The 143,072-nt window shown below is 48.4% G+C and overlaps 2 protein-coding genes across 4 annotated transcripts; both read right to left on the bottom strand.

Annotated features, from left to right (window-relative positions):
- Positions 1–33,459: 33,459 nt before the first annotated feature.
- Positions 33,460–39,782, bottom strand: SPATA19 (spermatogenesis associated 19). Its single transcript, XM_014862750.3, has 7 exons — positions 39,242–39,782; positions 39,013–39,069; positions 38,426–38,518; positions 38,159–38,250; positions 35,167–35,244; positions 34,804–34,894; positions 33,460–33,595 (listed from the first exon to the last, which is right to left on the bottom strand). The coding sequence occupies exons 1-6, from the start codon at positions 39,317–39,319 to the stop codon at positions 34,828–34,830; spliced, it is 465 nt and encodes a 154-aa protein (XP_014718236.1). The 5' UTR covers positions 39,320–39,782; the 3' UTR covers positions 33,460–33,595; positions 34,804–34,827.
- Positions 38,437–138,436, bottom strand: IGSF9B (immunoglobulin superfamily member 9B). Of its 3 annotated transcripts, XM_070489895.1 has the most exons (22): positions 133,952–138,433; positions 123,278–123,475; positions 120,116–120,262; positions 114,691–114,842; positions 114,273–114,390; positions 112,811–112,952; positions 112,385–112,530; positions 109,607–109,749; positions 109,127–109,267; positions 108,927–109,043; positions 108,491–108,641; positions 107,273–107,384; positions 104,730–104,905; positions 103,170–103,396; positions 102,288–102,372; positions 100,015–100,176; positions 99,646–99,691; positions 97,387–99,036; positions 89,427–89,548; positions 82,602–86,464; positions 39,013–39,069; positions 38,437–38,518 (listed from the first exon to the last, which is right to left on the bottom strand). In XM_070489895.1, exons 1-20 carry the CDS (start codon positions 134,013–134,015, stop codon positions 86,256–86,258), a joined length of 4,308 nt encoding a protein of 1,435 aa, XP_070345996.1. In that variant the 5' UTR covers positions 134,016–138,433; the 3' UTR covers positions 38,437–38,518; positions 39,013–39,069; positions 82,602–86,255. The 3 variants fall into 3 exon arrangements, with proteins under 3 accessions (XP_070345996.1, XP_070345995.1, XP_070345997.1); XM_070489896.1 differs by lacking the exons at positions 38,437–38,518; positions 39,013–39,069 and adding an exon at positions 95,825–95,870 and having other exon boundaries at positions 86,450–86,464; positions 107,261–107,384; positions 133,952–138,436; XM_070489894.1 differs by lacking the exons at positions 38,437–38,518; positions 39,013–39,069 and having other exon boundaries at positions 75,163–86,464; positions 107,261–107,384; positions 133,952–138,434.
- Positions 138,437–143,072: the final 4,636 nt, after the last annotated feature.

Raw genomic sequence — 143,072 nt, 5'->3', positions numbered from 1 at the left:
ATCAGACAGAGTAAGATAAATACCATATGATTTCACTCATATGTGGAAGATTCAAACAAACACATAGATACAGAGAAGAGATTGGTAGTTACCAAAGGGGAAGGGAGGTATAGGGGAGAGTGAAATGGGTAAAGGGGGTCATTTGTAAGGTGACAGATGGAAACTAGAGTTTTGGTGGTGAACATGATGTAATGTATACAAAAGTAGAATTATAATGATGTACAACTGAAATCTAAATAATGTTATAAACCAAAGTTACCTCAGTGAAAAACAGGAAAAAGAAAAACAGAATACAATGACAGAAAAGAAAAAGATTTGGTAAATGTAGTTGGTGAGTACATAAACATTCTTTATTATTCTGTTTATTTAACTCTGTATCCAAAACATGTCATAATTGTTTTAAGTATTTTTTAAAAGTAAACAGATAAAAACAAATAATGGAGACTTCATCCCCAGCTTGCTCTACACTGGGATAATGAAGAAATTCCCATTCTCTATTGGCTGCAGTTGACAGGTGAGGAGAAAAGAAATAAGATCCCTCCAATCTCACTGAAGTGGAGTATAGCTGGATTTCCTAAGAATTGGAAATTAGTCTCTTCTCTCCCTTCCTCCAACTAGACTTTCCTCTCTACTTTATGTATCTATTTTCTTCTTCTGTCTCTTCACCATGGGTCATCTACTCATTATATTCTCCTGCTCCCTCAAAACACCATAGTTGCAAGCCTACATAACTTTTCAGAGCAAATATTTACACTGACCACTTCTCTGTGTCTCTCAGTTCAAATTCCTGAGAGAATCTGATTGACAACTGCTATGGTCAGCTGGCCATGAATCAAGTGTCTGCTTCTAATTCAACCAGCCTCAGCTAAGAGAAAAGAAGTATTATCATCAATAGGGATCCCTTTTAGGGCTCGTGGGCAAGACGGGATCTCAAGAGTGGTTGGCTAAAGCACGCAAACTTCCCTGTCAAGTCCATCATCCTAGTTTAAGTGAGGAGGAACAAAAGGCTGCTCAGGAATAAAGAATGTGCATGAGGCTGAAGCTGTTTTGTTGTCTTCCCACACTACTTCTTGAGGGGCCACGTGAGAAGTTGGAAAAAGAGAATTCTTCACATCAGATTCTTTGCATGGACAACAGACTCAGTGAACACTGAGAGCCAGAGGGAAAGTAGCATTGTACAGGGGACAGGGACAGGGAAACCACTCATCTTGTGGAGAGACTTCTCACCCACAGCGAGGAAGAAGTCAGCCATGACACTACAGCTGACCTTTGGGGAAGCCAGGCCTGACTGAACTCCTCATCTCCACCCCCAAGCCACTCATGAGGCTCCTCTTCTTGGACTCTTATCTCAATAAAGGACACCACTATTCCTCTAGTGGCTCTGGCCAGAAACCTGGGCAACCCTTCTCTCCTTCCTCTCATCTAACCCATCACAACATCCTGTTGTTTCTACCCACCAGGGTGCTTCTCAATGTTTGTCCATTTCTTTCTCTTTGTCACTGCCACCTCCCACCTATTTTAACCCACCTTTTTCTCACCTAGTCTTTCACAAAAGTTGCCCACAATGCAGGTAAAGGAGTCCCTAAACACTATCAGTGTGACTCATGTATTCATCCAGTCACAGTCTATTACATTTCACAATGCGCCCACCACTGTGATAAGCACTGAATATAGACTGGTCAGAAAAGTCAGGATGAGCCTTGCATTTTCAGGAGTGTGATAGCCATTACAAATAGACATGGAAGTCATTTTAATTATAAGTTGGATAAGTGCTCTGAAGGAAAAGATCCATGTTCTTTGAAACTGTCTAACCAGGGAAACCTAATGTAAACTGAGGCAGTTGGGAAAGGCTTCTCTGAGGAGGAAGGACTTTTGATCTAAAGCCAATAGATTCACAGTGCCCTTCTTACAACCTTTAATCATTTCCCCTCCTTAGTCCTGTCGAGGAAAATAATCCATAACCAATCTATAAGTGAAAATTGGGGTGAGTTTATTATGAGCCAGATCTGAGAACTAGCTTAGCCTGGGGCCTTCCTTCCCCAAGGAAGGAAGGGCAGCAAAGAAGTGGAGGTATACAGAGTGGTTATATACAGTCAGAGAGCACGTATTACATATGATGGAAATGTCCCTTTTACAATAGTCACGAGATTGCCCTGTCTGCACAGCTATTGGTCGACACAACAGGTAGCCCATCTGTCGTCTCTAGCTGGGTGGTCACAGGGTGAGCACAGCAACCAGTTCCTAGCCTAGGGAGAGATACTTATCCTTCAGGAAATGCCAGTGTGGGGGAAGTTGCACCTTTGTCTTAAGGGTCTTTGTTCTCACCTTTGGGATATAGGAAATGTTTAAAGCAGATATACAACGCATGCTCAATGGCCATGTCAGGCCCTTTCGGAAAAACAAGGTCAGGCCAAATTAGGTTTACACCAAATGGCTTCCTCATATGCTCCCATGTATCCTATTGATGGCCATTCATTTGTCAAGATAAAGATAACTCATGGAAAAGCCAGACATAAGTCAGCTTCTGCTTCCCTTCCTATCTAACTCCATCTTCACTCCTCCCTAACATTCCACTTCCAGGCACCTGGCCACATCTAGGATCCTTGCAAATGTCATTTTCTTCCTCATGTCAGGAGCTGCATGCTTGTACACCTGCATCGAGGAAAGATCTTCTTGTCCCCTTTCCCTCAGCCACTGTCATCTAGCCAATCACCTGCCAGGTATCGATTAAACATCACTTGCTCTGAGAAGCAACACCTACACCCCTCGAGGGGAGGGTCTGCCTAAGTCTGCGTCATATATGTTGTTCCTTCAACCAAATGCCCTTGCAACTGTCTCTTCAACATCTGTTAGAGCTCTAAGCTCCATATGTGCACAGCATTTCGGTCTTCTTTCTCACTATATCCCAGGGTGTAGATTATTAAACATGCTTAATACATAACTGCTGAATAAAGAAATGAATGAATGAATGATTTGACTGACTTGGCTTTGTAGAAATTCAGAACCTTAGAATTGAAAAGGGCCTCAGAAGTCAGCTAATCTTCCACCCACCAAAAGCACACACCACACATCACAGGCTCCTCCCAGCTTCGCACCTGTCTCCCCAGCTCAGCAGTGAGCTCCTCAAGGACAAGGACAACAGCTTATTCATCTTGCTATCTGCTTCCTCTGTAGGATCACTAACTAGAGAGTTCCAAAAGGATCGTTATCTCCATCCACAACCTAGAAACTACGTGGTACAGAGCCAGCTGGTTACTTGCCTAAAAAGATTCCAACAGATCCAACCTCCAATGTATTCATCCACGTTCCTCCTGCTTAATTTCCTCACTTGCATAGTTTCACTGAGGGTCATTCTAAACTCGTCACCAACCCTACCCTGCATGTCCTTCCACAGTATCCAAGATTCACACTTTACAACATTCCATTTTCTTCCAAGGATCTCCTCTCCGGGTGTCACACTGTGCCTCTGTCGCTGGCTAAATGCATAGCAAAGCCTCGGCTTCTCCTCGGCACTGTGATCTCTATTATAGGGAAAGAGCAAGGAGCCAAAGACTATCTCACACACACACACACACACACACACACACACACACCCCGAGGGCTCCAGAAATGGAGTTTACTTCATTTCCCCATCTTTAGGGCCGTCTCCAGCTTGAAGTCCTCCACTCTTGGCAGCAGCCTTTGCCTTTGGGAGAAAGACAAGCAACTTTAGAGGGATATGGAAATCACCCCCCAAACATTTGCAAGCCTTGCAGGACTTGGAGCTGGTCCCAAACCAAATTCAATCAGCCCTTTTTTCCCCCTTACACTTGCTGCCTCCAGCTGAGACCCATCTCATACAGTGGAGCCCAGTGAATGAGGTGCACCTGATAAGTCCCACGAGGCCCCAGCCCCACAGAAATGCCTACAAGAAAGGAGGAGCAGGGGAGGGAAGGGAATGGAGCCAGGCCTGGGACAGCTGCCATCCTGGGCCTGCTTTTGACAGAGGCCTCCGCCTTCACTGAGAAGGACCTTCGGGTAAGACAGGAATTTACACAGCAAGGAAGTGATCCTGTTGGACTGCTGGGCCCCATTCCTGAGCTTTAGAGACTGTAAATGTTCAGCTTCTCTGTCTCTGACTCAGAAAGCCCTAAATCCTCCTGGCTTGTCAGATTAATAAGTGATATTTGCAAGTGGATGTTATGATACAGGCGTTTCTCCTCATCTCTTATTCAAAGAAACCTAATTGTAAAGGATTCACTGGATTCCAGCCTGTGATGAAACAATGAAATTTCAAAAGATCCATGAAGAGAGGCTGAAGAGAGCCTTCAGCACACAGCCCTCTGTGCTCTGAAAACAGAGCATGTGCGACTGTGTCTCGCCTCGCAACAGGAGAATGCGGGGAATTGCAAGGAGAGGGAGAATCAGAAGGACAAGAGACTGACCGAACGAGCGTGAGGGTAAATGCTGAGCAGACACTCCACAGGACAAAATGCAAGGCCTTTGCCCAAATCCCTCTCCATACGGACAATTAGACAATGTTTTCTCCAGCAGTCCCAGGGCACAAACTCTGACAGCCATCAGTACCCGCTAACCCAGGATCTCCCTAGCAAAGCCCCACCCAATGCTGTTACATCAAAACAAGAAGGCAAAGCTTCGGAAGATTTGCATCCCCTTCAGTGATGTGTCTCTCCTCATGATGTCACAGTCTCACAGTCTGTCGAGGTAAGTCCGAGGGAAACCAGGAACCCAGAGAACGAAAACACCTGCCACCATGCAGGGGGAGAAGGCTGTCTCTCTTACCCTTGAAGCAACAAGATGTTGTGTTGTGCCATTGTGGTTTTTGGTTCCATTATTCCTGTGTTCAGAGAAATAAAGCCTGAGCCTTGGAGCCAGGCAGTCGTGAGTTTTACTGCAAGGCCCCTAATTTGTGACCTTACACAAAACACTTAACTTCTTAGAGCCTTGGTTCCCTGGGGTAGGAACAGGAGTGGGGACAGGTTTGTTGAGGCCAATAATTGTTATCAATGACATTTGTGGTTTGTGAGAGCTGCCATGCTCATCACAAAATGCCTGTGACTGCAAAGACCTGCCCTAGTCAGGCGAGGCAGTGCGCCACCAGGACCTGCAGCTATGAGAATGGGAAAGCTGTGTTTGCTGATCCTTACTCCCAGTGATACAAGATCCTCATGAATTATACACTCTGCCTCATGTGTAAACAGCAGTATCATTTAAAGCAACAAAGTCATTTCTGAATCATGCTTCAGTGACTGTGAACTATGGATTCCTATGTAGCTGCAACTTCTAATTTCCTAAATAAATCCCCTCTCTCCCCAAAAAGAAGACTGAAAACACATCTCTACCTCCCCTTGAGGACAATTCTCTCTGAGGATGGATACTGTGGCCTCTGGAGCACTGGTCAGCTGTACTTTCCCACAAGGGACAGTGCTCCTGCTCAGGGGCTGTCCATGCATCCTAATGACGGAGACAGTTCTCCAATCCAGGGCCACACAGACTGCGGGAGGCAAGCTCCTTCCCTGCCTGCAGTCTGTTTCACTCCTTCTGGCCCCCCCTCCCATGCTAACCAGAGGATGCAGCTATGTTTGGGCTAACATTCCTGCAGGGGGGAGAGAACATTGCCGCAAAGCGAAATAAGAATGATAATTAAAACAACAATAAGATGACAATTTCATCAGCCTTTTCAAAATATGAGTTTCAACCAACAGCATTGTACATGGAGCTGGGACAATTCCACTTTGGCAAACATTCTAAATCCTGTGAAGCAAGAAAACCACCCCCGTCCTTTCAGGAGAGAGTCTGGCTGGGACCTCCGGGCCACCGGCCAGGAGAGGGCCTGTTTCTCAGGGCCTGGATCTTCTACTTGCTCTGAGTTTGAGCTGTGCTGCCTTTGCAATGTGACTGACTACTAGAGCTCTCAAATATCAAGCTTCTAAGAGTCAAGTAGGAAGGAGAGGGGACATTCATACGGCCAAAGTAAGACCGTTGTCTCTGCTCTGAGAATGAAACAAATCCAAGGCAAGTGACTCCTGGGAAGAAGAAGTGGCCAGGCCAGACAGGACAGTCTGGATCAAGAGCTGAAAGGTTCAAGAGGCCCCAAGGGTACAAGCCAGCCTTCCAATCTGGCTAGCTACCTTCAGAAGAGCCAATCAGAGCAGAGAGTAGAACTTGCAGGGTCCAGAGCTGACAATATAAAATTTTAAATACCAAAAGCACAAGAAAGTTTAAAAATTACCTGTACTGCCCCCCTTTCTGAGAGAACCATTGTTTATATGTCGGTGTATATTCTATGTTCCCTATATATTCATATATAACTACTGTCAAGTTCACGATCATAATGCACAATCTATTTTGTAACCTGCTCTCTCCACCTGAAATACCATGACCACTCTTCCAGGTTGCCTCTGTCTCAGTCAACAATCGTTCACTATAGATGAAACTCACTAAAACTAGATTCAGTCAAAAAGAATTTATTACGTGAATCAGGAATCTCTCACAGAGCCCAGGAAAGGACAGCTGGGACAGGAGGGGCCAGCACCAGCTCCCCAACTCTGCCAGGCACACAGTGCCCTGTCTCAGCTCCCTGCACCATGTACTGTCTTCCCTCTGTAGTGCAGTCCCCTTCTCTGTGCACAGCAACTACCAACAGCTTCTCTACTGAACCCCTGTCACCCAAATGCATAAGACATCCTACTAAACTCCCAATCCAAATGCCCAAGGTAGAGCATCTGGCTGACTCAGTTTATGTCATCTGTATACCCTTGAAGTAAGCAGCCATGGCTGGCAGGAGTGGGAGAGGCCGGGAATTGATGTGTCAGTCCATTAGAGGAACGGACTGACTTACAAATGCTATTTACTGTTTCTTCAAAGGATATGCCAGGAAAACAGCCTGTATTAGCCAGGGTAGACTAATTGTTATTTACAAAACCCCAAAGGCTTATTTCTTGCTCACATCCCAGTCTACAGTGAACCAATGAGGATGGTAGGGGTGGGGCCAGAAGAGGCAATGCTGCTTATGGTCATTCAGAGAGTGGAGCTCCTCCCATCTGTAGGGCCCCTACCTTGCATGGCTTTGCAGACCTTCTGATCCCAGCTGGCAGGCAACGAAAAGAAGGGTTAGTGGTGAAGCTACAAGTGGTATACATCACTTCTACCCAAGCCTCCTGGCCACAGCATCGTCACATGGCGACACTAACTGTAAGGCAGGCAAGAAAATGTAGCCTAGCCACAAGCCACTAAGACGAGGAAAAGGCTTTACTGAGCAGTAGCCAGTCTGTGCCACAGCCCACCTTTCTGTTCCACTCTTCCTCCCATGCGTAGAACACAAAAAGTCCCTTCCAAGGGAGACCAGCAAAGTACCAGCCCTCTCCATCTGGCCTGGATCTGGCTCTTTGAGTGGTGGCCTATAAAATAAAGATAAGTTATTTACCACCCACAAACCCAACTTACAATACTGGGACAGGGATGAACTAACGACAATAACCACAAAACATATATTAAACACTCCATTTGGGAGAAAAAAGTGGGAAGGAGGCGAGTTTGCAGCAGGTCTAATAAACAGCTTGGCAGGCATCCATGACCCCCACCTCTGCCCACTGGGGGCCTGTTCCCAGCCTATCCTCCTCCTCAGCTACACATTCACTAGATCCTCAGATTCTTGGAGACATTCCCTGCTGCTTCCTGCCAAATGGCAGACTTGAGGCTCATGATTTTTCGCTTGCTCTATCACTTGCTTTTTGTAATACAAATACCTCAAAAACTTAGTTGTGTTCTGATCCGTTTACTTCCAGTCAGATCCATTTGCAAAAAAAAATAAAACACATCCAAGGTTCTTTCCTAGACGTAATTCTAAAACATCCTTGAGGTCTTTGTTTCTTTCCTACCTCTCAGCAGCTCCCTGGAGGCTACAGGGCACAAGAGACTTGAAGGGACAGCCACACCCCACCCTAGTTTCTTCTTATAGGACCAAGTTACTTGATTCAAGTGAAAAGCTTTGATGGGTCCCTGTCTCTCACAAACTTTCCCAATCACATCTCGTACTGTTTAGGAGGCAATCAGCTTTTCCAAACCCTTTGTCACAGATTGTGTTTTCTAAACTATGGCCACGGCCATAGCAATTTTCCCAGTTGCACATGTTCTCCCAGAACCTTGACATTCAGCCCATCGTGAGGTGGAGTCTGAGTCCCCTCCCTCTAAGTGCAGGCTGGCCTTAGTGACTCAGTGACAATAAATAGCATGAGGCAGAAGTGACACTGCATGACCTCTGAGGCTATGTCATAAAGGTGATACAGCTTCTGCCTGGCAACCCAGTCACCATGCTGTGAGGAAGCTCAACTAACCCACGTAGGGAAATTAAATGGAAAGGCCTATGAGGAGAAGCTCTGAGCACCCCAGCCCGCCAGACTCATGAGTGAATGAGTCTGCCCAGGATTCAAGTCTTCCAGCTGAAGCCCAAACATTACGGAGCAGAGACAAGATGTCCCTGCTATGTCTTGTCTGAATCTATGAGAATAATAAATGACTTGTAGCACTAAGTTTTGGAGTAATTTGTTATACAGAAATAATAGCTGGAATGTATTTGATGCCCCAAATTTCTGTATTTTTTCCATTCCCTTTTATTTTTCTTGCAAGTCACCTGATTCTTTCCTAGCTTCCTTTTGCTTGCAATACCTTGCCAAAGGCAGCCAATAGAAGCCCACCACTCATAAACATACTGTGGATGCTCTATTTTCCAAACACTTCTCCTAAAGCTGAAATCTCAGAAGGCACCTGGTCTCCCTTCCAAATTATCCTGTGAAGTTCTCTCAAATGCTTTGCCACAGCCACACCAGGGGGCTTTTCAGCCCTCCAGCATCCAGCACATGTTACTTCGCCACCTGTTACGTCAATGTCCCATATTTTAAACTTTTTAGCATGGAAGCACCCACTTTCTATATTATTGGGACCAATTTCTATATTATTCAGGGTAATCTAGCTGTGACAAAAAAATCCCAAAATTCAACAGCATAGCACTTTAAAGTCTTATTTATTACTCACATCGCATCTGATGCATGTGGGGGTGGAGGAGAGGCCACTGCTCCAACTCAGGCTCCTTCTACCCAGTTTATTTCCCATTGCCCCTTCTCAGCAGTCCTCCTCCCAGATCCTTTGCATCCTCCCAGCATGGAGAGCATGTGGTTGGTCTCGTGATGGGCCTGGAAGTAGCAAACTTCACTCCTACCTACACTCTGTTGGTCACAACTCAGTCACGTGGCCCCACATAACTGTGAGGAAAACTTATGAGCTTATCTGTGCTCCCAGGAGGAAGAAATGGGTTTGATGAGCACCTAGCCATGTCTTCTACTCTGCCCAAAGCCAGCAAGAAAGTTCCCACATAGTAATGTCACGCTAAGTCAGTGCAGCCCCCTCACAGACCCCCATCCCCAGTCCCTGCTCTGTGAGGACCAGGCCTTCACTGCAGCTCATTCTTAGGGGCTGTAGAGGCTTGTCCATGTGCTGCCAGGGGGGTGCCAGAAGAACCACTCCAAAGATGTTCATCTCCCAACCCCCCAATTCTGTAAATATTCACCTTAGGTGGTGCAGAGATTTTGCAGATGTAAGGAAGGTTAAGGACCTTGAAATGGGGAGATTATCCCAGATTATCTGCATAGGCCCAATCTAATGACAGGAGTCCTTAAAAGCAGAGGAACCCTTCCCTACTGTGGTCAGAAAGGGAGACATGATGCCGGAAGAAGGGTCAGAGAGAGAAAACGTGGCTAGCTTTGCAGATAGAGGAAGGGAGCAGTGAGCCAAGAACTCTAGAGGCTCACAAAGGCAAGGAAATCCAGCAAGGAACACAGCCTGCTGACACCTCATTTTAGCCCTGTGAGACCCATGTTGGACTTCTGATCGACAGAACTGTCAGATAATGAATTTGCGTTTTAAGCCAGTAAGTTTGTGATGATTTGTTAGGGCAGCAAAATAAACCTAAAACAGCCAGCAATTGCTCTTAGCTCTAAATTCTGAGTCTATTATTTCAGTAGTATACAGTGCCCAGTGCTCCTGTGGAAATACACACTGTGGTCTTCAAACTTGAATCCAGAAACTCTGCCGGGACTCTGACCTGACATCTTCACATCCCACTGCTCCATCCCCATTCTCGTTAGTCTTCTGAGACTCACTCGGCCTGCCCTGAAGTCAGCAAATATTGTTTCTGAGTACTGCTCTGTGCCACATACTGTGAGACATGGCCCTGACCTCCTGGAGCTCACCCTCTGCTGGAGCACAGAGACACGAGGATGGCCAGGCACTGCTGGTGTTCTGTCCAAAGGCATGCCCTCTGGAGAAGGGCAGACTCAGCCTTCACAAAGACAGAGGAATATACTGGTGTGTCCTACAAGTGACCATTGGAGACATAGTCCTGGGAAGCTCTGGGAAAAACATGACCATGTGGCCACCCAAGTCTCACTGTTCGTTCTCCTTCTTCTGTTTTAGAGGCCTCCCATTACCCACTTCAAGGCTCTCAGCATCCTTTCTCCCTACCACCTTCAATGACCCCCCCTCAAGAAAGGTTCTGGAAACTATTCCCCCTGATGGATATGATGGATAATAGCTTCAGCACTACACTTTTTTACATGCCCATGAAAAACAGCCCCTTAACATAAATCTATGATTTAAACCAAAAAAAAAAAAAAATGAAGAGTGGAATTTGAGACAGCTGGTGAGGTGAGAGTAGGATTATTTGGGTTTCTGAGTTTCTCAGACTGCCTTAAATAAACAATATGCTACCTGACCAGCTATAAATTGAGTCTAGCCCAGACATGAAAATACACACACATTTGGGATAAGAGAAGGAGGAGAGCTGGAAAGAAGGAAAGAGTGATAGGAATTGAAGACATAAGCGTAGAACTGGATTATCCTCCAGCTAAAGCACCGAGCCCTGTGAGGGTTAAAACTGTGCTCTACAGTTTATGAGTAGGAAGAGAGCCAGAGGAGGAGGTGGTGGCAGGTGGGCAAGTTGACACTGAGGCCCCTCGTCGTACTGTCTGCTGGTTTTCGGTTAGGTTGCAGTTCCTGTCAGCAGAGGGGTAGTGCCAAGCACACCCCCTCCCCAGCACCCCCACCCACCCCAGGCTCTGCTGCTTCTGTGGAACCACAAGCTCCGGCAGCCCCCAGCTCTCCACACCTGGCTCCTACCGGGCCTGCTCCCTTTGTGGGGCTTTTCCCAACTCCCAGGGCGACACCTCCCTGGCCATTCCACAGGATGGGGCAGACGGTGGCCTGGAACAGCAAGAGGAGCTTCTCAACTCCATAGGTCTTGGAATGTTCTCCCAACAGCCTCTCCAGATCCTCTGGGGAGCTCCTGACACAGGCCCAACTGGGATTCCCTGTGATGAGCCGTAAAAAATCTATTAGCATAATTAGATCAGACACACTATGATGTCATTACACTCTCCTCTACCGCCTGCTCCCTTCATTAATAAATGCACACTCAGAATATAATTGTCTGGTCCTATCTTCCCGGGCCCTGAATTAGTTCCTCTGTGCGAAAGGGATGGGAGAGAGAATAGGGTTCACTCTGACATGCTCATTTTCTTGCAGCTCCCGTCGCCGCACCTGCACATCCCAACCCTCCTGGACCAAGAAGAGCAGGCCTGCTGGGCACCAGCTCTCCTGCACAGAGGGGAAACTGCACAGAGGGGAAACACTGAAGCTAGAGAACCAAAGCTAAGCCCATTGGTCTGGGATGCTTCATGGAAAGACCTTCCCGAGGCCAAAGGAGAATCTGGCCCAGATGACCTCAGGAGACACAAGTAAATCTGGCAAGCACAACAGCAAGCAGAAGCTAGAGACAAGCAATTGGACAGCACCTGTGGGGAAATATTTCTGGCTAAACCATAGAGAGCAGTATCAGGAGAAGTCGGCACCAAAGGAACTTTAGACGTCACCTGGTTCCCTTTGTTTCACTGAAAATTATTAATGGGTCTTGGTTACTCAAATCCCTTTTCAGTTTCATCTCTATTACAACACTTCGATGCCCCAAATGTCAGAGCTCTCTTCAAACTCTATCAAGAATATGAACAGACATTTTTCCAAAGCAGATATGCAGATGGCCAATAAACACATGAAAAGACGTTCAACATCAGTAATCATCAGGGAAATGCAAATCAAAACTACACTAAGATACCACCTTACGCCTATTAAAATGGCTATAATCCCTAAGACTAAAAATAACAAATGTTGGAGAGGGTGTGGAGAGAAGGGAACCCTCACACACTGCTGGTAGCAATGCAAACTGGCGCAGCCATTATGGAAAACAGTATGGAGATTCCTCAAAAAATTAAAAATAGAACTACCATATGACCCAGCTATCCCACTACTGGGTATCTACCCAAGCAACTTGAAATCAACAATCCAAAGTAACATATGCACCCCTACGTTCATTGCAGCACTTTTCACAATAGCCAAGACATGGAAGCAATCCAAGTGCCCATCAACTGATGATTGGATAAAGAAGATGTGGTATATAGATATACAATGGAATACTACTCAGCCAGAAAACAGACAAAATCATCCCATTTGCAACAACATGGATGGAATTATGCTTAGCAAAATAAGCCAGACTGAGAAAGACAAACACCACATGATTTCACTCATATGTGGAATATAAACAAGCACATGGACAAAGAAAACAGTTCAGTGGTTACCAGGGGAAGGGGAGTGGGCGGTGGGCACAGGGGTGAAGGGGAGCACTTATATGTGACTGACAAGAAATAACGTACAACTGAAATTTCACAATGATGTAAACTATTATGAACTCAAATTTAAAAAGAGAAAAAATCTCTACCAAAAAAGAAATCCCCTTATTTCACAAATAAAGAAATGAGGAAAGGGTAATGCCGTGACTCAAGGACCGAGGTGGTCCATCTGGATGGGATGGAGCAAGACCTGGAGACTTCCTAATGGCCAGTCCAATGGTCTCACAATTGTACGTATAATTTAGTAACCATCCAAGGAGCCAGGTAGAAATGAAGTGGAAGACAGCTGAATATTTTACGGCAAAGCCATCCTCTGCCTTCTTACCTATGGAGAGGTCATTTTGGGACCTCTCAGATCAGGGGTCAAATTCAAAATATACCTACAGTGAAACGGCAGAGAGATTTTCTGAGAGATTTAGTGTTATTAACAACAAGCCTATCAAGTCAACCTAACATGTACTGGTCACCTGCAGCACGCTAGGCCCTCTGGAAGCATTTCTTTGTGCGTCCTGCTCATCAGTCATCACAAAAGTCCTGTGAGGGTAGTGCTGTCATCACCTCCATTTTCCAACGAGGAAACAAAAGACCAGAAAGATGAAGTAACTTATCTCAGGTCACACCCTTGGTCACTGAGTGGGCACTCAAACCAGACCTAGTGACTCCAGGCCCTCTGCTTAGCTGCAACAGGATTCAGCCCCGGGGAACTTGCCCTCAGCCCCAGTCTTGCAAGCAGGACCAGAACCTTCAATTCATTCATTCAACAAGTACTTCCTGAGTGCATCCCAGGGGCCCAACACCATTCTGGTCACTGAGAGCACTTCACTGAACAAAGCAGGTAAGATCTCTGCTTCTGCGTGGAGCACACAAGCCATGCCCAAAGACAGACAGCGGGCATAAACAGGAGAAGATGCATGCTCAGTTAGAAGGTGGCAGGCATAAGTGCACAGGGAAACGAGCAAAACAGGGAGATCGGAGAAGCTGGAGCAGCACAATGTTAAGCAGGTGCTCAGGGAAGGCTCACTGAGAAACTGACATCTGCAGCAAGAACTGAAAAGGTCAGGGAAGGTCACATGGTTCAGAAGCAGCTCATGGCAAAGTCCTCTTTGCCCAGGCATGGAAGATCCTAATTTCACAGAATCCCAAAATTCTGTGGCTAAAAGAGATACAGGACATGCAGTAGTGCCTGGCACACAGTAGGTAGTCAACGTACCCTAATTTCCTTTCCTTTTAGCATATGCTGGGTTTTTTTCTAGGAAGAATATTTGAAGAGGCTCAGAAATTTGGGGCAACGAAGGGCTAGAATGGAGATGAAGTTGAAAGGGGCTTTCAGTACCAAAGGCCCATTGATAATTCTCAGTTAAGCAGAGACTCAGCCCTGTAACAAAGATCAAATTACAGAGGCTGCCTGCCCTCTGTCACGGGTTGAATTGTGTCCCCTTAAAATTCCTATGTTGAAGTCCTAACCCCAGCATCTCTCTCAGAAGTAGGGTCATTTCAGATTAAACTCGTTAAGATGAGGTCATGCTGGAGTAGGGTGGGCTCCTATCCAGCATGACTGGCATCCTTATAAAAAGGGGACATTTGCACACAGAGACACCCACACAGGAAGAACGCATGTGAAGATGAAAGAAGAGATCAGGGTTATGTAGCAGAAGCCAGGGAACACCAAAGCTTTCCAGCAACACACCAGAAGCCAGGAGAGCAACATGGAGCAGATCCTCCCTCACAGCCCTCAGAAGGAACAGCCCTGCTGACACCTTGATTTCGGGCTTCTAGCCTCCAAAACTGTGAGACAATAAATGTCCTTTGTTTAAATGTCCTTTGTAGTACTTTGTCACGGCAGCCCTGGCAAACCAATACCCCTTCCAAGGCTATGGTTTCAGCCGGCTTCTGACAGCTGTCGCTAAACTGAGAGAGAGAAAGGCAAAGGCATGAGGGAGGCGCAAAGAAGAGAAACAACATTAAGCACACTTGAGAACTCTATCTTGGAAAGATCTTGGGTGCTGTTACCAGCATTTGTAAGACTGAAAGCAAATAGTTCATAAACCTACCAAAGTTTCTGAGAGACTTGAACACCAAAGAAACTATTAGCTGGCCTAAAAGAGCCTGTGAGGGGAAAACTCACAGCAGCAGACAGCAGGCTACAAAAGCTGTGCAGCTCCCAAGAGGATGCTCTCTCCAGTGCTCTCCTCAGATGTGACCGTTGGGGTGGTGGACAAAGGGCAGAGCAGGAGCTCTGGAGAACAACAGACAAGGACATTGTTCTGAGAGATCAGAAGCAAGATCTAATCAAGGAATGAACGTCCTCTTCGCCAGGGTAAGCATCTTCACATTGCCTGCCCAGTGACATTTCACCACTTCTGAGGATGCTGTGTGTCTGCCAGGTGGCACTGTCCAAACGGGTGGGTTTTCCCCTTATCTTGTCATCACTCCCCCATTGTCTCTTGGGGGAAAGGGTGGCAGGAGTGGGCAGTTTGCCTTTCTAGTTCATAGGTAGCCATACCTTGGTAAACTACAGGAAAACCTGATCGAGAAGACTGTGCATCCTTTGAGGCCAGAGTGTGCGACTGTATTTTGCATAGCAAGTTGAGCACCAACAGATATTTTGTGACCAGAAGGGCCGCCTGTAGTGGAGTTTTTCAGCTGTTCACCAACATCCAGTCTCCTGTTTTCCTCTTCCTCCTGGGCACTCAGCTAGACTACATTTCCAAGTCTCTGTACTGGTTAAATGTGGCCACGTGTATGAGCTATCATCAATGGAACATGAGTGAACGTGGTTTTCCAGGCCACAGTTTCTAAGAAGTATCTGTGTCCCAACCTCACTCTCTTTCCCCTTCCACCATCTAGATAAAGAGGCAAGCCTTCTGAAATCAAAGAACCCCATGATGAAAGGTCTTGAGTTCCTGCATCACCATGGGATGGGATGCCATCTGCTGATCAGAAATATGTGACATGAGCAAGAAATAAACTTCTATTGTATTGTGTTCTATTGTATTAAGCCACTGAAATTCCGGAACAGCTCATGTAATCTTGCCTAATGTATGCAGCAATCCAAATAAAGCAAGGAATAGCAAGAACGCCTCTGCCAAGGGACATCATGGTGTCATGAGATAATGCCTAGTCGACGATTTAGTTCTAGACTCAGTGCTGTCATTAACAAGTCCTGGGACTTCCTCTCAGAAGGCAGGTCTGCTCTAGAAGGTGTGCTCCACGTCAGGGGCTCTCCTGCTACACCTCACAGGCTAAGCAGCTGGGGCTCCAGAGAGCGGCCTCCACCCCACGGAACTGTCTCACCATTGCCTGTTAGGGATCTGTGGGCTTCCAAGATTTTTTTCTCAAAAAATGAGATTTTAAGGGGTGTGCTGATACAAGTAAAGTTTGAAGCCCCTGCTTCAAGGAAATCTCTGAGGACTTTCATTTTTGCCTTGGGCATTCAGATACCTCACCCTCTCTTGACCCCACTCCCACCATGCTCCCCAGTTTAGTCAGATCTCAGAGTCAGAATGCAAACGTGGCTCCTCTGAAAATCTGATCGAAGCATGTACCAGCCTACCATCCTGAGCCCCGCCTCAGAGCAGATCTGGGTACTCAGGTATGGAAAGAGCAAAGACACCAACAAATACAGAGGCCAGGGACAACATGGGACAGGCATTCTCCTATATACCTTCAGTGCATTACTCCATTTAATCTTCACAACAATGCCATGAAACAGGCATCATTTACCTTAAATGCAAGTAACAAAACCGAGGCTGAGAGATTTATAACTCACCAGAGGTCACAATGCTAACATGTGGCACAGCCAGAATCCAACCCATGTCCATCTGACTCCAAAACCTTTCACTCCAACTCAAAGCCATGTCCACTGTGCTCTTCATTTGGTCAGTTCGTGAGGCTGGGTGCTGTGTCTTCTCCACCCCTCACTACACTATCCATGGCCATCAAAATAAAGAGCAGCTCCGCTTTCCCACAACTACCCAGGAGCTGCTCTGAGGATGCCATGCCCATGGGTGGGAATAGAGATGAGCCTCTGAGTCCAGGCAGGTGAGTTTCTCCTTTCTCCCCTTGCAGCCCTGGAGGCGGCACGCAGATCCTTCTGCCCTCCAGCTCCCCAGCCCTCCCCACGCCCTGAGGAATGCTCAGCAGCTCTTCACACCTAAACTTATTAAAAAGTCACTATGACGTGAAGTAAATGTCCACATGTTTACATCTTGGTATGAAGCCATTTCAAACATTACCCAAGAAATCCAGGCAAACCACCTTCTCTGCTGTTTGCTTGTTGGCCCTTTTCTTCCTTCCTTTCTTCCTTCCCTCCTCCCTTCCTCCCTCCCTCCCTTTCTTTCTTCCTTCCTGCCCTCCATCCTTCCTTCTTCGCTCTTTTTCTTTCTTTCTTCCTTTTTTTTTTCTCTTTTTCTTCCTTCCCTTCTTCCCTTCTTTTTTTTTTGTGTGTCAACTTAAATCCCTTCTGATATCAGTCACCTAAGTGCTCAGACAAGGTAAACTAATTTAAATGGTAAATTTCCTGGCTAAAGATAATAAAAATCATTTTGAAGCCAAATAAAAGGTATTTTATTACCCTCTATTTTATATCACCCATGCCCTGTTCTCTTCCAATAGCAATTACAAATCAAGATTTAACTGAGATCTTAATGAAGAGCATCACAGCTCATGAAACACATTCACACACAGTTTTATTTGAGCATCACAGCTATGAGATGTGCACAAGGCAACTGTCATTATCCCCATTTGACTGATGAAGAAACTGAGTCTCAAATACATTAACTGCATTTCTCAAGAGAGTGAGAAATAGCTGGAGGGGAAACTTGCTGTACTCTCCTGGGCACAGGGAAGCTGGCTCAGCTCCAACTCCTTCCTGGTTCTTTGGGCCTCTTCTTAACCCTCTCCCTCCTTTCACATTCTGTTGATATTAAGCGAGATTAGATGTTTTCATTTTTTGTAACTTCAGTAAAGACAAATTCTATTTCCTTCCCCATTTTATAGATGGAAAGATGATAACACAGAAAAGTAGATTTTCCCTAAGACTCTTCCAAGGGTGGTGTCATCATCTTGAAAGGACATTTAATTTGTCTCCTTGTTTTCAGGCAGAACCCCCCACCCCTGCATATAGATTGAGACAGCTCTCTGCCCCTCCATCTCCTCCACTCTCTACTCCGCTTGTCAGCACTCAGGTCAACTCAAAGTCTGGAGAAAGATCAAAAAGTTACTGCAGCAGAACCTTTGGCACATGGTTCATTTGAAGGGCACTGGGTGAGGTGAGGGTGAATTTCAGAGTTTGGGGCCAAAGACTGAACTTAGAAATGGGCTTTTGTTGGAATATTAATGTCAGAGGTAGGAACAGAGGGGATGAGGTGAAGAAAGCCAGAGAGAGAAAGAGAGCTGTCTACTTCCGTCAGACACGGGCTCCAGAGCAATAGAGATATACTGGGAGTTCAATTTCTGTTTGCCTGAGCCAGGAAGAAAATCTAATTAAATATGGTGTCTGAGTTTGGAGAAGCTGGGATGGGGCTGGAATATAAAGTGTGGCAGCAACCCATAGATCAGAGGGCAATATTAATAAACCCACAGAAAGGGACAGCAGGATCCACTGGTGGTATTGATAAAATGCAAAGCAAAGACAAAGCAGGCAGGGAATATTGCAAGGTAATGCTGATAAAAACATGCCAGGGTTGCCTCCCCCATCTCTGTGGGCCCTGAAACGCTACAGGAACAGCCCCACTGCTGGGTCCCTCTCCTTTCTCTCTTTCTCTTCCTCTTCACTCAGACTCTGCTCTCACTTCTGTTTCCCCCAAGTGTGGAAACTCAGCATCAATGAGCTTTTCTGAGAATGACTGAAGCCAGGACAGGAGATGAAGAACGAACAAGAGGAATAACTGAGTCTCCATTTCAGCAGAGAACATTTGGATGAGGAATAAAGAGGCAAGGCTACAGGACCTCTTTCTCTGCAATCTCTGAGAACGGGCTAGGTGCACATCTGGCTCTAGCAGAGCAGTCTTCCTTGGAGGCCGAGGGCTCCCTTAGGTGACCTCCATGGAGATGTTCTTTGTTAGGCTGCCCACCACATGTCAGACACTTGCCAAACTTCCCAGCTGTCCGACACTTCCAAAACCAAAGCAAAACCCCTGCAGACTTCAATTTTCAAAGACTACCAGCAACTCCTTAAAGCGTTGGACCACTGCGGTTTCAGGGTGAAATTCCCTGAGACCATTTGCCACTTCCTCCCAGCTCCCCTGGCTTCCTAAGACCTTTTCCCAATGGGGCTGGGGATGGGGGGTTGTTTCCTGATGGGTGGAAGCACCACCACCCACACCCTTCCCCACCGTGTACGGAGATCTTTCTCAGTGGCCACTGTCATGGTTAGAGCTAGGCTGTCAGATCTTAGCTGAACTATGTTGTTCTTTTATCATCTGTGTTTAATTGCCATCAGCTGGTATATTATGACTTTGCCTTATTTTCCTAAGCTTTCTGTGTTATAGCTAGCATCTGCCTAGAGTATTTTCAGCAATTTTTATTGCATATTAATCTGTACTGTCTATAATGATGCATTGTTTTCCAGGGACTGTGTGTGACCATAACAGTTGTTACTCTAAGTAAGACCATTTCTGCCCACAGACAATCAAATTTTAAATCTATACCTTGACCTCCCCACTCCACCTCTCTGTATCCCACCTCCACAAATTCCTAATATCCTCTTTTTTGGGAACCAAATTTAGAATAAGAAGGTATTGGTTGAAAGCCTGCCTTCAGCACTTACTAGCTGTGTATATCAACATCTCTGACCCTCAGTTTCCTTTTCTGTTAAATGGGAATAATAATTTCAACCACTCTGGATGGGGTATGAAGATGAAGTGAAATAAGCTACGAGAAAAGTGTTCTTCAAGTTTTGAGACTGTGATACGGCCGCTAGCCTGGAGAAATGCAATCCACTCAACAATCAGGAGAGAGTGGCGTTATTGTAAGAGCAGCCTGCATTTGTATTGTGCATCACAGCTCCAAGCAGCCCTTACCAAACATTTCATTTGATCTTGACAATATCTTACGAAGTTGGCAGCATAGCTATTGCTGTCTTCAGTGAAGAGATGAGAAAACTGGATCACAGAAACACCAAGAGATCTTTTAAGATGCAAAGCTGATCATGTCATTCTGCTGCTACGTTAAACTTTTACCTTAGGAAAAAGGCAGACCAGAGTCGCAACCAGAGCCTAAGGCCCACCTCACCTGACCCAGGACATCCTCACCGCCCCCTCCTGGGCCATTCGCCCTCAGTCTCCACACGAGCTGCCTTGCCTTGCCCACGTTGCTTAACATCCCTCAGTCCACGCTGCAATTTCCTACCCCATCTCTCCTTCTTGCTCACTCTGCTCCAGCCACCAAACCTGTTTCTTGGACAGGTCAAGCCTACTTGTGCCTGAGGACTGTAGCACCTACTGTTCCCTCTGCCTGGAACCCTCTTCCCCAGATATCCATGGCTCCTTCCCTCACTTCACTCAGTCTGTCCTCGAATCTCACCTCTGCAGCAAGGCCACCTGTGAGCACATTACCTAAAAGAGCAATTTCCAGTCATTCTCTCTCTCCTCTCTCTGCTTTCCTTTCCTTCAAAGCCCATGGCACCACTGGACCTTCTATCCATCTACCTACCTATCTATCTATCTATATCTGTCTATGTATCTATCAATTTGCTCATTGTCTACTCCTTGCCCTCACTAGAATAAGAGCTGGGACTTTCTATTACCCAATACTATAACTTCAGAGCCTAGAAGAGTGCCTGGCAAACAAAATGTGCTGAACACATGGCAGCAGGAATCCTTACTGTTATTACATTTCATCCTCACAATAATCTCAACTACTTAGAGGCAGGATGTTTAATGGTTAAATGCACAGGTTAGGAGCTAACAACCCAAGCTAAACTCTCAGTTCCCTCCATTTATAACCTATATGATCTTGTGCCAGTTCCTTAACCTCTCTGGTCTGTTTCATCACTTGTAAAGTGGAGACACAGGGAGCACCAACGTAATAAGGCTGTTTAGAGAAGAAGTGATATAACATTCATAGGAAATGTTCAGTAGATGTTCTCCGTTACTATTATTACAATTGTCACCATCGTCGTCATCATCACCATCATCATCATTAACATTAACTTTGTGAGTTAGGTTCAACAAATATAATAATGCTTTAAAAATTGAAAAACTTGTTTACAAAAGGCTCAGAACAAAGTCACAAACCAAGTCTCTACCACAAGTGGCGTTACAGCCCATTGACCTCTCTCCTTAGCCAGCGTTCCTGTCCCAGTGCCCCTCATTCTCCCTTTGCCACAGTCAGATGAAGAGCATCCAAATGGTAGGGCGAGAAGATGCCTCTCCTAGCGCCATCCCTGCTCTGCACGGTGCGGCACAGCCACACCATATGCACTTTTTTCTTCCCAAACCTTGTAACAGTTATTTGCCGCTGGTCCAGCAGCCATTTCCTCCCTTCTTTCTTGTAACAGAATCCCATTTTTGTTGGGACAGCACTGTACCCGGTCCCAAGGATGAATCATCACTGCTCTGAGCCAATCACAGAAAGCTGAATTTCTCTTCATCACCACTGGCCCATGAGATGTAAGGGGATCCTGCCGAAGCCTTACGGGAAATACTTCTTCCCAGATAAAAAGACAAAGCCACCCCAAGAAGATCATTTGCCACCTCCTGCTGCCCCTCTACTTAGGACACTGTTGCACATGAATGTGGTGCTTGGTGCTGTGGCCACCATCTTGCAACCATGGGCTGTCTGTATGCATGAAAAAGCACAGCGGGCATGCTGAAGGGCAGGAAGAAGGACAGAAGAGTCCAGCCCTGCCGTCAGTTCGAGGCAGCTAGCCTAGTCCTAGAGGCTGGGACGACCATATGGCTTGATTGGTCAGCCATTGTTAGTCTTGTGTTCTGTTACTTGCTGCAGAAAGCTTTCTGATTCCACTCACCTTGGGGCCCCATTCTTCTTCTGGCATTACCCTTCTACTGTTTATCTGGTTTTCTGCGTATTCTTTGTAATGCCAGTCCACACTGGCACAAATGAAATATGAGACGGTTTATTTTATTGATTTACGTGACTCGCAACAACTGTTTGCTACAGCCAAGCTATCCCTCACCCAGCTGTCCTCAGCATCTCCTGAAAAAAAATGACTCTGAGTCTCCATTCTGTCATCACTCATCATGTTCACATAACCTCATGTCCAGCTCAGACCCTTCCCAATGGCCTTCACTCATTCATTTATGAACACCTGCCATGTGCCAGGCACTGGACTGGTTGCTGAGAGGCAGCTGTGAACAAGATTACACCATCCTTGCCCTCATGGAATGCACTTATATTGTACTTTACAGTTCACGGAGCACACATTGAGTCTTGATTTCACATCATCTTCCAATCACCCTGTAGGAGAGGCAGAGCAGAAATCATTAGTTCATACGTGTGTGGATTTTTTTTTTAATTTTTTAATGAAATCTCAGAGAGACTAAGCCACTTGCACTTGATTACACACCTAAAAAGTAACAGAGCTGGGACTTCAAGTTCGATGTTCTTTCTACCACAGTAAAACTTAAATTCTGAATAAATACAATTCAGGGTGACCATGATATAAAGAGGAGTCCTATGGCCAAAGACGTCCTGCAGTGACCAGGGAAGCCATTTCTCCTACAGCTACTCACCCACATCCCAGCAGCACTTAGGGGTGACCTATGGTTCAGAAAACAGGAGAGACGTTGGGCTCATACTCAAGGATCAGGATCCAGTGACCAAAATGCACAAGACCCCCTAACCGAGGACCCTTCCGTGGAGGAATTCTTCTGCCCTTTTGCCAAACACCACTGTATGCGTGGGAGATTCACCTGTAATGGTTCTGTTTGTACCCCCATCAGGAAGGGTGGGTAAGAGTTTACTCCTAGCAATGGAGCATGCATCCTGATGGAGACTGTGTGCCAAAGGTGATTTGTGGAGAGAGAGAGAGAGAAAGAGAGAGGAGAGACTCACAAGGGGAGGAAGTCTATGAAAGCTGCTTTATGCTTGTCCTTTCTCTGTCTTTGTGTTCCCTTGAAAGGCCTTTTGTGTTCAGTAATAAGCATAAATAGCAATCTCAAAGGATCGCCCTGAGGCTGTTAATCACTATAGGAACCGAGTGATCTTTGGAAAGATGCTTTCTGCAGCCAGGGTTCATCTCAGGGGGCCTCATGCACCCAGGAGAGAACTCCATCCAGGGAAAGAAACACAGTTTTTACAACAAAGTGTGGACATTGATTGAGGGTGGGAGTGGTGAGCCATGGAAGATGTAAGTATTAGTGATGGGGGTGGTTATGTTAGCCTGGGAGTGAGAACATAACCTGGAAAATTAGTTTGCATTTCAATGGGGTGGTTTAGGCTACAATGAATCACCTCAGCCTCTACTGAGCACCCACTAAAGATGTACAAGACCCAGATCTTACCCTAAAGCATCTTACAATCTAGCAAGTCTGACAGGCCCGTAAATGAAAAAGAAAAAACTATTTAAAAATATAATGTAAAAAGAAATTAAGCTAAACAGAGATATAGACAGTGAGATGTGGAAATGAACTTGACCCTTGTTGGCAAGTTAGGAGCAAGGAGAAAAGAGGAAATATTTCACAGGGATGCTGCGTTTGAGCTGGGTCTTGAAGGGTGAGTAGAATGCTCAAAACAGAGAAAGGGGGCAAGGAAGGCATTCCAGCCTGAAGAACAGAAGATCCAGGCAGAGCTGCATGAGAGAGAAATAAGCCACCAGGTGAGCTCCACAGATGCGTCAGCAAAGCAGGGGCCTCACCTATGTGGGATGGTTTGCACGCAGGTGAACTCTGGCAGTCCCGTCTCATCATCTAAAATAACTCTTGGACGCACAGAAATGCATAGACACTATGATGAGAATTACTGACATACACGCCGGCCCCCTAACTGATTATGGAGGAGGGGGTTATATTAGTCATCCAAACCAAACTTCCTGATACAAACTCTTTGGGCTCACGGGGCTGAAAGTGGGAGGGTCTCAGATTTGGGGGCAGGAAGGCAACCGTGACCCTCACTGTAGCTTTCTTCTCTCCCGTTGTGGAAATAAAAATGATGCGTTTCTGCCCTTCGGGAACGTAAGCTTGACCATTGACAACATTCTTCTCTGAGCCTTCTCCCCACTCCTCCAAAGCGCAGGGTGGTTGATGCTGAGATTCAAACACAGCTTTTCTGAAGAAGAAGTCCCCTGAGAGTAAGAGGCAAGGAAAATCTACCATTGCTCTCAGCTGTACTAATCACAGCACATCTATTGGGGCAGGAAGTGTGCAGGACGCTGTTAGAAGCTACACATGCATTTGCTCTGTCCCTGCCATGTAGATATTGTAATTTCCATTTTACCCGTGACCCCAAGGCCACATAGTCAATCCAGGGTTGAATTCTCTCAATACAACCACTGAGTGCCTTCTGGGTGGCTCCCACGGCCAGGCCAACTAGGTTCTGCTGCACAAATCCCACAAGGAGTAAGAGAACAGGCAGGTCTCGGAGGGCTGGACCGAGCACAAAACAGTCAGATAGCGAGGTCTCGGCCATGCCCCCAAAGCAGGAGGGAATGAAATATCAAATCACAACATCTTCCCCAACCCCAACAATTTGGCCAGGAGCAATTCCGGGTGGGGCTGCTTCAACAGTCCCATTTTCCAGAGGGGAGCTGGGGCCTAGACTTACTGAAGGACTTGCCCAAAGGCTTGCCCTTCTGAACTTGGAGGAAGGGAGTGCAGGGAAGAGAGTGGGACCGACAACCCCGTCGGACACCAGCTCCACCCAGGTGCGGCGCTGTGGGGTTTACACACAGCGTCTCATCTGCCATCACACCACCACGAGAGGAGGACACTGCCATCTTACAGGTGCAGAAAGCCAAGTCTAGAGAAGTTAAGTGGCTCAGCTATGGGCACACAGCTGGTGAAGGCAGAGCAGTGAAAGACACAGTGCTGCTGCGTCCACCTCGTTCCTCCTTCCGTTTCCCCACACGGCTTCCCCGAAAGTCGGGCAAGGGTCCTAGTAAAGAGAGCCAAAATGGTGCAAACTCAAAAAACCACCCTTTTTACTTCTTTTACTTCACAAGGCGTTATTTGATGCTGACCATAGGAGACCGAGCATACAGTGCACGCACGCACACACACACATATGAGTGTGTTTCTGCAATGTGAAATGCTGACACTGTCCGTGTAAGGCCCAGGGAAAGCCCAGCCCTGTGCTGACAGGTAGGCCTCTCCCCTGCAGGAAGCAGAACCAACCCCCTTTAGGAAGAACTCAGAATCAGCTAGAAACCTAAGAGGCCCTAAATGAGTGGGATTGAAGGTGAGGGAGCCAGGAGAGGGGAGGGGTGTGTAACAGGCTCAAGGTGAGTGAGATTCCAGGGTAAAGCCAACTGTCCTCCAGGGCTTATTGCTCTCTCTGCTTCTCTCCCTTTTGTTAACTCTCTCGGACCAAAGCAGAGCAGGACACCCAGAGGTGGTCACAGGGGTAACTGGCAAAAGATGACCCTAGAGGCCAGAGGAAGGGAGAGGCTGAAGCGAGCAGAATTCTCTCCTCATGGTTCGGACCTTGGAGTCTCCCCAGTTCTCTTCTACAAGAACAGGCAGCAGTTTTTATCCCTGTGCATCTCAGCGCATGCCTGAGGACAGCTGTCTCAAAATCACCTGGATGGGTCTGATAAAAATGCAGGCTCCTGGGCTCCATCCCAAGCCTACCCACCAAAATAAATCAGAGTGGTGCTCAATAATCTCCATCTTTAGTGAGTACCCTCACACTTCAGTGGGCTTCTGATGCCCAAAGCTGGAGATGCACTGCTTCACTCCTAGCTCTGCACGAAGTGGACACAAGACTGAGGTCCCTAAAAGGGGCTCAGAAGCCCAGGGCTGATTTACAGTGGTGCCCCTTCCTGTGTCTGCACACACCCTGCGTGTCCCCACTCCACCCCTCATTACAGGGCATCCTAGAAGCCCCGAGTGGTGTGCAGGCAGGGCCTATCACTTTGTGGAGTGGCACGGGGACTTCACTCCTTAGCCTCTGCCTGCAGCCAGAGAGAGCAAGGCACCTCCTCCCCCAAAACTAAGACCTATGTCCCCTTATGACTCCCAAACCAAGGACCCCTGAGTGGACAGAAGAACTTGCCCCACGGGATGACACACACAAGAGCTAAGTGCGGATGCTAACAGAGCATGCTGGTGTTGTGTGCAGCGCATCTGGTGGAAACATCTGAGAAATCAGCAGCTTGGGGTTGAAGAGGTGGAGGGGCACCATCCAGGGACCAGTGCTGGCAACAATGGATGAACAGTGTCATCTACTGGCCACAAGATGCCATGCCACTGCCTCTGGTCCCGGCCATGTTCAGGGCCTCTCTTCCCAGACCCCAAGGAAGCTTGAGGCCAGAGGAAGCAGTGGCTTTCCTGAGCTGGCACGCAGAACCAGAGAAGCCCCCCTCCCCAGGGTGTAAGGGGAGTCCTGGGGTCCAGCTAGGCCCGGGGAAGCATGTCTGCAGAGTCCGCAAAACTGGGACTCTGGTTCTTCCAGGAAAACTTCACCCACCTCGCAGAGGGACTAAGCACAGCTCTGACAACACACCCCCTCCATACACACCTGGTAGTTTTAATTTCACTGAATGTTTGTCTGTGGTCCCCCAGAATCTTTGTATGCACCCAGCATCTTTCACCTTCCAGCATCAGCTCCCAGAGGGCAGTGACGGAGCATTCCTTCATGAAGCAACCAGATCACCAACGTCCACTGCAAAGGGCTGGTGAGAGTATTTTAAGAAATATGTGAAGAAGAGTAACAGCCAGCCATCCGTCCCAGTCAGAATGGGGTTCCGCGGGTGCCTCTTCCCGGGTGTAATCACCATCACGGTCCACGCTTTGATCGGTGGGAGTTTACCAAGTGCTAGGCCTGTGCTGAGCACTTTACAGGGGTCATCTCCCTTGATCTTCCCAAAGACTCTAGGAAATTGAGGCACAGAGAAGTTAAGCAACTTGTGCAACATCACACAGCCCCTAAATGGTAGAGCCAGAATTCCAGCACAAGCAGTCTAACGCGAGAAGCTTTGGTCTTAGCAGTTATGCTATATTGCCTCTCAGAAAAAGCACACGGGTGCACACACATTTCTGGTAAATGCACCCTCTTTACCAAAAACATGCCCCCTGTAGTTTCTCACGAGCGTTCCACGCATCCCGCTTAGAAGGCAGGCACTGCTGTGGCTGCTGGCCTCCCTGCACCGCCTCTCATGTAGGGACCCTGCCTCGCAGCACCCATTCCGCCTTCACTGGCGGGCCCTGCAGGCCCACCCTCAAAGAGACGCGTCGTGGAATGCCCCAAACGCCGGGCCCGAAAGGGCGGAGGCTGCCTCAGGCCCCAGGGGAGCGCCAGGCGACGACAGCAGGAGGCCGGAGGCCGAGACCGCCAGCACCTTCTCCCCCAGGGTCTCCTGAGCCGGGACCGGCAGTGCAGGGGGAGGGCGCCCCGGGCGGGGCCGAGGGGGACAGACAGTCACCCGGGCTGCTCCACCCCGCCCCTGCCGGCTTCCCCTCGAAGGCCGGGCTCCCCACCCCACCCCACCCCACCCCACCCGAGCCCGCGGGCTGGCATCTTCCGGCCCAGGCCTTGGGCTCCACTCTCCTGGAGAGAACCGCCTATGTCCCACAGCGGGACGGCAGCCGGTGGGGGCGGGGGGGGGGGGTGGACTGGGGGGGGAGGGGACCGGGGCGGAGCGCGGGGAGGCCGGCGCGTCCCCTGGGCCATCGGCGCGCCTGCATCCCGGCTCTGCCGGCCGGGAGCGAGGTTTCCCGAACTCTCCCGGGCAGCTGCTGCCTTCTTCTGCCTTTGTTTTCCCCTCAAGATGGAAAGTGAATTTCGAGCCTCGCGGCGGAGCCTCCAAGTACTCGCAAAGCCCGTCGAACACCGCGTCTGGTGGCTCCGCGGGGTCTCCCGTCCGCCCCGGCCCTCCCCCGGCCTTGGGGAGCAGCAGCTCGTCGTGGGTGGGGGTGGCGGCCCCATGGGCACATACTAAATAAACTAGGCCGGGCGTCAGAGCCCTTGGGGAGGTGAGGGCACAAAGCAGAGCCGGTCCCGGCTGCGCCGTCGGCGCCCGCCGGTAAGTCCCGCCCCCGAGAGGGTCCTGGCGCGGCTGCGGGCCCCGTGTCCTCCTGATCGCGCGCCCTCCCTGCGCTGCAGCCTCTGCCGCTCTGGCGCCGAGTCCCAGAGCCCGAAGACCGTGCCCGCGGCTTTAGAGCGCAGGCCCCGGCTGCCCTCGCTCCTCCTCCCCGGCCGCCCCTTCGCCCGCCCGGGCAGCGCGTCCGCCGCGCGTCCTCTCCCCGCCTCGCCCTGCGCCCAGCACCCTCGGCCCTCTGAGGGCAGCCTGTCGCATTTTCATATGCTGCATTTGGCTGGTGCCTAACATTCTCCTCTGGGGGTGGACACCCCAGGGCACTGGCTGGGTCTTCATCTGGGGAGTCCCTACAACATTTGGTGCCCTTCATTAGAGAGCTTTGATCTTGAGCCCCCACTCGCACCTCACTCTGCGGTGACAGACTTAGGAGGCGCCGATTCTGTCTCCAAGGCTGGTCTTTGTCTAGACAGAGTCTGTCTTATTTGAGACACCAGAGGGCTGAGGCTGGCCCTGGTTCGCTGTCTCTGTCTAGAGTTAACAAGGTCCTGTTAGGAAATGACACACACCTGGATGACAGCAGGCCAGCGCCCCCCATGCCATCACCATAACCACGGAAAAGTCCCAGGTGAGGCTTCCACGTGCTTCAGCCCGGACCAGCTCCCCGCCCCCAGCTCCCCCTCTCCTCGGGAAGGATCCATGACCGCAAAGCCTTTATTAGCTCTTTCAGCTCCATTTAACTACACAAATGGCTTGGTCACAGCTGACTGGTCCCAAATTTGCCAGTGATTTTCTTTTAATTTACCGTGGCTCAGTCCCCCTGTAATACAGGTAAAGCAGGCATATTTGTTCCCAAACTCCCCTCCTGGGGTTAATCATGCACAGAACAAAACTCCATTTGAGCCACTTAATGATTTCATTTCCACCCTAGGTTTGAAAGAGCTGCGACTCTAATACTAATGTGGCTCCCTCTCTCCCCGGACCCCGGATGTTTGTGTGTGAGAGAGCGAACGGGACTTGTGAGCTCCTCAGCCATCGCCTCCCAGAGCACAGCCCCCAACTGTAGGCTCCTTTCCCTTCTGAGTGTGACGGGCCCCTCTTTTCCAGGTGCCTGAAGTGGAAGCGTATGCATGTCTCCCTTCCCCCGGGAAGCCTTGCCTGGCCAGCAGTGCACACTGGGCTCCTCCCTTCCTCTGGGTCCTCCCCTCAGCTTTCGTGGGTTGTTTTGCACCCACCTGTAGGATCCATACCTGTGTGCCTCTCAACCTCCTCTCCTGCCATTCCCCCCATCATACCCTGCCTTCCAGACATCCAGGGCCAGGCCCGGTTCCCTAAACGTCCTCCATGCCTTCCCAAATGGGTCTTCCCTTTGCCTGGAAGACCCCTCCTTCTTTGCCAGAGCCTGGCCAAGCTTCTGCTTAAACGTCTCCTCTGCTGGGAAGTCAGCAGAAACTTTTTTCCCCCAAGCGACGAAAATCACTCCCTCCTCTGCTCTACCGTTTGTCCACTTTTGGTTTCTTTTCCCAAAACATTGCATCATTTGTTTGCATGTCAGCCCTCCACCACTCTGACTCCCTGAGGATGTGACGGGATATTGACCATGCTCTAGCACGGTGCTGGGTGTAAGTGATCAATAAGTTTTATTTTAATAAATAGCCCCTGTGTAGTTCATGTACATGGGTGTGAACTGTATTCATCATTAAATTAGATACTCAGAGGTCTTCCATCTGTTTAGTCTTCCCAAATGCTGCTAAAATCTAAATCCCGCCACCCAGAGGACGTGACTCACAGGAGACTAGCTCGCCTTCAGGAAATCTGTTTTTGCGTGGAAATGGCGCCATCTGGTGGTTCCTGGCAAAACAGCCGCTCAGTTCCGGTAGCAACAGGGCTTTGTCCCTTTGCTGGACTGTGAACAGGAGCTCCTGCAGCTGGGAGCTCGGCTCGTTGAGCTGCTCTTTGCCTTCCCAAGAGCTTGAGTGAGGGGCTGGGAGGGCAAAGGTGCCTCCAGGACTGCTGAGGAAGGCCCGCTACCTCTTCTGTACCTCTCTCCTCCCACGGAGATGCGGACTGCAGCTTTCCCCCAAAATGGCCCAGCTCTTCCTTGCACCAGGCTCTCTCACGTGTGCCATTTCTCCACCCTACTCGCACCTGCCAGCCGCGTCCGGTCTGTCCACCTGCTTGATGTCACCACTGTGATGACCGACAGGGATCCAAATCATGACCCAAACTGAACAACCTCCCTAGTTGAGCAAACGGAAGCCCCGTGGCCAGCTGTGCCCACGGGAACTTTCTTCTCCCCTTCTCACCTCCCTTCACCTCCCCAGGGGATCCCTCCTTGGCTCCGTGCTCCCATCCCATCCCACAGTCTGTCAGCACATGTATGATCACTTCCTGCTTCCAGCATTCCTGCGCTTCCCGTCTCTGCTAGGAGAAGGCCAGGCTGGGGTCCTTAACAAGGTCTGCACGCCACCTGGCCTGGCCCTGACCCCCTCTCAACAGCCTCCTCCATGGCCCCTCTTCCTCCTGCTCCAGTCCAGCCAGATGGGCCTGTTGGCATTCCCTCTGTCACGCCCTGCTGCTCTCCTCATCTGAGAGGCCCTCACTTGCCCTGGCCGGCTTAACTCCTCCTCATGCTCTTCTCCTCTGGAGCAAGCAGGCAAAGGGAGGCTGGGAGGAAGAGGTGATGGAGAGGGAAAGTGCCAGCGTTCCTGACCACTAGGAATGGGGGCCACGTGCCTGAGGACCTGTCCTACCTCTAGCCTCCCCCTTTCTCTTACAGCACTTGGCTGGCCAAGGCTCACCACCACCATCAAAATGACCCTTCACCCCAGCTTTGCACTACAGTGGAGTGACAAGGGCATTGGTTCTGACATGAGACTGTCTGGACTCAAATTTAATGGCTGTGTGACATCAGGAAAGCTACTTAACCTCTCTGAACTTCCAGTTCTTCATCTGTAAAATGGGGGCGATGATTAAAAATAGTCAAAAATACATCTCAGTTTTCCTCTCTGATTAAAGCAATTTCTCATTATGTGTAGTACTCCTTTTTTAGTAGTTATGAAAATTGTGACTAATAAATAGCTTGTTTAAAACTTGTCTCCCCCGTCAAAATGAAAGTTTCACCAGGACAAGGAGAGGGTGGGTTATTGCCCTGGGCCCACGTGTACTGTAACAGCGTGGTTGGGAAAAGAGGCTTGGGAGCCAGCAGCGAGGCTCGGTTATGACACGCCTCTGTCAGCAGAGTGGCCCTGTCAAGGTGCTTAGCCCCTGGTGCCCTGCTGCCTCCCCTCTGATGATAATGGCATCTGCTTGGAACAAGAGCTTGGATGGGGCCCCGCTGTGGGAAGCGCTCCATGAGTGTCTCCGTGACTCTAATGGACACTCAGTAAGTACTTGCAGGAGCCCTCCAGTTCGCAGTCTCCTGTGCAACGGGCTGGGAAGTGGTCACTCCCATCCTCACAGTGAGAAAAGCCAAAAACCAATGACTCTTCTTACATCCCTCAGAGAACGGAGGTGACAGGGCAAACCGCTGGCCCAGAAACTGGAGAGACAGACAGACAGGTGCATACAGAGCACCACAGCTCCCCGAGCTGACTCTCCGTGGACACCAGGGCAGGAGATTGAGCTCCTGTAAGGGAGGGGCTGCTGGTAGCTCAGTGTGGACGAGCTTGAAAGTCAGCCCGTCCAGGAGGCCCAGTCGCAGATGAGCCCCCTCTTTCTGAGTGTTACCTCCAGGATCCCCACCAGGTTCTCACAGGGTGATCCTGTGAAGATCAGAGAAAAATCTCCCCCTCCTTCCAGCAAGGGGAGGGGGAAAGAGCCATTTTAAAGTCTGTCCAGAGCATTTTGTTCTCCTTAACAAGGACCTGCTCTCGAGGAAGATGATTTTGTCAGAACCCACCTAGCTGGGGGAGGAAAATGTGCCGCTGTGGCCCCTCCTGCTTCCTGCGGGAGGCGGGGAAGCCGAGAAGCACTGTGAAGGTCACAGGCCAGGAGCACAGGTCATGAAGAAACTGAGACCTATCAGAGGGTTACAGGACGCTCCCCCCTCCGCTCACACTCCACCCCATCAGCAGGGCTCCGTGCAACGACAGGGGCTGCCAGCAGGAAGCACTGCAGGCCTCAGGCCCTATTTAAGGAGAGCTCACTAGGGAGGCCCAAAGACGACAGGGTGGACAGAAACAAGGCCGCTAAAGGAGATTTCAGCCTCTGAAACCACAGCTGCTGGAAGGAGTAAACACAGCCCAGCTCCTGATGGGGAAATAGGCGCCCTCGCAGAGAAGGCCTGTCTGCCGCGGCTCCTTTACCTCCGACACCACAGCCAGCTCTCAGCAGAACTTGCAAGTACGATGAAAGGTAAAAATGCAGTCTGCGGCGATGGAGCAAGCATGAGAACCAGACTCAGACATGCAGAGATGCTGGAATTATCAGACTGGGAATCTAAAACAGCTGTGATAAATGGGCTAAAGGCTCTAATGGAAAAAGTGGACAATATGCAGGAACGGATGGGAAAGGTAAGCAGGGAGACGGGAACCCATAGAAAAATCAAAAGAAAATGCCAGAAATAATAAACGCTGCGACAGAAATGAAGAAGGCCTTTGACAGGCTCATCTGTAGGCTAGTCACAGCCAAGGAGAGAATCAGTGAGTTTTAAGAAATGTCAAAACTTTCTCAAACTGAAAAGCAAAGAAAAAAAAGAATGAAAAAAATGGAATAGAATATCCAAGAACTGTGGGACAAATACAGAAAGTGTAACATAAGAGTAATGGGAACACGAGAAGAAGAAGAAAAAAGAAAAACTATTTGAAGTAAGAGTTGAGAATTTTCTAAAAGTAATGACAGACCCAAAACAACATATCCAGGAAGCTCCGACACCAAAGAGGGTAAATACCAGCAAATCCACACTTAGGCGTATCATATTCAAACTGCAGAAAATCAAAGACAAAGAAAAAACTCCTGAAAGCGGAGGAGAAAAGCCTTACCCAGAGAGGGTTCAGAAACCGTGCAAGCTTCGAAGAGAGTGGAATGAAATATTCAAAGTGTTGAAAGAAAATGAACAAAAAGACCTAGAATTCTGCATCCTTCAAAACTGTCCTTCAGAAGTGAAGTCGAAATACTTTCTCAGACAAACAAAAATCAAAGGAAATTGTCACCAGTAGTCCTACCTTGCAAGAAATAAGCCCTGCAGAGAGGTTAAAAGATACAGGTCAGAAAATTGGATCGACATAAAGAAAGCAAGAGCACTAGAGAAGGAATAAATGAAGATAAATACTTGAGTGAAGCACACAAGCCATGCTTCCCTCAGGAAGTCCCCTCCCCTGCCCCCTGTGCCACCCCCAGCATTCCAGGATCACTGGGCATAGCCCACATCACACAGTGCTCTGGTGGCCTGGTGTGGTCTCCCCACGGGCCTGCATGCTGTGTCCCAGAGGCCGCCCCTGAGGTGCTGAGTCTGATGGATCTGTGAATGGCATCGGTCTGGTGGTCTAATGAATGCATGAATGGCAGAGCACTCACACCAGAGGCCAGGATGGTGGTTAAATAGCATGGCTCTTTATTAGCAATTCAGCAAAAAGATTCCAGTGCTGCCACTGTCACAAGGAAGGGCTCACCCACTGGATTCTCTCTGCCCAGGTGTCGCTCGCAGGTCAAGGGGGATGGACATTCTTCTGACACAGGCTGCTCCTTGACTCCAAAGGACATCAACCTGGAAAGCAGAGGAATGCCCAAGGGGCGTGTCACAGAAATGTAGGACAGCTAAGAGGCAGGGTTGACAGTGACTAAGCCTGCTGGACATCCATAGAGCTGGATGCAGAGAGCAGAAAACCCAGGGAAGGAAAGGGCAGCAGTGTGTCAGACAGAACCCGGAGTAAAGCCCTGCTCTGCTTCTCCCAACTTCAGAAGGCCCTGCAAGCACCTCAGATTCCTCATCTCTGTTCATATCAGCAAGCCCTTGACATGACACGTACCATGTGCTGAACACCATCGCCCTCAGAACCACGTTCTGAAGTCTGAGGAAACTGAGGTACAGAGGCATAAAGTAACTTGCCCATGATGGAGCTGGACTGGAACCCAGAATCTGCTCCCAAGGCTTGGCTTAACCTCTGCCGTCTGTATACTGGGCATGAACGATGCCCTCCTCTTAAGGTTGTTTTGGATCAGATGAGAAACCTTGACACAGTGCCTGTGCAGAAGCTGGCGTATAATAAGTGTTTGATAAATGCCTATATACATCTCCATGGCCCTCCTTTAAGCATGCTGGGAGTGAGCTGTGTGTAAGTCACTCCATCAGCACCCCCATGACAGCCAAGTTGGTCCTGCGCCCCTGGTGGGGGTACAGTAACCATGTCCTGAATGGACAGCTCCTGTGGCTGCAGCATCTATCGTTGGCCTGCCACCTTCCAGAGTCACGTGAACAGCCACTGTTATGACCACTGGTAACAAGTGCAGACCAAGAGGCTCTGTGACTCAGAGTTATGGCCCTAATTCGTGACAGGGCCAAAACCTATGCCCCCTGGCCCCTGACTCCAGTGCTGGTAATCTTGTGGTTCAAAGAGGGGTCAGCTGACCAGCAGTGGCCATGCTGGGGAGCATGAGAAAGGCAGAATGCAGGCCCCACCACAGCCTGCTCACACAGGATCCCCACGTGACCTTAAGGCCTGAGACGACTGAGAAGCACTGGTCTATGACACTACAGTTGAAACAGTCAGAGAGGCCACTCTGAACTTGACCTTGAGTCCTTCAAGAAATTTAAGAGAAGCCTCGCAGGGGCCTAAGGCAGCTGCCTTTCCCCCACCCCCAATGGCCCAGTGGAGCCCCTCACCAAGAGGGAAAGGCTAAACCTTTTCATGGAGCCCTCACCCCAGCACAACACTTCCCAGCCGAGGACACCATCTTCTCTGCCCGGCCCCTCACCTGCTGCTCTCCTGCCTGTTGCTCTTAGCAGTCAGAGTAGGAAGTTCTGTTGCGAAGCTCCTGAGATGCTTCGTCCGTAAGACGGCTTATGCTTCGGGGGACAGAGGACAGGGATGGAGCCGCAGGGAGGCTGCAGGGGCAGACCTCCCCAGACCATGCACGGAGCTGGGCCAGGCAGAGGGCCCGTGCCTGGGCCTTCGCCCCATCTGGGCCTACGAGCAGGGTCCAGCCAAGAGGGTCTCAGCCCAGAAAGGCCCCAGGCTTGGGCTGGAGCTAAGGGAGACCCACAGAAAAGAGCCAGCAGCCGCCTCACCCCCCTACCTCCCATCAGGAAGATGAAACAACTTGTCCCGAAACGCTTACCTTTGTCTCACCTGCTCTATTCGCTCTCGCAGAACATCGTCTCTCACCTCACTTGGCACTTGGAAGATACGGGTATGGCTGCAAAACACCATTCAAACACTGGGATTCCTGAGTCTCTTTCTTACTAGGCATTGTGAAACTGCTGGAGCTGCAATCATATGAACAATAGTTCTGACTCCGTCGCCTTGACTTGTGAGCTGCTCCTTCACCCTTCTTGTATTAGGAGCACAAAGCATTCTTTTCACTAACCAAGTACCCCTGAGCCACCCGATAATCTTGAGCAGGTAGCAAATGGTCCTAAGGAGAGTCAAGGAAACAGAGAGGTTAAGCACCCTTACTAGAGTTACACAGCAGTCAGTGGACCTGTAAGATGTGGAATTCGCCCCTTCTGAATGCCTCTCCAACCTCGTTGGAGATCAGCTCTTTACGATCAACATTGTGCCATATTCACTAGGATTTAGAAATACTTCCAGAAAACTCTGTCACAAAGAAGCTACAGATACCTCATGGCTGCTGCTGTTTCTGTTTTATTTCACCATGCTGGATTTGCCTTCTTCTCTATGGTCCGCTTCGCGTCCTTCCCAACTCTGTACTCCCTTCTCCTCCCACAGACCCTCCACTCTAGCAAAACCAGCCTGTCCACTGAATGCCCTGTGTCTGTGTCTGTTGAAACTGCCTTCTCTGGATAACACCTTCTTCTAGGGGCTTCGGGCTTTCAATGTGGAGACAGTATTGATGCTGCCTCTAACAAGACAAATGTGCTCACAAATACCACCCACCCAAGGCGAGGCTGGGTTAGTGCCCAAAGAGAGAGCTAAGAAAGCATGGAAGCATTCCACAAGAGGGAGAGATTACCCCAGCCCTAGGTGGAAAGGGGGCGGGAGGCCACAGCACTGGGCCCTGGAAGCCAGATGGGACTGACCAAGTTGCCAAGGCTCTTGCAATCTGTGGGGGGCCCCATTCCTGGCTCCCATTTTTCTAGCCAGAGCCCAGTTCATAGGTCAGTCCAAGCAAATGTCCTCCTAGAAAGCTCTTCTGAGTACCCTGGGTGGCAACGCCTAGAACACGTGTGCCCTGGGTCTCCCATGCTGTGCTCTCACAGGTATTCCTCATGACTTCTCTAATATTCACACACCTTATCCACCTAGTTAACTTTTATCCCTTTGAAACTGGGGACTCCATCTTATCCTTTTCTCTATCTTCCAGAGGGCCTAGCAAACATCAGATGGTCAGCACACATCTACCAAATAAATGAGTACTCATTGATGCTTAATAAAGGGACATGTATTCCCTGACTACAGACTATACCTACTGAAACTAACAGGAGGGTACCAAAACCAATGGATTGTAGGGGGAACCAGGCAGAGTTTATTGGCTCAAAATCTCCATAGACGGGCCGGCCCTGTGGCTGAGTGGTAAAGTTCGCGTTCCGCTGCAGGCGGCCCAGTGTTTCATCGGTTCGAATCCTGGGCGCGGACATGGCACTGCTCATCGAGCCATTCTGAGGTGGTGTCCCACATGCACAACTAGAAGGACCCACAACTAAGAAGATACAACTATGTACGGGGGGCTTTGAGGGGAAAAAGGAAAAAAATAAAATCTTTAAAAAAAAAACCTCCATAGAAAATCCAGAGTGGAAAAATTATTTATAGACGATTGACGGTGATTCCTGTAGCTTGGCTCTAAAGCTTTAACTTAGTTATGCTGCACAGCTAAGGTTTAAAGAAAGTTGGGGGCCGGCCCGTGGCCGAGTGGTTAGGTCTGCGTGCTCCCCTTCGGTGGCCCAGGGTAATGATCCTGGGCGCGGACATGGCAAGGCTCATTAGGCCATGTTGAGGCAGCGTCCCACATGCCACAACTAGAAGGACCTACACCTAGAATATACAACTATGTACTGGGGGGATTTGAGGAGAAAAAAGCAGGAGGGGCGGGAAAGAAAGTCGGAAGATGATGTTCACATTATCTAAACCAAGGAACTGCGACATCTCGAGTTCCATAGTGCAGCCACTCGGGACGGACCAGCCCCCTTGTGGAGGGCGGTGGTTGGATTACAGTCACCAACGTTTATGACTTCAGGGACCTTGGAAGGTTTCCCCAGCCCAAAAATCTTTCCCAGGGAGGTCTCAAATTCCTCCATGAATTATCCCTTCCTGTTGTTAATCACTGAGCATTTGAATCCTGTCTTAAAATGCTAATGCCCATGTGAAAACTGGATATCCTGAAGCACAAATACATTTCTTGAGAAATATATCCTCTTTGATAGAAGAGAGCAAAGCTGGCGATGGCAACACGGACAGGAAGAAGACAGAGATTAGAGGGGGCTCCCTCACAGTTTCGCAAAGGCCCAGTTTAATCCCACAATTCTTCTACTTGGAAAAGAGACCCCAAGTGAGCACAAATCCCTGAAAGGAAATAGGGAAGCTCTGCCAGAGAGAGTGAGCCCAGTTCCAAACCCAGCGCCCTCCACCTTGAGTCGTAGCATCTTTAGAACCAGGAAAGGTGGAGGGGGATGTTCTGTGCTCCAGCAGACACAGAGAGGGGCTTTCAAAGCCCCCTCGTGTGGAGCCCAGAATTCCACCCTCGGGCGCTGAGAAACCTCCACATACCTCAGTGGCAGATGAGGGCTTTGGCTTTTGCATTTTAAGAGCTTATTTTCCTTTAGCTCTTTAAAGTGCAGCCACTTCTAAGAAACCAAGTGCAAAAATAACAGAAGTCTGAAATTTATTCAGAAGCACTGAAGAAATGGTGAGCAAGCCCAGTTTTCCAACCCCTCAAGTCATTTTAAAATTTAGCAATGAGCTGGGCTTTCAAGATAGCAAAAATATTCCCTTAAGACCCCAAAGTAAGGCTGAAGAATTCCTCAGCCAAAGAAGTTACATCTCTAGAGAAGAACAGCTGGGGTCTGTCTTGTCCAGGAATCCTGAAGAGGGCGCTTGTGCCTTCTCTGCCCTTCCCTCCCCACACTTTGGCTCAGGAAAAATGAGATGTTTACCTCCATCTTATGAACTGGATTCTTGTTCTTTCCTCCAGGACCTCTTGACTCTGGTTTGCTAACAAATTAGACTTTGAGAGATGGTGCTTGACCTACGAAATCCAAGTAGGGTCTGCATGAGTACTGCGAGCAAGGACCCCCTGGCCAGGATGGAGCCCCTCCTGGACAAGTTCTGCCCACTTGCCCAAGACCCGTTGCAGTATGACCTCCCACCTCCCCCCACTCCCCGCACAGGTCCAGAATGGTTTGTCTCAGACTCTCAGTTACCACATCTCTGGTCACATGTACATCTTGGCCATGGGTGGGAGGGCCGTTGGTGGACATCTTCTCCTTTATGTCCTGGGAAGCCTCTTCTTCAGTCTGAAATGTGAGTAACTTCCCTCTGAAAGTGGCACTCTGTATCTGATCTCCAGTTTTCCCTCTTTTTCCTTCCTCTTCACCACAACACACATGCCGAGTGTCCACAAATACACTCTATACCTCACAGGTGCTGCAATCAGCTCATTTATGGCTACCCTCCCGTGGAATTCCAAGGAACTCACTACGTCCCCGGCCCTATCCCAAGGTATTCCTGAGACATTCTGCAGCTGGGGGCAACGGGTCTGAAACTCTGCCTCCAGTATGCTCGAGAAACAGGACCAGGCTAGCGTATTCCAACACATCTTTTACAAGGACACAAGCCCCAGCATCTCCTAGGCCATTTGGTGAGTTAGACACAGCTCTAGGCAGGGTGTTTGGCGATAAACTTGATTGAGTTTCCTGGCTCTAGGGAGAGGGGAGTCCAGATCCCTGCCCCTTAGAGGGCAGCTCTGTAGAATTTGGGGTACCCTGAGTCATAGAGGAATCGTACTCACTTTTTTCAACCAGTGCTGTACTACAGACACAGCCTCGCTTTCCACAACTTCAACATCCTGCAACAAATTGGTAAATTGATGCCCTCAGGACACCTAGAGACTCAGCCCCCTCCTCCATTCTTGTCCAAAGTTATATGTTGTAAGATCTCTCTGGAAGTGCAGCAGGGGGCTCCGAAGGGAGAAGATACATGAGAAACAAGTCCACCTGTCTACCACCAACTCCACTTACCGAACTGATTTTTGGTGGGAAGGGGAACCCCACACCTTTCCGGGAAAAAATGTACACAATCCATGTTGTAATGATCATCTTTGGACTTATGCCAGGCCTCCTTCTTGGCTCCCTCCTTCCATTGAAGCTGCCTGAGAACTCCTCTGGAACAAGGGGTTCATTGAAGGGAAGTGCCCACCTGATTGGCTGGCCAATGATGATGTGACAATGACCTCCTGTAATCTCCAGGGTCAGAGTGGAGATGGAAAAGAGAGGTCGGGAAGTGTCTACCTGCGGTGGTCATAGCTCAGAAGTAGAGAGATGAGGGGCTGGGAGGAAAGGATCAGATATAGCCAGTGGAGCCAGAGGAAGACACAAGGGGGAAGTTACCCAGATCATAGATAGAGATTTTTCAGGGCAGGGGGAGGACTTGCGGGTGGTCACCCAGTCTTGAGCAATGCTGAAGCAGAAAGAGATTTTATAAATCAAAAGAACACATTTGTATAAATAAATCTGTCATTTTTAAAAACGACCTGGGCCCTCCAGACATTCATTCAAACAATGCCACAAGCATTTCTTAGTCTTATTCTTACACGTGGGAGGAGAAAGAGCTTGTCCACCCAAAAAACATGAAAGATAGGGGAGCAAAATTCTCAATAAGGACATTTTATTTTTTTGTCTACTTTGTTTACACAAGTGATTTGAATCATAAAAAATAATCCAAACAACATGCCACAGCTAGAAGGACCCACAACTGAAATGTACAACTACGTACTGGGGGGATTTGGGGAAAAAAAGTAGAAAAAATAAAAGATCAGCAACAGTTATTAGCTCAGTTGCCAATCTTTAAAAAAATAAAAAAGAAAAAGAAAAGAAAAGAAAATAATCTAAACAATAAGAGGTATAGAGTAAAAAGTGAAAGTGCCATTTCTTGTAAAAGATATTTCCTGATTATTTCAAGTCACCCACAGTGGACTGCCTAAGAGGAAAGACAGTAAATTGGAAATGAAAAAGGGATTATGTTGTGGGTTCAGAATTGGGGGCTCAGATAGCTGCTCTTCCCATCTAGATCCTTCACCAGGAAACTGAAGGAAGTTCAAAATATCCTAAGGGACCCTAAGCAAATGTTTAGCTGCTCTCAAAAGTAGTTGCAGCCTAACCCTGAGACTCTTCTCAAGGTCTCAGAAACCTAGATTGTAATCCTGTCTCTACCACTAATTGTTATTGTGACCTTGACCCAATCATTAATCTCTCTGGTATCTCCTAGTATCTTTGTCTTCAAAATGAAAAGAATAGAATAATGTATCTAGTTTTCTTCTAGCTCTAACATTCTATAAATGTTCTCGTTCCCATTCTCCTGAAGTGTATAGAAAACCTTTATCTCACTCTCTCCAATTCCCCTAATATAGTCACTACGTCTCCTCACTCTCAACAAATCACCTCAATTTTACATCTTCTCTATCTGTTGGAAAACGCTAGGCTATGCTAAGGCAACAAACAAGTCCTCAAATCAAAAGGGTTTTATTTCTGACTCTCAAAAACTCCAATACAAGTTGAATAATTCTTTAAGGCAGTTGTGCTCCACGTGGTGACTTAGAGATCCAGGATCCGTCCTTTGGCTCCACGTCTCAGGATGTGATCGCCATAATGGCCAAAGCAAGGGAAGGAATAAAGTCTGCTCTTCTGTTTCAGCCCAAAGTCTCCTTTTTGAAGCTTTTCAGCCAGTACCAGTCATATGATCCCAACCTAACTCCAAGGAAGACTGGAAGTTGTAAAACAGAAGATGAAATTACTTGTCGACATCTCAGTTTCTGCCACTAACCCCTAAAAATTGTTTCCATCTTTATTGATATTTTATTTTTTGATATTTAAAACATTAATGTGATTCAAAAATTAAAACTACATGAAAAAATATACTCAGGGAAATTCCATCTCCTCCCCTATCCCTTCAAACTTGTTGTTACTTCAGAAGTAAGATTTCTATAAGTTTCTAGGCTGTACATCCTGACATAAATCTATTCTCACTTTTTTAATTCCATGTTATAAAATGCATACAGTAAGATATAAAAATACATGGACAGCTCAGAAAAATTTTTAAGCACACACGCATACACACACACACGCATATGTACATGTTTAACCACCACCCTGATCAGCATACGAAACATTTCTACTACCCCAGCAGGTCCCCAGTTAATACTCTCCCACAAGGTGACCAGCATTTTGACTTGTATCAACGTAGATAAGTTTTGTCTAGTATTCCATTGTATTACCACAACACAAACTATTTATCAAATGTATTCTTTTTTTTTTTTTTGAGGAAGATTTGCCCTGAGCTAACTACTGCTAATCCTCCTCTTTTTGCTGAGGAAGACCAGCCCTAAGCCAACATCCATGCCCATCTTCCTCCACTTTATGTGTGCGACACCCACCACAGCATGGCTTTTGCCAAGCAGTGCCATGTCCGTACGTGGGATCCGAACCAGTGCACCCCAGGTCGCCGAGAAGCAGAATGTGTGAACTTAACCACTGTGCCACCAGGCCAGCCCCTCAAATGTACTCTTGATGGACATTCTTGTTATATCTAGTTTGGTGTTTTTTAAAATGTTGCTGTGGGGCTGGCCCCGTGGCCAAGTGGTTAAGTTCGCGCACTCCGCTGCAGGCGGCCCAGTGTTTTGTTGGTTCGAATCCTGGGCGCAGACATGGCGCTGCTCATCAAACCACGCTGAGGCAGCGTCCCACAAGCCACAACTAGAAGGACCCACAACGAAGAATATGCAACTATGTACTGGGGAGCTTTGGGGAGAAAAAGAAAAAAAATAAAATCTTTAACAAAATAAAATAAAATAAAATAATGCTGCTATGAACATTCTTATACCTATCTTTTGGTTGACATAAGCCCTAAATCTTCTGAGTATATACATACTAAAGAGTGGAAGTGGTAGGGAGTAGGCTTTACATATATTTAGTATTAGTATATACCAAAAGTATTGCAAAGTGGTTGTACCAATTACTGCCCATAAGCAATATATGAAAATAGAAGTTTCTATATATTCTTGTCAACACTTGGTATTGTCACTCTTTTAACTTTAGCCAGACGAATGGAGATATAGTGGTAACTAAGAATAGTTTAATTTGCATGTAAGTAATTAATTGTGTTAACCGTCTGAGTTATATAATAACTCTATTTTTGAGGAACTGTCAAAACATTTCCTAAATGGCAGCATCATTTTACATTCCCACCACGAATGCGTGAGAGTTCTAATTTCTCTATATCCTTGCCAACATTGTTGTTAAACTGTCAGTCATATTTTAGCCATTCTAGTGAATATGAAGTGGTATCTCGTGGTTTTAGTTTGTATCTCCCTAACGATTAGTGATGCTAAGCATAATGTGCTTATTGGTCATTTGTATATCTTCTTTGGAGAAATGTCTATCTAAATCCTTTGCCATTTTGTAATTGAATTATTTGTCTTTTTATTATTGAGTTGTAAGTAAAAGTTCTTTATATATTCTGTGCACAAGTGTCTTATCAGACATATGATTAGCAAATATTTTCTCCCATTCTGTGGGTTGTCTTTTCACTTTCTTGATGGTCTTATTTGAAGAACAAAATGATGAATGAAGTCATCATTCATGACACACAATGGATTTTTGATGCTCTAGCTGATCTATTTTTACTTTTGTTGTTCATGCTTTTGGTGTCATATCTAAGAAACTGTTGCCTAGCCACGGTCATAAGATTTACTCCTATGTTTCTTCTAAGAGTTTAGTAGTCATAGCTTTTATATCTATGCCTATAATCCATTTTCAGTTAATTTTTGTATATGGTGTGAGGTAAGGGGTCCATCTTCATTCTTTTGCGTGTGGAATCCAGTTGTCCCAGCCCATTTATTGAAAAGAATTTCTTTCTCTATTGAACTGTCTTGGCACCCTTGTCAAAATTCAATTAACCATAAATGAAAGGGTTTATTTCTGGACTGTCAATTCCTTTACACTGATATATGTGTCTATCATTATGCCAATACCACACTGTCTTGATTACTATAATTTTGTAGTATGTTTTGACATTAGGAAGCGTGAGTCTCCAACTTTGTTCCTTTTTAAGATTGTTTGGTTATTGCGGGTTCTTTTCATTTCCATGTGGATTTTAGGATCAGCTGACAATTTCTGCAAAAAGAAAAAAAGCCTGATGGCATTTTGATAGGGATTGTATTGAATCTGTTGATCAATTTGGAGAGTACTGTCATCTTCACAACGTTGTCTTCCATTCCATGAATGTGGAGTGGTTTTGCATTTATTTAAATCTTCTGTAATTTCTTTCAAAAAAGTTTCGTAGTTTTCAATGTACAAATCTTGTACTTCATTTGTTAAGTTTATTCCTATTTTATTCTTCTTGATGCTATTGTAAATGGAATTCTTTTTTTAATTTCATTTTTAGATTTGTCATTTCTAGTGTATGGAAATATAGTGGATTTTTGATATTAATCTTGTATCCTGCAACTTTGCTGAATTCATTTATTGTAATAGTCTTTTGGTGGTTTCCTTAGAATTTTCTATATGAAAGATCATGTCTTCTGCAAATAGAGATCATTTTCTCCTTCATTTCTGATCTGGATGCCTTTCATTTCTTTTTCTTGCCTACCTGCCTTGGCTATACATTGTTAAATAGAACTGGAGAGAGCAGACATCCTTTTCTTGCTCCTGATTTTAGGATAAAAGCATTGTCTTTTATCATTAAGTATGGTGTTAGATGATGGTTTTTTGTACATGCCTTTTATCAAGTTGATGAAATTTCCTTCTTATTCCTAGATTTTGAGTGTTTTCCTTATCAAAAAGCATTGGATTTTGTCAAATCATTTTTTTTAAATGAGATGATCATATGGTTTTTGTCTTTTATTATATTAATATTGTGTATTATATTAGTTTTTGATTTTCAGATGTCAAACCCATATTGCACTCCTGGGATAATCCCACTTAGTCATAGTATACAATCCATTTTACATGTTTCTGGGTTCAGTTTGCTAGTAATTGTTGAGGACTCTACATCTATATGTGTGGGAGATATTGGTCTGTAGTTTTATTTTCTTGTGATATACTTGTCTGGTTTTTGTATCAGGGTAATACTGGCCTCATAGAATGAGTTGGGATATGGTCCCTTCTCTTCTATTTTTTGAAAGAGATTGCCAAAGATGGGTAATAATCCTTCTTTAAATATTTGATATATATTTAATTTTTTAAGAAATGTCAAGCTTTTTTCAAAAGAGGCTGTAACATTTTACATTTTCACCAGCAATGTATGAAGTTTCAAGTTTCTCCGTATCCTCACAACACTTGCATCATCTGTCTCTTTTATCATAGCCATTCTAGTTGGTGTGTAAAGAAGTATATCATTTGGTTTTAATTTGTATTTTCCTAATAACTTATAATGTTGATAATCTGTTCATGTGCTTATTAACTATATATATTTTAGTTGGGCAATATCTATTCAAATCTTTTTTTTTTTAATTAGGTTGCTTACCTTCTTTTTGTTGAGTTGTAAGTGTTCTTTGTATATTCTAAATGCAAGTCTTTTATGACATATATGATTTACAAATATTTCTCCCAATCTGTGGATTGTCTTTTCATTTTCTTAATAGTTTTCTCTTTTTGAAAGGAAAAGTGTTTTAATTTTGAAGTCAAATCCTATATTTTTTTCTTTTATGGGGTATAATTTTGGTATCATATTTAAAACTCTAAGGTCACGAAGATTTTTTTCTCTGTATTTTCTTCCAGAAGTTTTATAATTTTAGCTCTTACATTAAGGCCTATGGTCCATTTTGAGTTATTTTTGTGTGTATAGCATGAGTAACGATGTGAATATCTATTTTTGCATATAAATGTATAATTATTCCAGGACCATTTGTTGAAAAGACTATCCTTTCCTCCCACTGAATTGCCTTGGCACTTTTGTTGAAATTCAGTTGACCATAAGAGCTTATTTCTGTATCTCAGTTTTGTTCCATTGACCTATATGCTTATCCTTACACCAGTAGCGCATTGTCTATATAATTATAGCTTTATAGTAAGTTTTCAGGTGAGGTAGTTTAAATCTTTTTTTTCTCAAAAGTTTTCTGGGCTAGTCTAGGTCCTTTGAAGTTCTATGTAAATTTTAGAATTAGCTTGGCAATTTCTAAAAAATATGATACTGAAATTTTGATAGGTACTGTTTTGAAGCTATGGATAAATTTTATCTAAGTTGTCTAATTGTTGGCATAAAGCTGTTCGTAGTATTCCCATAGAACTTTTTCAAAACCTGTAGGGTCAGTGGTGATGTCCCTTCTTTCAATTCTGATTTTGGTTATTTGTGTCTTCTTTCTTTCTTCTGGCTCATCCTAGCTAAAAGGTCATTTTTTTAAATCTTTTCAAAGACGACATTTTGTTTACATTGAATTTCCCTATTTTTTTCCCCTCTGTCATTTTTTGGTTTTCTATTTCATTCATTTCTAAACCAATCTTCATTTTTTTTTTCCTTTTGCTTGCTTTGGGGTTGGTTTGCTCTTCTTTTTCTAGCTTACTAAGGCGGAGACTTACATTATTCACTTTAGATCTTTCTTCTTCTTTAAAAACAGTGTTTAAAGAGAAAAATTTCTTTATTAATATAGCTATAGCTGGATTCCATAAGTTGTATATTCAGATGAATTCAGTTTAACATATGTTCTAATTTGCTTTGTGAAATTATTTTATCCATAGGTTATTTAGAAGTATGTTGTTAATTTTCAAATAATTTTCAAATTTGGGGATTTCCCAAATATCTCTACGTTGTTGATTTCTAATTTAATTATTTTGTGATCAGAGAATACATTTTGTTTGATTTGCATTCTTTTCAACTTATTAAGACTTGTTTTCTGGTATAGCATGTGATCTATTTTAGAGAAGATTCCAAGTGTACTTACAAAGAACGTGTATTCTGCTGTCATTGGTTGTTCTCTCACTATCATGTCAAGCTGGTTGGTAGTGTTGTTTAAGTTTTTTATACTCTTGTTGACTTTCTGTCTATTTTTTCTATCAGGTATTGAGAGTCGAGTATTTAAATCTCCAACTGTTGAATTGTTTATTTCTCCTTCTCATTCTGTCAGTTATTGCTTCATGTATTTAGGGACTCTTGTTTCATGCATAGACATTTAAAATTGTTATATCTTCCTGATCAATTAATTCTTTTATATTTGTGAAATGTTCCTCTTTATGTCAAGTGATATTTCTTGAAGTCTACCCTGTCCGATATTAATATAGCTACACCAGCTCTCTTATAGTTACTGTTTTAATGGCATATATTTTCCACCCTTTACTTTTAAACTCTCGTGTCTTTGAATCTAAACTATGTCTTTTATAGACAGCATATAATAGGATCTTCTTTTTTAATCTAATCTAACAATCTCTGCCTTATGATTAGAGTATTTAGTCCATTCACATGTAATGCTCTCATTGATATAGTTGAATTCACATCTGCCATTTTGGTATTTGTTTTCTATGTGTGACACGTGTTTTTCTTTCCTATGTTTTTCATTTATGGTCTTCTTTTGTGTTAAATAAGCAATTTTTAGTGTATACTTAATTCCTCTTGATTTTGTTACTACATTTTTGTGTTATTTTCTTAGTGATGACTCCATGTATTTCAATATGCATCTTAATTAATCATAATCTACTTCTTAATTGTGGTAAATATAGAAACTTTGTTCCAGTATACCTCAATATCCTCCATCTTTCTTTATGCAATTATCATATGTATATTGCATCTGTCCGTATTGTGAACTCAATAAATACAGTGTTATCACATTACTTTATACAATCTTATGTCTTTTAAAGAAGTAAAAGTGAAATATATATTTACATAGACTTTTTACTATTATTTTATATGGTGCTAAAATACACATAAAATAAAATTTACCATCTTAACCATTTTTAAATGTACAGTTCAGTAGTATTAAGTACATTCACATTGTTGTGCAACCATCTCAACCATCCTTCTCCAGAACTCTTCATTTTGCAAAACTGAAACTCTCTACCCATTAAACAATAACTGTCTATTCCTCCCTACCCCCAGCCCAGATCATTCACTATTTTACTTTCTCTCAATGAATTTGACTACTGTAGGTACCTTATTTAAGTGGGATCATGCAGTATTTGTCTTTTTATGATTGACTTATTTCACTGAGCATAATATCCTCAAGGTCCATCCATGTTGTAGCATATTGCAGAATTTCTTTCCTTTTAAGGCTGAATAACATTCCATTGTACATATATACCACATTGTGTTTATCCATTCATCCCTTGATGGACTCAGGTTACTTCTACTTTTTTGATTTTGTGAATAATGCTGCTATGAACATGAGTATACCACAACACTCATGCTATGAACATGAGTGTAGCCAAAATATTTCCTTGAGACTCTGATTTCAATTCTTTTAGGTATACACCCACAAGTGGAAGTGCTGGGTCATATGGTAATTCCATTTTCAATATTTTGAGGAATTGACATACACTTTTTGGGGGAGAAGCTACACCATTTTACATTCCCCCAAGCAGTGTACAAGAGTTCCAACTTCTCCACTTCCTCACCAACACTTATTATTTTCTGGGGTTTTTCTTAATGGTAGCCATCCTAATTAGTATAAGGTGGTTTTGTTTTGCATCCCCCAAATGTCTAGCGATGTTGAGCATCTTGTCATGTATGTATTAGCCATTTGTGTATGTTCTTTGGAGAAATGTCTGCGCAAGTCATTTGCCCATTTTTAATCGGGTTGTTTGGGCTTTTTGCTGTTGAGTTGTAGGAGTTGTTTATATACTCTTAATACTATTCCCTTATCAGATATATGATATGCCAATATCTTCTCCCATTCCATGTGTTGTCTTTTCACTCTGTTGATAGTGTCCTTTGATGCATAGAAATTTTGAATTTTGATGTAGTTTAGTTTATCCATTTTGTCTTTTGTTGCCTATGCTTTTGGTGTCATATGCAAGAAATCATTGCCAAATCCAATATCATGAAGCTTTTTCCCTATGTTTTTTCTAAGAGTGTTATAGTTTTAGCTCTTACATTCAGATCTTTGATTCATTTTGAATTAATTTTTATATATGGTATAAAGGTACGGGTCAAATTCATTCTTTTGTGTGTGGATGGCCACTTCTCCCAACACTATTTATTGAAAAGGCCATTTTTTCCCCCATTTGAGTAGTCTTGGCACCCTTGTCAAAAATTATTTGACCATATACGTGAAGGATTATTTCTGGGCTCTTTATTCTATTGCATTGGTCTACATGTCTGTCTTTATGCCACTATCATGCTCTTTTGGTTACTGCAGCTTTGTAATATATTTTGAAACCAGCAAGTGTGAGACCTCCAACTTCATTCTTCTCTTTCAAGATTGTTTTGGTTATTTGGGGTCACCTGAAACTCTATATGAATTTCAGGATGCATTTTTCTACCTCTGCAAAAAGCATCATTGGGATTTTGATAGGTATTGCACTGAATCTTTATAATGCTTTGGGTAGTATCGACATCCTCTCTTAACAATGTTTAGTTTTCCAATTCATGAACATGGGAGTCTTTTTATTTATTTGTGTTTTCTTCAGTTTCTTTTACCATATTCTGTAATTTTTCAGTGTATGTCTTTTGTTTCCTTGATTAAGTTTATTCTTAAGTATTTTATTCTTTATGATGATATTATAAGTAGAATTATTTTAATTTCTTTTCCTGATTATTTATTGTTTGTGTTTAAAAACACAACTGATTTTGCACGTCAACTTTGTATCCTACAACTTTGCTGAATTTTTTAATTCAAATAGATTTTTTTGTGGGATATTTGTAGTCTTCTATATATAAAATTATTAGGGGCTAGCCCCATGGCCAAGTGGTTAAAGTTCCACATGCTCCACTTTGGAGGCCCAGGTTCCAGGGTTTGGCTCCTGGCCATGGACCTATTCCACTCATAGGCCATGCTGTGGAGGCATCCCACATACAAAGTAGAGGAAGATTGGCATGAATGTGATCTCAGGGCTAATCTTCCTCAAGTGAAAAAAAAGAGGAAGATTAGCAATGGATGTTAGCTCAGGGAAAGTCTTCCTTACCAAAAAATAAATAAATAAAAATAATTACATAAATAAAATTGTGATATATGCAAACAGAAATAATTTTACTTATTCTTTTCCAATTTGGCTGCCTTTTTTTCTTTCTCTTGCCTCATTGCAGTGGTTAGGACTTCCAGTACTATGCTGAATGGACATGGTAAAAGGAGGGGGCCTTGTGTTCTTCCTGATCTTAGAGGAAAAGCTTTCAATTTTTCACCATCCAGTATGATGTTTGCTGCAGGCTTTTCATAAATTTCCTTTATCATGTCAAGGTAGTTTCCTTCTATTCTTAGTTTATTGTGTGTTTTTATCATGAAAGAGTGTTGAATTTTGTAAAATGCTTTTTCTGCATTAATCAAGATGATCATGTGGCTTTTTTCTTTATTTTGTTAATGTAGTGTATTACACTGGTTGATTTTCATATGTTGAACCATCTTCTCCTTCAAGGAATAAATCCCACTTGGCCATCTTTTTATTATGCTATTGAATTTGGTTTGCTATATTTTTTTGAGGATTTTTACATCAATATTCATAAGGGATATTGGCCTCTAGTTTTCTTGTAGTGTCTTAATCTGGCTTTGGTATCAGAAATCTTGTGATTTCTTCATTGATCCATTTGTTGTTTAAGAATGCTTTATTTAATTTCCACATGTTTGTAGATTTTCCAGTTTTCCTTCTGCTATTGATTTCTAGTTTATTTTCATTATGATCAGAAAAGATGCTTTGTATGATATCAATCTTCTTAAATTTATTAAGACTTGTTTTGTGACCTAACATCTGGTCTATCCTGGAGAATTTCCATGTGGACTTGAGAAAAATATGTATTCTGCTAACATTGGCTGGAGTGTTCTGTATGTGTCTGTCAAGTCCAGTTGGTCTATGGTATTGTTCAAGTCCTTTATTTCCTTATAATCTATCTGGCTGGTTACATATACTTTCATATTTACCCACATATTTGCTCTTTCCAGTACTCTTCATTTCTTCCTGTGGATTTGAGTTACTATAAATTATTATTTCCTTTTGGTCTGAAGGAATTCCTTTAATAGTTCTTTTGGGAAAAGCATGATAGCAACAAATTTTCTCGGTCTCTGTTTATTTGGAAATATCTTGATTTCACCTTTTTTGTAAGAATAGATTTGCTGAATATAAAAATACTTAGATGACTGTGTTTTTCTTTTATCACTTTCAACATGTCACTTTACTGATGTCTGGCCTCCATTGTTTCTGATTAGAAGTTATGTGTTAATTATATTGTTATTACCTGTGTGATGTCATTTTTCTTTTGCCCCTTGTAAAGGTTAATTTTATGTGTCAACTTGGCCAAGTTATGGTTTCCAGTTATTTTGGTCAAACGCTAGTCTAGATGTTACTGTGAAGGTATTTTTTAGATATGATTAACATCTACAGTCAGTTAACTTTGAGTAAAGCAGATTACCCCTCATAATGTGAGTAGGTCTGATCTAATCAGTTGAAGGCTTTAAGAGCAAAGACTAAGGTTCCCCAAAGAAAAACAAATTCTACTTCAGGAATGCACTGTAGAAATTCTGCCTGAGTTTCTAACCTGCTTTCCTGCTCCGCAGATTTTGGACTTGCCAGCCCCACAATCACATGGTCAATTCCTTAAAATAAATCTCTTTCTCTTTATCCCTCCTTCCCTCCCTCCCTCTCTCCCTCTCTCTCTCTCTATATATAGATGTGTGTGTATGCAGATACATACAGATAGATAAATAGATGATATAAAGATAAAGATTATATAAATATCCTATTGATTTTGTTGCTCTAGAGAAACCTGAACAATACAGACTTTGATATTAAGAATAGTTCTAGAAGAACAGAATCTTAAGGATAAATCTTCTGAATTGGCTCTGCAGTTTCTGGAGTTCATTCTCCAGTAATAAAGAGAGCATTGATAGTCCATGACATGATGTGGCAATAGAGATATGCAAAATACAACTACTGGATACTCCTATCAAATACCTACAAGAGGCAAGGTACTAGGTGACCTTGTATTTGATACTTTAGAACATTTTTGTCAAACTAACAAGTATAATGAGTTTGGCTGGCTGCTTCTAATTACACTAGATAAAGTGGGGAAAGAAAAAGATGAGCTTAAGGACTCAAATTCCCAGGTTAAACACTGCATAAATGACCTGAAAGTTTCCATATCTGCTCTACAAGAAACCTTTATCTCCTGTAGTCACAGTGCTGAGAGTGCTTTAAACCAACCCCAGAGCCTCATCCTGCAAGTGGCTGAATGACAACACAAATTGAATTTCCAACCTCACAAGGGGTCTGCTGATAAGTGAAGATATTGGTTGAGAAGTAATGGGATCCTAAAAATTGGGATTGGGACATAGAAAAGATCCTGATGAAGCTGGAGACATTGAATTCCTAAATACTTCTTAGTTTTCCTTGCCAATAGAAGCAGTCCTTCCACTCTGTCTGAAGAGATTAATCCTGCTTTGCCTAAGGAGACTTGTAATGACCTACCCTAAGGTACTTGCCTTGCAAGACACTGCTGATTCTCCTCAGAACCCACCCCCACTATCCCTCAGCTTCTAGATTTCTAACTCCACTCAAGTCTCAGCAGTCCCCAACAGGTGAGGTACAAAGTGTGTCTAATGAGGAATTTCACTATACTCCAAAAAGAACCATGATCTTTCCAATTTATATAGACATAAATTTGAGGAATATGTGTGTGGATGAATATTAAGTGTGTAAAATAATGGTGAAAGGAACATAAGATTGGATCTGGCCAAATTTAGTGATATGAGCCCACTAAGCAGATATTGTGTGTTTAACATTGCGGCTTGGGGATTTAGAAAGGGCTCTAACAGTTTGGTTGCTTGTCTGGCTAAAACGTGGATCAAAAGGTGAGCTACACTAGATGAATCTGAAATGCCAGAACTTGCTTGGTATACTGTAGAAGGAGGCATCCAAAAGTATAGGGAGATTGCAATGCTAGAGTGTGTTTATCATGTAAGACAAGCTCACCCAATCCTGGGGGGTCCAGAGGACTTGCCTCTCACCATGACTGTGAGAAATAAGTTTGTGAAGGAAACCCAAGAATCTTTGAAGAACTCTGGGGCCACTCTTCTCTGTAAGTCAGAAATTACAGTGGGAACTGTTGCCACTGAACTGGAGAATCTAAACTCAATGGAGATATTTCAATCCCAGGAAGCAGGGATAAAGTGGCAACACAATCTCCAAAAGCAAGTAGGTGTCATTACTGTAAGGACAGCAGACTCAAAGCAGTAATAATAAGAGTCTGAATTTCAGAGACCTATGGAGTTGGTTAGTTGCTCGTGGTGTCCTTAGAAGTGAGATAGATGGGGAGTCTACTAAATTCTTGCTTGATCTGTATAAGAGGAAGAATTCTAGGTCAAGTGAACAAAAATCTAATTTGAATCATGCAGAGTTATGGTCCTCAACCAATTCTCCCCGAATGAAGAAGAGGCCAGAAACCCTTAAGGAAGGACCCTGCTATACTACCAAAAATGCATACTATTAATCTTTCTCCCAACTTTACTCAAAGGGGCTTGCAGCCTTTTACCAGGATGACTGTGCATTGAGGGAAAGGAAATAGACTTTTCAGAGCCAGTGTCCTGGCTCTGAACTAATACTAATTCTAGGAGACCCAAAAAGTCACTGTGGTCCATGAGTCCAAGTAGGAGCTTATGGAGGTCAGGTGATCAATGGAGTTTTAGCTCGTGTCTATCTCACAGTGGGTCCACTGAGTCCTTGAATCCATTCTTTGGTTATTTCTCAAGTTCCAGAATGCATAATTGGAATAGAATAGACATACTGAACAACTGGCAAAATCCCCACATTGCTTGCCTAACCTGTAGAGTGAGGACTACGATGGTAGGAATGGCCAAGTGGAAACCACTAAAACCGCCTCTACCTAAGAAGAGAGTAAACCAAGAGCAATACCACATTCCTGGAGAGATTGCAGAGGTTAGTGCCCCCAGTAAGGACCCGAAAGATGCAGGGGTGGTGATTCCTACCAATACCCATGCAGCTTGCCTATTTGCAACACATGGATCTTAGGCAATGACAGTGGATTATTGTAAACTTAACCAAGTGTTGACTCCAACTGCCGTTGTTATCCCAGATGTGGTTTCATTGCTTGAGCAAATTAACACATTCTCTTGTACCTAGTATGTAGAAATTTATCTAGCAAATGCTTTTTTCTCAATACTTGTTAGTAAAACCCACCAGAAGTAGTTCTTCCACTTGGGCCATATGACCCAGCAGATTCAATGGTGCTTGAAGTGTCAGTGGCAGATAGGGATGCTATTTGGAATCTTCGGCAAGCCCTTATGGGTGAATCACAGTGGAAACCGTTAGGGTTTTGGAGCAAAGCTTGAAGCTGTCCTCTGTGGGTAACTACTCTCCTTTTGAAATACAGCTTTTGGGTTGCTACTGGGCCCTAGTAGAAACCGAACACTCAACCATGGCCATGCAACCTGAGCTGCCCTTCATAAAGTGAATATTGTCTAGCCCATAAAACCATAAAGCTAGGTGTGCAAAGCAGCACTCCATCATCAAATGGAAGTGTGTAGTTGAGGTCAGGTGCAAGCAGGCCTTGAAGACACAAAAGAGTTACATGAGGAAGTGGCCCAAATATCCATGGTCCCCACTCTGGCTACACTAACTTCTCCCTCCCAGTACGTACCTATGGCCTCCTGAGGAGTTTCATATGATCAGTTGACAGAAGAAGACTAAGGCCTGATTTACAGATGGTTCTGCACAATATCTTGGCATAACCTGAACGTAGACCACTATAGCACTATAGCTCCTTTCTGGGCCATCCCTGAAGGACAGTAATAAAGGGAAATCCTCCCAGTGGGCAGAACTTAGAGCAGTCCACCTCATTGTCCATTTTGCTTGGAAGGAGAAGTGGCCAGACCTGCAAGTGTATACTAATGCAGGGGCTGTGGCCAATGGTTTGGCTGGATGGTCGGGGACCTGGAAGGAACATGATTCAAAAATTCATGACAAAGGGGTCTGGGGAGGAGGTGCATGGATAGACTTCTCTGAATGGGCAAAAAAAAATGTGAAGATATTTGTGTCCCATATGAAAGTTCACCAAAGGTGACCTCAGCAGAGGAGGATTTTATTAATCAAGCGGATAAGGTGACCCATTCTGTGCATACTAGCCAGTCTCTTTCCAAAGCTATTGCTGTCATCACTCAATGGGCTCGTGAACAAAGTGGCCCTGGTGGCAGGGACAGAGGCTACGCATGGGCTCAGCAACATAGACTTCCACTCACTAAGGTCAACATCCCCGCAGTGCCCAAACTGTCAGCAACACTGAGTCCCCAGTATGGCACCATTCCCCAGGGTGATCAGCCAGCTACCAGATGGTAGATTTTGCTGGCCTACTTCCATTATGTAAGGGACACTGTTTTGTTCTTACTCGAAGTGATACTTACTTTGGATATGGATTTGCCTCCCTTACACACAATACTTCTTCCAAAACTACATCAGTGGACTTATAGAATGTCTTACCTATTCTCATGGTGTTCTACACAACATAGTTTCTGATCAAGGAAACTCACAGCAAATGAAGTGCAGCAATGGGCCTATTCTCGTGGTATTCACTCATTTACTCATTATGTCTTGCATTTCCATGTATTTTTAAAATCAAATTGTCAATTACCACAAAAACTTCTGGAATTCTGATTTGTATTTTATTGAATCTATAACTCAAATTAGAGAGAAATGACATTTTTTTAAAGTGAGATTTCCATTCTTGAACATGCTATATCTTTCCATCTATTTGTCTTTAATTTTATCAACAATGTTTTATAGTTTCAGCGTAGAGGATTTGCTTATCTCTCATTAGACTTATCTCCAGATATTCGATATTTTAGTGCTACTTTCAATTGTATTTCTTATTTCAGTTCAGTTCTATTTCAACTATTTTTTGGTAGTAAACAGAAATTTCTTATATTGCCACTGCATCCAGTAACCTAATGAAATTCACTTATTAATAGTGATTATTTATAGATTCTGTTGGATTTTCTACATATGCAATCTTGTCATATATGGATAATGATCATTTTTCTTCCTTTTCAATTATTATAGTGTTTCTTTTTCTTGCCTTTTTGCCCTAGGCAAAACATCTTCAGTAAAATGTTGAATAGAAATGGTAAAAACAATCTTTGCCTCATTTCTAATCTTAGAGGAAAAGTGTTCACAATTTCACCATTAAACATAGTGCTAGGTTTTTGGCAGTTCCTTTTATCAAATTAAATACGGTTCCTTCTATTTGTAGTTCACTGAGAGTTTTTCTCATGAAAGGATGTTGAATTTTACCAATTTTTTCTTGCATCTGTTGAGATACCGTATGGGTTTTCTTTTATTCTATTATTATAGTGAATTACATTGACTGACTTTCAGATGTTAATGCCAATATTGAAATTCTGTGACAAACCCCACTTGTTCAGGAAATATACACATATACACACATATACATTATCCAAACATACGGTCTTAGATCTTTTGCATCTATGACAATAGGAGATATTGATATCGACCCTGATATCAGTTTCCCCGCATTTAAACCCAGCATATATGGGGTTAAAACCAAAACACTCATTCCCTGCTTACTCTCTGGCTTCCTGGCTCCAGAATCCACTATCCTCCATGGAGACAGACACTGCCAAGGACAAGCACCTGGATTCATTATCTCCTCCCCACAAAGAGATACAGGCTGGTGGGAAAGCTGCTGACCAGTAAGGCCATATGCTCCCTCTCCCCTACCTAAAACCCCAAATAAAAACCCTTCCTTTTAGCTTTTCGGGGAGTTTGGGATTTCAGCGTTAGCTGCCCTCTCTCCTTGCTCAGAGCTGTGCAAAAATAAAATTCCTACTTTCTTCCACCACACGCAGTGTCAGAGATCGGCTTGCTGCACAAGGGATGAAGGAACTCACTTCAGGTTCGGTATCAACATTAGCCTGTAATTTTTCTTTCTTGTATTTCCTTGTCCGATATTGATATCAATGTTATTCTGAACTCGTAAAATGAATTTAGGAGTGTTCACTATTTCTATTCTCTAGAAGAACTCATGTAAGATTTATATTATTTCTCCCTTGTATATTTGGAGGAATTCATCTGTGAATCCACCTAGCTGGATGGAGTTTTCTTTATTGGATAGTTTTTAATTACAGACTTAACTTCTTTAATATATATAGTATTATTCAGATTTGGTTTTATGCTTGTGTAAGTTTTAATATTGTATTTTCCAAGGAATGTATTCATTTTGTCTGAGTTGTCAAATTTATTGGCATAAAGGTGGTCACAATATCCTTTTGTCATATTTCTAATATCTGTAGCATTTGATGTGATTCTACTTTTTTTATTCCTGATAACACTAATTTGTGATTTTTGTCTCTTTATCATCATTAGTTTTGTTAGAGGTTTCTCATTTTATTAACATTTTCAAATAACTACCTTTTGGTAAATTTTCGTGTGTGTGTGTGTGTGTGTTCAATTTCGATAATGTCTACCCTTATTCCTTTCTTCTACATTCCTTGGATTGAATTTATCGTTATTGTTTTAGCTTCTGGAGATGGTATTTCAGATCATAATTTTCAAATTTTTTTCTTTCATAAGGTATGCATTTAGAACTAAAAAATGCCCTCGGAACACTGCTTTAGTTGCATGCACAAGCATTTTCATTATCATCCAGCCCAAAGTATTTTCTGACTACCTCTGATTTCTTCTTCTTTGGGTTATTTAGAACTGTGTTCCTTAACTGAAAAACTGTAGTTTTTCTAGTTACTATTATATAATTCTAGTTTTCTAGTACTATTCTAGTTACTATTGTATAATTTAATTCCACTGTAGTCAGAGAAATACTCTGATTTCAGTCTTCTAAAATTAGCTTAGATCAGTGTTCTGGACCAGTAGACTTATAGTCTATTTTGGTAAGTGATCCACAAGCACCTGAAAGAGAATGGGCCCAGCAGTGGTTGAGAGCAGAGGTAGACATACGTCAGTCAGTTCCAAGTTAGTTGATCGTGTTATTGCATTCCTCCATATCTTTACTAATTTTTTTCTTGTTCTATAAATTACTGAGAAAAGTAGATTAAAATCTCCAACTACAGTTGTGGATTTGTCTATTTTCTTTTAGTTCTGTCGATTTTGACTTCATATATTTTGAAAGTATGCTATTAAGTACATACAAATTTAGCATTGATTTATCTTCCTATTAAGTTGCCCACTTTATCATCATTAAATAGCCCTATTGATCAAAAATTATAGTTATTACCTTAAAATTGACTTTGTCTGATTTACTGTAGGTATGGCAACTCTCTTTTTGTTAGTACTTACATGGCATATGTTTTTAAGTTTTATTACTTCCCATATTTCTGTCTGCTTATATAATATGTTCTTGTAAACAGCATAATTGTGGCTTTTTTCCCAATCTGGCAATCTTTACCTATTAATTGGATTGTTTAGCCCACTTAAGTTAATGTAATTGTTAATATATTTTAGATATTTCTAAGATTATCTTATTTTTTTCTATTTGTATCATCTGTTCTTTATTATCCTTTCCTTATTTTATTTTAGATGAAATAACTTTAATTATTCCATTGTTGACTGCGTTATAGGTTGGCTATTTCTTTCAACACTTTAAAAATATTTCCCTTGTTTTTTGTCTTCCATTGTTTATGTTGAAAAGGCTGTTGTTAATCTTATTTTTGCTCCTTTGAAGAGAATGGTGGTTTTTTTCCTGAATCTTTTAAGATTTTTCTTTCTATCTTTGATTTTTTTTTGAGGAATATTAGCCCTGAGTTAACATCTGCTGCCAATCCTCCTCTTTTTTTGCTGAGGAAGACTGGTCCTGAGCTAACGTCCGTGCCCATCTTCCTCTACTTTATATGTGGTATGCCTCCACAGCATGGCTTGACAAGTGGTGCCATGCACACCCGGGATCTGAACCGGCAAACCCCAGGCCGCCAAAGCAGAACACGTGCACTTAACTGCTGCGCCACCGGGCTGGCCCCTCTGTCTTTGATTTTTAACAAGTTGACTATGATGTGCTTGGTGCGTTTTACTTTGTGTTTATTTTCCTTGTGATTCACTGAGTATCTTGAATCTGTGGGATAGCTTTCACCAGCTTAGGAAATTTCTCAGACATTATCTCTTCAAATATTCCTCTGCCCATTCAGTCTCTCTGATCTGTCTGGGACTCCAATTGTATGTATATTAGAACTTTTTGTTTGTATTCCACATATCTCTTTTGTTCCATTTCTTTCTTTCCCCTTTCTTTTTTTATCTCTGCACTTCAATTTTGATATTTCTTATTATCCTAGCTTCCAGATCCCTAGCCCTGTCTTCTGCCATGTCCGATCTGTTCTTAAATATATTTTTCTGCTAGAAAGTTAGTTGTGCCCTTTGAAGATAAAAAGTTTAGCTCTTTAGGTTCCCTCCCCCATGCAGTTTCAACATCTGGTAAATACCTTGAGGAAAAGGCAGGCTGTGTATTTGAGGAGGCCCTTCTCTCTAGCAAAACTTACTCTCCTTAGCACCATGAGATTACAGAATATCTTACTCTGCCTTTTCCAAGTCCTGGGCCTAGCTCCCCAGCCTCCCAATGCACAGCCCCATCTCAGAAAAGTATCGTACGGGAAGAACTTGCCATACCTTTGGAGTTCCTGGAGTTGCCAACCTATCACACCAGCCCTGTGTGATCCCTAAAGCTTCCTGATTTCTCTTCTCCCAGTAGAGTCCCTCTGAGGGGGCCGAGCCTAAACACAAGGCCAGGGCTAGAATCAATAAATGCCTCCAGAGAAGAAAATCACTGGCAGTGATCAGTTTTCCTCAGAAGGGCTCCACTCTCTCTGGAATTTTAATTCTTTTCTTCCTTTTTGCTTTCATGATCTCCATGCACCTGATGTATATATACATCTCCATCATACCTGATCTGTTAAATACACTTTTATAATGTATCTGGCTTTTTAAAGTTAGGCTGCTGTCATCTAACCCAGAAGGAGAAACTCTAAAATCTATTCTTATTTCCCTTTCATTCTTACTCAAAAAGTGTACACACATGTACACACACACACTAGCCGGCCTTGAAGATGTGCCCCCTTTCCTCCTGGTACTCGTGCCCTTGTACAGTCTACTCCCACTGTGAATATGGCTGGACTGTATGAACACAAGGCTAGTTTAGAAGAGGCATGGTAGCCTCTGCCTTGGTCTTTCTGATTGCTAGATCTTGGTGAATTTTGAGAACATCCAAGTAGTCCTGTGGAGAAGTTCACATGGAGAGTAACAGGCCTTCCACCAACGCCAGTATCAATATACCAGCCGTGTCAAAAGCAGATCTTCCAGCCCCAGGAAAGCTTTCATGACTGTAGCCCTGGCTAACATCTTGGCTGTAACTCCACGAGAGACCCTAAGCCAGAACCACCCAGTTAAGCTGCTCCCAAATTGCTGACCCACATAGAAGCAGAGAATAGAGCAGTGCTTACCAGGCTGGAGGAAAGGGAAAATGGGAAGCTGTTGCTTCATTGGTATGGCGTTTCAGTTGTGTAAGATGAGAACTACTGTAGAGCATAGGGCCTGTAGTCAACAATACCATATTGTGCACTCAAAAATTTGTTCAGAGTGTAGATCTCACGTTAAGTGTTCTTACCACAAAAACAAACAAAATAACAAAGGGACACAAGGAAACTCTTAGAGGAGATGGTGTATGCATATGTCCAAACTTATCAAATTGTATGCGTTAGTGATGTGCAGTTTTTGTATATCAGTTATACCTCAATAAGGTTGTTAAAAAAAAGAACTGAGATAATAAATATTCATTCTTGCTTAAAGCTACTAATTTTAGGAGTAATTTGTTGTGAAGCAATAGTTAATAATACTAAATGTATATGTACACAGTCTTTGCACCTTTTTTTATTTAACAATATATCTTAAAAGTTGTTCCATCTGATTTCATAAAGATCTCCCTCATTCTTTCTACAGTTTATAGCACTACATTGGGTAGTTTATCGAACCAGTCTTTTGTGAACAGGCAATTCCAATATTTTGCTGTTAGAAATAATACCACAATTAATAAGCCTGGCATATTTCTTGTTGTTGGAGGTGTAGCTTCAGGGTAAATTCATCGAGGTAGGACTGCTGCTTCAATGTACACTATATTTGTAGTGTTGTTAGATATTGTCAGATTTCACTCCATGGGGTTGTACCATTTTTATTCCCACTAGCAATATATGAACATGTCTATTGCCCCGGGGCCTCACCAACAGAATGTTTTATCAAGTTTTTGAACTTTTGCCAATCTGATAGATGAGAAATGATATATCTGTGTAGTTTAATTTGCCTTTCAGTAATCATGAGGAAAATCGAGCATCTATTCATTTGTTCAAGAGCCATTTATATTTTTTGTGAACTCCTCATATGTTTTACCCATATACCTACTGAGTGTTTAATTATTTTACTTTGATTCTTGAGTCTTTTATACATTAGTATATTAACCCTATACCTATGCTATATGTTGCAAATATTTCCTCCCAGTTTGTCATTTTTCATTTTGACCTTGCTTATGCACTTTTTACTTCACTTTTGGCCATGCTTTACATGGTTTTTTTGCCATGTAAAATTTTTCCTAATTTTTATATAGTCAAATTTATTATATTTTAATTGCACCTGGATTTCAAGTCATAGTTTAAAAAGTTTTTTCCCACAACCAGAATTATATGGGAACTTATCTGTGTTTTCATCAAGTACTGAAGGTAAAATTTTTACATTTAGGTCTCCAATCCTTTGGGAATTTATTAAGAATATCTGTTTACCCTGTGCATCAGTTATTGATTGTTTCAATAATGCTACATTGAAAATCAACTATAAAATGTCAGTGGCTATAACAAGTGTTTATTCCTTATCTGTCTGGAAGCATTTAGGTGTCAGCTAGGTGTCTCTCTTGACCTTGGCTAGGCTCACCCACATATCAGAGTATCAGTTGATCTTCTCTGGCTTCTAACATAGGCTGGCTCCAAGGGGAGGAATTAAAGCAATGTGGCTCTGCTCCATGTCTCAATAATCTTCCAGCAGGCTACCATGGGAATGTTCTACTGGTAACAGTGGAAGCACAATAGAGTAAGCCCAAAAGCACAGGCTCATTCAAGCCTTTGCTGTGTAACATCTGCTGACATCCCATTGGCCAAAGCAAGATAAGATACCTGATCAGGTCCAGAGTCAGAAAGGGAAAGTGCTAGAAAACTACATGGCAAATGGCTTGAAAAAGAGAAAGGGTAAAGAACTGAGGGCATCGACTACATCTTGCAGCCTCCTAGATCTAGTTCATCCTAGATCTCTCCTTATCATCTCAGGGGGCTTGAAAGAGTCTTTATCACTCACTATCTTCATGTCCTCATCTCCCCCTTTAACCCAGATCATTATGATTTGATTTCTTCTCCAGATCTTTCCACTAGACCAGTTTTTAACACAATTGCCAAATGGGCTCTAAATTGCCAAATACAACATGCATTTTTTGGTTCTTATTTTATGTGACAGAACATGTTAGTTGAGCATAAAGTTAAGTCAGGCATTCTGTAGGCAGGTCATATTTGTGCCAGATATCTTCTGATTGGCCCCTCAAGATCCATTCTCCACCCCTCTCTTCCTTGCTCTTGTCCACTATACGGATTACATCAATGGTCTTCTGTACCCTCTTGCTTCTAGTTGACTTCAGCCTATGGGACTCCTTGTCAGATTAGAAGGAGAAAGGAGAATGAGGTCAAGGTATTTATTCCCTTGGTTCCATACCTGTGACCTGAAGGTCACCTGCTCTATATGACTCCTCCTTCCCAGTTACGGTGACCTCTCCCCTTCTTGCCTTCAGGCCTAGGATAGTGTTAGGCAGTCACTAATTGCCCTGGATTCCTGCACTATCCCACACGATCTTCCTATACCCCTCTCATACCTGTGGAAATAGCCCCTTTATAAATAAACCTTCCTCTGATTGTCTGTTTCCTGTTGGAACTCTAACTAATGTAGTATGGCGTCATTCTTCATTGCTCCTCTCTCCATCTCAGTGTAGTCATTTACATTTAGGAGTTGGATGCTGCTCCTTCTGCTCATCTAATCACATCCAATAATTTATATTGAGGCGGGGGGGGGGGTGGGAATAGAGAGAGTCCTTGATCTTTACTCTTTGAGATTCTAGGAATTAAGGTGTCCTCACAGGAAACAAAAACAAGCACATAAAACAGAAGGAGCTGCACTTTATGTATGCAATATGTGGCCCTCTCTAGGCTATGGAGCACAGCACTGATATTTGCATCCTTCCTGTTTATTCGGCAAATGCAACATGGAGTCATTGAAACGTGTGGTTTCAATGGAAGGCTAATGAGATTTTCACCTCAGCTTGTGAAGACATATGAGTGATATTGACATGACCTTTTCTATTACATTTGACCCTACTGACCACTTCCTCCTCCTTGAGACTCTCTACTCCCCGGTTCTCCTCCCCTTTACGCCTATCCTTCTAGGTCTGCTTCTTAGGTCCCCTTTTCTCTGCCTGCCTCTTAAACCTTGGTGTTTCCCAGGATTCTATTCTTGGTCCCCTGCTCGTCCCTCTCGCCATGTTCTCACAAGAAGTCCCAACCACTTTTATGATTTAGTATGAGGCTCCATCTATTCTTCCTTTGCAACAGTGAGTCAGGGCCAAGTGTTGGAAAAATCCCAGGGTCAGATGAGGAACTTGGTGCATCCTGGAGAAACCTTAGTGTTCAGGGAAGGTAATAATAGCCCAAGGAGCAGAAGAAGAGCTGAACAGTGAGCTGAGTCTTCCCTTGCCCCAAGCCTAGAATAAGAGATGATCAGGAGCTGAGAGGCTTCCTCTTGGTGCGTTGAAAGAGGGCTAAAGACCCCTGGTGCTATGTTGCTATCACAAGCAGTAGAAAAGTATTTGCATATATGCGTGGTCCAGAGACTCTATCACCTATGAATCTATCTAAGAAAAGAACTTGGGAAAGACTTTACTCTCAAACAATTATTCAAACCAAAGACTTTGAGATAGAGGATGATGGAGAAAAGAAAGTGGTAAGTAATAAATATATACAAATACTTAAATATGCATATATATGCATTCATAGATATCATTTTATATACACATGCAGTCAAATATATATTGAAAATGAGCATCTGAGAATGTGTAATCTAAGAAATAAGGATTCTTAAAATAGAAGAGACCTATCGCAATATAAATTCTAATGATAGCTTAGAATAAATGTATTAAATTCTCTCAGCAAAACCTAGGTATTAGGGGTGCTGGCCCGGTGGCGTAGTGATTAAGTTCGCATGCTCCACTTCAGCAGCCCAGGGTTCGCAGGTTTGGATCCCAGGCACAGACCTAGCACCACTGGTCAAGCCATGCTGCGGCAGCATCCCACATAAAACAGAGGAAGATTGGCACAGATGTTAGCTCAGTGACAATCCTCAAGCAAAAAGAGGAAGATTGGCAACAGATGTTAGCTCAGGACCAATCTTCCTCACACACACAATAAAACAACCTAGGTATTAGGATGAGGAGATAGAAGTAAAAATGTTCAAAGATGTCCTTTCAGGTTGGGGAGGAGGAACGTAGGGAAGGGAAAATATCCTAAAGCCTCATCTTAGGCAGAGTGTGGGAAGCAGTCAGATAATCAAGTGTCTTAGTGGGGGAAGAGGTTGACATTCGTTATCATCTACTAGTGGTGAAGGAAATATGGACTTGATTGAGTACTAGGAAAGAGTACACAGTCATTAATGGAATGGCAAATGATAGTGAAACTCCCAAATGTAATAAAGGGGTAAAATAGCGATAAAGAGCAACTGAAAAATAAACAGCAAACCAGCAAAATAAGGAAAAATAAAATCAGGAAACCATAAAGTAAAATGAATAAAAAATATAAAATAAGAGAATGCTATATAAAGTGAAGCAGTTGTGATGCAATGTGAATGAACTGAATGCTTGTTGGAAAAACACCTTTAGATTGAGTCAAGAAACATATTTACAAATATGCTACATAGAAAAAAAACAGTTATACTTCAAACAAAGACAAAGAAAGGTTGGAGACTTTCAGTCTTGATAACAAGGCCAACTAGATAATCTAAAAAGTCTTCTGCCTCAAAAATCCAGAATGCTGAATAAAATAAAGTAAGCATACTTCTGAATACACAGCTGAGTCTATAAGAGAGTATGGGTAATTGCCCCTAGCTAAAAATTAAAAGTGAATTGGAAACCAGAGTCCTAAGCTTGAGCTGCTGCTATAGTTGACCTGAGCAAGGAGGAGAGGGGGACAGCGGAAGGGTCAATCCTGTAACTAAAGAGCTGAGGTTTTAACAGCCAGGGACAAGACATAAGTCTTGGGCCCACATATGGCAGAGTGTTGGTGCTGGCAGGCCGCAGAAAACTAGGACCCCTGAAGGACCACATCCTCAGTGAAAAGAACAATTAGAAAAATCCACCCAGTAACACAAGGAGCCAGGGATGCTCATCTGTCTTGGCGTGCGCTTCACATTTCTTTAGGCCTCCTCTTACGTCTTTCAATTAAATTTTACCATTTGATCTATAAAGGTCTTGCCCATCTTTTGTTAGATTTATTCCTTAGTATATTATTTTGTTGTTGCTGTCATTGCTATTATAAAGGTAACTTTTAAATTATGTTTTCTGTTGCTAGTATAAAGAAATGCTGTTCATCTTGGATCCAGCAATCTTGCTTAGTTCCATCACTATTTCTAATAGTTTGCCCATAGATTCTCACAGATTTTCTATGTAGCTACTCATATTATTTGAGAATAATAAAAATATTGTTTTACTTTCACATTTTTAAACCTCTTTTTTTTTAGTTTTATTTACATCAGTTGGATTTCCAGTACAACTTCATAGTAGAATTGATGCCTTATTTCTTTTCTTATTCTAGGCTTTGGAAAGAATGCTTCTAATGTTTCACCATTAATAATAATACCTCCTGCAGGTTTTTGGTAGACATTCAGTTCTGTAACGGCATGTTCAGTCACCAGCCCATAAAGGACAGTCACTGGTGAGCTTCTCATCCATGCTGGTCCCCCTCTCACCAACACATCCTTTACCTCCTGGGTAAATGGAGAGTCCTCCAACCCAATCAAAAAACACAGTCAGCAGGTGGGGGTTCTGGTTTTATATAGTAGATCCATTCTGGCATGCCCAATTCTCTAAGCTTTTTGATGTCTTCTTCCACAGTCTGCAATGGAGTTCTTTGTCATATCTTTGTTATTTAGTGTGGGCCATCACTCTCATCAAACTTTCAGGAACCTTTCTAGCTCCTACTAGAATCACCTTCCAGGGCCGTTGCTAGACCGTGAAATCCTGTGTCATGGGAGAGTGCTACCAACTTAACAAATTCTCCCACAGAGAGTTTTCTATTCCGGCCCCCTTGATCCAGCACTCACAGGATCCACTCTTGGGCATGCTCTCCCAGTCCCTGCCCAGTGCACATTGGCCAGGCCCTGCAGCTCCTTGGTGAAATCCCTGTCTTCTTAGCAGACTCAACAGCTTCCCAGTGGGGTCACACTGAGATTTGACTCTCATTATTTGTCTGGTGATAAGAAGAGAAGAATGAGGCAGCTGCTGAGAAAGTCAAGAATTTCTTGTAAGACACTTGCCCTGTTGAGGCATCTGGCTGTTCTTCACACAAGGTGGGGCTTCTATCTTCCAGCAAGAGGGAGTGGCCATTTCTGTAGGACCAGAGGTTTCAGAGGAATCTGGAGGTTCAAGGTTTCCAACACATTCATCTGTATGTTCCTATACCAGATTACAGGGCCTCACTCTTTCCCTGTCAGGGCCATGACTTCAGCATAGGAGACTCATCAGGCTGAAATTCAGCCTTCTCCAAAATTTTTCCACTCTTACAATTAAGTCCTGGGTCTGGTTTTCAGCACTTCTGCTGCAGGAGATGAAGTCTCTTTAAAGCTGCTGAGGAGGTATTTTGACTCATGCTTTGCTTTAAATTGGTGATTGATTTCCCTGATCCTGCATTTTCACTCTCCAAAGCATCAACGGTGTTCTGCAACAGCCACTCAATTCCACAGTTCCTGTAAGTACTCTTTCTCCAGTGTCTCTAAAATACAAGATATCCTATGAACCAGTAAATCCCTCTCACCGGTACCCTGCCTCCATTCAGCATAAGTAATATCCTAGCAATTGCACTGTTAGAACATGCCAGGGACTGTTAACAGTTTCACCTACCACCATGATGGGTTCCTGTTGCCAACGAGTTGGCAAGTGGTCCAACTCCAGAATTCCATCCTTAGAGTCTCCTGGCAGCAGGTCTTAGAATGGGTTCCCTGTATGCAAAGCCTAAGGCAGGCAGTTGGGTTCGTGTGCCATATGGTGGAAATCCTCTTCAGGAAAAAACATGTGAGGGAGTAAGGAAAGCTAGACAGGATTGGGGAAAGAAGGATGTGGTCTCAGGGGAATTCCAGCCTTAGCCTGGTCCATGGAGATCACCATAGAGGTGTACCTCTTAAGGCAGGGGTGGCCTTTTGTAGCCCTGTATCAGCCACTGAGTGAGGGGCACCCTACGGGAGGGGTATATAACCTCTTGGCAAGTAGGCTCCTGTCGGCCTTCTCAAGAAGGCTCAAAGGCACTTCTCTAGTAATGGGGAACCTGTGAGCCATTAGCTACAGTCAAAGAAGCTGGGGAATGGCTACACCTATTCAGTATAGGGGATTTGGGTGGGACACTACAGTACCTACTATGCTTCTAAACCTTTAAACAATGTTGCAGGAAATTTCCACTCAGTGGTCAGCAAATTCCCCCACATTATCAGAACTTTCCCTCTGCCTCCTAGTCCTAGATTTGTCAATATTATCTCAACTTTCTCAGCTCACTCCGGCTGGACTTCTGTCTCTACCATCCCACTGAGGCTGCCCTTGTCCACATCATCAGTCACCTACCTCTTTGCTGTCCAAACCAACAGTCACTTCTCTGTACTTATCTTACTTTTCTTCACTCACTGGCTTTTAGTACCTCTCTTTTGCACCCCTTCTCTTCTCTATTGACCATCTCTTCCTGGGACTTAAATACCATCTGTCTGTGGATGACCCCCCAATCCACATCTCCATCCCTTGTCTCCCTCTGGAATTCCATACTCATATATCCAGTTGCCTACTTGACATCTCCAATTGGATGTTTAGTAATCATTTCAGATGTTAACGAACACTTGATTTCCCTCCCCTTTCATATCTCCTCTTCCTCCAGTCTTTGCGTTCTCAGTCACTCGGGTAAAAAATTTAGGAGTCATTCTTGATTCCTCTATTTCCCCTCACCTATCACCTCAGATCTTTCTACTGGTCAACTCTCCCTACAAATATATCCGTTTGGCCTCACTTCTCTCCATCTGTACCATGACTGTCCTAGTCTAAAACACCATCTTCTCAACTTTGGACTACAGTAGTGGTCTTCTCACTAGTCTCCCTCCTTCTGCTCTTCTCCTTCTACAGTCTACTCTCCACCACCAGTCAGAGGGAGCTTTTTAAAGTGTAAATTAGATCATGCCTTTTCTCAGCCTAAAACTCTCCAATGCCTTTCCATCATCCTGAAATAAAATCTCACTCCTTGGAGTTTGCACAGCCCTGACTCAGCGCTCCAGCCTCATCTTCTGCCCCTCTCTGCACTCCCCTGCACACTCACATCACATTGCTTTTTCTGTTCCTCAAACATACCACACTCGTTCTTGCCTTAGAGTCCTCGCATTAACTGCACCCTCTACCTGAGATGCTCTTCTCTGCTGAATTTTATCTGACTGGTCCCTTCTGGTCACCAAATGAGACAAGGCTTAAAATGTTATTTTGGAGAGGTCTTCCCTAACCACCAATCTAAAGCAATCAACCAGTCATTCTCTCTGCATAATAGCCATTACAATCTAAGATTGATAGATTAATTGATTGATCAGTCGATTGATTGGCTTGCTCCCTACAGGAGAATGTAGGCTGTGGGAAAACAGAGACTCTATCTGCTGATTCCAGACCATTTCTCTCCCCTTAAATATGTTCCTGTGAAGCTTCAGCCTTTCAAATCTACCACCTTCTCCTTCTCCTTGTTGGTGACATCTCCCATCATGAAAACTGCCTTTCATTCATGGAAAGTTTTAGCACTTGCCTCACTGTCTTCCTCTCTACTCAACTGTCACCATTCTCAGGGATGACCTACCTAGGTGATCCATCCACCATCATGGCCTCTTAGTTCTTTGAGATCCTCATCTTTAGTGAACTTTTCTCACACCCTACCTGAGCCATCTACTCCCATGGTCATACCATGGCCCTGGTCGTTGCTGGAATTTCTTCTTCCTTTAAATTATGAACACATTCTTACCAAGATCTGACCACAAGCTCCTATGCTTCAAGCACAGTGACTCAACACTGCCCCCTCCAAAAAAAAGTAGTAATCAAGATTCCAAATCATTGAACCCATCATCTTAATTGTATTTATCAGTCTTGTTATATCTTATTTACTCATCAACATAAGATTTCATGTTTTCTTATTATTATCTTTTAATCTCCCTCAACTACCTTGTCCCTCTCCCTCATCATACTTTCCTAGAAAATCCACAATTCTGGATAACCCACAATATAATATCACCAGCCTCAAATTGACACAAAAAACAGCCCAGCAATTCTTAGCAATTCTCTAGTAAGCTCATTCTTCATACCTTTTCCACCACCACCATGACCCCTCTGACCTTTCAGCTGGTAACCTTGTCTCTCACTTCATAAGAAAACACAAGTCATCAAAAGAGAACTCTCTCCTACTCCCAGGACATCCTGGCATCTTCTTCCTTCTTGTCCCAAGGGATAAAATAGCTCACCTTTCCTCAAAGGCCAGTTCATCCATGTGAGGTCTAGATCCCCTTTACTGTTAATTTACCGAGTGCCTTGTTACTTTTGTTATCACCTTTATCCCTGCTGGCATCGGTCTCCTCCTGTATTGGTTCATTTCAGCAGCACAAAATCATACCTTAACATCTCCCAACTTAGAAACAGATAAATCTACCCTTGTGACATCGTCCCCTCACTGGCTACCATCCCATTTCTCTGCTCCCCTTTGCTATGAGGAATATTAACCCTGTTTTACTGTCTGTATTCTGAGGCTTTGACATCTGGGCACTTGCTGGCCCTGGAGAGACTGGCCTTCCCAGAATTAGCAAATTCCTGGAGATAATAGATAACTTGCCCACAAGTACAGTTTTCAGATACAAACCAACCCAGAGCCCATACCTCCAACCACCTCCCTTATCAGGCTTTTATGCTCCACGCTACTAATCCCCCCGGGGCCAGGTACCAGACAACTGGTACAGCCCCTACATCCGGGAGTCCACCGAAATTATTCAAACTAACCAGATCTAAGCCTGCTTACCTGCCTTGCCTGTTCCTTCCCATGAAAACCGCAGTAAAGACTCCTGCCCACAGTTTCCCGCTCTCCTTCTGCCTCCTTACCACCCTGGTGCTTCTCCACGTGGCCCCTTATGGCATGATATATCCCCTCCTCTTGGGAACAGTGAGTAACAAACTATCTTTTCCATGACAATTGTCTCCTGATCTCTGGGCCTTACTATACCTCAGACTTTCTGTTAATATATTATATTTTAAAACACTAGACTTCTCAAAAGTGTTGTCTATAGACCTTGTCTCAAATTGTTCATTTCCCATGCCTCAACTTACTCCGGTCCGGTTTCTGTCCCCATCATTCTGCTGAAGCTGCTCTCACCAAGGTTACCAATGCCTCCAAATTCAATGATGCAGTTTCTGAGCAGTCAGCCATTCTTTCAATGAGTATTGAATAAATCTCTTTTGTGACAGCCACTCGAGCTCCAAAAGTGAACAAGACAGATAGAGCCCAATGTCCGAGGAGCTTACACACCAGTAAGGCAGACACATAATGAGCAAGTGTAACAGTGTGTTAAGGGACACTTAACAGGCAACAATCCTGCTGCCTGTGAATGGCAACTAAGGCCCTAAACTGTGGGCAAATAGGAGCTAAGTACCTCTCTTTCTTGAGGTAGCCACAGTTCTCAAGAGGGCCAGTTACCTCCAGCACAACCTACCAAGAGGCAGCATCTTTGGCCTTAGCACCACCTCACCACTCCCCTGTGGCTGGTAAGATAGAGGGCCTGGGAAGGGAAGAGAAAAGGGAAGACTCAAGTCCAGAGGCACTGCCTTATGAGGAGTGCCTGTAAATGCTAAGAGTCTTGTCCTTCTCCTTCCAATGTGAGCAGAGAGGGTGTGGTTCTCCCCCAAATCCAAATGAAATAAGGACTCCGAAATAATCTATCACATAGCTTGGGGTGGTTAGCAAGAAGGAAAGAAAGTCATCTCTCTCCTTGGAATGGCCACTGGTTGAGCTGCAGAACCTTATGGCTCAAACTGGTGCTCTAAGGAGGCCCTAAGAGAGACTGATCAGCACCCCTGGTGTTTGAGAGTATGTGCCAACTAGAGGATGCACACCTCCTACTGGGTATTAGGAAGGAGGGACGCTGACAAAAGCAGCTAGCTTCCTCAGGAAGGCTAAGTGATTTGCCCAAGTTCACCAGTTACTAAATGGCAGAACCAAGACAAGGATTTCCTCCCCTGGTGAGTGGGAGCAAGCCATTGTAAACACAGATGGCTTTATAGACTGGGGCTGACGCATAAAGGAGAAAGGCAGTTTCTCAAGAGCAGAGTGATCTATGATCTGGGCTTTCAGGGTCCTGGCAAAATGATCCCACCCACCTCGCTTGCCTGATGAAGGAAGTAAGCATCTTGAAATCCTTCTTTGACAACAAGTTTGTAGACAGAAGGATACAAGGCCCCTGACCATAGAGGAAAAGGGTTCTATGGAAACAAGGGAAGGGGCCCAAAAGGGGAGGCTGGGGACATAAAAGGAAACCTGGGCTAGCTTATAGGCATGACTTGGGCTCTCCCTGTACCATGCTGTCTGTACGACAAAGGGCCCTTACTGCTCCAGGACCAGCCCAGTCTCTCCCCAGAACCTAGAAGTAAAGGGTCTGGATCCCTGAGATCAGTATTATCCTGAGGTTTATAAAGCCTATGACATTTGTGTGTCACGTGGGCTCTCCCATCCTTGTCACAGTAATTTACTGATTTCCACTCATAAATGTATTGGCATTGCTCAGTAGGGTTCCAAAGTCTCATTTTCCAGATTCAACGGGCTGTAAGACCCCACTGGGGGAACACAGGCATCCTGGGACCGGTCGTGTCCATCTGAAAGGAAGCCTACGGGAAAAAGTACTGGACCAGGACTAAAGTCTGAGCCCTCTTCCTATTTTCTAGGCAATTCCTTGCTGTCTTAAAGCCTTTGTGGAATAAGGAAGGATATGGAAGAAAGGATGAAATGGGGGAGGAAGTGGGAGAGAGGGGACGAGGGGGGAAGGAGCAGGGAAGGAAAAAAGAGGGAAGGGAGGAGGGAGGGAAGGGAGGGAGAGAGGGACTGAGGGGAAGGGGGAATGGGAGGAGGGAGAAGGGAGAGAGGGAGAGGGAAGAGGAAGGAAGGGACATTGGTTGGTTGGCTTGTTTGTTGGTTCTCACCACCTCAATCCTAACTTACCCCTTAAGGTTACTGGGACCCCCAAATGAAATATATGTGGAATAACTTTTTAAAGCATGGAGGACTGGGTTAACATGAAGTTAGAGTCAATTTTAAAAATAGATTAAAGTCCCTTAAATAACAGTTTAACTCAGGGAAGGGCCTCCTGACCCAAACTAGTTGTTTTTTCCTCACCAATTAATTTGTTTTTAACTTAGCTTTGCCACAGTTTGTTTGCCAAATCTAACAAAAATGTTTGACTCTGGTCCACAACCTCCCCCTGTCAAACAGTCACGGCCCTGAGAGGATTAGGGGCTGCTCCCAGGAACGGGGAGGGGTTCGAAGAGCTGGCCTTCACAGGGTGGGGCTGGCACCAGTTGGCCACTCATTTATGTGTAAACAGACTACAAAACACTCCATGCATCTGCTTTTAAAAATTAAGACCAGGGTGTATTAGAGATATCAAAAAGGTTTTCATTATGGCCTGCGAAGAAAAAGGAAGGGCAGAGGAGAGAAGAACAGAGACCAGGTAAGGATGAGAATTGTGACAGATTATTGAGGCCCAAGAAATCCATGGCCCCAGAAGGCTCTCCTGGCATCAGAGCACTGTCTCAGGGCTTTTAGGGAATTTTTTGTGGAGACTTTTTACACCACAGCAGACGTTTTTATTTTTTATTTATTTATTTATTTATTTAAAGGTTTGGCACCTGGGCTAACAACTGTTGCCAATCTTTTTTTTTTTTTTCTGCTTTATTTCCCAAACCACCGCCACCACCGCCACCCCCTCCCCCGATACATAGTTGTCTATCTTGGTTGCAGGTCCTTCTAGTTGTGGGATGTGGGACGCCGCCTCAATATGGCCTGACGAGCCATGCCATGTCCGCGCCCAGGATCCGAACCCTGGGCCACCACAGCGGAGCGCGCGAACTTAACCACTCGGCCACGGAGCCGGCCCCGCAGACGTTTTTAAATTGGTAGGTGGACCTATTTTTTTGTTTGGCCAGTGGGCTGGTTGTTTTCTTCACTTGGAACTATGAGCATAAATAGGAATATCCTATGTTGGTATTTGCCCTCCACCTAAAGACCAAATGAAATTAAAAACAAGCATAGTAGGAGCTGATAGATAGCCAGAGTATTGCCAAGATACAACATCAGGAAGAAAGGATGCCAAGAAACAAGAAAGAGGAGGTGATAAGGGGAGGATGGTGTGCTTATTTAGGCATCAGATCTACCAAGTCAACCTGGAGATGAGAGAATAAGATGCGCTAATCCCTTCAAGGGAAAGGAAAGGCGCAGTTCAGTCACAAAGGAGTCACTGCACGCGTGACTCCTGCATGTGAAATTCTGCCTCGGGCCAGCGTGTTAGAGTGGGGGCTCATTTAGACAAAGTCCAAGTCAAACAGAACACTGTCTTCATCACATAACTGAAGAGTTAGCATCTCTTCTAGTTCTTAAAGATTTCAGGCATTGTAAGAAACCTACAAAGGCAAAGAACTTTATGTGCATCAGACCATGAGATAAGCGACCCCCTTTCAGTTTCTGCCCAAGTGTCATCTCCCCAGTGAGACCCACTCTGAGCACTCTATTTAATCTGCACCCCACACGCTCCTGCACGTCACCTGCCCCAATCCTGCCCTATGTTTTCTCCAAAGCACTAATCCCTGTATTATAGTCTAGGCAATTTCTTATTGCAATAATTGCTTATTGTCTGTCTCTCACTAGAATATCAGCCCTAGAAGAGCAGGAAACTTATCTGTCTTGTTCACAGATGGATCTCAAGTGAATGGAACAGTGATCCACACAGAATAGACCCTCAGTATATATTTGCTCAGTGAATGAAGAGCAGTTCCTTGATCTCCAAGCCTGAAATCCTTTCAGAATCATGTTGAGCCATGAGTTTAAAATGAGTTAATTAGGGAGAGTTAAAGCCGGAGGTGAAATAAGGTAACATCAGAAAATATTTGCTAGGTAGAAATAAAAATTAGAAAATGAAGTTTTTTAGCAAATGTTTATTTATATCAAAATACAAAACATTTCTGAAGCAGAGTAATGTTACATGAGAAGCAATTAAATACTAAACCTCTTTTCATCAGATTAACTTGCAACACTCCCAGGATACCTTCACTGGCTACACACCTTGTCATGTGATGTGCCCTTTTTCCTCTTTTTGTTTGTTTGCTTATGTGTATGTCTGCTTGCTTTGATTTTTAACTCACTATATGAACATGCAGTGTTACCAGCGATGAATTGTGGTTAGTATCTGGCAAGCCTGAAAATACCAGTGAGTGGAGCCTGGCACAGCAGCCCGAGCCACAGCAGGCTGCAGAGTCTCTCCCTAATTGAGTTTGGGGTGTCACTCAGTTTTTTAACTGGCAAGAGTCTAAGGCCAAAGGAGTCACTGTCCTTGGTAACCAGGGCAGGCATTATTGCTTAGGGCCACAGAGCAGGCGTGGCTTAGGGTCATCTTTAGTGGGGTCTTCTTTGCGGAGAGGGAAGAAGGGGTAAGAGAGCCATTCAGAGCCCATCTGGAGGGGCGGCAGCTGGAACAGGCCTAGGCCCAGGAACGGGAGGTCAAGGGGCCCTGCAGGAGGAGACCCCCTCCCCAAGAAAGCAAGAGCTGAGGAGGAGAAGCGTTCCTCCAGTCTTGGCAGTCTGTGATTTGGTGGTGGGAGGTGCCTGCCTCCTGGCTGGGCCCTTTGAAATGCTTACAGTTTGGAGACTTTGAGGAAAAAGCACCTGGTTGGGAGTGTAGCTGTTTCCACGCACCTCCTTTCCCTGACAGAGAGGAAGGGGAGGGGACAGGAAACAGGAGAGAGACGTGTCTTTCACTACAACCACCCACTCCCAGAGCCCACCTGGGTCTCCCTTTCAGACCCCCAGTTAGTGCATTCACTTTGGCATTGTGCACCTGTAAGCAGACACACACACTTGTGTACACACACACACACACACTCACACCAGCCCCCACCCATGCACACAAATGCCTGCTTTCCTTCCAGAGTCAAGTCAGGAAGCAGGATGGTGTCTCATCTTCACCATCATCTCTGCTCCAAGGTGCCCCGTTGGCCCTCTTGTCCCCAAGACCTAGCCCCAGGCTTGACACATGCTGGCATTCCCAGGCTTTGAGAAGAGGGTGACAGAGCAGGGAGCTCACCAGAGACAGGTGACACAAAGTGTAGAGTATATTCATATAAGGCTTTGGTACAGCACCGATTTAATGTTCTTGTAGTTTGATTTCTAAGTCGTTTCTTAGAAGAAAAAAAAAGCTTACTGAAAAAATAGTGTTTTTATTTACTTTTGAATTACATACCTGAAGTTCAGAAAGTAAGCCTCTAGTTGCCATTCAGATTCACACTCAAAGGTGTTCTGTGTGCAGCTGTACAATTTGTTGGTTTGTCTTTAATAGTTAACCAAAGTCAGCCAACCAATACCATGAAGTCAGCTGCCCGTGATAACTGACTTTAACCAGTCCATACATACAGAAAAGAGAGAGAGAGAACACAAAAGCCACCCCTACGTCTCCCACCCCACACCCCTAGGGAGAAAATAAAATAGAAGACAAAATACAGCAAGATTTAAGGAACCAGTGGGACAAAGGAGGTTCAGTCCAGCTGGCCTCTTCAAGAACAGCACCATAAAGCACCCTAGCGCAGTTACGTTGTAATACTAAACATTCAAGAAATGGAAACGAAGTTTGAGGGGTCTTCACAAGAAGACCTGGCATGGATGAGGGTAAGCCCCAAAGAAAGGTGAAGAAGGAAACAAGAGTTTGAAACGAGAGCAAGAACTCCCATGACAAAACTGATAGTCATATCCAGATTCATTTTAGAAAAGAAGAACTAATGCAGGGAGAGACTGGGCATCTGGAGGTATGGAGTTTTTAAGAGGTCTTGGGGAGGCAGCATCAGGGCCCTCCCCACCTACACTGCCTGGTCACCCCCCACCTTCGGTATGTCTACAGACCCCTGGGTGAAATAGGGATAAGAAACTCAAACAAAATTGCCTCCAGGTGTGCAATGGAAGCATTATCCCCAGGACAGTAAACTCTCTCCTGGTAGAAGAGAAAAGTTGAAGATAAAAGGAACCAAGCGTCACTGACAATGAAGCAGGATGTTGTCCCTTCAGGTCAGCGGCTGTGGAAAAGAAGGAGCAAGTGGTGAAAGCACACCCCATCCATGCCCTCTGTCTCTGGCCCCGCAAACGGCGGGGCGGTTCAGAAACTAAACCTGAATGAGACGTTACGACCTTCTGAGATTGATGCATATGACTTGGTAAATGGAGCTTTCAACTGCTCTGCTTCCCTAAACCAACCACTCCCTTTCGAACGCCTCAAAGTTCTAGTGATCAAGATCATTCCAGAGCAACCCCTCCAGTCCCTGGGCACTGTGCAAGAGTTTGCTAAACACCACAAGAGCCCTCCCACTCCAAGATCGTGGCCAACCCGGTACAGACCAGGGAATGTGCTGTGTAGGTTCTCCTGTCCCCCCACTTCCTACTTTCATACTGCCCAAAGGGGCTCAACATGAACATCTATAGCAAAGAGCAGTGCAAGGGCCTAGTAAAAAGCCCAAGAGCAATGGACAAACCCCTCTTCCCTAAGCTAGTGGTTGATGATAAAGAGGAAAAGGGTATGGCTCACACCAATCCTTGGGTCAGTAATTCCCAGTGAATCTGTCTACTCCAATCTCTTGTTCTACATAGCAGACAGAGGCAGCAAACCAAAACAACTCTATAGATTCCTCCATCACCTAGCAAAAGGGAAAAGCACCAAAATTCGATATCCTTTCCACTACATGGGAACCTAGGAGCTTGGCACAAGTATATGGAATAGCTCATGTTCCCGGCAGTGGCCATGGGCCTCAGAGGCCTAAGCCAAGCACGCATCCCACAAGCCTGTCCCATTAACTGAGAGGGCCAAAGACAGGAAATCTTGCTTACTGCACTTATCATCAAATCTCAGTCCATTGTGTCCATGAGCCTTTGTGAAAGACTGGCTCTTCGGAGGAAATGAACATCTATGCTGGGCTACCTAACCTTTGCCCTCCAATGTTGACCCTTTCACCATCTTTCTGAAGGCTCATGGCCAGGATCACAGAAAGGGTGGAGGTAAGCCTGACACCCCTCCAAGCTCCAAAATTTCAAGGTAGGAGCTCTATCCCTTGTCTTCACTTTTCCTCCCATAAATGAAGAGTCCAATTGGAGGTTAAGGCATGGGTTGGGAATGTGCAGGTCAGTGACTCTTTCGATCTCATATACCTTGATGCTGCTGAGGTTTCTAAGGATCAAGCCCTGGGTTTAATGTGGAAAGTAGGGCTTTAGAGCAACCTAGACCTAGCGGGGGTACTAACCCTACAACGGGCCTGTGATGCTGACGTGACTTATTCTGCTGGTGCATGTGTACCAGAAGTGTCACAGCATCTATGGAGAAAGGGGGGAGGGTTGCTCTCAAAGCCAAAAGCAGAGGAAGGGAAAGACCTCTTTGTGTGCAGGCTTTACTAGATTAGAAGGGGTTACAAGCCAGGAAGGGACATAGAATGTGCTGCTTTTGCTCCTGTTCAATGTCCCTGAAAAATCTTACAAGAAACATCTGGTTTAATCCTGCTTTGGCCTCCTGAGAAAACTGCAGAAAAGATTAGTCACATGCCAAGGATGGACGCTAAGCCAGTTGGACCCAGTATTGGAGTACACAGACAGAGCCCATTTTCCCTCAGTAGTCCTCAGGAAACGAGAAGCATTTGAGTATGTAATCCCAGGGACTCAAGGAGAGCGCCTGAGTATTCTCCCCATAAGTCTACACTGTAGGGGCAGAAGGGTCAGGAGGCAGACTCAAGCTCCACGCCAATCTATTCTTCACATAATACCCCCAAAAGAGGCCTTCTCATAGCTGAGGCCTCTGAGTTCCTCTAATGATCAAACTCCATACGACAAAAGCTCTTGGATAGCATGACATTTTGGTTGTGAAGGAGGGGTAGTATTGCCTTTTTTCAGTTGATGAGCAGAATAAGAGAGAGAGATTGCAGCCACAAGTCTCTCCTGGCTGCCTACACCACCTGGCCCTGCAACAGCTTCAAACACATCACTCTGAGCTCTTGGTAAGTCAGAAGAAAGAGCTAGCACCCAGGAGATGATTGATGAAGCTGTGAGGTACCTGGCCCTCACAGCACACGTGAGGTCTTGAATTCTCAGAGGTATTCTTCAGGGCACAGAGGTTTCCTGCTCAAACGCAAGTGCGTTCCTACTCCCCAGAATCTCCAGTTCTGGGTCAAACTCTTCCAATACATTGTTCAGTTCTGTAAGTCCCAGGCCAGGTGTCAGGAGGTTCCACTTAGACCCATCCTCCCCATCACGCCCAAAGTTCTCTCCTTCCTCATCCTTCACTCAGAAATTGGACCATTCCATTTCCAACAGCACCTTATTTTCCAATTAAAATAATAACTGAAGAAAGCATTTATGATAAATTCATACTAGATATCACATTCACACTGGTTCCAGCCATCTGCAGCAAGAGTGACCAGGGTGCTCTCCAAGACTGAGCCCATGCAGTAAGCCTCCCAAAGCTCTCTCGAGGTTCCTCCCTCTCACCACCTACCCTTGCGGGAGTGCTTGAGTCAAAGGGCTACAAAGCAGGACAGGTATTGCCATGAACCCCACAGTAATCTTGACCTTCTCCTTTCTAACAACGCTGAGCCAGATTCCTTCAGAGCAACCGGGTACCAACCCACAGCAATATGGAGATGGATTCACAGAGTCTTCAACTCTTCATCCTCACTATATTAAGGACTTGAGCCAAAGCCTTCAGGCCACAGTGTCCCCTTGCAGTGACAGGAGATGCTGTGAATCCTGATTCTTTGGGGCTATCAGTTCCCCACAACCTTCAGTTCACTTGTCCTTTCTACAAGTGGAATATTTGTTTTGTTATTTTTCAAATTTTCATATATACACATTTCCATCAGAAAGACCCAAGCACCTGTGGACAGAGAATGTCTCAAAGGAAGAGGCATGGAGGAAGGATGGGGAAGCAGGGGACATCAAGGCATGAGCTAATATCCCAGACCACCTGGAGAAGGAGGTCCTGCTCAGAACATCTCTAAGCACAGGTACAAAAATAAAGCAAACTATGACTTCATACAGATATATAATAAGCTAGCTAGATAGACTTTATATAGGTTTTCTGTCCATTTATACATGTATGCTGAGGGCATAAGCTCCTGCTCCTCTTGCTCGGCTTTAGTCTCCTGCCCTCCCATGTCCCACTCCCCAGATGTCCCACTTGCCTGAAGCCTCCCACTCACGACTATTGCATATGATCCTTGCGCCCACCCCCGACATAAGTTCCCCTCACTCCTTAAAATAGAACAAGTTATATACATTTATATAATTTTATATGCAATCTCCATAAAAAATACACTAAACATGGTACATTACTAATTTCACCCTCCTACCAAAACAGAAGTTGCCTAGCAACGAAAGAGTCAACCAAAAAGAGGGTCTCCTAGGCCCAATATTACTCAGGCAAATTAGTGTGTTCCTACAGATCTCTTATACACACACACACCATTCCACAAGCACACCACAGCACACACACACTACCACAAACATGCCAGACACAAACACCCACACACCACAAACACACCACACATACACACCACACCACACCATAAACACACACACACCCCTCCCCCCACAAACTCACATACATAGACTCTTACTTCCTGAGCCCAGGAAAGGAACACAGAATAGACAGCTGGCTGGGGGTTAGAGACCAGGGAGATAAGCTGATAGCTGCAGGGGGACAGGTGAGACATTTCTCTGACCCAGTCAGGACACTGTCAACTCAGGACAGACCTCTCATTGTTCACAGTAGGCAATATAAATATTTGTTGATAGAGTAATTGACAATTTCTCTTCCAAGGATTACAAGGTGACCATGAGGAGGCCTATTCTCCTCCACCAGGAACAAGGTTTCATAGATGCCCTAAGCCAAAGGAAGCACAAAGCCCCTTAAGCCCTCATCACCAACAAAAGAGTTGGCATGTGCCCCTCCCATATACTCAGGTGAAAAATCCCACAGATCACCCAAAAGCATGCTCACAGTATTTCTAAGGCTGAAAATGCAAGTCCCCACTCCCCAGCCCAAAACCCTTCTCCCCTCCCAGATTCCCTTCCCCACCCAACCACCTCCCTATCGTAAACCATGCATAAGTTCAAGATCCCTGGAGCCACAATGAAGTGGGGAAGGAAGGAAAGGGAACCTAACTAGTGTGTTTATGGGAGGGAGTGGGAGAGCTTGCCCTAGTTCCTAAAATCAATCCAGGAAACCCAGTGCTGGGGGGAGGTGGGACTGGTGGAGCACATTTCAAGACCCAAAGGAACAACAGGCCCATACAGCCATTCATGTCACCATCTAGTGGGATAGGAAAGGCAGACTGCCAAGGGACCAGGGACAGCAGCTGAGAATTTGTACCACTCCAACTCCTCAATCTAGCTCTCCCCACCAGTGTTCCAAAGCTGACAACTACTTCATCAGCTCTCTTCAGAAACCCTAACTACTACTACAGACCCACCACAGAAGAGAATATCCAAGTGATTTCAATCACTGGGTGCTGTTCTACCAAAGTATTTAGCAATCAAGATACTCTGACTCTTCCTTATATAATAAATGGCCAGCTATTAATGATATTTGCCCTAATGCTTAATTTTTCTTTATCCTACACAGAAACCCTTGGGGTATGAGGATGTCTTTGGATCAAACTCAATCTATTGAGAATTATTCTATCAGCTTGAAATGAGGTCATGAGAACACTTCTACCCTCCCCGCAACCCAAGACACAAATATCTGGTGGGGATATTATATATGTTCATAAAGACTTATTTGAAAGTATAGACAGGGGGGCCCAGAAATAAAGCATTAAGCCAGTATGGATTCCCTCCCAGTCAGGGGACGGGCGTAGTCATGAACACCCCTAACCAAACACCAAGCTGCTAAGGGTGCTGAAGTCCAGTCTGGGCTTTGATCCTTGGTTTATTGACTTCTTCTGAAGAAGAGATTTTTAATTCTGCCTCTCAATCCAAAAGGAGGCAGAGTTGGAGACATCAAAGAGGACAGAGGAATGGCTGGTCTGATTTCAGGGTGAAACTTTTTCACCCTCCTAGGTCAACCAGACTGGTGGCCTTAACTTGTCAAAGAGAAAGTGAGGACAAAATCTCTAGGTATAAAGCCAAGTGTGGCTTCATGGCATGAAGGCAATCTCTATACCTCAAGAAGAAAGGGTGAGAAATGCAAAAGCCATGCCCCAAACCCTCCTCTCCATCGCCAGGAGCAATGTCTTAAGGAAGAGGAAAAGGCCACCTGCCACTTCCGCTTATGAGAACAAACGCACAAAGCTCATGAGAATAATTCTTCCTTCTCCACTGACACAGAGCTGGTGATAGGATGGGGATCTCAAGACAAGTCTCCTCACTTTGGGCCTTAGGAGCCCCCAAAAACAAACAGATAAAGTTGAAAGACATCACAAAAAATACGTCCATATTTGGTTTGGGCACTTAGTGTTATAGGCTAATTCTAGAAGAAGCAAGGAAGGCTAGCTAAGAAGACCTCTTCCAAGATCCCATTTGCCAAGACCTCACCTCACAGTCTTTCTTCAACAACTCAATTACCCTCCCACACCTGCCCCCCCAAGATAATTTTGATTGCCACCACTCCCCGGCTTCCTCCACCTCAGAGCAATCACTCCTCTTCCTTTTCTGGGGACAGTCCTCAACTTGTGCACTGTACCCTTAGGGGTAACAAAGTTATCATGTGCCCCAAAGAGAAAGGGAAGGCTTGATGTCCTCTGGCTTTGGTCTTACTGTCATCTCCCAGAATCCCCACCTTCTACTCCATGACGGATCTCTCTATTCCCCTTCCAACCTTACAGACACCTGGCAAAAGAATGTGACCTCCTCTCTAGGCTCTGGCTCTCTAACTCCCCTTCCTGAAACACCTGGCCCACTGGTTACCTTAGTCAGCCTGGATCTGGACACTAACACAGCTCCTTGGCCCTCTCCCCAGAGCAACAAGCGCAGCCCCTTGGGGCTCCAACCTCTGGCCTGCAGGAGCTGGCTCCCTCTATTTTGGAGAAGACAGAAATGCAGAGCTGGGTGGAGAAGCCCCATTGAGAACACGTACCCTTCCCAGCGGGAGCAGTGCGGGTATACTCAGGGGGCCGCTCCACATTCCCGCCCATCTCTCCCTGACTCCTTCTTACTGCTCCCCAGTGATCCCTGCGATGCCCCCGAAGCTCTTTTACATGCAAGCAAAGCAAGCCCAAGATTAGCCATTACTTTTTCTTATGTTTCTCTACATAGTAATAAAATGTACTTTATGTACAATTCTTCCCCCCAGCCCACCCCAACCCCCGAAAAGGCTTTTGCTAACAAAATTGGAAGAAACAGCTCTAGCCACACACACCCTAGCCCTGGGTTATTCTAATCCCGGGAAGTGGCAAAGTTGCCCTGATGCTCTGTGAAGTCTGTTTCCCCCGAAGCTACTGTTTTGTCAACCTTGTCAAAAAAAAGTCAGGAAATTGCACATCTGAACCCTATCCAGTTTCCTCTGCCTGAAAGGGGCATTGGAAAATAACTGGAATCAGTTCATCCCCAAATATTTTAGATCCCACATCAAAAGTAAAGACAAAGAGCTTTGAAAAATATTACTAATTACTCACCCCAATCCACCCCTGCTTGAGACATCCCCAAGAGCACAGTCATGGGACACAGGCCCCTCCAACAGGGCAGAGCCCGCCCACGCTGGGGGACAAAGCCTCCTTTGAGAAAGTGGAATCTCAAAGCCCTCCCCAACGCCCGCCTTTCAGGGAAAGCTGCAAAGGAGCTGGGCCGGGAGTTGTGGGGGCTAAGGCCACCAGTGTACGCTGAGATGGGGCCACAATGACAGTCCATGCCCATGGCCCCTCTCAAGCCATGAACCTACTCAGTGTGGTCAGCCCACAACCAAGAAACAGGATTCACCTCCTCCTCATTTCTCCTTATCGTTCGTTTTTTCCCCAAACAATTGCAGTCTCCAATCCCCCTAAGTACTTTCAGCCTCAAGCCCCTTCTAGAATCCTTTTACCCTTTTCCTGGTCTGCAAATCACCTAACACTGAAACAGCCATGGTTTCCAGTCAAGATGCAGAATGAAGGTCAGGCAAAAGTCTGAGACACAGGAATAGGTCTGATGTGAGCTACTTCTACTGCAAAGCTACCAGACCATAAAAGGGAGGTACGGAAGACATTTGCTCTCCCACTGAGTGCGGTGTGAAAGTCCCAGGAAGCTTTAGAGTGCCCACGGCCCTTGTTCAAGGGCAGAGCACAACGGACATTTGGTCCCTAAAAATGGCTACACCCCACCACGCACACATTCACAACCATACCTTCACACACATGCACACACCCAGCTCTTAAGTGTGTACCTATGATATCTTTACCCTCCATCACACGGACCAAGGGGACTGTATTCTGTCAGTTTCCATCACAATCCTTAAAGGAAGGACTGACATAGCTCCCAGGGTGCAGGAAGGATGCTGGCCTCTAAGGGCACAGTCACAAGAAGGAAGCCCTCTTGGGAGGAGAAATGAATCTGAGGTTGTCAGAAGACAGGTTGGCCTTGTGTCCTTTCTCTAGCCTTGGTGACACCCCAACACTGCTGCCATTCAGTGGCCAGCAAAAAGAACACCTCCAATCCAATCATTTGGTCTGATATGCTGAGGTAAGGGGGACTGCCAGAGGAAGAAGAGAAGAAAGAAGTGAGCACCTGTGTTAGCCCTGGAGATAGCCCACTCGTGGCTCCCGGAAAAACACAGCATGGTCTGAGGCACCTCAGCCCAGAGTTTGGCTCTCATCCCTGTATGACATCCTAAAGAAGCAAAGCCTTCCATTTCATCTTCTCTTCTTCTGTGACCTCAGGGCCTAGAATTTCCAGCACAGGGCTCAGAAAAGTTGGCCTGATTCATCCTGAATTCCCACCTCCACATTCCAGCCAGTATTCACCCTGGTTGGGAAACGACACTCCGCGAGAGTACAGACAAAGGCTACAAACTGACCAGAGCGAGCCCCCACATCCATCCCCTCAATGCCCTAGGAGAAGTACTTGTGAGTCACTTATTGGAGTGTGGTGCCAGAGGTAGTGCTGCCTCAGAAAAGAAGACCGAGTCACCCAATCTCTGCTCTTCCATTTTGCTGCAGCTGCCACCCAGTGGTGAGGTGGATTTGGATGCTCAGAGAAGCGCATTAGCCAGAAAGTCCAGGTTCCACCCCAAGGGTACAAGGCCCAGCCCCAGAGCAATGAGGCAGTCAACAAGACAAAGGCCAGAAACTCTGCTCCTTTCCACCTCTTTTGCCAAACTCATCCCTTTCAGAAATGAACTGCGGTTGTGTGACTTGCGTGGCAGAACCCCAAGGGTGGAGTTGGTCCCCACTCATTAGGCGAGAGAGAGGAAGCACCAGGGTCTGTGTGGCAGAGAAGAACTCAAGCCCTAAGATGGAAGCTCCCAAAAGGAGCAGCTTCCTGGCTCTCAGAGGCCCCTCCTTGCCTAGGTCATTGGGCTGAGCCACTGGCAACTGCAATGAACTCGCAGAAGCCTCTAGTGCTTTGACTTGGCCAATGTCCAAGCAGGTAACTAGGGAGATGTCCCCAAACCCACCAAGACAGCAGCACCAAGAAGGAAATACTTCAAGGAACCTGATCACCACCTTTATTCTCGGGCAGCTGGTAGGGTAGGCTCCTGCACAGCAAGAGGGGAAAAAGAGACCAGATGCACCCCCATCCACTCTCAGGGCTGTCTGCCCTCTCTTGGGCAGCACCATTACCTTATTGGAAGGGAGAGATACATCTTCAGTCGCCGTAAGATGACCTCACAGAAACTTCTAGGTGCTAACGGTTTGAAATAGGACAAGATTTTGGCAGAGAAAGGATCAGAGCCCGTGCCCCTACCTACCACCCTTTCCACCTTCATTCCCATGCCTCAGCCAGTTCCACATAAATAGAACTGGGCGAAGAGAGAGGGGATGCAGAGCGTCCCCAGAACCCAGGAATCTGAAGCACCCTCGCTTCATGTGGTCCCATCCCATTGGCGCCTGGGTCCACAGAGCAGTGGAGGGCGCCTGGGCAAAGAAGAGTCAGCAGGCAGCACGTGGAGAGTGAGGAAGGGAGCCTCAGGCGGGCTCCCCACAAGTGGCAATTAATCAATCTGGGGAATTAGCTCTCACAAAAGGAAAGGAGGAATCCAATCAGCAGCTTTGGAACCGCGCCCCAGAGGGCGCCGAGCCACAGGCTGGCTATAAATAGAGCCGCAGCAGCTTGGTGCTCAGCACAGATGGCTCCCAAATGGGAGGCCCTTTGGCCACAGGGCTCCTGGCCCTGGCTGGACCAGAAGAGACTGATGGATGAGCTTGACTTTGTGCATCAGAGCCCGCTCGGCCCCACTGCTAAGCAGCTTCTAACTTCTGAAGCGTGAGCCAAACTGTGGAAGAAAGAAAGATGCCAGTCTGGCCCTTTGCCTGGCCACCCTTTCTTCACCCAGGAACCAAGAAATAAAGGCTTGCATTTAGTTCTGTGGTAAGTCATTGCTAACCCCCAAAGCAGGCAGCTGGTAATCATGGCAAGCGCCCATTTCTGCTCCGGACGGGAGAAGGTAGAGAGACAATTCAGCTAAGAAGGCATGAATCCTGTTCAGGAGGAAGAATGCCCTAGGCAGACATCAGGGCGCCACAGCCAGCTCTCTGTCAGTCCTGCTCACAAACTCGGACGTCTGCTGCCCTCTTCCTCCTTCTTTCATTGACCACAGAAATAAACAGCACTTTGCTTCAATGTACATATATATACACATAGAGAAACCCACAAACTACATACATATGCATTTGTATCTATATCTATATATATGTAGAGTTTGGAAGATGGGATGGAAGTCCAGCCCTCTTCCAGGACTTGAAAAACTGAAACAGAAGCAGAGAGCATTAAACGCCATTGCTTTCCTCTTCTTCACTTCCAACGATAATTGAAGAGGTAAGAAAAATCCATCTGGTGAAGAGGGGAGAGGCGCAGAGGAGGCAGCACTCTCCCTGCCCCCAGTTCACTTCCCAATCTCTACCCCCAGCTGAAAGGTCTGCTCCAGCCCTCTGTCCCAAAGACGAAGCCAGCAGGCCAGGAGTCGGAGGAGACTCCTGCTCTGGCTGGAGAGACAACATGCAGACAAAGCTCTGAGCAGCCCTCGGAACTAACCCTCAGCCAACAGAGGAAGATGAGGCCCGCACCCCTTCCCTCGCGCCCCTCCCCTGCCCTCAGCCAAGCCTGCTTGCTCTGGGGACACTTAGACTTGAGCCGTGTCACAGCAGAGTGGCGTGGCCTGGGTCGTCGTGATCCACACTGTTGAGAATCGCCGTCTGGTCCTCTGGCAGCTGGCGGTGGCACAGGTCTGAGAGACGGGCAAAGGGGTCAGGCCGAGAATGTCTCTTCTTCTTCCGGAGGCAGACAGCTTCATCGGGTGACAGAACCTGAGAGTCTGGAAGCTGCTGAGCCTGGGAGGCAGAACCGTCTAGGGAGAAGGGAAGAGGTGCATGAAACAGTGAAGAGAAAATAAGGCAGGTGAGAAGGAGGGATGCGGCCTCATATGCACCCTTCTCATCTGCTAGGGCACGTATTCTGGGCGTCTGGGTTAAGAGAAACAGGTCACGCAAGGTGATGGGAGACTAGAGCAGAGTGCAGCAGAAAACCATCTCCCTCCCCACGAAGGCAGCAAGTCCCAGAGTCTGCCCCCTCAGTCCTCATGTGGCAAGGAGGCAGGATGCACGGGATGTTCCTTCTGTACTCACAGATCTAGTCAATCTTTCATTCTTTTTTATCTTTCATTTAATACTAAATATATTTATTTAATATCTCTTATCTAATATTTCTTTTTATTAAAGAAAATCAATATTCCATTTTTAGTGCCTCCTGGGTGTCCGGCCTCGTTCTAGGTGCTGCGGATCAGGGCTTCAAAGAACAGGTTGGGGCTCTATCCATTCTGTCACCCCCTCCAGCCCTCACTCCCCTGCAGGCAGTGACGGACTTGACACGAGATCTTAATCACGTGCCACAGTCAGGCCTGGCCCGTCATATACGCTCAGGGCCACCACTCTGCCTCACGACCCTTCTGGAGACACAGCGGGAAAGCCCTTGCTTTCCAGGAGGTTATACTTTCATGTATGGGTGTGGAGGAAGAGACAAACTGTAACGACGAAAAATTCAGAAATAAAATTTTCAGATACTAAAGTAGTACAAAGAAAGGTAAAATGACCATGTGATAGCAAATGAGTGAAGCACTGAAGGAGCAACACTTGAGTCCTGAATTCTAAGCCTCCAAAGATCCAAGGGAAAAGCGTTGCCTGGAGAAGGAATGGCAAATGTGAAAGCCCTGAGTTAGGAGCAGAAGTGACATGTTGCAGAGACAGGAGGACAGAGGAAGGAGGAAGGAGGATGGAGGAAGGGGGAACGCCATCATGGCTGAAGCAGAGTGAGTAGAGGACAGTGAAGCGGCAGACAGACAAGGGTGTCGTAAGGAGTTTGAAATCTGTTCTGGTTATAGTGGGAAGCTTCTGGAAGGTTTTAATCAGAAGTGTGCATGCATGTGTGCATGTGTGTGCACACATGCCCATAACTGAAAGAGGATGTGACTGCACTTTCTAAAGATCTCTCTGGTTGCTGTGTAGAATACACTGGAAGGGCCAGGATGGAGGCAGGAGAGCCAGTTAGAAGGCTATTGCCACAGTCAAGGTGGGCGACAAGAATGACTCCAACTGTAGTCTTAGCAGATGAGACAGAAAAAAGGGGTCAGATTCAGGATATGTTTTCAAAGTTGAGAGCCAGCCCTGACGGCCTAGTGGTTAAAGTTCAGCGCACACTGCTTTGGCGGCCTGGGGTTGGTTCCCGGGCACCAAACCACACCACTCATCTGTCAGTAGCCATGCTGCGGTGGCAGTTCACGCAGAAGAAGTAGAAGCACCTACAGCTACAATATACAACTATGTCCTGGGGCTTTGGGGAGAAAAAAAAGAGAGAGGAAGATTGGCAACAGATGCTAGCTCAGGGCCAATCCTTCCCAGCAAAGAAAACAAAAAAGAATTATAAAAAAATGTTCAGCCAACAGACCTTACCAAATGGATCGGATGCAAAACACAAGAGCAAGAGAAGAACCACAGGTGAAGCAGCCTGAGGCACGGGGTGGGTGGAGGCGCTACTTATGAAACTGTGGAGGAACCGAGGAGGAACAGGCCGGGGGAGATCACCTATGCCTCTATTCTGGATGTTTCAAAGTCTCATAAAACACCCAAGCACATGTTCAGCAGGCAACTGGAAATATGAGACTTGAGCTCATGAAAGAGATCTGGGCTAAAGACAGACATTTGAGAGCTGTTAATATACAACAGGGAACAGGACCACTAAAACAGAACAAGACAGAAGATCTGATGTGACTTTTTTTACCAAAAAAAAAAAAAAAAAAACAGATCAATGATGATAGATCGGTAGGGAGGTAGGTACACAGATGGGTCTTAAACTGAAATGGGCTTAAATGGGTTGAAAATTCAGCTTTGGGCTCCAATTTCTCACCCAAGCCCTAAAAAATTCATTTTCTTTTCCTCCGCCTCAGTGGTCCCATCTATAAACTAATAGGATAATAGCACCAGCCAAAAGCTAAGTGAGAAGTAAGTGTTCACTGCCTCCCAGAGGTCCAAGGGCCCCTGGATCACACTTTCCCATAGCCCTGCCTTGAAGGAAAGTCACTCCAGCGTAGTCAGTAAAGAGCTGCCAGGAAATTGCTCAGCAGTCTTCTCTGACAGCCGGTCACAACACTCCTAAAACCATTGGTAAAAAGAGAGTACATGATCAATGTTAAGGAATTTTCTAAGTGCAAAAAAGGGCTCAATTATTTTTGCACAATCTTAGAAGCTACCTACCACTGTTGGACAAACATCAGACACATGTCAACAGAGGCGTCCTTTCCAAGAGATAAGGAGATTTCACTCCATCCCATTGAGACAGGTCTGGTCAACCTGCAGAGGTGCGTCCACGCCACAATGTCTCCTAAGCACTGAGTAGAACCCCATGATTCCCCCGTCCAAACAGAAGGCATCAAATGATAAGAAATTTCCAAGGCATATTGCAGAATGGAAAAAAGATACTATTTATGTTGTTAAAAAATACCTTGAAACAATATGATATAGTTTCTAAAGGTGTATGCACAGACAGGTTCTGAGAACAGACATACCCGACAGGTTCCCAGGTAGGAAGAAACAAAACTGGGAGGACAATCAGAGATTTTAACTTTATCTTTCTCATTTTCTACATAAAAATTATATTTATGTATTATTTGAAAATTAATGTTAAAGAAAAACAAAGAACAAGATAAGCCCGTGAGTTGAATTCTACAGAAAGCCCAAAGTTGGGATCCTGAGCAAACAGCCTCATAATGACGGCTAGGCAAGGCGCAAAGAGCAGGGCAGGTGCTTCCCGCTATTTACCGGATCGTTTCTTTGACTTCGAGGAGCCCTTGGATGACTTTTTGGGCTTCTTTATCCGTTGGTATTTCAGAGCCTCCAGCCTCTCAGGTGCAGCAGTATCCCCAGGTGCAGGTGGATGTGTTCTGGAAGGGACAATCAGAGAGGCACAGGTCAGCTCCTGAAAGAGGGAGATTTTGAAGAAGGGCTGGAAGAAAGCCAAACAGCTGACCCAGAGGAGGACAGAGGACAGTTCCGTGGAGTCCCAGTGTCCACGACAATCCTTGACACCAGCCTTTCTGTTGCTCCTGGAAGAAAACCCAGTAGAAAGCTCCAGCAGCAGGAGGCCTACCTCAGATGGAAACCAATCTGTAGGGCAATCAGAAGACCTAGGAAAGGGAGAGAGAGACTTTAATAGGAGGCCCGTTACACGTAGCTCAAGCTGGGAGGAGTGAGGTCAGAAGAGGAAGCAGCCTCAACATCTGAAGAAGTTCTTAGAAATCATCAAAATCAAGACCTTTAAATGAAAAGTAAAAGGGCAGATTAAAGCAGGAGGCAAGCAGCCCCAACCCCAATTACCTGTCCTCCTCCAAAAAAGAGGACGACAGGGCCAAATGAGAAACACAGTGCCCGGTGAGATGGAGCGTACAGATAACCCAGCTTCACTGGGCTTCTTCCTTCCAGCTAAAAGATTCAAGCAAAACCCCAGCAGCCAACAGCAACAAATACTCATCATCTACCAACGTTCCAGCAGGGGTGTCTCCCTGACCCCCTGCAGACTGGGCTCAGATTTCATCAGTCATGTAGAAGAACAGAAGAGGGCGGAAGTAGATTATGATAGTTAGAGTGTCCAAATCTAGCAGCCTTGCAAACCCTTCCCAGCTATGGCAAGTATCCAGTGAATCTCTACATTTTAAGATGCAACAGAGAAACCGAGGTTGCTGGGAGAGGAGACCATGTACACAGGCCTCTCTTTCTCCTCCATTTGTGAAGTGGATGTTACCATTTGCCTGATGGATCAACTGCATGGTTAGAACCAAGTCAGCAATTTGACTGGAGCCTGTGCAGCCCAGGTGACAAAGGGGACCAAAGAGAGCTGAGACTGTCTGTGACAATCTGGGCATATTGAAGACAATTTTCCAAAAGTCATAAAAGAAGAAAATCTGGAAGATATGTTATCAATGCCATTTCTTCTCAAAGTAAGCCAAACTCGGAGCCTGAGGAGTAAAGGGAGAGAGACAGGTCACTTCTTCTTTCCCAGCAGTGCTGGCAGTAGCACAGAATCAGGCAAGGAGGAGCACTCCAGGGCCCGGTGGACAGTCAGTCACGCTCTTCCTCAGCCCCCACATCACCCTCTTCCATCTCCATCACAATTAACTTCGGTAAATCTGATTAAAAGGAGTAGGACAGCCAACCGTGTGAGGGGAAAAGACATCCCCAGTGGTGAGCAAGCCTCAAATCTGAGGTAAACAAACAAACAGAAATGACAGAGGGATAGGAAGACAGCAGCTGCATCTCCCCAACATTAGTTAGGTATCTTCGCATGCATGAGAGAAGGAAAAGCTTCCAGACTCATTATAGACAAGCCTCTGGTCTCTGGGGTTTCCTGCATTCACTGGCAATAAAGCAACCTCCGTCTTCTCTGATGGATGTCATCATTCCATAGTCCTTTAGTAAATAAGGTAGCAAGAAGCCTCTCCAACATTCAGGTCAGAGACAACTTCTTGATTTTTGCAGCCCCCTGACAGCATGGTGCTAAGAAGCCCCACCTACATGCGCACACACAGCCGCATAGTGAAGTAGTCAACTCACCATTAGAAGTCAGGTCTTCCACCCCCAGAGACCCAATCTGCCAACTCCCCACTGCCTCCTCTTTCACCAACTCCATACTCTACCCACAGAGATCCCATACAGCAGCAGCAGCAGCAGCTGGGAGGGAATTTGGAAGGCAGGCAAAGGATGGAGATGGCTAGGACACGAGGGAGCATGACTCCAATGCTGGTGCAACTTCCTCACCCCCTTCTCATCCTTGACCAAGGCTTCTTCAAGCTGCCTAAAAGGAAAATCAAAGATAATCCACTGCTCAGTCCAGCTGTCTCCCGGTCCTGCCAGCCTCTTCAGAGAGACCATACAAAGTGAGTGATGTACAGTCTGAGGAAGCATATGACAAGCAAGTGGACCCAGGAAACAGTGCTTAAACAACACAATCCAGGGTGGCCCACGAGAGCACGTGAGAAACTGGGACAGGGCGTGCCTGAAAATTCCTAGGGATTCTCGAAGCCAGGTGAAACATCCCAGGATGGTATTATTATTATAGCCAACATATTATTAATCATTTTTCTCACATAGAATTTATTTACCACTTACCATGCCAGGCACTGTTCTATATTCTCTACAATAATTTTCTTTAGTCCTTACAATAAGCCTAAGAGGTAAATACCACATTGACCTCATTTTCAGTTGGAGAAACTGAAGTTAGAGAGGTTAAGTAGCTTGTCCAACAATTTGGTTACTATGTGATGGAACCAAGACTGCCAACCTTAGATTAAACCGCTCTTCCAACTTCTTCCTAATCAAAATAGCTATATAAGCTACAGAGAACAAAACACTGCTTCCACACTTCCCCTGAGAGACCAGTCTGCCCTGGAAGGCACCAGCTGCCACCACTGCTGACACTCTGCTTCAGCGGCAGAACCAGGGTAAGACTGACCAGGGAGGGGAAAAACTGGCTGAAGTTATGTCTTCAGGCAAAAACTCCCCAACAGCACCATCCACCGAGGAGGAGAAGTCAATTTCCCTCATGAAACAGCCCAGCTCCAGCCCTTCCAGGACACCTGCTGTCTACCTGTTTTCACTTTTTGCTCAGTCCTCAAACACAGAAAAATGACAGAAGAAGGCTCCTGGAGGCACCAAGACACTCTCTCAATGCAGGAGAAAAAAAATAAAAGCAAGCGTCTGGAAGGATGAGGGGGGAGGAGGGGCAAAATGGGTCTTTATTTTTAGCAAATTATACAGAAAAGACACATGAAATGTGGTCCAACAGACTCGACCTGCAGCATGTCAAGCCCTTCGGAATCAAACTGCTTCTCTTTTCTAGGAAGGGTGACCACGTCCTCTATCAATGTCAAGCCTACCAGGGGCACTTTCTTGTCATGAAGCTTTTGGTGCTGATGTCTCTCAGACAGTAGGAAGCTTGGTCCATCCTATCCCCGGAATGCAATTGGCAAGCCAACCTGAGGTTGACCAGTAAGTCACCCTATTAGAACGGAACCCAACCCGAGGTTCCCCAGGAAGGTGAGGTCACAGTTCTCTTTCCAACCAACATCAATTCTCCTCAGATATACCGGAGTTCAGCAAACTCTGAGGTTCTCCTTCTCCCAGGAAATACGAGTATTACTGAAAGGTGAAGGCCTCAAAGCCTATGGGTTTTCTGGCTCTTCTATATCCTTTTCTTCCTACACCCCAGTCCTTTGTGTTTCTCTGCACCCCAGAGGTGTTTCTCTACAGTTCAGAACCACCAAAAACTGCCTGCAATTTACACTCTCTCCCTTCATAAATTCCATACAAAATCCAAATCACGACCATTTAGCCCAAGAGGCCTGAGCTGCTTAGCTCTCCACTTTCCCAGAGTAGTGGAGGAAAGACACAGGTTGGTTCCAAAAGTAGACAAACCACAGGGTAGGAAAGTCAAAATCCAATGGACATTTCCCACCCTTATGCCCTAAGAGCTGACCATGATGACATAGTTCACAGGCATGTCCCCGCCAACCGGAAAAGCAGCACATTAAAGAGCATTTCCCTCTTCTTCTGAATTGACCGAGAGCAGACTCTGCTTGTCTGACTGCACACTGTGGACGGGAGGCCACGGAAATCCACTCATGGACAAGGTGTGGCCAGAAAAACGGGAAATCCACTGTCCACATACAAAATATCTGGCCAGTGAGCCAGGAGTCCAGAGCTCAGCCCGTTCTCAGCTTTGACTATAATGATGTCCTTCTAGTGGGGTCAGGCGAAGCACTCAGGAGAGGCTTGTTTCCAAATGGGAGCTCCTCCCTAGGGCTCACCGAGTAAGAGGGGGCCCCATCCACACTCCCAGACCCACCTGCACCATCGAGGCCAAAGTTGGTATTAACGGGAAGGGGGATTTGAGGGAGAGGTGAAAACAGGGATGCTCCTGTTATCAGACAGGGAGCCTAGGACACCGCGCGGCCTCCCAGCCACGCCGCAGAGGGTCAGGTCCCCGCAGCACAACTCCCCGTTTGAGATGGGAGTTGGGAAGAGGAGAGAAAGGGGAGAGAGAAAGGAGGTAGAGGTGGGGAAACAATTGCAGGTGTGGGGAGAAGGGACAGGAGAGAATTGGAGGAAATAGGACAGAGCAAGAACGGACGTAGACAAGACGTGTCACATCTTCTCCAAGCAAGACCGAGTGGAGACACATGCAAAGGCGCAGCATGAAGACAGCATCTGAAGAGGAGCCTGGTGCTCCCAATGGCCCAGCAGCTACGCCCGCCCGGGGAGGCTCCCAGCAAGCGGAGAGCGAGCGGTGGCTCCTGCTGCCCAGCACCGTCAAGTCTAACTCCAAGGCTGCGGGGACTTTACTCTCCTAGGCTGGGGATGCCGGCCAGGCCGGAGGAGACAGTGCTCCCTCGTCGCTGCCCCTGGTTTCTGGGTTTGCCACAGTGGTGAGAGGATGACAGCTTAGCTCTCTCAGATCTCGCACAGCAGGGACATTGGGGAGTCAGGGGGTCAATGGTCGGGTGAGAGGGAGTGGCAGTAACAAATGAGAATGATGTCCAGGCACTTTTCAGGAGTGGAGTGAGAGCTGGTCCTGGAGCTATCACACCTCCGGGGGTGATACAGGGGTCAAACTGGGGGACAGGGAGGGAGAGCACCGAAGGTGCAGGATGGTCCAGCCACTGCCACTCCAGAGCATCCACCCAGCAGGCTGCAGGAGGTCCGTAGCACAGGTGAGCTCATAACTACATCCTGACACCTTCCGTGCTCTCTCCAGTGCTAATGGCCGCGTGTGGTACCTGACAGCCTCATACACAATCCCAGGACCTCTGGGCTGCCAACACTTTTATAGCTGCAGATGGTAAAGAAATGGGAAAGTAGTCCTCTTTATGGGAGGCCATTCTTATGACTGAAGGAGATTTGTAGGCCTGAGTAAGGATAATCAGCTCCCCTGACATCCCGACGTGGGGAAGGGATGCAGATGCTTCTCACCTAGGGAAGCCAGGAGCACGAGGAGGCCCTCTGGCTCCCACCCCAGTGTCCGGGGCCTGCATGTGTTTGCTCCAAGAAGCACGGGCAGTGGTGTCCATGGCAAAAAGAAGCACGTTCTTAGCCACCATGAGAGACAGTGAGTCTCAAGCGACCCTAAGCCTCTTTAAGAGACTTGACACCCCTCTAAAATGCCCAATTTCTTGAGACCTCCACCTGGAAGAACGCTGGAAGAGCCAACCACGGCAGAGAGCAGAGGGAGTGATCAGTGCTTCCCCACCGGGTGTCTGCCTCTTGCCAACTCAAGTTCCTTCTGCCTGGGGGAAGCCCATTCTCTCCCCCAGGGGTGCTCCTCCAAGACCCTTGCCCTAGCGCTGTGACCCAAGGAGGTCAGGGTGGCTACTACAGGGACCTTGAAAGCAATTAGAACCTAAAGGCAAGGTCCACACCTCAGTCCTGGAACAACCAAGAAGGGGCTGCAGAATGCAAGGAGCCTAGGAAGTGGTGACATGTCCCCGCCCTCACCCGGACAGGACTATGGGTGACCTGGTCCTGAGGAAGACCCAGCTGTTAGGGAAGGAGCTGGGCCACACTCCAACCTGTGCTCCTTGAGAGCATCAAACATTAGTAAGATCTCAGGAAGATGGTGAGGGACCAGCAACCCCAGGGGAAGAGCTGACTCTTTGGAGGGGTTAGGGAGGAAAGGGGGGCACTATGCCTGACGCTGCCAGGGAAACAGTGCAGAAATGGGGGGTGGGACTGTTCCTGGATACCAGCGTGGCCCCAGACAGGTTTCCATGGGTGCAGAGAATGCAAAGCAGACCTCAGGCATCCGAGGTCCCTCAGGGTGCATGCAGGGCCACAAGGGGCTTCTGTGGAAAGCTCTAGGTGTGTTGGCAGCAGGATGGCGAGGTGTCTGAGTGAGGAAAACGGCGGGAGACTCTAGGAGAGGGCTTGACATGTAGGGTGGGGCTCAGAAGCTGCAGCTAGGTGGGACCAAGCATGGCCCAGTGGGGCCATTGGAGCAGCATGATGTGGGGAACCCAGAAGCCGTGGGGAATCGAGGAGCAGAGGCTGCCAGCCCCATAGAGGGGTGAGGGGATATGGTTTGGATTCCCCTGTAAAGGAAGCGATGGCCCTGCCGAAGCCCCGTCCGCCTGTCCGCCCCCCGCCCCGCCCCAGCCGCGGAGCTCCCTTACCTATTGAGCTGAGGAGAGGCTTGTCTCGACAACACTGCCCAGATAGCTGAGATCAATCAGAAACAAAGCAGTTATCAACACGGGCGCAGGGGGACCACCCACGCACACCCAGAGAGGGGAGGGGGAGGACAGGGACCAGAGAACCGACAAGCGAGGCCAGAGAATGGGGTGAGGGGAAGGAGAGGAGAGAGACAGAGACCCAGACGCAGGCACGATGGGACGAAGCAGATGAGAGCGCGGCACAAAGCACAGACGACAGGGCTGCGGCGCACAGCATCTCCGGCACAGACAGAGGCACGGTCCCCACGGCGCCTGCCTGGCGTCCTCGCTAGAGCTCTCCACCTCCCTGGGCCCACTCCCTTCTCCCCCACAGGAGCAGGGTGGGGGTGGGAGGTGAGGCTCGCACTTCCAGGTACCAGAGAGGGTGGGAGTGAATGGGGCAGGGGAAGGGCACTGGCCTCCCTCCTGCTCAACCGCCTCCCATCCTGCCTACCACCGGGCCAGCCTCCTCTGCTCTGCTCCCCTGCACAGGCGGCCACATCAATAAGAGAGACCAAAGGACGGAACCAGAGAAAAAGAGAGAGAGGGAGGGAGGGAGGGCAGGAGGGACTGGGGGCACTACAGAGACGTTGCAGGCTCCTCTGAGCAAGTCGGGCCAACCCAAAGAAGATGGAGAAGGAAGGAAGACAGAGAGAAAGACAGACTTGAGAAGGAAGGAAGGGGAGGAGAGGAGGAGTTAAGAAGAAGAGGAGGAGGAGGAGGAGGAGGGCAGGGGAAGAAAGACAAGAGAAAAAGAGGCACAGAAAGGTGTCCAGGCCAACTCTGGTACCTGGAATACCAGCTGCTACAGTTTAGAGTGTGCTCTCTCAGGCAGGCTGACCGCAGGAGCTGGTCTGTCTGTCTGTCTGTCTGCAGCTTCCTGCGAGGCACACAGGTTGGGGTGGTGTATGTGGCTCCAGGCCTGAGACTGTGCTCCCAGCCTCCAGGATACGCCCTCTGGTGAGGCTGTGGGAAGGGCCCAGCGCTCACTAGGCTGCTAAGGGCAAGAGGTTGGGAACAGGAGCGCCCCTGGCCTGGTGGTCCAGGGAAGTCAGGTTTCAGGGTCCTGCTTAGCAAGGAGGAGGGGCCAGAAAAGAAAAGGAGGCAGAATACAAGGTCTGTGGGCAAATCCTGGAACCCCCCCACAGCCAGGATCACAGGGATGTGGAGAGTTCTCCACTCCAAGAGGAACTAGGCTGACCACTCACTCGGACACCACCTTCCCTCCCCTGTCCATGTGTGCACACTCCCCGTCATCCTGGGGGCCCCCTGAGAGCGCTGAGCTGGGTGGAAAAGATCCCTCATGCTCCTCGCAGGGTACCTGGGCAGGTGAGCCGCTACCCCAACCCCAATGACCATACCCTGTGAATGCCACCAAGCCCAGAACTCCTTTCCCAAGGGATGCTGCAGCATGTCCAGACAAGCCCTGTCACTCAGGTAGATGGAAGGGGTGGAGGGCGGGGAAGGGATGGGGAGGAAGATGACCAGGTGTGGGTGGGCAGGAGAAACCAGCTCACACTCACCCTGAAGTAGGTAAGGGTGGTGGGGGGGGCTCTGGTCTGAGCAGCTCCTCCCCCATCCTTCGAGGGGAAGACGTCTGTCCAAACACATCCAAGTTGTCCCCAGGCCCGACAGGGCCCGGCGGAGGGGAGGGGTAGCCTGTGGCCAGAGTGGTGAAGCCCATGGTGGGCCGATAGCTGGGGCTCCCACTGCGGCTGCTCTGGGAAGGGGAGCCTGTGGATGGCGTAGACTTTCGGGAGAAGCTGACGGCGGCCGGCGGCTGAAGGGTGATCTCGGACATCTCCGCCTGCTGCAGGAGGCCCGGGCGAGGCCGGGCCCGGGCAGCCAGTTCAGGGGAGCCGGTGCGGGAGCTGAGGGGGCTTTGGGTCAGAGGTGAGAGCCGGGAGGGCTGTAGCACCACTTGATGTAAACTGGGCTCGGCGCGCCTGGCCTGCCGCGGGCTGGGCCGGGGCCGGGGCTGGGGCTCGTACCACCGGGTGTCCAGGCCAAATGTGCTGGGGCCGCTGTGCCCCCCCGGCTCGGCCGGCTCGGGGTAAGGCAACACGGGTATGCCCATACCTTGGCTGGTATGTCTTAGCTGCCCTTGGCTCACCAGAGGTTGCATAGGTCTGTCCTGCCACTTGGTGGCAGTGGGCACTGGGACGGGGCCCCTGCCTGGTGACTTGCCTGCCCAACCCTTTGGCGCCTCCAGAGACAGGATGCCCGGGTAGGCCGCGGGCACCTGGAGAGAGGCGGGGGGCAGTCCTCGGGGGAGGCAGGCCTTGGGCTGCAGACTCTCGGCTACGTCACAGGGGTGCAGCTGAGGGGGGAACATCATGGCCGGGGTTTCCAGGCCCCCAAAGGGGAACTCTGGTGGGCCCCAGGGCTCAGGGGAGCGCCCTCCTGTGGGCGTCTGAGTCAAGGGCAGCGTGCTGTTGGAAGCGTTCTCTCCATTTTCCTCAGGGATGGTGGGGTGGCCAAAAGGCCCCTCACTGTGCAGGGGTGGGGAGGACATGACGGAGCTCAAGGGGCTGCCCACTTCTGGCATGTAGAAGGGCGGCGGCTCCACCTCCCCAGGGCTGCTGCTGCTGAGGTACCCGTAATACTGGCCATGGTGGAAGGGCCGGGGGGCGGGGGGCCTGGCTTGGCCTGTGGCCTGGAGCCGACCTTCCAGGCCACCGGGGCCCTCCAGCCCGCGGGGCTGGAACCGAGGGCTGTATGCTGGTGGTGGCAGGTAGGACTCCTGGCTGGATGACAGAGGGGTCAGCTGGGACTTCAGGGCAGCCACAGACGTGGGCACCAGCGGGTCCTCATTCTCCTCATCCGACTGGCGGAACTCAGGGTACATGTCCGTCTCCTCCGCAAAGGGAAAGCCCTCGATGCGCCTGCTCTTCATCGAGGGCTCCATCTCTGAGGGATCCATCACGAAGCGGCCATCCGGACCTCTGCTAATAAGCTCGATGGGCGTCGTGGCCTCTGCCTCGGCCTCGGCCTTAGCCACACTGTACTTCTTGCTGCTGATGGCCCTCTTGGTCTTCTTGTACAAGGACAGCTCCTTCTCCCTGGTGGGACTCAGCATCCTTTTGGCTGCTGGCTGGGCTTGGTCATCGGAGGACTCTGATGGGGCCCGGAGTGTCCGGATGCTCTCGGGGCTCACCTTGCCGGAGGACAAGCTGTGGGGGCGAGGCAGAGGAGGAGGGATGAAGGGGGGGGACACCTAGTCCATGACTTCTTTTTGTTCTCTTGACAAACAACAAGCACAGACACCTAGGAATGTGACGCTAAGGAAAAGGAGCGCAGACAGGCTGTGTATTTCAGCACGAAATACTCTGGCCAACTCTCAACTGTCTGGATGCATGCTGTCCCTCTTCTGAATGAACACCCACATTTCTACCTGGATTCTGCCCTGACCCTGTTGTTTGCCACACTTTGTCTAGTCACACCTCCAACTCCATTCCCAGGGCGCTCAAGAAATGCAAGCTCATTTTAACATCAACTTAAGCAAAACATATTAAGAAGGCAAACCTACTAGGATGAAAAAAAAATATCACAGACACACATTCCAAAGCTAAAGAGAAACAGATTACCTGCTAATTTGGATTGTCTATACTATCGCTCCCTCTATTAGTGTGGACAACTTAAAATTACCTTGCAGATCAATTAATAGTAAACAGCTTAGAAACACTGTCCTAGGGCTGAGCAAGGCAAACCCTCTACCAGTCTCCTCTCCACCTTCCACCCACACACCATTGCATGGTTCTCCCAGGGCCAGGGACACTTACGGAGACTCTAGGCTCTTCCTGCAGTGCGTGATAGAGAGTGGAGGATCTGGAAGGAAAAAGAAGTGGAGAGAGAGTCTCCTGAGGCCTGAGACAACAAAACTCATCCCGGGGTCAGCAGGGCCAGAAGCAAAGCCACAGCGGGAAGCAGCCCCTTTCAGCGTCTGGCATCTTTGGTCCAGTTCAGAGGTCTGTGCCTTCACCCTAGCTCTGCTTCCTTACTCCCTCTTTCAAATCAAGTCCCACTAGCAGTTCTACCCACAAGACCCCACTTTCCCTATTGCCAAGGGGGATATGCTAAAATGGGCTGTCTCTCCTGAAGCAAAGCATGGCAACGGGGCCCGCAGAACCAGACGGGGGGCAGACACCCACCTTTTTTGCGCTTGAGCTTACGCTTGCGCTGCTTGTTGACAAAGCAGGCGGCCAGGGTGCTGAACAGGATGGCAGCTGCCAAGAAGCAGATGGTAGCTACGATTCCAGCCAACACAGGCCGAGCCAGCCCCTCATCAGTCAGGTCCGGCTGCGGGAAGATGTCTGCAGGAAGGGGCAGGGAACATGCATGGGTCCCTCCCTCCCCCAAGGCCTCCACCGACTCTGACCCCCAGCGCCTAAGTATTCCCCCACTTCTGTAGCACAGACAATGTCAAGGCTCAGGCTCCATGCTCAACTCTAACACTGCAGTGGTTTGTACAGTGGGGGAAGAGGGGCCATTGACAGTAGTCAAGAAATCACTACATAGCTTGTAAAGAAGAAAGAGCATCTATATCTTACCCCATAGAGATAACTTCAATAATAATCTATACTTGTCTGGTGCTCTTTGCAAAGTGCTTTCATGCATATCAGCAGATATTCTCACATTAACCCCATGAGGTAGACAGAGCGTGTGTTATTGTTCTCATTCTCTAAATGAAAAAATCTGTGATTGTCTGAGTTTGAGCGGCTTGCCTATAGACACTGCACTATCAGTGTCGAAACTACAGCAGTTATTCCGACCTCCAACTAGTATTCTCTGCCATTTGCCATGCCCTCTCTACAAAACGAGCACCTAGACATGGAGGCACCTTGAGGGTAAAATACCACCGCAGGGAGACGAGTTGTTACTATAGAACTCAGATCCATCCATCTCTAACGTGCTACAGTACAGAAGGTGAGCGACTTCTACAGGGAAGATCAGCATGTCCCGGTGATCTCAGTGCAGACTCCTGGAGCTGGCAGGGATGGTAAACACAGGTCCATTTCCCCGTTTTACATGTAAAGAATTGATCTCACTTTGTGCCCGAATGTGACAGACCAGGACTAGACCAGGCTGCTGTGTCATACTTCATAGGACAGTCATATTAGTGGCTACCACTCTAGGTTCATTAAAGGGAAAAGCTATATATTCTGATATATTTGGCCAGAATCCATTGCTATGTTGATAATAACAATGGATAAAAATAACCCAAATGATGCTGATTGCTTGAGTGGAAAATGAACATTACAGCCTTTGGAAACGGGGGCTTAATTAGGGGGAATGCTGAGGTCGCTGCACCCTCATTCACCCAGGAGGACTCTCCCAACTATGCATGTTTCCTTTCAGGAGTCAGACATAAGCCGCTAAACACAGAACAGTTCACTGAGATGAGCCCGCCAAATCCTCAAGTCTTCTATTCTGGCCTTGGCTACATACTATATTCCCTGTTCCTCCATCTTTCTGAGTCTCTTCCCTGGAGGAAGCCAAGACAGAAGTACACTGGATTCTGCTGCCTATAGGAGGTACTTCTGTAAAAAGAAAAAAAAAGCTCCACGGTGCCTAATAGCCTAACATACAGGACAGAAGTCATGCTCCACTCCCGCCAACCTTCTCATGCCCCTTCAGTCCCCCCCCAGATCTGCCACGCCAGCACTTCCGTAACCCTACGAGTTACATGCTGCATGAGCTTCTTGGCCAAGCTCCTTGCCCACAGGTCCTCGGGGTCTTTGTGTGAGCAGTGCCCAAGGGAACGGTGCCACTGCTGGATCACTAAGCAGGAGTATCTTCCCATACCAAGGGAGCCAGCTCACGGCGGGGGAGGGACCCTGCTATGTTTCAGAACTGTAGCTGGAGGAAGATGTGTGGAAATGGGACCAGGGCCAAAAGAAAGAAAGATAAATAGAGAAAATGCTAGGAGCTGGCTTTATTTAGCCTGGAAAAATCTAGGGAGAGGAAGGAGTAATGCAAAACAACACCAAACAGCAATTTTCCAAATAAAACCACCATAATTATAAAGCAGTCTTATAAGAGGCAGTCAATAAGTCCTTGTTGACCTGTTGTCTCTTTGCTCCAATTCACCGCTGGAGGAAACAGAAAATTCATAGCAAAAGAACTTAAATCAAGCTCTTTTTGACTGCTATAATGAGAAAACTTGCTGAAGTTCTCTCTGTGGCTATCTTACAGAAACTTTTATAAACACAGCCCTTTAGCTGGAGAAATCTTATCTATCGTGGAAGCAGAAGCATGGACGTTGGGGGTTAAGAACTGCTACGACTCACGCAGAGTCAAGCAGAGCCCTTCTTGGATTCAATCTAGCCTCTCTTCCTGTAGTAGCTACTTCACAAAGGGCCTCCCACATGGCTCTGGGGCTTCTGTCGCTGTAGTCGTAAGAGAACTCCCACCCCCAAAGTACCTGTGCTGGAGACGCCGGCGATATTGCTGGGCTCGCTAATCAGATCCTGCATGACGGCCAGAACTCGGAACTCATACCAGGTGTCCTACAGCCCCAGAGACAATACCCTGTCAGCCGAGGGACTGGGACAGCCCTGACCCCACCACCACCAACCCTGCAATGATCTCTCAAGGAACAGGCACCTGAAGCAGTGGTGTACTGGAAGTGTTTACGAACCGGCTTTCTGGGATTAAAATAGTCCTGATTTGTAGCATTTGCCAACTGCCATGGTGCAAATACTCCCACCATGGCTGATTTCAGGCTACACACAGGAGGTCTCTGAAAGCAGAGATGGGCAGAGATGCACACATGGGCTCTCAGGAGCCCCCATAAGCCAATTCCAGCACTAAAAGAGCGTCCAGGGAAGGAAAGACAGATGACACTGTCTGTATTCATGAAATAAGCGGCTTCCTCTCTCCAGCTAGGGAGCCAGTAAAGGGGGGTCAGCAGGAAAAAAACAACGTATTCCCCTCCAGGGCCTCTAATCGTCAAAGGGCAAACCTAGAGGACAAGCTTGCTGGGAAATCCTTTGCCCATCCCAGGTTAGACTCCCAGACAGGGGCTGAGGCCAGATCTGGTTAGGCATGCTGTGCCCCTGCCCTGCCCTGCCCTGCCCTGCCCTGCCCTGCCCTAGCTTGTGTCAGCACTTAGAAAAACTCCTCAAGGCAACACAACTGCCCTCTGCCACTGAGCTGAGAGAATACAGGACCAGCGGTGAGGGACAGCACAGGGCTGGCCGTCATACCCCTGAGTAGGGTCACTCAAAGCTTCCAGAGACTCTAGAAAGAGAACTGTCACTTCCAGAACTTAGGAAGAAGAGTTAAGGAAGAGCTAGACCCTCACCTGTGACAGATCCTTGGCAAAGAAGTCTCCATCAGTGCCTGGGATGGCATCATCTAACGTCTCCCAGCGCTCTCCAACACGGAACTCCATGATGTAGCGATCAATGGGAAAGCTATGGTTGGCAGGAGGCAGCCAGGACAGGAGCACACCCTGCTGGGTCCGGTTGGCTGTGAGGCACCTTGGTGGGGTGACCAGCACCAGGGGTTCTGGAGTTGTGACAGGGAATGCTGCAGCAGAGGAGATGAGAGGGGAAGATGGCACAGGGAGCGCTGAGGGCCTGCCTCCTCGCCCGCCCTGGTGCTGCCTTCCAGCTCAGTACGTGTCCCTGGGGGTGCCGTGACCCCAAAGGGACAGTCACATTCCCACGCTCCGGCCCAAGCACCATTTCAGGGACAAGAGTGTCACATAAAAAGCCCTCCTGATCTGGGTGGGGGGAGGCGGGTGGGCAGGGCAGGCAGAGCAACTGGGCCCGGAACTTCATGATTCTATTTTCAGAGTACTTCTAAAAAACACATACAAGGGAATTCAGTATTTCAAAAGGAAAAAGAAACTGGGAACTAGGGCTGGCCCCGTGGCCGAGTGGTTAAGTTCGCGCACTCCACTGCAGGCGGCCCAGTGTTTCGTTGGTTCGAATCCTGGGCGCGGACACTGCTCATCAAACCACGCTGAGGCAGCGTCCCACATGCCACAACTAGAAGGACCCACAACTAAGAATATACAATTATGTACCAGGGGGCTTTGGGGAGAAAAAGGAAAAAAATAAAACCTTTAAAAAAAAAATTGGGAACTACAAGGAAGAAAAAAGAATTAAATGTAATTAGATTATTAATAAGATAGTATCCTTAAAAAGATACTACAAAACATGTCTTTTGTCCTCTTCCAAGGAAGCAGAAAGATCTCCCCACAGCACTCTGACCTCTTCCAATCCCCTTCTTGGCTCAGGTGGAAAAACAAGGCTCAGTGAAGGAGCCCCGGAGCGGGCTAAACGCCCTGTCACCACTGTCCCCTTTGGTGGCTGGAGTGGTGCCACCTGTTCACAGCTGCCCTCTCTGGCTGAGAGAGGACAGCAAACATAAGTGCAGCCAGGCAGGATGCGATCAAGGAAGGAAAAGCCGGCCTGGCTAGAAGATTCGACAGGGAGAATCAGCCAGACGCCTGCCACCAAATGAGGCCAGGGGCCCAAGGAAAGAACTGGGAGGGGCCTCTGTGCAAGGACGAAGGGCTCCCAGTGTCCCCTGTGCAGCCACAGGGAGATGCAAACATGTGGCCTAACAAGGAAAGGTAAAGTTGGAAGCCTCTTCTTTCTATCTAAGGATGCAACAGGAACCTGGTCAAAAGTGCTCCAATGTGGGACGAGGCACTCTGGTCCAGACAAACCCCACAGGATGGTATGCAGATCCTTGCTGGGAGATCAAATGACAAGACGTATAAAGCACTTAGCAAGGTGCCTGGCACATAGTAAGCAATGAATGCGACAGCTAGGACCATCAATCACCGTCTCTATCTATCTCAGTCAGCTCCTCCAGGAAACATCCTCCAGACCCCAGCCCAGGCCCTCACCTAAAGTGTTCACAGTGACCACCTCACTGAAGGCGCTCGTTCCCAGCTTGTTCTGGGCCAGGACGCTGAACTGGTATGCTGTCTCAGGCTCCAGGGCATCCACTAGCAACCAGCTGGGTCCCGGTGGCACTGGCAGAGACAGCCAGTCATGGGGCCCAAACTGTGCCCGCTTCATCCTGGCCAAAAGAAAGAGAGAGGATGGGGACAGGGGGGTGGGGTGGGTTACATTGGAGACATGAGAAGGCACACAAGGTCTTCAAGGGGGCTGTTGGGGGCAGACCTGGCCTCCCCAGGTTCAAGGACAGGAAGAGGTAATGACCAAGGTGGGATGACCTACTCAACTTTGGCTGTGCAGATCCTCAGGACGCCAGGTCACCAGCCACTACTGGTACCTCCTCTACTAGAAAGGACCCTTAGATACAAGTAATGCTCAAGACACTGGTCAAATTACCAATTGCATTCAGGAGAGCCTCATCCTGCTCACAACCATAAGAATGGCTCTACCTTGGGAGAGCGAGGACACTGGGAACAAGGCAGGTACCATATGGGGATGTGAGGATAAGCAACTCAGCAATAGCTGGGTGAGGGAAGGAACCCAGGTGAGCTCGGCTACCCAGCCCCCAGGGACAGCCCAAAGTGGGACCTAGAGTCACCCAGAGGGCTCCCTCAGCCCACCCAGGTTTGGTTATCTGAGGAGGCCCAGGGTATATGGCAAAATGACCAGGGGTATCCCCACCGTGGGGACCAGGATCCCTGGGGCCCTAAGGGTTAGAAATCACAACCAAGGGGAAGGTCATACTACGCATGGAGAATAGTGGAACGAGGGGTGAGGGTCATCCCTTGCTCTACTCAGCCCACCTAACTCTCCATGGGCAGCAAAGCCTGCGTCTGCAGTGCAGTGCCCTGGCACCACCACAGGGAGGAGACATCATCCTGTGGGACTGAGACACTGGCAGCCCTCTTCCTGCAGCCCTGAGTAACAAGGTGGTGGATGCCCACCAGGTGCCCCTCTAGGCTTAAAGGCTCACTACGGTGTACGCCCAGGAGTTTGAGCTGAGACAGCAGAAAGCACAGCAAAAAGAAGCTAGCGCCAAATGTCTGAGTCAGTACATGGAGAGTTAGAGGCAGTTAGAAAGAAAAGAGGGAAGGAGACCTCCTCAACCTCTGCAACTGCCCTTCCCGGCCCCAGGCACCAAAGCAAGTGAGCAAAGTGTGATAAAGCAATGCAGATGAGCAGCAGTGCGGAGCAGAGCCACAGGCAGCAAGGGAGACCAAGGGCATAGACCAATCTATGCCCAGACCTTCCCTTCGGGCATCCCCAAAGATGGCTCAGCCATGCCAGAAGCCCTTCCCGGGCCCCGCAGGGGCCTGGCAGCACCATGATCTTGTAGCTGTCACCAAGTAGGGTTGTTAGGAGGCCCCTGCGCCTGCCCTGCCTCAGAATGAAGAAAGATAAGGGGTGGGAGGATGTTCTGGTTGCAAGAAGAAATTTCCCCAAGCTCACCATCGAGGTCCAGTTTGCCTATCCAGAACTCAGAATTCTAGGATAATCAGAATCTGGGAAATATCCAGCAAACCACCACAGCAGGAAACAGGGCAGGTTCCCCCTCAGCTCCCCGTGTGTTGAGAAGTGTATCAAGAACTCTCCTGAATCTCCAGGAGCTGCCCTCTGGAATGTGGCGCTTTCTGCTCCCCAGGCCCTGCTCGAGCCTGGCTGGGAATACACTCCCAGATGAGAAAGGTCTAGAAAGGAGGAAGTGAGAGGGCTCGTCCTCCCAGCTCAAGGATGTCACCCATGATGCAGGTGGCCGTTTCTTGGCTCAGGATAGGAATGGGGGAGAGGGAAATCCTAGGGTGACGGGAAGGAGGTCAGCCGTGGCTTCTCTTTCCACCATTTCTGTACCTCCTGTCTTCAGCCTGCTTCATGCATTGCTGATATCTCTAGCTACCCAAGGTTTGGGCAAAGATTGCAAATCACTGCATCCGGATAAATTAATAAGAGATAAAAAAAAACAATAGAGAGACACGATCCTAGAGAGAAAATGCAGATGCTGAAGACAAGGCCAGGAAGGTGAGCACCATGTCACACTGATTTCTGGAACCACTGGGGAAGGGACAGAATAAAAATTAGATTTTACACTTCCAGCTGGGCTGTTTCACAATGCCCTTGAGAATTAGGAGTCTCTTCCAGACTCCAGAGGACACAGGAACCTAGAAGAAGAATGAACCAAGGACACAAAAAGGGGTAGTGAGATAAGCTTGGAGAGAGTTGCAGAGGGTGATGGACAATTCAGGCAACGGCCCAAATTAGCATCCCAAACCTTCCAGGCTGGGAACACAGGGACGCCCAGAGTCCCTCACAGACACACCAACCCCCACAAGAACCTAGTCACTGTGTCAGCACCCCTCACCATTTGGAGGTCTGTCAGGCAAAGAACCATATCCTTCTCCTAACCTCCATCCAACCCAGGGGCTGAGTCGGGGGGTGGGGAGGGGAGAAGCAGAGAGCAAAGCATGCGGGGGTGACTCACAGAGGTCCGTACCAAACTGAGAATGTCTGCTCGAATCCTCCATCATAGCCTGGCTCCCAAGACACGTTGGCAGTTGTCATGGAGACCTGGACCCGGACACTGCCTGGGGCATGGGGGCTGGTGCCTGGAGACCAAGTGGAGACCTCTCAGACTGAACAGAATTGAGCCCATTGAGCTGGGCTCCCATAATCTTGCTGCACAGTAGCAAAATGCAGCATCCCAAGTGGTGTGATTAGGGATGAGGGATGCTCTGAGGAGCTGGTGCCCTGGCCCCACTAGGTAGTAGGGTTGAAGAAGGAAACCTGTCCCACCATGCAGTCTAGTCTATGCATCAGGAGATCACATGAGCATTAAGAACATGGGCCAAAGGGAACCAGAACCCTTGTCACCCCAGGCCAAAGTCCTGTGCTCACCTGGTGAGCACAGAAACACTCTCCCTTAGGGTCACAAGGCAAAGACAAAAAGCCCCTCTCCTGTAAAGTTCTCTGGTCTCATGAGACAGCCATATTCCACCCAAACACCAATTTGAGAGACAGCACAACAGAGCAATTAACAACTTCAGTTTGGCTTTGAGTCCTGGGCCCACAAATTAGTGGTGCGATGCTGGGCAAGGTGTCCGACCCACGCCAGCCTCGGATTCAATGGAAGTACACCAGCTCCCACCTCGTAAGTTGTAAATGATGAGGCACCACTTGACAGAGAGCCTAAGACTGGCGGTAAATGCTCAAAAAGTGTTGGCTGTTGTTATGACTGTAGCTGTCAGTCCCCAGAGGGGCAGGCAAAATGGTACAGGCTGAGGTCCTGACGACACGCACACCTCAGGCAGAGGAAGTGGAAGCATAATACCCAGCGCCCCAGGTAATAGGAACACCATTACCTCAGAGCCCAGCCCGTAGATCTCAATGCGGTCGCCCTTCCCAGATCCCCCTCATTCCTATCCTTCCAGCTTCCCCACTAGGCCTTGGACTCAGAGCTCTGAGCAGGTCCTACTGGCCACGCAGGGACCTCATTTCTGTGTCAGGGGAGGTGCTGGTACATTTTGCTTGTCCCTGTCGGAAAAAGATCTCCCCAGAACAGGCCCCATGTCACCTTCCCTTACACAGAGTCCACAGAGGGCTAGGACCGCACGCAGCAGGCCGCTCATTCAGGAGTGGACTCGGGAAAGATGCCCACAGAGAGCAGACAGGCCCCAGCACCCAGACCTCAGCCCGCCTGCCCACGGCCCCATACCGATGACGGTCAGGTGGGTACTGGCAGTGATGCTGGTGACCACGTTGGTGGCGACGCACTCCCACTGCCCGTGGTCCTCCTTACTCAGGGCTCGGAACTGGAGGCTCCCGCTGGGCAGGGCGTTGTGCTTGCTTCTGCTGGGCTTCCCTACCTTGGCCAAACAAGGGGGCAAGGAGGAGGGAGGAGCGGGCAACAGGGAAGGAGCCACATCGGGCAGGGAAGAAGAGAAGCCACCAACACCTCAGGGGCCCGAGAGAAGGATGGAGAGGGCAGCACCCGAGCACTCGGCCTGTACCCCTCCACTGCCCCTCCTCCAGGGCGCCCATCACTCTAGAGTCACCCTTGCTCCTCGGCACCTGGCCCCAACAAAACAGAGCTGTGCCCGGGCCCCTGCCCCTCCACCACACTCCCCAGGAGCTCCAGAACCCAGAGGTACCTTTCTCCACGTGATGACTGGGAAAGGGTCCCCTGCAGCCGCACAGGGGATGAGCAGCTCCCGGCCAGCTTCCTGCCTATACTCCCAGCCTGGTAGCACCGTAAAATACGGGGGGTCCTAAGGAGAGCACAGCAAGGCCGTGAAGGTGGGCATTTCAGGTGTCCACCCACAGGGAGACTGCCCACAGCCCTGGGCCTCACCTTCAGGACAAGCCGCGCAGGAGCAGACTGGCCCATGGTCCCCAAGGTGTTGTAAGGCACACACGTGTAAGTGCCAAGAGCCTCCTCTGTGGCCTCCTCAATTCGAATGGAGCCATCCTCCATCAAGGTCCAGCCCAGGTTCTGCCGGAACACAGAGAGCAGAGCAGGGGGCAATGGTCAGGGGCACACACTCAGGCCCAGCCTCCTCCAGGCCAGACCTGAGCTGGGCCAGCTCCACGAGCCAACCTGGCAGCAGGCCTGGGCAGAGTACTGGCCAGCCCAGGGGAGTGTCATCTAAGTGCCCCGGGAGAACATCCAAAGCCCTGCCAACTGCAGATCCCCATGGGAAGCAGCTCTTTGGTTTCCCAGAGGTTTTTGGGGAGGCGTGAAGGGGTCCTGGCCAGGAACCAGACCCCCAGAGGCAGCATCTCAGTGTCGGAAGGGTGCATCTCACTTTGACCCCATGTGTCGCTCTAGCACCTTCTCAACCTGCAGGGGGCGGCCATCCTTATTCCACTTGACCACAGTGGCCGGTGGCTCTGCGTCCACAGGGCAGCGGATATAGCCATGAATTCCCACGGGCACGTAGATTATTGGGGGCATGTTGAGGACACGGGCTGGGTCTGCAAAGGGGTAGTGTAGGGTGGGAGAGAAGAAAGACAACAAGTGAGAAATCTGGACAGGGGATGGAGCCACCACACAAACCCCGGGGTCCCACCCAGACACTCCGACTCCAAGCCCCACCTTTCACCCCATCCGCTCATTCAGTAAGCACTGCATGTGTCCTCTGTACTCAACACAGTGCTCGGTGCCGGGCCCACCACGGTGAATAAGATGGACAAACCCAGGCCCGCAGACTTACAGCCCAGAGGCCCCATGAGGCTGCCCCAGGGTAGGCTGCAGACTCCTTCTGTCTGTCCAGCCTACGGTATTCTCAAGAACTTCTGTTTTGAATGCTTGGGGGCATTCAAAGGCACACGCTAGTCTGCCCTTGTCTGCGGCATTCCTCAAATGCTTCCACGCATGGACTTTCCTGCTGGGCAAGGGCTCTCAACGTCCATTTCCCCAGTCCCTAGACACTGAACCTCAAAGCCAACATTTGACCACACTGCCCCAATCCTCCTTGTCCCAGTCTCTCTTGGACACCAAGTTCCCTCTCTCTCCACGCTCCAAGCCAAAGAGGACAGGTCTATGCACAAGGTGACTGGAGGCATGGCCACATGGTGGTTCTTCTCTCCTCTTCTTCTACTGCCTGTCCAGCCTCCCCAGGCCTCAGTTTCCCATCTGTGCAGCTGGAATGCAGAGTCAGCCTTGGCCACAGAAGAGATGAAAGGCTCTCGGGAGAACAGCAGGAGTAACACATCCTGTGATGTGGGTGAGTCATCCCCTCTCAATTTTCCCCCATTTCCCCTCAGGGCTACCGAGGAGAAAGATCCAGAACTTCCAGGGAGGCAGTGAGGATGAAGGAGCCAGTACCTTTTAAGCATTTGGAGCTCTTCAGAGAACAGCATTACATAATACCAGGCCGAGTTATATATTTAGACATTGCTTCCTACTTTTGTATGATACAGGTTTTTTTTTTCCTCCAAGATTTTCAAAGCGTTTATGAATGGGAAATACTCTGAACACTGCTTTTTAGCAGAAAGAAAGATCTTTGTCTCACCCACCTGAAAATCTCACCCCCTGGATTCTCTTTGAAGGCAGGAAGGAGGTAAAAAAGGACAAGTGGAAGTGGGTGATGGCACTGGGGAGAGACGAGGAACCACACACCTCTCTCAGCAGAATCGTGGCCCACAGCTTCAGGATGGGCGCCTTAATCCTGGCTAGATCCATCATCGTTCTGAAGACCACCCTCTGTTAGCTCTCTCCCTCCACCACGGACACCTTCTTGCCAAGGTGACCAGCCAGACTGGATGCTGCTCCAGGTGGACTCTTGCCTCCCTCAGCTTCTTCATTTCTAGCACAGCTCGGGCACATGGTAAATCACTCATCAACTGACTTTCCTCTTCCTACTGCAGTTGTCTAGGACAGACCTGATGTCCTGGGTCACAGAGCTTTTCCAGGGCCTCACAGCTCTTAAAAACTTGGGACTTGTAACACAGCATGCTAAAAGTCCTTTTAAGTTGTTGACAAAGGAAGTGGAGAGGGGATGCCTTTGCCCCCACGGCAAAATCATTGCACAGGGAAGAAATGATGAGAACGTGAGGTTCAGAGTTTGCCGGGCTCGCAGGTCCAGCCTAGCTCCACCACCACACCATTCAACAGTGGATGCGTGCAGACAACACCTCTGCTGAGCAGAGTTGGGGCAAGCCCCGCCTCCTGGAGTCACCACTTGTTCCTCTACTTGTCCTCAGCTCCAGTACTGACCCAGGCCACTGTCTCTCGACTCTTATACTTCTCAGTCTGCCACTCCATGTCCTTGGGGGTGAGCAGGTCTCCCTCACCAGCCCTCAAGTGATGGAGAGCCTGTCACCTACAGCAACGTGGCGCCTTTGTTGCCTGAGTGATAGGGCTATCAACAAATCAAAAGGAAGAAATTAATCCTCATCTTTCCTCTCTCTCATAATGATCAGCTTGCCAGGGGGTGGGAAAGCAGACTACACTGAAGTCATCAAGATCAGAACTGAATTATTGTGCTCACACAGAAGCCCTCAATTGTTCTGGCATGAGGAATAGCTCATTCATTTGGGTCTTTGGCAGCCCTAGAGAAGCGCAACGAGGAAGCCAAGAGTGAGCCAGGTGTTGGCAGAACTGGATCAAGCCACCCCAGAAGAAGGTTCTGTCCCCCTCACCCTACACACCCGTCCACGGTGGGGGAAGGCAGAGAGCTGGCAGGAAATCTACCCTACATGGGCTTAAGCTATCCTCCCTCAGATACCGGAGAAAAAACCACCAGAGAGCATCTCATTCAAGGTACAGACAGAGACGTGGCACAACATTCAACGCGAGGACAATTGTTCAGAAGGTCTGCCCATCCTTGAATCCACCCTAAGCGTGGCCGACGGGATGAATCAGCTAACACAGGTAGCGATGCCTGGCCCAGAGAAGATGCCCAGCAAGCGCTAGCCTCACTTTGATTGATGAGCCCAGGCCTCGGTCTCCTCTTGGGCTGTCCCTCCTTCCTCCTCAGTCATTCCTCCACCCACATTGCCTCAAATGATGCTTGGTCTCTGCTGCCCTCCAGCCTCCAGGTTGGCCAACGTGGCCTGAACCTTCTGGAACTCCCACCAACCAGGGCTCTCCCTTGCCCTTACTCACACTGCACAGTCAGGTAGGCTGAGGCTGAGGGGGAGCGCCCCAGACTGTTGCTAGGGACACAGGTGTACTTCCCAGCATCCTCGGGCTTCACCCGGAAGATGATCAAGGTCCCATCGATCAGGATCCGCACTCTCAGCTTCAGGTCACTACAAGGGGACAAGGAAGGGACAAGGTTGGCAGGTGGGAGAAGAGAGTCTTCCACAAGATACCAGAGTAAGGTAGCAACAAGGCCCCTCTCCCCTATGGATGATACAAGGAAACTTCCTCGCATTCCTGGGGTCTGTCTCAAGGCCCCCACACGCAGACACGTGAGACACACAGACTCCCAAGAGCCCAAGAGCAGCCTGCAGCGGCCCCTACTCAATGGCCTTGCCCTTGGGGGGACTAACAGGGGACCCCCCAGAGGGGTCAGGGCAGGGCACTCACTTCTGAAAGTAGACGTTCTCATCCTGCCAGTACCAGGTATAGGTGAGGTTGCCGGGATATGCCTCTGCCCGGCAGGTGAGGAGAGCATCCTGGGATATGTTGACAGTGATATTCTCAGGAGGGGACACAATGAAGGGAGGCCCTGGGGAAACAGGAAACAAACATGACCTCACCTGGGGGGCAGGGGAAAACAACAGCACCAAGACCTCACAGGAAGGGGTGCCTTGACTCTGGGATGGAGAGCCGGGGGCAGCACTGGCCCAAGGGTTAGCAGTGCAACCTGGGCAGTTGTCATGGAGGTGCCTCCAGCTGCTGCCAGCGCTCAGGGTCCTACTCTCCCTGCAGCTTCCAGGGATGCAAAAGGTCTGGGGGGTGTGGCCAGGGCATGCCCCACCCCCTGGAGCCAGATGCAGATACTCTGCTGGGTGCATACCACCTCGCCCCCAGACACATCCCTCTATAAATCCTGTCCCACAACCAGCTATCAACCCTGCCTATACACACACACACACACACACAGACACACAGCCCTTCCTGCCCATCCTTCTCTTCAGCAGAGCCCCAAGCAGGAGACATGCAGGAGGGAGAAAGGCCACTCTTTTCAATCCAGAGTCAGGAATAACCTTGCCTCTGGAGGAGAAGGGGCTGTGCTGTTTACCAGCCCAAGGTTAAGAGGGCAGCTTGGGGGAGAGGAGGTTGGGGGAAAGCAGAGAAAATGAGGGCGAAATTCCAGGAGTCCCTGGTGCTGGGTTTCCAGACAGGCCGCGGCTGCCAACTGGCTCTCTCCTGAGAGCGGGGTGCTCTCCTCAAAGCTACAGAGGACCACTGGCCCATGCCGCCGCTCAGCACTCCCAGGCAGGAGGAGGTGGGAAGAGCACGTGCCCAGCAGCCTAGACAGCCACCACCACCCCTCACTCGCTCCTCACACAGGCGCAGGGGCAGGCGCAGGCAGTGGGTGGGAGGCGGAGTGGGTAGATGGGCTCAGCACAGGGACCACACTGCCCCTTCTGGGGACTCTGGGGCCTGGGTAGGGCAGACTAGCAATCTGCCAAATGCCCCAGTGTTATTTAAGCATCTGGGTCTGGATTGAATTCCTATCTTTATTTATTGATGCCATCACTAATGGATGGAGACCTGAGGGAAGTCTCCTCCCCTGGGGAAGGTGGAGGCATGGCAGGATGCTACCTGGGCATTTAGAGAAACAGGAAACCCACTCAGCATGGTACCCTCCACCACCACCCCTCCCCGTGTGATGGCCACAGCAGGCCACTGTGGGAGCTCTAGCCATGAGGTACATGATATGTGGGAGGAGCCCCTGCCTAGCTCCTCATGGGCTGCCCATCTCTCCTTTCACCTCCAGCTGTGCCAACCACGCCCCAGGAAAATTCCTCCACCGCTGAGCTGGGTTGGAAGTCCCTGCAAAAGGCCCGGGGCATAAAGAAGCCAGAGAAATCATTCTTACCTTGGACAAGCAGGTGGGTGGTGTGGACAGCCTCCCCTTGGATGCTGTACGCGCGACAGGTGTAGGCGCCTCTGTCCTCTCGGCTGACTGATGTCACCGTCAGGCTGCCATCTCTCACCTGGGGCCAAGGAGAGATGGAGCTCAACACGCACCCTGTGGCCCCACCAATGCCATCCTCAGGCAGAAGCAGCCTCGGGGCTCAGGCACCTGGGGGATACCGAGGCAGGCACCTTGTTTTCCATCTCCCTCCAACAACATGGACCCCATGCCTGCGGCCAAGCCAGTCTGCCTGCTGTTTCCATCTCACTCTGTGCCGCCACACAGAGCGTTCCTGGTCGTGTGAAGTGGGAGAAAGGGGCGAAGGGAGGGTAGGTAAGGAGGTGCGAGGGCAGCGGCCCCAAGGTAGAAATACTCTTACCTGGTATTTCCCACTAGCACCTAGGAGTGTCCCTTCCTTGAGCCAGGTGACAATGGGCTTGGGATTCCCAAAAGCTGTGCAGGTCATGGTAACACTGCCACCCTCCTTGGCCTCGATGTACTGGGGGGGTGTTTCTGTAAAGGTGGGAGGAGCTGCAAAAATACCACGAAAGTGCAGGATAGAGTTAGCTGGGCCGCTGCCCTGCATGCAGTACCCGCCAGCACCAGGCACCACATCAGGTGTGTTCATACAGAACCCTCATATGTTCACACATAACTCTCTGCAAGGTGTGAGGATGAAGGAAGGAAGTGGGAGACAAGTAAAATGCTCTGCCTCGGAACCTTACAAGGGTGGGGAGACCTGGAATTCAAAGTCAGTCTGGCTGGGTACAAATTCTAACCTTTTCCATTGTAATTGGCTAATTCCCAACAAAGGAATATTGATTGACCATCTACTATAAGGAAGCCACCATCCTCAGCAACTAGGACACGAGGACAAACAAGACAGCTCTCTCATGGCCCTCACAGAGCACACACTTGCCGCCAGGTGTACAGACTGTTCCATCACCCTTCAGTCCTTTGGCTCCTGATCATCCATGATACCCTTACTTCCTCAACCCCAGCCCAACCAGCCCTCATATTTCCAGGACATTCACCCTCTGAGCCCCATCTAGGCCTCACACAGACCACAGGCCAAGACTACACAGAATCTTCCTTTTCCCAGATCCTACAGAGAAAATCCACATTCCTCACTTTCTACCTTCCAAGGATAAAGGCAGTCAGCCCACTCTGCAGGCTACTCCCCTCTTAACTCTTCTCTGATTATGCTAGCTTGCTTCCCCCCCCCCACCCCCGCCATTACCTGCATTGGAGTTTTGACAAAAATCCATCCTCTTTGGATAATCAGCTTTTAAGACACTCAGTCTCACTTGTCTGAGATGCTTATAGAAGTAATCTGGTCAATCTTGACCCCTTGGACTATCAGTTCTGCGGTCTTCTGAAGTGAGGGGCCCCTACTTCTGAAGACCAGCCCTGAGGGTCCACCACGCCAGGCTGCACCAGACCACTGTGAGCCCATCAAGGCACCCAAAGTCAGGACCCAGCTCAAGTGCTAGATTGCCGCTCGTTGAGTAACCCGGGGCAAGTCACTCAGCCTCTGGGCTTTACCGAGATCCCTCACCCTTCAAAAGTGATTTGAGGAATGAAGGAGACAAAGTCTGTGAAAAGGATCTTATAAAATGTAAATATACATAAAAGGAGGGTTATTTGGCCATCACTATCATCCCATCACCTCTCCAGGAGCCTCTGAGGCATTCATGAGAAGCTCTGAGAGGGGTCTGCCCTCCCCACATGGCCCTGCCCTGGGAACTGGTCAGAGTGCTTTGAGATTCGGCCCTTGCCACCCCCACCAGGCCAAGCTCGCCTCCCATCACTTTCTCCTTCACTGTGCTCTAACCACACTGACCATCTGTCCTCCTCGAATGTCCAAGAACGTCCAACCTCAGGGCCTTTGCATTTGCCATCCTCTCTGCCTACGACTCTACATCAGAGCTCACTCCTTCTGTTCATGCAAGGCTTTGCTAAAATGCCATGTCTGCCTTACCTGGTCAGCTAGGATGGCACTTCTGGCATTCTCCATCCCCTTAGACTGCTTCATTTTCTTTAAAGCACCTACCACTAACTGTCCTTGAGAGCAGAGATCTTTTCCATAAATCCCGCTGTATGCCCAGCTTAGTTCCTGGCACGTAGTACTCAACCAACATCTGCTGAATGGACGAATGAATGAAATGAATGAGGGCGCATACACCTACACACACCTAAGACCCACACAAATGCAAACACAGAAAACTTAAGAGCAGGACCATGGTAAGACCACTTTTTTCAACAATCCCCAAAGCCTTAGCTCAGTATGGGCAAGCAAGGGGCTCTTGGAGAGTGAATACTGAATAAATTAGGAAACACACATCATCACACTCAAAAACACACACAACACACATCCTCAAGAAAGTCAATTCTCATCCAATGTCTAATACACTACATATAAGGGTAAAAGTCATCCCAAATTCTTGTGGCGGAATCCAGGAGCCCTCACTGCCAGGCCTCTCTCCTGTCCTGGAAGGTGTGCTCATCCCCAGCAGAGCCCTCTTGCCAAGCCTGTCCCTTGAAACACAGTTAATACAGCCACAGTCTCTATTACCTCCTGTGTCAAGCTCAAAAGAAAAGATGATAAATTAAATTACATCCTGAAGTGACAAATTAATTACTAATTACATAAATACTTTATTATTTAGGTGCTAATCAGGAAAGTACATTGAACAATTTTGAGTTTTCAGGAAAATAATGGGTTGACTCTTGATTATTTACTGAATTAGGTACTAGCTTGCCAGCTGCATTTCCAGGCTTAATTCTTTTTCACAAGTGCCCTATAATTAATAGTGCAGGTTAGAAATAGGCAGGCCTTTCCGCCAAGTAACTCACCAAACTGAGGCAAGGCTTGGCTTGGGCCTCTCGGGTATTTTCTATGTGATAAAGAAATAACTGGGTTTGTTTCCACCCAACTGTGTCTTCAAGAAAACACAGAAGGAGAATGACACAATTCGTAATTCTAATTTTTCACTGGCCTTTCATTTTCCAAAGGTGATCCCTGTCACAAAATGCCTGACATTAAACATTCTGGTTTGGAAGCAATGGAATGTTGGCACTCCAGACACTTACCTTCAATAATGGAAATATTTATACTGGAAAGAACCTCAGAACTTGGGATGAAGGCGGGGGAGGGGAATAGAGGGAGGGAGAGCTCTCAGCTTGGGAGGTCTGTTCTGTTCTACCCATCTGGGAGGTGGGCTCCTTAGTGTGGGATGAGCCCTGGCTCTACAGCCTGGAGCAGAAGGCGCACACTTTCAGCTCCTCTGCCCCATGTGCCCATGTGAACAACCCGCCCCAGCTCCCTGAGCCCCCTGCCTCTCCTTCCTCTGGGCTTCCAGGCATGCTGTTTGGTCTGCTCGGAACACACTTCCCCACCTCCCACCCCTGCACCTGCTACCTCCTCCTCCCTGGTAGGCTCTCTGCACGGGTCATTTCCTCAGCGAAGCTCTCCCTCCCTCTGTTCCCAAACCCCATATTGCAATTGTCTCCAGACGTGGCTTCTTGAAGTCTCCTTAGGAGCTGGGTCTGGGTCATGCCCACTGCTGTAGCCCCAGAGCCTGCCGCAGAGCAGACGTTCAAGAACGTGTTTTGAATGGATAATTACTGGTGGAATCGCAAGGACTTTCAAACTCCCACAGTCCCCTGCATCTTCCAGCCTAAGGTCCTTCTTGTGTTACTACATCCCTACTGGTCCATTTTCATCTGATTTCATCTTTTTTCTCTCTTGAGAAGGATGGCAGCATCTTACACACAATTACTCACATGTAATTAATGTTCTAGACACTGTGCAAGACACTTCCTCACACAGCAATCCATTTAATCCTCACAACAGCCCTGCAGGTAGGCACTGGTTTTGGCGGCTGAGGAAACTAGAGCTCATAGAGGTGACTTAGGGTACCCAGGATCATACAGCTAATATGCAGTGGATTCCTGAAATAAACCGAGTCTTTTCAGGGTCTGGTTCCATGCTCATTCCACTCTGGGCTAGCTAGGAGTTCCCAAAGAATCAACCCCTACTCATGCAAACTAAGAGAGCGATGTAACAGAACACACAATGCCAAACTGAATTCCACTTTCCCGGAAGACCCGGCATCTCAGATTGCTGAAAAGGACACCAGCAGGATGATGCGAAAGGAAAGGAGGCGGCACTTGGAGGAGATTCCAGCCCAGGCTGGGCAGGGCCCAAGAGGAAAGAAGGCACGTGGGGCTCTTGGCTCGGTGTGCAAGCGATGAAGCAATCAGCATCAGGTTCAGCCCCCTAATTACGTTTTGCTTGGGCTAATATTAAGACGAGTTTTCATTCCCAGTGCACACAACAGCTGGCATCAATAGGAGGTGACTCAAAAGCTTGCTGGGTGGTGGAGACAGCCCACCTAAGACTTGAAGGAAGCCTCCCATCCGTCTCTCGGACTGACCGACAGGAGCTGACTGCATCTGACGAGTCAGGAAGCCGGGACAACACTGACCCAGGGCTACAGCTCTAAGTGTGCTTTTCCCAGAAGCCAGTGCTCTGGCTAAAACACTCTGCTCATCCAGGATCCTGGGTTGAAAAGGAGCACAGCTTGACCCAGCCCTGGGAGGAATGACCCAACCCCACAAGGCAGGGCAAACAGAGCCATCCTTCAGGTCATACCAATACTGCAAGAAGCTCTCAAGCCTGGAGCAACACCAATTCCCCTCTCCCAACTAAGCACTCAGAGTCATAGACAGCAAAACCGTGAGGACCCAAGCTAGGTGGCGCATACCCAGAGTACACGCACGGAGAGGCCTCGGTCCCCAGCAGTGTCTGCAGCACAGCAGCGGCCGAACACATTCTGTCATCAGTTGAGTAGAAGAATAAGGGGTTTGGCCAGAAAACAAAACAGAACAAAAGCCCTGCTCCCCTCCCACTATGAGAGCCACACTCCTTCAAACGTTCTCCACGGTTCCAGCTTCTCCTGGCTCCTCCAGGGTATCTCATCCCAAGTAAGGACTTCCAGGGACACGAGGGGACTCTCCATCCAGGGAGACCCCAAGGGTCCAGCCTAGGCCAACACTGGGAACTGAGCAAACTCACCCGGGGCCTCTGCATAAGGCTCCCTTGCCCTTGCCCGGACACTTGAAAAGCATCAACACACAGCACAGTTCACTTAACCTGAGCTAGAAAAAAATGATAGCCACGAAGACTGTGACTCTTCGCAGGATTCTCAGTTTGTATCGGACAGTAAACCCGGCACAGCAGGGACCGTGTCTGGGCGTGCTCGTCCTCTTCCCCTCGTCTAGTGAGGGCTTGGCATACAACAGACCCTTAATACACATTACTCAAATGAACATATCTAACAAGCAACCAAAATATTAACCCAAAAAGGAAGACTGTAATGGCAGGGCTCCAAGAACCCCACTAGAGGGCGGGAAGGCAGGTCCTCCTGAGGCTGGGAAATGGTGCCAGCAGTTACTGATCCAGCCTCCACAGAGCCTTTCCCCTTCTGTTTTCAAGAACCAGATTCCTAGCTCCCTCTAAGGAACTCTGACACCACCACTCACAGAAAACCCCTGCCTCATGCCCAGGACACTGCAGGGAGCTGCTCCTCCTGTGCACCCCACTGACCCAGAGGCTCCAGGGAGATGACTGAGGCACGGGAGGCAGGAGCCGATATCCAGTGCCACCCAGCTGTGCCAAGACTCCCTCTCTGCAGCAGAGAGTCAGAGCAGGGACCGGGTGCAGGCAGGAAGGAGGCTTCCCCTAAAGCGCGCAGTCCCCCCGGGTTGCATCCCTCCCCAGGAAGGAGGCCCCTACGCACCGTTGATGGTGAGGTGGACCCAGCTGCCGTTGTGGAACGTGTCATACTGCTGGTCCAGCATGAGCACTTTGCACTCATACCAGCCCTGGTCCTCAGAGCGCACCTGCTCCAGCCGCAGGGATGCTTTATCATGAAGACTTGCCCGGCCTGGGGGACAGAGTGGACAAAAGCCCCAGAGGCCGTCAGGGAAAGGCCAGTCACTCAACACTCCCCACTCCAGCCAAAGGGAGAGGACCCATTATAACCTTCAGACCATCTCCCACAGCAAGGCCCCAAAGTGACAGCTGGCACCAACCTCCAGCAGCAGGTGGCAAAGGAAAAGACATAAAGCCTTAGCCACAGAACCACTCTCCCTCCCCAGCCCTGCAGCCTCACGGGGCCATCGCAGCTGCAATGACAACTCTGTGTCTGCACTGAGAAGAGCCTCAGTTCCTCAGAACACTCCTGTTCTCCTGGAGATCTCCTGGGACAAAGGAAAGGCATGAGGGATACAGCACTGAGAGGAGAGAGGGGGCAGAGAGGGAGAGATGGAGGGAGGGAGGGAAGAAGGCAGACGGGTGAATAAAAGAGAATGAGGTAGGGAGTCTCAGGCAGGGCCTTGAACCCCCATTCAGGTTGCATGATACCCCCATCCCAGCTGAGTCCTCACAGCCAGCACCCTCTCTGTCTGGCTTCCCTATGGTAGGGCAGACGGAAGGCAGGCTGGGGACCTGTCACCCCTATTGAGCCAGAGCCCAGTGCCCCCAGGAGTTGAGAGCCCAGGGTCGGAGAATGAGGAAAGGGCTGGCAGGAAGTGCAAAGACCCCCAAGCTACCCACCCTCACTCCATCCTCCTCCCCATGAGGAGGCCATCTTTGTCTTGCTCGTTGGAGAAGGTAAGAGCTGCAGCAGGAGCCAAGCAGAAGGGAGAGCGGATCCCCCTCCTGCATGAGGAGGAGGGGAGCTGTCCGAGCATCCTCCCACCCCTCACCCACTACTCAGCCCACCCTTCACCCCAACCTCACGACCTCCTCTGCCTTCCGCCTTGTTTCCACACTGGCCATCTGCCTAAAACCCAGACTATCAACACCAACCACAGCCAAAGAAAGGCCAAAGAAAGCAAGAGATGGGGGTGAGGGGGACATGGGGACACAAAGGGAGAGGGAGACAGGAAGAGGGAGAGAGAGGGAGAAAGAGGGATGGAGGGAGAGGGAGAGAGAGAGAGAGATAGGGAGGGAGAGGGAGAGAGAGAAAGAGGGAGGGAGGGAGAGGGAGGGAGGGAGAGAGAGGGAGAGGGGGAGAGGGGGAGAAAGAGGGAGGGAGGGAGAGGGAGAGAGAGAGAGATAGGGAGAGGGAGGGAGAGGGAGAAAGAGGGAGGGAGGGAGAGGGAGGGAGAGAGAGGGAGGGGGAGAGGGAGGGAGAGAGAGGGAGGGGGGAGAGGGAGACAGGGAGAGGGAGGGAGAGGGAGGGAGAGAGAGGGAGAGGGAGAGGGAGGGAGAGGGAGGGAAAGAGAGGGAGGGAGGGAGGGGGAGGGAGAGGGAGAGGGAGGGAGAGGGAGGGAAAGAGAGGGAGGGAGGGAGGGGGAGGGGGAGGGAGAGGGAGGGAGGGGGAGGGAGAGGGAGGGAGAAGGAGAGAGAGGGAGAGGGAAACAGGGGGGTGGGAGACAGAGAGAGAGGGAGAGAGAGGGAGAGGGAGAGAGAGGGAGAGGGAGGGAGAGGGAGAGAAAGGGAGAGGGAGTGAGAGGGAGAGAGGGAGAGGAAAACAGGGAGAGGGGAGAGAGGGAGAGAGAGGGAGAGGGAGAGAGAGGGAGAGGGAGAGAGACGGAGAAAGAGGGAGGGAGGGAGAGGGAGAGAGAGAGAGAGAGAGAGGGAGAAGGAGGGAGAGGGAGGGAGAGGGAGGGAGAGGGAGGCAGAGAGAGAGAAAGGGAGAGAGAGGGAGGGAGAGGGAGAGAGAGAGAGAGATAGGGAGAGGGAGAGAGAGAGAGAGATAGGGAGAGGGAGGGAGAGGGAGAAAGAGGGAGGGAGGGAGAGGGAGGAAGAAGGAGAGAGAGAGGGAGAGGGAGGGAGAGGGAGGGAGAGGGAGGCAGAGAGAGAGAAAGGGAGAGAGAGGGAGGGAGAGGGAGAAAGAGGGAGGGAGGGAGAGGGAGAGGGGGAGAGAGGGAGGGAGGGAGAGGGAGAAAGAGGGACGGAGGGAGAGGGAGAGAGAGAGAGAGAGATAGGGAGAGGGAGGGAGAGGGAGAAAGAGGGAGGGAGGGAGAGAGAGGGAGAAGGAGAGAGAGAGGGAGAGGGAGGGAGTAAGAGGGAGAGAGGGAGAGGAAAACAGGGAGAGGGGAGAGAGGGAGAGAGAGGGAGAGGGAGAGAGAGAGAGACAGAAATGGATGCTTTCTGAGAGAAAGGCAATTCAGACCTCAGAAGCCAGAAGCAAAGATAAAAGCAGGGTCCTGCCGGCTTCCTCTGGTGCTTTAAACCCCAACACACACACACACACACATATGCACGCACGCGTGCACACACACTCGTACACATGTACTCGCATACACACCCCACACCCTCCTCCCTGGCAGACCGGTGGGCAGGCGCTGACAGGGACTTACAATGAGGCCTCTGCTGGCAGGAGTAATTGCAGAGGATACCCAGCGGCCAGGAGGAGGGGGCTGGAGTAGCATGGGAGTGCAGCCTGGCTGACACTCACTGACACTTAGGGCCCAGATGAGGCCCCAGCTCCAGAGCCAAAGGGAGGGCGTGGGCAAAGGCAGACAGAGCAAAGCCTGCAGGGCTGTGACGTTGCTTCCTCCTGCCCGGAGCTGCCATCCTGCCCAGCCCTGCTCTCCCACAGCCAGGCTCCAGGCTGCCTCTCACTCCTGCCTCTGCCCCTGTGCACCCTGGGCTGCGCTGTTTAGGAGGGATTCTTGTCTGCATCGCCTCCTCTTCCCTCTCCTCCCCACCACTTAATTAAAACCTACGGGGTCCAAAGGATGGAAGGAAAGAGGCAGAGACTGTGGAAAACAGAGATAACAGACCAGTCAGAAAAGATAAGAGGCAACAGAGATAAAGGTAGGAGGAACCCTGACCATGACCAGCAACCAGTGAGAGCCCGGAGGCCCCGGGCTGGAAGGGGCAGCCACACTAAAACCAAGGAGGGAAACGAAGCGCGGGGGGGGGGCACCCTGCAGCCCAGACTTACCTGCATACTCAGGGTCCACATGCGGGGGGTAGTAGCCAAACTTGATGAAGATAGGGATGGGCACCCCAAACTTGAACCACTCTACAACATAGGGTGGGGGCTGTCCCGTCACCGGGTGGATCACGTCGCATCGCAGGACCACACTCTCGCCAGCTCTCGCAGTCACAAACTCGGGCTCCTCTCGCAGGCCGTGGGCACCTAATGGGACAGCAAACGGGACTCAGAAAAGGAGATGATAAGGAGATCCTGCCCCAGCAGCCCAGAGGCGGCCTCTGCCCACGTCCAAGGACCTCCGCACCCCCCTCCCCTCCACCAGGCCAGCTGCCCTCGAGCCCTCCTGCTGAAGAGGACCTCACCCACTCCCCAGAGGGTCATCTGTGAACCCACCAACCCTGCCCCCCCTCCCATGGCCCTGGGGCCCAGTACCCAGGAACCTGAGGGAGAGGAGGACAGAGGAGAAGAAGAGGGACTCAGTTCTCTTCAGCCCCACAAGCCAACCTTCCCTCCGCAGTGCCAAAGAGCAGAGCCACAACCATGCCCTCCCCCTTTAACACCCCCCTAAAGCCTAAGGAGTCTGGCCCCCGAGAAGGTAGAGGGGCCTCAGCGCCTCTGAGGAGACCACAGCCTGGGCCTGCAGCAGCCGAGGGTAAAGTGGAATGTCTCCCTGCAGCAGAGCTTCCATCAGAGCCTGGCGGAAACCGCAGAGCCAGCCATCCTCCTACACCCCGCCCCCAGCTCAGCCCGCTGTTCCAGCATACAGCAAGAGCACTCCACGCAGGAGCAGGGGAATCCCTAACAAGCAGAGCAGAGACTGCTCAGGGCAACACCAGAGGGAAAGCCCACAGGCCTGAGCTGGCCTCTCCAGGCCCCTCCTCCCAATTCATCTTCCATGGGGAGGAGGGGGGAAGGGGGGGCCTCCAGCCCTCCCATTTCCAAGCCCCAAACCTATTGGACTGAGAAGACTCAGACATTGTCATTGGGAGACAAGGATGCTGGGGACAAAGGAGGGGGACCCTGGCACTGCCAACCTCAGCCAGCTAAGGAGGAGGACAAAGCATGTGACTGGATAGGGTGTACCCATCCTCCTGGCAGGGGAGGGGGACATGGCATGAGAGATCCAGCTCCAAACTGGAGGACAGTAGAGAGGTTAACCCAGGCACGGTTTTACATGCCTCAGCAGCCCGCTCCTGAGCCCCTACGTGAGGATGTAGAGACCCACCTCCAGCCTGACCCTCCTCACCCGCATACCAGGCCCGTGCCCACAAAGTCACCTTGTCCAGCTTCCTTCCCAGTGAAAAGGACAGCTGGGGAAGTCTCACTAGCCCACACACCCCCAGGCTGGATCACAGCTTTCCCCAGCCCCACAGCCTCCCATTCCATCCCTGCCGGGCCCTCCAGGCAGCACCGAGGACAGCGGCTGCTCAGTGAGGCCCAAAGCCCTCCCACCACACCAGGGAGAGGATGCCCGAGAGCAGTCCCTGCCTGTCTGTGGCCAGTCTGTCAGGTGCCTCTGGATCTAAATCTTACAGGCCTCCCACCTCTGTGTGCCCCCGCCTGTCTCCTCTTGTCTCTGTCTCTCCTTCATGTCTCTGTGCCTTGTCTCTCCGTCTCTCTCTGGTTCTCTGTCTCTCTCTCTCTCTCTCCTGTATGTCTCTATCTCTCCTGCTCCTCCATGTCTCTGTCTCTCTGTGCCTGTCTCTCTTCAAGTCTCTGTGTCTCTGTCTCTTTTTTTTCTAGCTCCCACTCTATGTGGGGATCCTGTCTACTTGCCTGTCTCTGTGTCTCTCTCAGTGTGCATGCCTGTGCATGTGTGTGTGCACACGTGTGTGCATGTGTGTGTGTTGGGGGACACATGGATCTCTGTCCGCTGTGCAAGAGGAAGGGGTTTGTCTGCCTGCCTTTCTGTGTGTACCTCTTTCTCTGCCAGACTGAGCGCTTGTGTTCACTTCTTTCTCCATCTGTCTGTCTGTTGTCTGTGTGTCTCTGCATCTCTCCTCCTCTCCTTCTCTCCTGCCCCTCCCCCTCTCCCTCTCCTCCCCATAAGTTGCGGAAGGAGGAGGAGGCAACCTTTCCAGAAGCTGATTGGCTACCGGTGACATCACTGTTTTCTAGAGGAAGAGCTAAGATCACGGAGTATTTTTGGAGCAGAGCAGAGCGTTGCACTCACCTGCCTGCAGCCCCAGCAGGTTTCCCAGTCCCCCCGCCCCCAACCTTGCTTCAGGCTAAGTTTGAATTCCAGCCCCTCAGGGAAATACGGAGCGGGCCCAGCTGCTGCAGGAGCCTCCCCCACAACCCCACGGGCACCCAGATAGGGACAGAACCTGCCTCCCGGCATCCAGGAGCACAAAGGCTGGTCCTGGACCCAGAAGGAATGGATAAACCAGGCACCATGAGTGAGCAGGGGAAGCAACGTGTGTGTGCATGTATGCAATGTGTGTGTGAGAACAGCTCTTGATAGAAGGACGTGTGTGAGTACATGCAGATTGTGCACTGAGAGGGTATGTGTCTGTGAGTGTGCATATGTGTGCAGCACAGGCCTTGGAGGAGAAAAGGAGACATACAGGAGCCTGGGGGAAGAGGACGGAGCTATTCCCAGGGACGGGTTACACGACAGGGGACAGAGGTCGTCCACAGAAGGGGGCTCCTTCCCAGGGCTCTGGCCCCAGAGCCTAGGGCAGGAGGAAAAGGGGTGGGAAATGGCGGCTGCCCACCTCTAACAGTGAAGCTCGGCTCTGAAGCGCTCTGGCTGCTGGGGTTGAGAGCTCTAGGGGGCAATGCCAGGAGGCGGTCGCTCTGACATGGGTTCCCACAGTGCTGGCTGCTCATTTACACCTAGCACTCCCTCACTCTCACTGCATGGCAATGAGGCAGCCTCTTTCACACTTCCCCCATCACTGGCGCTGGCTCCAGGTTTCCACCCCTACCCCCAGCCTGCCCCTGGGCTCAGGGCTGAGCACCCAACCCAAGGCCCACCCCAAGACATTCTGCCCCAGCCTGCACCTCTTCTCAAGGACCTTTTCCATCAGGGAGGAGCAGCTGGAGAGAGGACACAGGGAGACAGGCATCCCAGAGAAGATAAGCAAGGCAAAAAGAGCCGGAGCTTCCCCAGAAGAAGGCAGAGGGCTGGGAGCCCCGCCCACCACTCAGGCCAAGCCTCCTGGCTCCGAACTGGAAAATATTTATGAGCTTTCCTCATCTCTTCACCACACACGCACGCACACACACACACACAAACACACACAGCGTGTTCTCTCACTCCATCACCCACAAGCACTTCTCCCTACGCCTGATCCTTTCTGAGCCAAAGCATGTCTAATAAAACACTTTCTCCAGAAAGGCTCAAAGCAAAAAAGAAAGTAACTAGACTGGCAGTAGAGAGGGAAGAGGGGCTTGATGGAGGAGAGGGAGAAACTCAAACCTTGGAGGACACCAGACCCAATCAAGGAGTAAAAGAGATTCAAGAAGCAAGGAAGGAGAGAGACACCAAGATGGGCATAATGCAAACTGGACACAGGCAGAGTCCAGCCTAGGGCAAGAGGGAGAACTCAAGGGTACAGAGGATTCAGCCACTGAGACACAGAAACACAGGCCTTCAAAGGACCCAGAACCAGGAGGGGGACAGAGCTGAGGCTGTTCCTTCAGGGAGCAGGTGGGCTTCTCCCCAGCAGGGCTGGCGGGAGCAAAGGCCCACTGGTTCTGCAGGTAGGGAGGGGGAGGGGAAGACAAGGATGGATATTGACCAGAGGTGGGGAGTGGCTGCAAGAGGGCGAGAGGCCCTCAGACCCTCCCCCATCACAGTAGCCCAAAGGGATGAGGCTGTACCCTCAGAGGGAAGCTGGCATCAGCAACGGTGAGGACAGCAGGAGGCCAGGAGGTGCCCAGGACCTCACACGCCATTGTAGAGAAGGCAGGAGCAGCAGTACCTGAGCCCAGCAAACCTGCATCTTGGGGCTCTGCCCAGCCCACTTTGGGCGGTTTCACCCACAGTAGGGAGGAGAAACAGGAGAGCACAGGGGCTTGAGGTGCGCCTGTGGTCTGGCTGACCTTTTGGGAAGCCCAGAGGGTACAAACTTCCTGCTCTCTGGGCCAGGTGGTCCCAGCAGGTGGCCCATTAGATCCCCTGTGGGCAAGAACAGGAGGCATCCAGGGCCTGGCACAGCCCCCGTGCCTGACACTCACAACCTGCAGCTCTTCCGCCAGGGCACGGCAGCATGGAAACACTCTAAATACCAGAGGAGGCCTAGGTGCCAGGGCAGGCAGAGCTGCAGCTGCTGGCAAAGCTCACTTCCTCTAAAGACCTACTGCACTCCAGGCTTGGTGCTGGGCGTGTGACACGAACTCCATTTGTGCCCAAAATGCCCACCTGCCAGAGGTACAACCATCCCCATTTCACAAGAGAGCAAACTGGGAGGCTATCTGTCTCAGCCAAGTCACTCAGGGAGCAGATGGGGGAGTCAGGCTCCAGGTGCCCATAGTCATTCACACCACTCTGCTGGCCACAGGCCCAGGCACCAAGGCCTTTCCCCAACTGCTTCCAGAAACAGCCCCATTTTCTTCTGAGTCAGAGGTCAGCCCCTCCCACTGCATGCTCTGCACAGCTTCTGACAGCCAGACCCCTGCAGCCCAGGACTAGAGAAGGATGACCGGGCAGGCCTGTCTCAGAAGGCAGCTGGCCATCTCTGGCTGGCTCTGGGCTGAGCAGTGTCACTCTGCACGAGACCCAGGAGCTTCTGGCTGGGTCTGGCGGCGGCTGTGGTAAGGGGAAGACCACGGGGTGAGCACCAGCCTCCATAGCTCATAAATACAAGTCCTTACTGGAGCTTTCTCTTCCTCCTCCCCCCGCCCCCTCCTCCTCTGGGCACCAGACTCCCAAACCACAGGCCTGCTGTCTAATAATACCAGCGACAGCCACCGCCACCTCCATCTGCCAGCCTAAAAATAATCCCTGCTGAGTCCAAAAAAGGCACAGCCCCCAATAGTCCCCCAATCTCTCCTCCCTGACAAGCCAGGAGGCTCCAGGAGATTCCAGGAAGCCGGCAACTCAGGCTCCCCGGGAGCCTCCCACGGAGGTGCACACCCAGAAGGGTGGCAGGAGGAAAGCAGAGGACAGACTCCCCATGGCCCAAAGCAATGCTAAAAGCACTCTAAACTGTGAGATGGAGAAGAGGCCTGAGTCCAAAACATCAGACTGTGTCCTTGTTCTCATCTCCAGAAGGCAGGTGGGCTGGAGGTCATCTGGACATCATTCTGCCTCCAGCAAGGACCCCCACATGCAGCCCAGGCAGGTCCTCAGAGAAGTCCCCAGCTTCTACGGTCTCCCCATCACTGTCCTCACAGAGCTCCAGCCCCCACTCTGCATCAAACCTCTCAGCGTCCGAAGTCAGAGGTCAGGCGAGCCCAGACTTGCCCTGGCCAGGAAGCTTCCCATCTTCTGAACAGCAAGCCTTTGGGGAGGAAGGGGCAGAAACACAAGCCTCCTTCCTCCTGTGGGTACCTCTCCTCCCTCACCATCCCGGCTGGGCTCCCCTTAGCAGCCCATGAGGCAGCGATGCTATTAGCAACCTTAATTTGCTCTTGGCTGGATTGTATTTCCAAAAGCCCTTTCCCCAGGAGCCACTGACAGGAAGCAGTCAGTAATTCAACCTCCGCTCTGCTCCTTTAATGGCTCCTCAGCAGAAAGGCAAAGCCACACCCCATCCCACCTCCTCCCCACCACCTGGGCAGAGGCCTGCACCCTGCCCTCACGCTCATGGCCATGTGGCCAAGTACACGCGAGCCGGCACCACCAGGCCACATTCCTCAGATAAGGGGCCAGGTCACTAGACAAGTAAGTGGGAAATTAAAGCCCCGTGTTTACCCACAGCAAAGCGTCAGCATTCCCTACTCTGAAGCCAGAAAATGAGGACAGTGGCTCATCTCGTAGACTTTGTGTAGATGAGCTGCTGTGCAAGCTGTCTGCCACAGACCGTCTCAGTGGTGCCTGTCACCAGAAGGGAGGTAAGGGGGTGGGGGAGCAGGGGCTAGAAGCACAGGCTGCGGGCACTATCCCTACCCTTTCTTCTCAGAAGGACAGTTAGGCTGGCTGGGATCTCCTCAAAGCCTTGGCCCACGTGGAACTGTCCTCCAAAACCCTTATGGAGGCCCCATCTCTGCTCACCAGTCTCCTGCTTATTCACGCGAGAGAGAACACAAAAGCCAGAAGATTCCTAAGAAAAATAGGTCAGCTGCCTCGGGCAGACGGGGCTTGTACCCGTGGGCAGTGCCCCTGAGGGGGCCAGGCTACAAGCCGCCTCTCTGCAACCCCAGCACCCTCTCCAATCTCCCCAGGGACTCAGCCCCTTCACTCCTGAGTGTGCTGGGCTAACGGGCTCCTGAAGCCAGAGCCCACCTTGGCAAGACTGATTCCTTTCTGTGTCCCTGGGAGCTCTGCCTGGATTTGTCCCCCCCAGTTAAGCTTTCTCTCAGGACCTCAGACATCCTTCAATCCAGCCCCTGGGCTGAGCCTCCAACTTTGGGACTTCTGGGTTGCCTAGGCTCAGGTGTAGAGTAGGGGGATGAGGAAAGCAAGGCATCACCTCTGAGTCTGGTCTTCCTGCCACCCATGGCACTCAGACGGGAGGGACCCCTTTCTTGTGCCTGGACACTAACTGTGCCCTGTCATGCTGCATTCTACATGTGCACGCACAAACACGTGTGCACACACCTCCAGACAGCGTGCACCCACCACCTCTCTCTGCACAATTCAGATCCACTCTTTGCCAGCTGTTTAACCCATCCCAGGGAGCAGACCAAAGAACACTGCTCCCCTGAGCCCAGGCCCCAGCCGAGGAGGCCACATGTGTGTAGGAGAGGGAGGGGACTTTCATAGAGAAGAGAAGGGCACTGACTCTCAGGCCTTGCCCCCCTTGGGGCTTCTGTCCCTGTCCTTACTCCCTCAGCACAGCACACAGGAAGGCCACGTGAGGCAGGCCTGAGAAAGAGAGGTCCAAGGGAGCAAAGAGAGCGGTAGCAGGGCAGCACGCTGGCTGGGGTGGGCAGAGGGGAGAGAGAAAAAGCAGGCACCAGCAGAGCCAGTGCCAGGGCCGCGAAAGAGGTGGAGGCATAGATGCTGGGCTCCTGCATCTCCCCACCAGGCAGCCTCTGCTCCTTGCATAACCAGATTCCAGCTTTCTGTCTCAGAGCCACAGACATGAAACCACCAGCTCTGGGACTGACAACTCCAAGTCTAGCACGTGTGGGGCCTCAGGCAGCAGCTGAAAGCTGATTCTTCCCACTGTCCCTCTGCCATGCCCCTCTGACACATCCCCTCCCTCAGCTTCTCCCAGGGTACATGCTGCCAGACACACCCCTGCCTCCAGCGGTGTGTGCTGGGGACATGCATACACACATCACTTGGCCACTTCCTGAGCTAAGTCCTTTTCAGCTGATGGGCTGCCCACGAGGTCCTGCTGGCAGCTTCCAGGCCTAAACCTCCTCCCTCCAACCTTTAATGCCAAAAGGAAGAAGGGAGGGACAAGGCCAGGCAAAGGGTAGAGGGTACTGGTCCAGCTATCAGCAGGATCTGAGTCAGAACCCCACTTTATTTGGGGACTCTGCAGTCAGGGATGATCCACGCAGAGAATCTGTAACAGACAGGAGGAGGCAGCCTTGGGAATGAAGGCCCAGACTTCCCTCCCCTGTCAGAGGCCCAGACTCAGCCAAGTATGGCCCAGGATCTTCCCCAAAGCTTGCTCAGGAAACGTCTGGGATGGCGACAGGCCACTCACCACCTTCCAGGCTCCAGATACCTCTCTTCTGCATACCCTCCCCAACCTCTCCACTGTCCTCACCCACCTCCCAGACACATAGGATTAAAGTCAAAAGGGAGAGTCTATGCCTACCTCTGTCCCAACCTGACACTGCCTGAGGGGGTCTGTCCCCTTTCAGCCCTCTGCCGGAGCAGCCCCTACATCAGCCAAACCCTAAGAGTGGCATCTCAAATTCTCTGCCCCTGAGGAATCTCCCAGGAAGTCGCCTCTGCCAGTCGGAGAACAGCTGAGCTCTCACACAGAGCCAGCATTTGAACACTGGCTGCTGTTTCTCACGCAAGCAGGCGCCTGCCACACAGGCCCCCTCTCCCTCCCTCCAGATGCTGTAGATGCTGTGATGCTAGGAGCGCTGGGCTCTTGGGCTCCCTGCATTCTTCCCACAAGCCTCTGGCCACTGACACAACTCCAGTTTTGCAGATCTTCCAAAGGACTTCCAAGCAGCATGCATGCCTTCCTCACATCTCCCTGGGATGCAGAGAAACAAGAGGTTCTCCCCAGTCAAGGTCAGTCGTGAAATGTACTTGGTTCCTGACAGTCAGCCTTCTGAACTTCCCCCCAAGACACTCCCAGCTACCAATACTTTGAATGGCCCAAGGAAAAGAAATTGAGAAGGGGCTTGGAACCCCACAGATATTCAAATTACAGTAATAAAAATAATAATGTTAACATTTATTGAGCACTTACTATATAACAGGTGGTCATTCATTTCTTTATAGCAACAATGTTCACAAACAAAACCCTACAAGCTCCTACTGTTAACCCCAATTTCCATTGACACAACCGACATTTAGACAGGTTGAGCAATTTGCCCAAGGTCACAGAGCCCACAAGTGGTAGAGCCAGAATTTGAATCCAGGCCTTCTGACTCTAGTCCTGGGTCCTTAACCACCACACACAGATCCTCTTTAGGCTACAAAGATCCCAAGACCAACAAGCCGTGGCAGGCAGGGGTGCACATCAAGCCATCCCAGACAGAAGGACCTCTCCACACCCAGAAAGAGGCATAACCTTCATGTCCAACAACCTGCAGTGTTGGGAAGTCCTTCCTTCTGTCTGGTCATTCTGTGTGTTGCTGCAAGATAAATCCACTGTCCTTTATTCTGTGCTTAAACTTGCAAAAATTTTCCATTCCCCTCACCTTGACTTCTCAGGTTTGGAGGCTATTTCAGAGACTCCCTTCAGTGCTTTTTTTTATTCAAAGATACCAGCACATCCTTTTGTGCTTTCGGCGACAGTCCCACAGCAGGAACATACCAAAAAGTGGAGGGGAGGAAGATGAGGGCATTGGAAGACTACAGGGAAATCGGGGGAACGGAGGAGGCTGAGGCTGGAGACAGATTCTCCACACGGCTGGACCCACCTCACAGGCATCCCCACTCCATAAGCTCCTGCAGTCGCCCTGGCCTCAGCTTTCCTGCCTGACAAATGGAGAGCTTTAAAACCATCCAAGTCACCAACACACCATTTAACAAAATCACCCTTCCCTTCGCGCTCCTCTGGTTCTGTTTTCAGACCCCTCAAATAGCATGGGAGACACAGACAATTCCAGAAACTTTCTAAAATCGCTTCCCCCTCCTCCTACACACCCCTAGACAAGGCGTAATGAGAGGACCCTGTAAAAGGCGTCTCCTGCCAACCCCTTCTGCCCTTGGACCGCTGGGAGTGGGTTCTCTCCCTGGTGGGTCCTCCTGGCTGACTCCCACCCACCGACCGGAGCCATCTCCCGCAGCCATCTCTCCCGGCTTTATGAACTTGCCCGCAGCTGGGTCGTGTCCGCGCGCTGAGAACCGTGAGCTCAGAGTCCTGGCACCCTCCAGACTCCGCTCCTACTTCCATACAAGGGCTGAGAGCTGGGGGTGCCACCCAGAGGCTTGTAGGTCTCTTTGCCCGTCACCAAAGCAAAAGCCCGCGCGCTCACGCACGCATCACTCAACTCGCTGGCTTCCCTCTTGCCTCTTCTCAGCTCAGACGGGTTAAAAAAGAAAGAGAAAAACCTCCCTCCGCTCCGAGATGCAGCAGTGGGGACCCCCCTCCTCCGCCGCCCTCGCCCCTAGCCAGCTCTGCCACGCAGCCGGGGAGAGCGGCGTGGGGTCGGCCCAGCTGCGGCGCGCTCCCAGGGAACTTTTGCCTGGCCGGGGCCCAGGTGCGGCTAAGACAGGCGGAGGCGCAGGCAGGGCTAGCCAAAGGCACACACTCCTCGGAGCCCGCCGAGGGACACCCCGCCCTTAACCAGCTCTTCTCCTCTCTTGGGGCTCCATGCGCACCCGCCCTGCGAAGAGGATCCGACCTCCAGGTGACAAGATGTGTGCTCAGAAGGGGCGCGAGCTGGTGCGGTGGGTGCCTGCAATGCCGAAACCCTGTCCCTTAGCCGTGGGTGCCGAGAGTCGCAAGGCTCTGGGTCGCGCCTCACTGCAAGGGCTCGCCCACGGAGCGGTGGCGTTGCGCGGAGCTCAAGCGTGCTGCAGCCTACCCGAAGGACCTGCAAACTCCCCGGTAGCCAGAGTTAGTAAAGCCACAGACTCCCCAGCGCTCAAGGAGGCGGCTGCTCCGTCAAAGGACACCGGGCTCCGCACGCGGGTGTGAAGCCCTAGGGCCGACGGCAGGCGACGTCGACCCGGATCCCAAGGCATCCTTTCCTGAGTGCCCCGCAGCCTGAAGGCTCAGGCCCCTTCCCGCCTAGCCCCTCCAGCCCGCGCGACCCCCGGCCCTCTCGGGCAGTGCCCCGGAGCGCGCCTGGCTCGAGCCCGAGCCCGAGCCTCGCCCGCGGAAAGGCGCGGCGCTTGGCGGGGCCGGGGAGCCCGAGGCGAGGAGGAAGGGCTGAGAGCGCCGGGGAGGGGCAGAGGAGGAACGCTGCACTTCAACTCACCTTGAGCCGCGAGACCTCGGGTGCTGATCACACTTGCTATCAAAGTGGCCACATACCAAATCATAGTACTACCGCGCGCCAGCCAAGAGCCTCATCCTATCGCAAAGTGCTCCTGCGCCCGCACACTTATCGCGCCCGAGCGCCTGCTCACGCCCGCGCGCGCCCGCCTACGCCCCGCGCCGGTGCTCCTGCAGCCCAGGCTGCCGGCTCTCCATCCCTCCGTGGCTCCGCTCGGCTCGGCGCGCAGCCTCCCCGGCCCCGGCGCAGCAGCACCTGCACTACTAGCCCGGGCGGAGCGCAGCCAGTTCCACGGTGAAACCTAGCCGGGCCGGGCCTCTGGGACCGCCCCCGCCGCCCGCCCATTGGGCACTGCCCACAAGCCTGGGGGCCGATTGGCTCTGATATCTGCCCGTCGTGGAGCGAAGGAGGCGAGCCCATTTCAAGGTGCGTTGAAGTGTGGCGAGCACAGAGCCGCAGAATCATGCGCATTGCCAGGGAGAAGGCGTTGTAGCGTCTCTCCTCTCTTCTGTTCTATGTTCACACTGCATGGCAAGTTTCTGGTGAAGGAAATGGTGGCTTCTTGGGCTTGCCAACGGGACCCTGGGAGTCTCATTTACCCCGCACAGGTCTGAGGGAACTCGCCCCCGCCCACGCAGGGAACCCAACATCCGGTTTCCATCCAGCAAAAAGCAGTTCCCGGGAGGACGATGCTAATTCAATGGTGGGGAAACCCAGGAACGGGCAGTCTGGGAAAGCTAGGGAACGTCCTTCGCTGGAGATCTTTTCAAAGAGGTCACGCGCTATCTCCCCCACCCCCACTCCTTTCTACTCACGGACACTCTTCCCTGGGCAACGCACACCCTCCCACCCAAACGTGATATTAAGTTAAGCTCCATGCAGCCTGAAGGCAGGGGGATGACTAAAATGACCTCCACAAGTCACTAAGATTTAGAATGAGTCACTGGCACTCCTCAGCACTTTCAACTGCGGCAGTGTCACGACCCCCTCTGGGACACACGTACACACAGACTGCCACCCCCGGGGCAGGGCATCGTTGCTCATCATTACTAAATCTCAACTTTGAGCAATAAAAGTTGGGGTTTTTTGTTTTTTTTTTTTTCCTTCTCCTAAAAACGGCTTTCTCCTCATGCACAAGATTCCTTCCCTCCCCACCTAACTGGGAACCTAGTCCCATCTCGGCAGCGGGAAGCCAAGATGGGTTTGCAGAGCAGTTTAGAGGTTTGGGATGGAGACACCCAGGGAAAGGGAAAGGTGGGTTTCTTATTCCTACAGAGGAAGATAGATGAGGCAACTAGAAGGTTGCGTATTTCCCAATCTCTCTGCTCTAACCTCTCCTTGTCCCCTCCCCCAATACAGTTGCATTTGCAGAAGAAATAAATGAGCGTCATGGAAACATCTACTAGGAACAATCTCCTCACACCAGCAAGCCTTCTGAGGCTGCAGTGAAGATACTTGTTCCTTCAAGGAGTGAAAGCAGTGGTGAGGGTGGCACAGCTCTCTAGGATGGGCTGTTGGCCAAGGAAGGGAGAAAGAGGGGAGTGAGGGACAGTCAGGAGTTTCACCCTCACAAAGCTCTCAATGGCCGCAACGCAGTGGCTCTAGGACATGAAGCTCTTAAAAGAACAAGAAGGAGACTTGCTTGTGGGAAAATATACACACAACATGCATTAAAAGTGGCCTGGAGTTCTGGAGGAACAGCCTTCCCTGAAACCCCAGCCCACTTCGGTCATTGCCAGCCAGGAGATGGGAACCTGGGACCCCCAGCAGAGTAGCAAATACATTAGTAAAGTTTTAGCATCTGGCTGTAATCTGAAGATTGAATAATTCCCTACCCTAACCACCTACTCCAGCTGTGCAAACATACTCAAGATGCATAATTCTGGGGATATAGCTCCCTAAGCCATTGCTTTAGGTTCTCCTTCTTTGCCAAGATGTCTTTCTTGGGGATATGAAGTGAGTTGGAAACTCTAGGCCCCCACTGATGTTCTAATTCCCAGCAATCGTGCCCAAGAACAACTCCACCCTCAACATAAACCTGCTCACACGTACACGTAGTTTCCCCTGGCCCTAGGGCCATAAAGCCTTACTGGGATCCATTTGCAGAACTGGTGATAACAGGATTCTTCTCCTTCCAAAACCCCTAAGGAGCTAACTGGACAAGAGAGAAATGCTGGATTCCCAAAGGCTAGCCCCAGTTCTATAAACAAGGCAGAGGAGTGGGAAGCATCCGTGCTCAGAGAAACATTCTTATAGTGGCCTTCAGGGTAAGGGAGAGGATGGAGCCACTCTCATCAACCATCCTGATTTTTTTTTTGGGTGGCCATCTTCTTTGTCCTCCTCAGTGTGGTGGTTTCTGCTAGGGAATTAAAACTGTCAGTTTGGAAGGAAAAAATATATATAAAGAGCTTTAGAGCATGAGTTGGGTTGAGAAGAGTTTCAAAGGAACCATCTAAAAAGATTAAACGTCTTTTGGATACGTCTATTGGAAATGGAGAGGAACAGTGAGTGAAGGCAGAGAGGAAAAGGAAGAAAGTTGAGACACAAAGGGAAAAGTTAGCATTATCATCTCAGACATCTCTCACTTTTATTTCATATCAGCTCTAAAGAGATATACTGTCAGGTCACAGTGAGAAATGAGACTAATTAAATCTTTCCCTCTTGACATATATCTAATCTCTGGACCCAGAAAGGATGGCAACCCCATTCCCTGGCATGGACACATCCAGTGGAGTATTCAGGGTGAGCATGGAGCCCAGCTGTCCAAGAGGGCCACGAGAGAAGAATGTGAGCCACTCCTATGAGCAGCTCCAAAGTGTCCGTGATTAGTGATCGATGTCACTAATAAATGCAGTGTATTTACATCGGGTATGGGAGTATATGTCATTCCTTCTTCTTTTTTGAAATGCGAAATTCTAGTCTTATCAGTTAGTCCCTGAAAAAACACATCTAGCCACCTACCTACACAACCCCAAAGGCCCTTGGTGGGAGAGTGAGAAAGGTAGCCAACAGAAGCTTTAAGTCTAGAAGAGGAGACTATCCTTGCTCCCTCCTCATCCACTGAGCAAGTAGGACTCAAAAACAATAGTTCACTTACCTGTCGCCTCCTACCTTCTTCAGTGGCTCCAGACCTCTTTGTAGAATCTAGGTTAGGACAGTTTTTGGGAGAGCTACTTGTGAGGAAGAAAGACAGCTCTAAATCAAAGCAATTTATCCAAAATGAGCACCAAAGACATAAGTAGTGCTTATGCAGTTGGGGAACTATATCAGTTATCTTACCATATAAAAACCATCCTCAAATATAGTGACTTAAAACAACGAGTCATTTGTTTGCTAACAAATCTATAATTTGGGCAGGGCTTGGTGAGGACAGCTCTTTTCTACCTCATATGGTATCTGACCAACTCGGGGATGGAAGCTGTACTTTCAAGATGGCTCCCTCACAGGGCGAGCAGGTTGATGCTGGCTGTTAGCCAGGGCCAGAGGCAAAGCTGTAGTTTCTCCATGCGGGCTTCTCCACAGGCTGCTTGGGCTTCCTCACAGCATGGGGTCTGGGTTCCAAGAGCTGGCAATCCCAGTAGATCCAGGTGGAAGATGTATTACCCTTTATGTTCTAGCCTTGGAAGATGTATAGCATCACTTACACAAGTCTCAAAACCCTTCCCCAATTCCAAGGCAGAGAATGTAGATCCCTACATCCCAATAGGAGCAGTGTCCACCTCCCATTTTAAAAGGTCGTGGGATAGGAGGTAATGTTGCAGCCATTTGGGGGTGACACAATCTTCCATGAAAACAGCCTCCAAAATTAAGACAAAAATGAACTTTAGAGGAAATCTCTAGAAAGGAAGGGTTTGCAAGCAGTATCTAGATCTTAGTATTTTCTCACTTCAATTCATGCTGCTGCTGCCAGCCCCAGGCACACAGGGATGTGAGCCTGACCCTTATAAAAGTCCAGCCCATTTGTGAAGCAAATCCTTTCACCTTGTTTTCTCTTAATACTCGAGAGACCAGTCAGCGTGTTTTAAAAGAACTTGGAAGGAGAGAAGAAAATAAACAAAGGAAATTGGATTTCCGAAATATAAGTATCTAATCTTAAGATCTGATAAAGAAGTAGAGAAAAGCTTTATAGGATCCGCAAACCTTCTTATCATAAGCATTTTCCACCTAGGCTCAGAATGCTCACAGACCTTTGCAGGCACCTTGCTTGGCTTCCTTCTCTCCCACATCCCTGCTTGTCCCTTGGGCAGGTGGCCTTTGGACGTAAATTGTTCTTATGGACTCAAGTAGCTATTCTAACAATCCACTTTGCCCTCTCCAAAAATAAATTCCTGAAGACTTTTTCTTATTAAAACTCTAAATTCATTATGATTCAAATTTCCCAGAATATCCAGTGTTCCCCTACCTGGTTGCAATTTCCCAGAAGGCCACATATTGGTTAGGTGGTAGTGAGTGGCCCAGAGACAGATCCAGTTCTTCCTGGCTTAAGACACCTGTTCCAATCATGATAGGATCATTTTAAGGTATCTCATCCAGATGAGTCCCCAAGCATGGGAAGTGGGTCTACCAGAACCCCACCTGTTCCAGAGGGACAGTAGGACATTCCTTAACTGTACACTAACCATCATTGCATATGGTAGATACAGCACACCTGAGAGCAGGTGCAAGCTTATGCTCCCACAACCTGCCCATACATCTACAGAGCAGAATTCCCTCAACTGAGCCTTAAGTCAGAGTTCTTAAAGACAGGGTTGTGGCATCTTACTTAGAAATTAATTGATACAGAAACCAGTTCCTGGAATTTTAGCCAGACTATATTCATTTCTTATCTGGCTGAAAAGGGAACAAATTCTTGCCCAGGGAAGAAACCTATCCATGATTGAGGATAAGTTTATCTGAAAACCAGATAGATAGCCCTTTCAGCCATAACAACCCCTCTTTCTTCTTGGCTTTCCAGACCAGCTCTAAACAATCTCAGAAAAGACATATTTCATGTTTTTGTGGCTTAATCTGAGAATGCAGAAGGGAGGTTCTCTGCTTCTCATCAAGTTTTTCCCACAGGACTCGATGCCCTAATGGCAGTCCTCCTCGTGAGGAGAAATATGCTGTTCAGTCTCCAGCAACCCCTCACCTTTCCAAGGGCTGTGTCATGGAAAATGATTCACAGGACTCCTGGGCAGCTCTGCCCTTCCTGAGTATGCCCTTGCCTGCCCAGGGCTGAAGGCCTCAGCAGCGAGGTGCTGGAACAGCTGGGCATCAGTGGCCCCCACTTACTCACTCTGGCATTCAGAAGCCTGAAAGACAGCTAGGAGTCAGGGCTCTGCCGAACCATCCCAGCCCTGACCCTAGCAAGTTGGGGATCTGGGTCATTCTTTTTTCTGAATTATACTTTCTCTATCTGTAGAAGGTAGTAGGAATGAACGTCTGCAGGAGAAAGGAATCTGAAGGTTCTTATGTGCTGTTTCTGTCACAGACTCTCGAACAGTCTCAACTATTAGTCCAATGCTGTGCCCCTGTTACATTACTTTGGAGGAAGATCGGACCTGGCCTTATCCCAAAGACTCTTGATTGACCAGAGATTCTAGTATGGTATGGAAGCTTCCATAGAGGCACATGGAGTTGTGGCTTGGAGCAGCTGGCATCGTTGAAATTGGAAAAAAGTTGATGTGAGCAAAGGATCAGGAAGATGTGGGGAATCAGCCAAGGATTAGGTCATGCTAGAATGCAAGAAATGGAGAGATCAAGGACGTAGGCTCAAGAAGCATCAGGAGAAGGAATTCTCCAATTAACAAGCAGCCACTGAACACCAATTTGCAGTCAGCACTGTGCTAGGCATTGAGGAGGACACAAAAGTGACAAGTCACAATCCCTATTACTCAGGAGCTCAGCATCTGGTTGGAAGGAAACACTTGTAACATGTAATAAACTTGTCAACATGGAACCTGGAGACAGATGGTGACCCAGTCTTGAACTTCCATAGAGCCTCAAGAAGGTGGAGATGGTGGGGATGGGCAAGAGCTGAGTGACGGAAATGAAAGAGGAGCTAAATCTTAAAGAAACGAGAAGGAGAGACAGGGTAAAACAAGGCATTACAGTCAAGGAAAACTGCTGGTCTATAACCCCGTGAGGGCAAAGAGCTGCTCTGTCTAGGTTTCTGCTCTCTAGTACCCCGAGGGCCTACTGCGTAGTGCACGTTCAATGGAGCTTCGTGAGGAATGAACGCACAGAAGTGGTAACAAGGGGGAATGGCACAAGGAAGAAGCCTTCATGTTTAGAGCAGAGACTGTGTTAGGGGAAATGAGGAAATAGGTCAGCTAGGAAAGGTGAGAAGGAGGAGTAGGCAGATAGGAGTAACACGAGTGAGTGTAGGGTTAGTTAGAGAGGGAAGGAGGGAGGTGAAGAAAAGGCTGAAGAGAAAGCATCTCTCTTGGCTCAAATAAAACCAAGGGGCAAAGCCAGCCCAGATGGCCTAGTGGTTAAAGTTCAGCATGCTCAACTTCAGCAGCCCAGGTTCCACTCCCAGGTGGGGACCACACCACCCATCTGTCAGTAGTCATGCTGTGGTGGCAGCTCAAATAGAAGAACTAGAAGGACTTAGAACTTACGCAACTATGTACCAGGGCTTTGGCGAGGAAAAAAAAGAGAGAAAGGAAGATTGGCAATGATGTTAGCTTAGGGAGAATCTTTCCCAGCTGGAAAAAAAAGTAAACTTTATGTTTGACTTTCTGTAGCACTCTCTTTACATATCTCACTTTAAAAACAAAATAAACAAAAAACACCCCAAAGGGCAAAGAGGCGGGGGATGGGGAGGGACAAGAGGCCCAGGCAATGGTGTAGGAAGGGGCTGTGCCTCTGCTTTGGACCCACAGATGGATAGGCTGGGATGAGAGAAGAGAATAGACTCTGGAGCTGCAGCTGGAGGGCTGGGGGGAGTCTATTTCTGGCACACATTTGACCCCCGGACCTCTCATTCTTGGGCCCCTCCACACTTAGTCCTCAACCCCCACACAAAAGGGCCTTGTGCAAGAGTGCTAGGAGACACTAATGCATCTTTATTCCATTGCTTCCCCCTCCACCCCTTCCCCAGAACCTTGGCATGAGCATCGCTCTAGCAGGTGCAGGAAACAGGAAGAGAGGGGCTGGGAAGCAGACACGAGCCAGAGGTCTCCAGTCGCCATTACTCCCTGCTGCCTCCTCTCTGACTCTCCTCCTCAGCTGCTCCCCTTTCCTCACCCCCTGCCCCTTTGTGCCTGTCCTCGTCCTTCTTTCACTGCCTCCTCTATCTTCTCAATTTTCTCTCTCTCTCTTCCTCTCTGTTCTTCCCCTTGTTGGGTTTCAGAGTGGCATGGAATGCCTAGAGACAGAACTGGATTTATTCTTGGAAAAAACATCCATGACAGAGGGTGGCACAGCAACAAGTTTCCATGGTTCCTGGACACAAGGTAAATATGGTATAAAGGAGAGATTACTGGACTCAGAATCAGAAAAGCTGTGTCCCATCCTTGCCTTTCCTCACCAACAGTATAACTTTAAGCAAGTTGTGTAACTTCCCTAAGCCTCACTGGGAATTCTGTGAATGTCCAGCCACTTAATGAGCAGCTGGTATTCACAAATATGGATTGAGTACCTATTGTGAGTCAAGCACTCTACTAGGTGCAAGATGAGCAATGCAGACACTGCTTGCCATCATAAAACTTACAGGTAATAGCCAATGGGGTTGCTCAGAAGAACAGTGTGCTAAAGGTTAGCATGGTGGCTGGTCCACAGCAGGTGTTCAGGAGGCCCTGTACACAGGAGGTACACTAGAAGCCCAGAGAGGAGAGCAGTCTGGCCTCTATATGCCCCAAAGGATGTAGCTGCCACGGCACCGGCACCGGCTAAGACAGTGCTGAACCTCTCACCTTGCTTGCCGTCTAGTATCTGTTTCTAGGTTGTTAGAAACTAGAGAGCAACAGGAGATAGTGAAGATTCATCCATGCAGGAGATAGGGTAGCCCAACCTTGGAAGGCCCAGCTGTACAGCAGATTCTGGTGTGTATGCTTGAGAAGTGTATGTTCCTGGAGGTAGGATGGGAGAAATATATAAACAGTGATGGGAACTATTTGGGAAAGGAAAAGAATTCATCCAGAGCCCTTACTTCTGAGGGCTTAGAAGCTAAGCTCCCTCCCTACTCCCTTTCTAGGAAACCAACTTGGAAAAGCCTGTGGGCTTGGGGGTGGTCACAGCTGCCCAGGAAGCCCAGGGCACGAGGGTTTTGTGGGAGGAGGCCAGTCGAGGCTCTGAAAAGAGAGTCTCATAGGGAATTCAGGACAATGAGCTGATAGAAGGAGGAATGTGGAGAGAAGGGGGACAAAGGGGCAGGCTGCCATGACGGCTGCTCTCCTGGCAACTTCCCAAGGTTAATGGAAGGGCACCAAGAAGCCCCTGCAACATCCCAACAAGAGGGAGGCTGGTGTGAAAAGAGCATTTGCTGTGAGGAGAAGGGGCCTTTCTCTACCCTAGACTGCTGTTCCTTTGTGGAGGTTCTTTGAGGCATGAGCCTTGCAAAAAACCATGGGGTGGGATGGGGGAAGAGTGGATGGTCTGCCATTCATCATCCAGGCAAATGGTTTACCCCTGGCAGACAAGAATGAGGTCAGTGGATGGTTTAGCTGCCTTTAGACCCCAAGATGACAGTAGCTGGGAAATGTCTATATGTGGAATTCCAGAATCCAACCGTACCCCATGAATTATGGATATTTAGAGAAGGGCACAAAGGGAGAGAAGGGGAGAAGGGTGAGTATTAACTGAAAATTAGGCAGTACTTTTAGGAGACAATTAGGAATTCACAGTGTAGAGGAAAGTGTTAGCACTTCCCAAGCTTCGGGCCCTGCCTCTCAGTTGGAGGGTTTGCTATAATAAGAATGGCAAGGCTTTTATCATATGGTATGTTAGTACATCTAAACCCACGTCTCTCCACAAACACACACACAAGCAATGCATTGCACACACACCCATTGTAGGGACTCAGACACATATGCAAAATCACACACATAAATGCAGGGCACTCTTGCGCATGCATTGACAGGCAGAATCTCTTCAGATAACCACACATAGGTCGCATGTA

The sequence above is a fragment of the Equus asinus genome, chromosome 20 (assembly GCF_041296235.1).
Source record: "Equus asinus isolate D_3611 breed Donkey chromosome 20, EquAss-T2T_v2, whole genome shotgun sequence".
Lineage (NCBI taxonomy): Eukaryota > Metazoa > Chordata > Mammalia > Perissodactyla > Equidae > Equus > Equus asinus.
The sequence above is the reverse complement of the archived record's forward strand: the minus strand, read 5'-3'. Positions and strand labels throughout refer to the sequence as shown.

Bases quoted from the DNA above. Each gene is read 5' to 3' on its own strand.
- SPATA19 (XM_014862750.3), bottom strand. From the start codon at position 39,319: ATGATCATTACAACATGGATTGTGTACATTTTTTCCCGGAAAGGTGTG. The intron at 38,251-38,425 runs GTAACTGAGAGT...TGGATTTCGTAG, and splicing joins TACATGTGACCAGAGATGTG to GTCAAGCACCATCTCTCAAA. The intron at 34,895-35,166 runs GTAAGCGTTTCG...TGTCCCCCGAAG, and splicing joins ATAGAGCAGGTGAGACAAAG to CATAAGCCGTCTTACGGACG.
- IGSF9B (XM_070489894.1), bottom strand. From the start codon at position 134,015: ATGATTTGGTATGTGGCCACTTTGATAGCAAGTGTGATCAGCACCCGA. The intron at 107,385-108,490 runs GTATGGGGCCGT...CTTGGTCTCCAG, and splicing joins TACCCACCTGACCGTCATCG to GCACCAGCCCCCATGCCCCA. The intron at 104,906-107,260 runs GTGAGTCACCCC...TCTTTTGGCCAG, and splicing joins TCAGTTTGGTACGGACCTCT to GATGAAGCGGGCACAGTTTG.